Source organism: Vigna unguiculata, chromosome 2 (assembly GCF_004118075.2).
Source record: "Vigna unguiculata cultivar IT97K-499-35 chromosome 2, ASM411807v1, whole genome shotgun sequence".
NCBI classification, from domain to species: Eukaryota; Viridiplantae; Streptophyta; class Magnoliopsida; order Fabales; family Fabaceae; genus Vigna; species Vigna unguiculata.
In genome coordinates this window covers 3,403,016-3,547,194 of record NC_040280.1, presented here as the reverse complement: position 1 = coordinate 3,547,194, position 144,179 = coordinate 3,403,016, and the positions used below count along the sequence as shown (strand labels likewise).

The following is a 144,179-nucleotide window of genomic DNA, read 5'->3' as shown; positions in this document are numbered from 1 at the left end:
ATATCGTGACCTAAGTTTTTCTTCCTTCAATTCCAAACTCACCCAAATTAAGATTTCAAAAATCTAATCGAAGAGAAACGAACCACACTCAAAGAAGGTGACAATGCTTCCAATTTGTAAATGAACACGATACCACGATCAAACAAGGCATAAATGCTTCTAAAACGAAAAGGAAGAGAAAAGTCTAATTTTAAGTGTTTTTAATTTTTGGTTATGCCACAATGGAAATAATGGACTAGTCAATAGTTAACAAAATTAAATTTTAAATAGCCATGTTCACTGATGTCAAAAGTGAATTAAAAAAACAGTGTTGAAATATTATTTTTGTTCATTTAACCACCTAAAATTAGGTTAAAGCATCTTTATGATATGCAAATTATTATATCTTTTCTATTTTTGCATAATTTCAAATCTACCAATTTACATGTAAGAAAAAATAAATAAATCTTTCATCTCAAATTGAAATATTTCACAAAAGGTAAAAAGTTTTAAGAAAAATAAAAAAGGAATTTTACTTAGAAAAAAAAGTCGATTCTCATTCATGTTTGAATATAAAGTTTGGTGGAGGATAATGTTTCACTGATATGGTTGATTAAGTGGGGGATGAGTAATGTAAAACCCCCTCACAAGTTGGAAGGAGAAAAATGTATCCCAACTAGCTAGGAGCTCATAGAAAGAGTCACATCAATCTAGCTTGTGACTTCTTTTGAACTAAATGATAGTCTATGTCAAGATGTTTGGTATGTTCACGAAAGATCGAATTTGTTGTGATATGAAGAGTGCTTTGATTGTCATAATATAATATTGGTGGCCTAGAGCATTCCACTTGAAAGTCTTAGAATAGATAAACAATCCATTGTAATTCACAAGTAGTTGCAAATAAAGCATGAAGATTTAGAGATTGTACTTTGCTTCTTGCTCTATCACGAAATAAGATATTAACTAAGGAATAAGCATTGGCTTTAGATGGTTATATAGGTTTCAATTCAACCTCCCCAATCTACACCACAATTACAAAAAAAATTGCAATGATGATGACCTTGGAAAAGATAGACCTCTACCAAGGGAAGTCTTTAAATATCTAAGGACTCTTTGGGCAACATGAAAGTGAGTATATGCTAGTATTTGCAATAAGTGACTAACTTGTGTGCCAAAAGTATTTTCAGACCTTGTAATGGTTAAATATAGTAAACGTCCAATTAGATGACAATAAGAAGGCACATCATTGTATTGCTTGCCTTCATCTTGATGTTATTTCATTGAAGGATATAAAGGAATGTAAGCTGGTTTTAAACTAAGAAAACTAGAATCCTTTAAGAGGTCAAGACAATATTTATATTGATAGACAAATATTCTGAATTGAGAATGAAATACTTAGAACCCTATGAAATATTTTAGCTAACCCAAGTCTTTGATCTTAAAGGATCATTCAAAATTTTCTTGAAATTGTTAAATTCTACAAGTGAATCCCTAGCTAGTATAATGTCATCAACATATACTAACAACATTGTAAAAGTGTGAGAATTGTTCTTAATAAAGAGTGAATTATTTGAGTATGTTGGACAAAATCCATAAGTCAATAACAAAGTTGTAAGCCTTTCATACCAACCTCTCTTTGCTTGTTTAAGCCCATAAAAACTTTTGGTGAGCTTGCACACTTACTTAGAATCAGAATTATGGACACCTTGAGGACATCTTCTTCTAACTCTCCATGTAAGAAGGAGTTATTCACGTACCCTTTTATAGAATAAATAACAAGAAGAGTTTTCACAACTGTAATCTTAGCAACAGGAGAAAAGGTATCTAAATAATCAAGCCCTTCAACTTATGTATATCCTTTTGCCACTAAGCATACTTTGTAACTCTCAATAATGTCATCATCACGTCTCTTGATTTTGAATACCCTTAAAGCAAACATACAAATAATAAATCACTAGGGTAATGCGATGCATTTATAGACAGAGGTGGATAAAAAAATATAAAATAGTAATTGATTGATTAATAATGTTAATTGACAAAATATATGTTATTTAATTTATTTTATATATATATATATATATATATATATATATATATATATATATATATATATATATATACCAATTATGAAATTTAATGGAATTTATAACTTGTTATACTCATAATTAAATTTATTATGAGATACTACATTTACATTTTATATATATTTACAATTTAATTAATCCAATTGTATTTGTTACGAAAATAACAAATAGAATTTGTAAGATATTATGAAAATATTCATCATAACTACATTTATATTATTGTTATAAAATACAAAGCTGATATTAGAGAAGAAGAAAATGGAAGAAGACAAAATAAGAGAGAATGAAGATAATTTTTTCTGTATTACTACTAAGAGAAAAAGTCATATTTATAGATACAAAATGCAACCTAAAGTGTATAACTCAAGGGTTACAATTAGTTAATACAAATAGTTAAAACTCATAAAGAGTAATAAATCATATGAGTAATTGTAGCAAAATAATGAAGAACCATTAATTCATAACACTATTTGTAACGTCCTAGCCGGAAATTACTTATATGAAAATAAAAATAAGAAATATAATAATAAACCGCATTTGTTATTAAGTATTTTCCCAAAAATGCGGGAAATTTTAAATCTATTTCAAGCACCAATTATAACTAAAATCCACGGCGTTCAATTATTACAATTATAAATTGTTTATAAAATCCATTACAAAATAGTCTAAAAAAAATCCGTGAAGAAAACTAGTATAAAAACTCCCATAGTTGGTCCCACTCCGACTCTAAGCATCCACATGCTCACCTGCATCAACATCTGCTCCCGTGTAACAAGTTACATGATTATCGCCAAACACAAACAGATAGGGTGAACTCAAATACAATAAAACAATTACAACATAAAAAAATAAAGCATTTCAAAACCATGACCCATGTTAGCACCCCAATCCTTAATCCTCAACTTCCAAACCTTCTGTTGGATGTCTCTTGATTCTACACCCTTTGATGAGTACACTAATCGATCTTTGCTGCCACGAGTGTTTACTCGCCCCTTCGACTACAGGCTACCACCTAATAGTCCACACGCGGAAATAAATTGCCATGGCGACGATCCGCGACACCAAGTGGAGTTCCCCAATACGAACCGCAATTACACTGAAGAGGGCAATCTTCCGGAACCCATTCATACGAGCCACGATCTCGTACACTCCACTAGACTTCCAAAACCACCAGGCTACAACCTTGAGTGCTCACATGTTACCTTAATACAAGTTGCACTCGTAACTGGTGCCCCAACAAGACATCGCATCATGACCTCCATTCAAAGTTGTGTAGAAATCCTCTTCGCGATCCAACTCTGCACCCAAAACCACCTGGTGCACCACTCGCGTCGCTAAGTGGAACTTGGTTCCAAACTGCCTGGCGCCAGGCGCCAAGCGCCTTCCAATGCTTCTGTCATACAACTTTCGCCTAGTGGAACTACCCTTGCCGCCAGGCGACACGCACGTCTAGTGGCCACTGCCACTGTTTTGAGCCTCTATCGCCTAGCGACTCGTCTCATGTTGCTAGACGCCATACCATTAACGCATTGCTACAGATTTTTGGCACTTTTGGTAGGTTCTAATGAACCCCCAATCATACAACACGCAATTGATGGCACACTTAGAATTATCCAGTCATAACCCTATGACTGAATTACAATGCAACACATTCATAGTTTTACAATTAAAGTCATACCTCTACTCAATTATGATGCAATCCATTATGTCCTCATTCCTTTACTAAATAATATATGCCACATCAAATGTAAATTAACAGCCCAATTGACACGTAATTATAGTTCCCACAGTCACTGATCAACATCACAGTTAAAACACAATATTATTTTTACATGCATAACATCCCAATTACTAGTCATACTTATAGTTAATTATCTCACATGCAAGATTTCCTTCTCACACCTTATGCTCAATTACTCAGTGTTATGTGCCAAATTTCCACATAGTCACACCCAAAAATCAAACGTGAAACAAAATCAGCTTGCTGTCTACGCCTGATGTTGTTGGCACTAGCAAGTTTGAAGCAAAGAATTGATAAAGCCATATGCATGAAGATCTTAAGTGTTTGATGAAGATTGAAGAAGATTGATGAAGATCCTCTTGAAGATTAAGTTTTATTGTGTTAAATATGTATATAACATGTTAAATGTAATGTGTTAGTGTTATATCTTGTTAGTAGGCTATATGACATAGGTTAGATGTCTTGTGTGCCTTAGTGTGTCTCTTTTAATTAGTTAAAATGGGTTTTAAAAGGTTAAAAGTCTTGCTGTATATAGTTTCTGGTATGAATACATTCAGTAAGTTGAATTATTTTTCAACCGACTGATTTCACTTAAGTCAGGTGAAATCAGCTGACTGTACGGAAAATTCAATCGACTGTTTTCACTTAAACTAGACTATATAAGTTGTGTTTTCGCGAGTAGAGGTGTGAATATGAGTTTTTGAGAACGAAACTTTGTCATTCATCTCTGGGAAGCTCTCTCTCTGTGATACATAACTGCAACTCGTGTTTTGAAGATCTTGTAGGTATTTTGGCTTGTGAGTAGCTTGAAGAACACATGTATCATAGGCTAGGGACAACAACCGTCAAGTTTGGATGTTCTTGTGCCTTTGGTTGGTTTGCCTGATGTGATTTCAGGTCTGCAAGTGTGATTCTTGTAGGGTGTGTGTCTAGATTTTTGTGTGAGTAAAAAATCTTGTGAGTTTTGTTGTTCAAAAGTGTAATCTTGTTGTGTGATTTGTAAAACTTTTGAATATAGTTGAAACCAGGCTCAGGTTGTCCTGGTAAACTGGATGTAGCTCTGTGATTGAGTGAACCAGTATAAAAACAGTTGTGCATTCTTCTTTCCCTCATCTCACTCTCTTTGAAACTATTTAAAAACTCAAGAAAACCAAGCAATTTGATCTTTGGTGTGATTTAATGTGTTCTTGTGTAATCTGAGGCTTTATACTTGTTATAAATACTGATTGGAACAAGTCTTGTATGTAAAATATTGCTGTTTGAGTTGAATTCGTGAATTCTGCATTCTACATAATTCTTCAGTATTTTAGTCGACTAATTTGTCTTTTTAATAGACTGTTTCATAACATCAAAAACAATTTAGTCTGCTGTTTTATATTTTAATCGACTGAAAGTGTACTGGTCTGTTGCATTTACATCCAAACTTTCCAGTCCATTAGATTCAATTGAAAAGAGGTTTAAGCTTTTGGAAAAAGTTTTATAAAGCCAATTCAACCCCTCCCCTTCTTGGCTAAACTCACCATTTCAAAACTAACAATTGGTATCAGAGCAAGGTTCTTGAAAGGTATTCAAGTATGATAAAAAATATTTTGAAATGGCTGAAAGTAAACTCCCTTTTGCTAAAGGTGCCTTTATTCATAGACCACCTATGTTTTGTGGCCTAAACTATCAGTTTTGGAAAATAAGGATGCACATTTTCATTGAATCTATAAACAAGGGAATTTGGGATGCAATAGTTAATGGACCATATACTCCTAAATGTGTTGTTGAAAATAAGTAGGTGGACAAGCCTTGGAGTGAATGGACTGATGAAGAAAGGAGAAGAGCTCAATATGATTGCAATGCCAAGAACATCATCACTTCATCTTTGAGTATGAATGAATTTTTTAGGTTCTCCCAATGTAAGAATGCAAAGGAAATGTGGGATGTCCTAGAGGTTACACATGAAGGAACAAGTGAAGTGAAGAGAGCAAGGAAGCATGCCTTGATTCAAGAGTATGAGATTTTCAAGATGCAAAAAGGAGAGTCCATAACTGAAGTGCAAAAGAGGTTCACTCTCATCGTCAACCATCTCATGGGTCTAGGCAAAGAATTTGACAAAGAGGAGCTAAACATCAAAGTGCTTAAGTGACTTGATAGAAATTGGCAACCAAAGGTGATTGCCATATCTGAATCCAAGGATTTATCCATCATCACAACAGTTGCACTGTTTGGCAAGCTTAGAGAGCATGAGATTGAAATGCAAAGGCTAAGTGAGCTTGAAACAAGTGAGAAAAAGGTAAAATCCATAGCCTTGAAGGCTAGCTCCAAGAAGAGTGATGAAATCGAGGAAGAGGCTATTGAATCAAGTGATAATGAGAACTTAAATCTACTAGTCAAGAGGTTTGGAAAGTATCTCAAGGCAACAAAGCTAATAAAAGGAGGTACAATTCTAAACAAAATGGTTTAAATAATTCTTCTAAATTCTCATGTTATAATTGTGGAAAGCAAGGACATATCAAGATTTAATGTCCTAATGTTAACAAAGAAAAGGGGAAGGTTGATGATAAGAAAAAGGGCAAGGAAAGACGTGCCTACATAGCTTGGGAGGACAATGATGATTCAACAAGCACTTCATCTCAAGAAAGAAGTGAGGAAGCAAACCTATGCCTCATGGCTGGGTATGAATCATCCTCATCAAGCCAAGTAAGTTCCTTGTCATCCAAAGGTAAGAATGACTATTACCAATTATTGCATGACTTTGAAGAATTGCATAGTGAGGCAAACAAAATTACTGTCATGAACAATCAGCTAAAAGGATTAAATAACTGGCTAGAAAACAGAGTTAGCCAACTAGAATCAGAAACAATCGACTTAAAAATTGATTTCCAGCATTTGGAAATGATTTACAGTAATTCAGTCGATTGTTCTGAAAAACATCTGGCTATAAAACCTTGTGAAAACTGCACTACTTTGAAAAATTAATTGAAATATCTTTTGAAAACATGTGCAAAGTTCACAAGAGGAAAAGCAAACTTGGAAGTTGTTCTTGGCTCTAAAAATTGTGTTTTTTGGAAGGCTGGACTTGGTTATACACCTATCCATGAAAAGAAAGCCAAAAAGTTCTCTAGTTTCTTTTCCAAGAGTGAGCCAAATGCAATGCCCTTCATTTCTTGCAACTATTGTATGAAGAAAGGTCATGTTCTAAAGATTTGTCATGTTAGAAAGTATGATGTACCTAAGGGATTTATGAAATGGATCCCAAAAGGATCTAGAAAGGCATAACCAAGTTGGACTCAAACTATCAAAGGGTACCATGCAATATTAATTTGTTTTGTAGGTCATAAAACATGAAAAGAAAGGCCTATGGACCTAGATAGTAGCTGCTCGAGACATATGACAAATGACAAGTTCAAGATTGCAAAGTTGGAGTTAAAGGATAAAGGATTTGTGACTTAGAGTTTATAACAAAAGGCTAATGATTGTTGAAGAGTCTATGCATGTTATATTTGATGAAACTCACCCAAAATTGCAAGAGCATGTGCCTAAGATTGCAGATGAAGAAGAAACAACACATGAAAAGAAATCTGCTGCAAAATTGGAATCTGCTGCAGGAAATCAGTTAGCTGAAAAGGAAATTCAATCAACTGAAAAAGCTGCAGACAACAACTTACCCAAGGAATGGATTGAACCTAGGGGATTATCAAAGGACAACATAATTGGTGACATAGAATAGGGAGTATCCACTAAACGCAAGCTTGCATTCTTTCAACATGTTGCATTTGTTTCTCAAATTGAACCTAAGAATGTGAATGATGCATTGTGTGATAATAATTGGCTTGTTTCTATGTAAGATGAACTTAATCAGTTCACTAGGAAGGATGTGTGGTCTTTTGTTCCTAAAACTGATGCAATGAATGTGATTGGTACAAAATGGATGTTTAGGAATAAAATGGATGAAAATGGTAACATTGTTAGGAATAAGGCTAGGCTAGTTGCTAAAGGTTATAATCAAGAGGAAGGCATTGATTTTGATGAAACATATGCACCTGTGGCTAGGCTAGAAGCTGTGAGGTTATTGTTAGCATATGCATGCATGTGTAATTTCAAACTTTCTCAAATGGATGTGAAAAGTGCATTCTTGAATGGTTTCTTAAGAAGTGTATGTATCACAACCTCCTGGCTTTGAAGATCACCTCTATCTTAATCATGTTTTCAAATTGAAAAAGGCTTTATATGGTTTGAAACAAGCACCACGACAGTGGTATGAGAGGTTAATCAACTTTCTTTTATCTAAAGGATATGCTAGAGGCACTGTTGATAAAACACTTTTCATTAGAAAGCATGCAAGTGATGTAATACTTGTTCAAGTATATGTAGAAGATATAATCTTTGGATCAAATAATAACTCCATATGTGAAGAGTTTGTTGCAGCTATACAGGGAGAATTTGAGATGTCTATGATGGGTGAGCTAACCTACTTCCTAGGGCTGCAAGTGAAGCAACTCAAGCATGGAACATTTTTAAGCCAGTCAAAATATTGTTTTGATCTATTGAAAAAGTTCAAACTGGAGGATTGCAAAGAGGCTGCCACTCCAATTGCTACAAATTGTCTTATGGATGCAGATGAAGCTGGAAACCAAGTTGATTCAACCAAAAATAGAGGGTTAATTGATTCCTTGCTATATCTAACTGCTAGTAGACCGGATATACAGCTTAGTGTTTGCTTGTGTGCAAGGTTTCAATCCAATCCAAAGGTGCTTGAAGCAAAGAATTGATAAAGCCATGTGCATGAAGATCTTAAGTGTTTGATGAAGATTGATGAAGATCTTCTTGAAGATTAAGTTTTAGTGTGATAAATATGTATATACCATGTTAAATGTAATGTGTTAGTGTTATATCTTGTTGGTAGGCTATATGACATAGGTTAGATGTCTTGTGTGCCTTAGTGTGTCTCTTTTAATTAGTTAAAATGGGTTTTAAAAGGTTAAAAAGCTTGTTGTATATAGTTTCTGGTATGAATGCATTCAGTAAGTTGAATTATTTTTCAATCGACTGATTTCACATAAGTTAGGTGAAATCAGCTGACTGTACGAAAAATTCAATTGACTATTTTCACTTAAACTAGACTATATAAGCTGTGTTTTCGAGAGCAGAGGTGTGAATCTGAGTTTTTGAGAACGAAACTTTGTCATTCATCTCTGGGACGCTCTCTCTCTGCAACACACTGTTGCAACTTATGTTTTGAATATCTTGGTTGATCTTGGAGGCATTTTGGATTATGAGTAGCTTGAAGAACACATGTATCATTGGCTAGGGACAACCACCATCAGGTTTGGATGTTTTTGTGCCTCTGGTTGGTTTGCCTAATGTGATTTCAGCTCTGCAAGTATGATTCTTGTAGGGTGTGTGTCTAAATTTTTGTGTGAGTCAAAAATCTTATGAGTTTTGTTGTTCAAAAGTGTAATTGTGGTGTGTGATTTATAAAACTTTTGAATATAGTGGAAACCAGACTCAGGTTGTCCTGGTAAACTGGATGTAGCTCTGTGATTAAGCGAACCAGTATAAAAATAGCTGTGCATTCTTCTTTCCCTCATCTCACTCTCTTTGAAACTCTTTAAAAACTCAAGAAAACCAAGCAATTTGATCTTTGGTGTGATTTAATGCGTTCTTGTATAATCTGAGGCTTTATACTTGTTATAAATACTGATTGGAACAAGTCTTGTATGTAAAAGATTGTTGTTTGAGTTGAATTAACGAATTCTGCATAATTCTCTAGTATTTTAGCCGATTGATTTGTCTTTTTAATCGACTGTTTCATAGCATCAAGAACAATTTAGTATGCTGTTTTATATTTTAATCGACTGAAAGTGTACTAGCCTGCTGCATTTACATCCATACTTTCCAGTCCATTAGATTCAATTGAAAAGAGGTTTAAGCTTTCGAAAAAGTTTTATAAAGCCAATTCAACCCCCCCTTCTTGGCTAAACTCACCATTTCAAAACTAACAGATGTGTCACTTGGCGGCAGTTCATGTGCCGTCAGGCGGTGCATACAAATTATGGGTTCTGCCCAGATTTTGCCTGTACCCGTAATGACCCTAAAACCCCCAATCAACCGTTCCAACACTCATCTTGACATAATTTTAATGTGCAAACATCATATAGGGTTCATGCTAGTTCAATTTAAGATTTCTTTCATGAAACATATTAGAAATCCTGAACAAAGATCACGTTTGTTCATCCACAATCCCCACATGAACCCTAACCCCTAAGTATTGCCATAATCGTACAATTACCACCAAATCATACAATGTCAGACACGTAAATACATAGACCATTACACAATTTTGTATATAAAACAACTCATTTAGGGATCATCAATATCACAAAACTCACGAAACCACGAGAAACTAGAAAACAAGTTCGCATCGCTTGGCGGAGAACACGTAGCTACCAAGCGATTCATATGAAAAAAAAACCTAGAAAATTGGTTCTCGCATGAGTCGCTTGGCGGGCCTTTAAAGCCATCAGGCGGTTTCTGGAAATTTCCAGAAACACGAAGAAAATCAAAGTGAAAATGGTAGAAAATGCACTCTAATCATCCGTCACAACATGCAATTATAAAACTTTAAAATTAACAACGAAGTGGAACTCCCCTAACCTAATTCCTTGTTCAAAATTGACAATTCAAGTGTTCTTTTGTGATCTCCAATGGTCTCTCCTTGCCTCTCCAATCAATTTCTCTTAAACCCTCCTACAATGCAACTCTAACACCATGGAAATCCTCTGCCCAAGACTCTATAACATCCCGCTCGGATATTACGGATTTTAAATAATAAAATAAAAATGTAATAATAATACTTCATTTATTACACCGATAAAACCAACTCAAATCCAATTTTTATAAACACAATACATTATCAAAATTAGTCTCCTTATAAGGCCAAGTTCTATAATTCTAATGATTACAATAAATTCTTAAAACTCATAAAACATGATGAAACGATGCCACAAAGTTTCCCAACTAGCCCACGCTCTTGATCTACACTTTACCATAACCACCTGCAACGTCATCTGCTCCCGTGTACCGCGTACACGATCATCGCCAAACACACGCAGATAGGGTGAGCTAAAGGAATATAAACATATGCAACAATTTATATAACAAAACACACACATTAAAGGAACTCCATCCTTTGGTCTCATCACACATGGCCACCACCATGTAATCCATGTTCTACGTCTTTGGTTGGGACACGTGCTGCCAGGCGCCAAGCGCCTCTAATGCTACTATTTCTACAAGTATCGCCTGGCAGGACAACTCTTATCGCCAAGCGCTACACGCTTCAATTCTCTACTGGTTTTGTAGCTATCTTATGGCGGTCAAACACCACCACTAGACGCTACACCAATACTTGCGCAGTATTGGTTTTTAAGCACTCAAAACAAAGTAAAATCAATTCATTCACATTTCATATATATATATATATATATATATTCCCCCTTTAAATCCATGCTTCATTAGAAGTTACTTGAAATTATCAAGAGCTTATTCATGTATTTTAAAGACTCCAAACTTAGCAATATTGAGTAACGTATATCTCTAGCTACTAACTTCCAAATCAAATCTCCACCGTTCAAAGTGAAGAAACACATGTTATGGACCACCTGTCAAAATTTGACCTAAATCCGATGGTTAACGAATCAGGAAATATAGTCTTACGAAAACTGCACAAACTAGAAAAACGATGGTGCCTAGCGCCTAGAAATCAGGAACCTGGCGCCTGGCGATACAAAACCAGCGCCAGACGATTCCTGTTTCGTGAAAATACGATAAACAACGTTTTTCGTGAATTAGAACACCACGCATCTTTGGTATGGCGCATGGTGGCCAATTGGGTGCCACCAGTCGGTTCCTGCTGTTCCAGGAACCCAAAATTTTCATCAGCACTTGTGAACTTTATCCAACCCCTACAATTGTTATTCCACTCGATTAACGATCCAATAGGTTGTAGTGACGTTTTTATATTCACTATTCCTTCATAAGACTCCTCCATATACGAAATTCCACTAACCTTACCACTTAATCTAGTGCGACTATGAAATCCCCAATTCATCAACCCAAAAATTTATATTCATGCAATTTTCACCCAATCGAACCTTCAATTTTATATACTTCAGTGAATTCGGGCTTCCAATCATTTCCAAACAATTGGCACTATCTTTTGCCTCGAACAGAAACAACCCCAAAACCCCGAAACACTAAAATCGAGCCAAATTGACTCGCGTCGCCTGGCGGGTGTTCATCACTGCCAGGCAGTTCATCAAAAACCCAGAAAATTGGGTTGCTCTGATTGTGTGGCCTGGCGGCACGATGCTCACCGTTAGGCGGTTCCTTAAAGGAACCCAGAAAAATAGGAAGAACAACATGTGTCGCCTGGCGGTAGTTCATTACCCGCTAGGCGGTTTTTGGAAAAATTCCCAGAAACGCAAAATTCAACAAAAACAGACATTTATCATGCAATAACATACAATACAACACACGTTTAATCATTAACCAATTAAAATGACGTTAATCAGCTCCCCTAACCTGGATAATTCTTGCTCACTTGGAAATTCTAATGTTCTTCTTGATCAACAATGGTTTCCTTTAACATCTTCCGCAACAACCTTCAATCCTCTCTGAACGCAACTCTTATGCTCTCAAACAATTCTAGATGTTTTCCTTAGGCTGTCATTTACTTTTTCCTCTATTTCTCTTCTCTCTCCCACTCTAATTTCACTTAATTAACCATCATTAATCCAAAGACGAAAAAATAATATTATGGTTGTGTTAATTGCTATTCAAGATACATTATGGTTTGTTTTTCCAGCCCCCTTGGCTGCCTCTCTAAGGTGGCTAGGGTTTCCTCTGCCCTTTCACATTCATGCCAAGGTTTGAACCCATACCCATGCCAATTACCAAGAACATACACAACCATCAATCTAATTCATGTTTCTTGATAATTTCTATAAATATAAGATTATATTATCCCTCTTCACGCTCAACATATTATTAAAATTACATGATTAAAATAACACCTAAATGGCATGCATAAGATTCGAACCTAAGTCCTCTGAATTTGACTAAGTACTCTCAACCATTTGAGCTAGTACTTTTCCACGTCATAAACCTTAACATTAAATGCCATAAAATCTCCACTACCCGTATTTATTAAATAATTATTTATTTACTTATTTAAATTTCACGGGTCTTACATCACCCGAAAATGCAATGTTTCCCTCTCCTCTAGTTCCCTTCTCTTTCAAAATAATTGCCCCTTAATTACACTTTACTCCACCAAAACGAAACTTGATTAAAAATTTGGTTAATGGCTATTCAATGGCCATAAATCAATAGTTTCTCAGCCCTCTAAGACGGCTAAGGTTTCTCCGCTCCTTCACCTTCATAAAAAAAAACAATTTGGCAAAAAGGAACTTAGTTGGCATAGGCCAAGGTTCAAACACACAACCATACAATTCCAAAGCAAGCGCACAACCAATTAAAGCAATTTATGTTTCGTGATAATTCCTATAACCATACAATTCTAAAGCAAGCATACAATCAATTCAAGCAATTCATGTTTCGTGATAATTCCTATATATATAGGATTATATTATCGCTCATCACGTTCAAACACATTATTATAAAAATACACAATTAAAATAACACACAAGCTAGTAGTTTTCCATATCATAAAATTCCACATTAAATGCCATAAAGGCTCTCACTACCTGCATTTATAACATAATTATTTATTTAATTATTTAAATTCTTCGGGTCTTACACTTGGTGGCAGTTCTTCGTCGCCAAACGGTTCTGAACAGAAACCTAAAAACTGGATGGTTTCAACATGAGTCGCCTGATAGCTTTGAAGGCCTGCCAAATGGTTTCTAGAAAATTTCCAAAAATGCAATATAGTCCAAAAAAAGCATAACTAGGTATCTAGGCTTATCATACAATGCACAATTACGTAAATAAATATTAAGTACGAGGTACAACTCCCCTAACCTAGATTCCTATCTTCCATTGCAAACTTATTATCCTTGGTGATAGCAAAAGTCCAACTTCTTGACTCCTTCTACTTTTCCCACGTCAATAGGCTTCCAAATGCCCCCCCAACTCTCTTTTTTAGTGCAAGTTACTGGTGTTTATAAAAAAGGAACATTCTTACCTTAATTCTACTCTTACTTTCACTTTTGTAGCCCCTTGCTTTAATTCACTTAATTATAAAAACGAAATTCGCATTAAGACTAGGTTTAATGGACATTCAATTGCCTTGTGGTTTCCTAGCCTCTCCATTTGCCATTTGTCGACGGCTAGTGTTTTTCTGATCCTACTCATTCATTCCAAAAAGAAATTTGGCCAAAAAGAAACTTATTCCTCCTAAGCCAAGGTTCGAACACACAACCATCCAATTTCAAAGCAAGAACACAACCAATTCAACCATTTCATGTTTTTGTGATAATTTCTATAAATCTATGATTATATTATCACTCATCATGGTGAAGTATATTATTAAAAATAATAAACAATTAAATTAACACACAATTGACATACACAAGACTCAAACCAAAATCCTAACCACACGCCTAAATATTGTCAACCACTTAAGCTAATACTATTCTACGTTATAAACTCCAGCATTAAATGCCGTAAAGGTTCCCACTACTCGCATTTATTAAATAATCATTTATTTAATTTTTTAAATTTCTCGAGTTTTACATTGTTCTTATGGTTTGTTTCACATTGTGCTACCACATGTGAAAAAGTATCATGATAAATAACCCGCGTATGCATAACCCATCATATCTGATTTTGAATCATTTGGATAAAATAAGTCCATATTCATTATACCCTTATAGTGTGTTTGTATGAGGCCATTTAAGAGAGTAATTGATTTATTTGGAGAATTTAAATTTCTTTAAAGCAAAATGAATTGTTTGGATGAGGAAATTAAAAGAAAATTGAAATTGAGGAATTGCTAAAAATAATTAAAAGACCAATTTAGAATTTGGTTAAAATAGTAGAATTTGAAATTCACTCAAAAAGAAGGAAATCAAAATTCCACAATTTATGAAATTTCCCATTGTTCAAGATGAAAAAAAGGTCGGGGTCAACTTGGTTGACAATCAACCAAGACTGACTCGGTCGAATTTGGTCAAATTTCAGTTGATGTGCAAAAACACCTTTATTTAAATACTCAATTTGTAATCCTAAAAAAAACTTTGTCCTTCCAAGATCCTTCATCTCAAATTCTTACTTTAAGTAATCAATTGCCTTTGTGAGATCATTAGAAGTTCTAATGATGTTCATGTAATCTACATATATAACAATTAAGGTTAAATATGTTTTTGGTCCCTTAAATTTTAGTGAATATTGGAATTAGTTCAAAACTTTGACCAATTTTAGTCCCTCAACTTTATAAATGTGTGGATTTAGTACTTTTAACCAAATTTAGTCAAGTTTATTTGATGTTTCAAACGCGTTTCATGATAGCATTTGAGTTGTTTACACGGTTGACACATTTCTACTTCAATGTTAGCTGAAAAACGTGTTTCAAATGTGTTTGAAACATAAAATAAACTTAACAAAATTTGGTTAAAAGGACTAAATCCACACATTTATAAAGATCAGAGATTAAATTGGTCTAAAGTTTCGAAGGAGGACTAATTCCAATTTTCAGTATAAGTTAAGGAACCAAAAACATACTTAACCCTAACAATTATGGCAAATTCAGTTTTTGATATTCTCTTATAAATGCAAGGGCAAATAGGCTCATTCCTATACCTTTCAAGGTTAACTATCTCCACTAATGATTCAAGTGCAACTAACAACCCTTACTCTCAATTTATCAAAAACCCCTAAATTTTAACCCTAAAATCTCATTCGCACTGTTCCATCAAATTTATCCCTCAATTATACTAAATTCAATGAAGTACCACGTAATATCATTCCTTGACAACTCAGAGTTGCTTTTCCTCCGATCAAAATCATCCCATGATGCACATAATATCAAACTTGAGTCAAATTGACTCACGTCGCCTAGCGGTTGTTCATCCCTGCCAGGCAATTCACCTAGAACCCAGAAATTGCGTTTTTCAGCATGCGTCGACTGGCGGCCAGGGATGTGCCGCCAAGAGGTTCCTCTTCAGGAACCCTAAATAAGCAAACACAAGGATGCGTCGCCTGGTGATAGTTCATCGTCTACTAGACAATTTTTGGAAAATTTCTAGAAACTCGAAAATTCAACAAATAAAGGGAACATTCATGCATTTTATATCATACAACATACAATTCATGCTTATACGTAAAATGTTAACATGTAAAACTCCCCTAATATGGATTCCTTAGCTTAAACTTTAGCACTTGAAAATTCTCCCTTGATCACCAATGACTCTCCTTGGCTCTTCTTAATTCAGCCTCAATGATCCACTCACACTCTCAATTCACACTGATTTTCGTATTACTTTTCCTATCCAACAATGCCAACCACCAAAAACCTCTCTCTTTGCCCTTAATTGGCCACCAAATGTTGTCTTAATGTGGGTTTAATGGTGCAAAACGAAAAATAGCATTAATCTAAGGTTAATTACCATTCATTAGTTGTCTCATGATGGTTTTCCAACCCTCCTTGGCTGCTAGGGTTTCATCTATCCTTTCATATTCAAGCCAAAACCAAATTTAGCAAAAGAAAAATTTAATTTGGGTTCTCCAAGGTTTGAACCCACAACCATGCCAATGCCAAATCAATGCTAAACCATTCAACCAATTCATATTTCATGATGACTAATATAATTCAATGATTATATCATTTCTCAATCATGATCAACATATATTTAAAAATAATAACAAATAAATAACACACAATTGGCATATATAAGACTTGAACCCAAGTCCTTTCACACAATCAAGTACTATCAACCAATTGAGCTAGTACTTTTCTACGTCACATCAATCAATATTTAATGCCATAAAGGCTCCCACTACCTGCATTTATTAATTATTTATTTATTTAATTAATTAATTTTCACGGGTCTTACACCAAGCCTTTGACAAAACTAACTAAGAAGGATGGGTTTAAATGGGACATAATAGCATTAACAACATTTGAAAAATTAAAGAAAGTCATGACTCAAACTCCTGTTTTACTTCTCCCAAACTTTACTCAACAATTTGAGATTGAATGTGACGCTTCAGGAGCAGGAATTGGTGTGATATTGATGCAAAACCGCAGACCCATTGCTTACTTTAGTAAGGCTTTATCACCAAATAACTTGAGTAAATCTGCTTATGAGAAAGAGTTAATGGCTTTAGTGCTAGTTGTACAACATTGGAGGCTATATCTTCTCTGCAGAAGCTTCAATGTTTATTATGATCAACGTACTTTGGGGTATTTGCTGCAATAGTGAATAACTACAGCATAACAGCAGAATTAGATAGCTAAATTGTTGGGATATCAGTTCGAAGTGGTTTGTAAATCGGGCCCTGATAATAAAGTTGTGGATGCTTTGTCACAGGTGTTTGAAGATAGTGAATTAAGAAATATGATTTATTTTCCAATATGGTTGTAGGGACAACAAGTACAGGTGGAGCAACAATCAGATCCGTTCCTTAAAAGGGTGGTGGAAAACATTCAACATGTTAATCCTAAACAAGGGTTCAATTGGAAGCAAGGCATATTGTTGCATAAAGGACAATTAGTTTTGTCAGCATCGTCTCCCTTGATTCCACACATCTTAGAAGAATTTCATGCATCCCCTATAGGGGACATTCGAGTTTTCTACGGACATATAAGCGGGTTGATGGGAATCTATATTGGGTTGGCATGAAAAAAAGGGTGCAAGCATTTGTTAAGCAATGTGATATATGTCAAAGGCAAAAGTATGTAGCAACATTGATATTGGTATCGCGCAACGAAATGTTTAAGCGTTTGGACAAAAACCAAGAGGAGGGTGAATTGGGTTCTTAATAAAAATTGTGCTTTTAAAATTTTCCCTTTTAATATCAAAGATCAATTAAAATTATTTCCTTTATTTTAATAAACACAATAAAATAAAGAGAGTAGAGAAGAGAAAATTGCGCAAAGTATTTATACTGGTTCGGATCAAAAGACCCCACGTCCAGTTGTTAATCTCTCAAAAACGAGATTAACTCAATCACTAAAATAAACCAAACTTACAATCAATGACAAGAAAGATTAGGGTTTAGAAAACACCTCTCTTGAATCACACAAGAGATGAAGACACCTCCCTTGAAATCCACAAGGGATGAAAACACCTTCCTTGAATCACACAAGGAATGAACACCTCCTTTGAATTACACAAAGGATGACTGGCTTCTCCTAGCAACAGCAGCAACACTCAATCACTCAAGATCCCACTTGATGAAAGTTATCACTCTACCCATACTAGGTTTTTCAAAGCCTTCCCAAAGAGAGTTCTCAAGTACTCAGACTTCTCTAACTTCTATATGTTGAGAATGAAAACCTACCACTCTATTTATAGAGGCCTATTTAGAAATTAGGTTAAGAATTTGAAAAGTTAAGTCACAACTGCCACAAATAATCGATTATCATAGAAACTTTTATGAAAATATTTTTCTCACTGTGATAATCTATTATTAGTCAGGATAATCTATTATCAGCAGGTGATAATTGATTATCAGCAGTGATAATCGATTATTCTAGAGGCAGTTCTCAAAAATCAGTTTTAATTGAGATAATCGATTATCACTAAGAATAATCGATTATTCCAGTGAGTTTTGCAAATAAATAAAATTCTCTTGGTGCTCTACTACTTGGGTTTTTCCTTTTGACTCTTGACATGCTAATTTAACTATTTTAAATAACAAACACAAATTACAAGACTTAAACAACTAAACCCTTAAGTCTTTAATGCATCTCTTGAATCAAAGCATTCTTTTAAGTCTTCAACATTTTTCCATGCATCATCATCAAGTCTTCCATACTTCTTCATAAGTCGTCATCATCATCATCAAAACTCCTTATTGGAAGAAGATGTCCATCTTCTTCTTTTTGTCAACAATTGATAACGTTGTTTTCTACCTTTTATTGATGTTAAGTTTCGTGAATAAAATCAACTCCAACATAGCGTTTATCTTGTTTAATCCTCTAGTTTATGTTGTTTTTGCATTGTTTCGTATTTTAGTTGTTTTATATTTTTTTACTTCTATTCTCTGTTATGAATGTGTGAAATAAAACAATAGGAAGCAATTCTGGTAGAGGAAAACAAGCTGAAACTCAAGGAAGCATGATTGGACATGAAAGATTGACTTTTACACAAATACCCATGTCGAGGGGTGCCGAGATCAAGTCCAACACTACAAAAATGGAGAAAGGACTCATGTATATGTATATACTACCTTCGACCACCCTTGGAAGGCCAAAAAATGACCATTGGGCGTCAGGGTCACTTGCTGGGCGAGCAGGTGACTCGCTGGGCGAAAATGATAGACCAGGACTATAGTATGTGAGTCACTGGGCAAAAATATGGCTTACCCAGCAAGTTCCATGTCTGAGAACGTCGATTTTAGGCCTCGCTAGGCGAGAATGAAATCGTTGGGCGATAATATCGACCTCAATACGCGAATATGGTTATTTAATCATGTTTCTACGAGAGTATTAAGGGATTCCTCATTTTTCATGAATAGAAACACCTTGGGTGCTTGGGAGAGACTCTTGGAGGCTATTAATGGTGTTGGGAAGCTCTCCCTTCTCCTTCTTGGGTCTCCTTCTTCATCCATGGAGGTTTTACCCCTTTTGGGTTGGAGAGGATGCTGGGCTACAAAATTGGAGGCGGAGAAGCGAATGGGAGGCGCAATTGGAGCATGGAGCAGTATTCAAGAACCTTGGGAGAGAGATTGTTTCTACTTTATGGTTCTATTTTTGTTCCCTATTCTTCAATTTTGTAAAACCCTAAGTTCTCCACCATGGAGAGAAATTTCTATTTTGTTGAGATTAGATGTAAAACATCAAATTCTTGTGTAAAATTGTGTTGTTAATTTATATGCTTTTTCAATTCATGTTAGTATTTGATTTCCATGCTTAATTCTTGTTGTGGTTTAATCACCCATGGCTTGTTTGTGGTTCTTGAGGTGTTGGGAGACATCTTTAGAATATATATTTGAAATTAAATACCTAATGGATGGTTGTATCTAGGAATATAACTTGGTTCATTAGTAATCTTAGATTCTTGTAACTAATGCATGATTTCACTTATTGAGGGTTCAAGGAATTGAAACTTGATGAATGATCATAGGCTTAGAGGCTTTAGGAATATGATTTGAGTATTCTTGTGAATTGATTTTAACATGAATATAAAATTGAGATAATTTAGAATGCATGAGAATGAAGTGGTTGAAGTCTAATCTTGACAAATTATAAATACACTATGTTAATTAATTTCTTGTTGCACACCAACTGTTTCATGAAATACAAAAAGAGTTTCTTAGTGTTTTTGTGAACTTTGTGTCTAATTGAGTCGTGAATTGCGAGAGTTGTCATGCGTTGCACAAGTCCCTTGGGAGAGAACGATAAAATACTTATTACTTGCTATGTGCGACCGGTGCACTTGCCGTGTTGGTTTTTCACTAACAAACATCTCCAGTTGAGCTCTTACAACCATTACCCATACATGATTGCGTTTATGAGGATATTTCCCTTGACTTTATAACGGGGTTGCCCAAATTGAAGGGATTTGATGTTGTGTTTGTGGTAGTAGACCGATTGTCAAAGTATGGGCACTTTATACCTCTCAAGCATCCATATACGGCAAGAAAAGTGGTAGAAATATTTGCTAAGGAAATTGTGAGGCTTTGATACTATACCATGTAAATAGAGAAAACAAATAACATTTTGAGGGAGAGAAAATGGGAAATAGGGAAAGATTTATTATAAGGAGCGGTGGGTTCTAAAAGAGACGTAGACAATCTGATTGTCTACTTTGCCCAATCTGTCCCAAATTCCCAAAAAATCCCCCCTCTCACGTATGACTCCTCACACAATAAAAAAGGTTTGACACTCTTAGACCTTGCCTCCCACTCACTCTCTCACCTCTTGCCAACAAGGCAGCGTTTCACTCAATCATAGGAAAAATCTTGTGGTCCCCACGAGTTTCCATTTCCTTCTCTCATAGACATTATGTATATGCCTATTAGGCCCTTTTCCAACCTTATCTTTATCAACACTCCCCCCTTTATAATTCACCTTATCCTCAAGGTGGAAGTTAGGAAAAGATTCCTTCATTTTGCCTAGTAATTCCTATGAATTCTCACATTCTGGCAGGTTTTTCAATTTCACAAAAACTTCTAGAGATTGCTCCTCATGACCCCTTATTGTTAACACCTCTTTTGGATGCACTTGTAGCTCTAATTCTTCATCCACGTAAGGAGGCAAAGGTTGGGTCTCCACTATAGTAGTCATAGTGGGTTTCAATAATGACATATGGCAAACAAGATGTACTTTTTTGTATTTTGGCAATTTCAATATACGTGTCACCTCCCCAATTCTTTTTGTGATTTCATATGGCCCGTAATATCTAGGAACTAGTTTCTAATTAATCCTACTTGCCAACTTCTTCAGCTTATATGGTTGAATCTTCAAGTACACCATATCTCCTACCTTATAACTCACTTCCCTCTTATTCTTGTTTGCTTGCTATTTAATACGATTTTGGGCTTGAGCCAGCCGATCCTTCAATATATTTAATGTTTCATTTTGATATTTGATCATCCAAGCAACTTCCTCCATCGGGGTGGTTAAACTATCTCCTCTAATCAAAGAAGGAGGATCCCTCCCATACAAAGCTTTAAATGAGGTCATCTTTGTAGATTCATGGTAATTGGTATTATATCAATATTTTGCCCAGCTCAACCATTGATGCCATTGTCTTGGTTTCTTCCCTTTCATACACCTCAAATATGTCTCTCAGCAACAATTCACCACTTTCGTTTGCCCGTCCGTGTGGGTGGTAAGCTGAGCTGAATTTCAATTTAGTGTTGACCATCTTGAATAGCTTAGTCTAAAAGGAACTCATAAATACCCTATCCTGGTCATACACAACAGATTCTGGGAACCCATGAAGTTTTATCACCTCTTTCAGAAATAATTCAGCAACCTCTTTTGCACTATAAGGGTGGGCTAGAGCAATGAAATGAGCGTACTTTGTAAGACCCGAGAAATTTAAATAATTAAATAAATAATTATTTAATAAATGCGGGTAGTAGAAGCCTTTATAGTATTTAATGTTAATTGTTGTGACGTGAAAAAGTACTAGCTTAAATGGTTGAGAGTACTTGATTATGTTGAGAGGACTTGGGTTCAAGACCTATATGTGCCAATTATATGATATTTTGAAATGTGCATTATTTTAATGTTATGCTTGAATGTGAGTAATGATAATGTAATCCTAAAATTATAGGAATTATTACGAAAAAGGTATTGGGTGATTTGGTTGTGCACTTGACTTGGTAGTTGAGTAGTTATGGGTTCAAACCTTAATGAGAACATAAATAAACTATACCAAAAAGGTATTGGGTGATTTACTTTGACTTGAATATGAAAGGGTGGAGAAAACCCTAACCCTAAGAAGGGGAGACTAGGGGGCTGAGAAAATACCTTGTTAATGACTAATAAATAGTCATTATGCCTTTTTTATACAAATTTTCGTTTAGAGAATAAATGAGAATTATTACTCTAATAATTTGGTGAGAAAGTAGTGGTAAGAGTGTGTAAACTGCTGTTGTGAGTGCACTAAGAAAGGAAGTGATCAAAGGAACCATTATCAGCATAGGCCTTCATCATAAATGATCTGCTTGTCCCGAAATGACCTGGCCCAATAGGGAAATCCCAAATTATTGGGCCTTTTAATACAATCAAATAGAAAGCCCCAAGGGCGCCATATTCTAGGAGCCCAAATGATGTGATTGAAAAAATCCTCCTCTATCTGTTGCGGGTCGAGGACTCTGGCGATACATTTATACAAAACTTCTACCCCAAGCACACGTAATGGAACCGTAGACAGTCAAGTAAAATCCAATCCACGAAATCATTTGATCTATGGACAGCATCGTTGTGGTAAAGGTTGTAATGCCAGAGGAATAATTACCGCAGGGCATAGAGGGGGAGGTCATAAGCGTCTATACCGTCAAATTGATTTTCGACGGAATGAAAAAAACATATATGGTAGAATCGTAACCATAGAATATGACCCTAATCGAAATGCATCCATTTGTCTCATACACTATGGGGATGGTGAGAAAAAATATATTTTACACCCCAGAGGGGCTATAATTGGAGATACCATTGTTTCTGGTACAGAAGTTCCTATCAAAATGGGAAATGCCCTACCTTTGAGTGCGGTTTGAACTATTGATTTACGTAATTGGAAGTAACCAACTAGGTTTACGGCGAAACCTAGAAATCGATCACTGATCCAATTGGAGTACCTCTACAGGATAGACCTCAACAGAAAACTGAAGAGTAACGACAGCAAGTGATTGAGTTCAGTAGTTCCTCATATAAAATTATTGACTCTAGAGATATAGTAATATGGAGGCCCGCACGACGGGCTATTAGCTCAGTGGTAGAGCGCGCCCTTGATAATTGCGTCGTTGTGCCTGGACTGTGAGGGCTCTCAGCCACATGGATAGTTTAATGTGCTCATCGGCGCCTAACCCTGAGATGTGGATCATCCAAGGCACATTAGCATGGCGTACTTTTCCTGTTTAAACCGGGGTTTGAAACCAAACTTATCCTCAGGAGGATAGATGGGGCGATTCAGGTGAAATCCAATGTAGATCCAACTTTCTCTTCACTCGTGGGATCCGGGCGATCCGGGGTGACCACTACGGCTCCTCTCTTCTCGAGAATTCATACATCCCTTATCATTATATGGACAGTTATCTCTCGAGCACAGGTTTAGGTTTGGCCTCAATGGAAAAAAACGGAGCACCTAACAACGTATCTTCACAGACCAAGAACTACGAGATCGCCCCTTTCATTCTGGGGTGACGGCGGGATCGTACCATTCGAGCCTTTTTTTCATGCTTTTCCCGGGGGTCTGGAGAAAATTGCAATCAATAGGATTTTCCTAATCCTTCCCGAAAGGAAGAACGTGAAATTCTTTTTCCTTTCCACAGGGACCAAGAGATTGGATCTAGCCATAAGAAGAATCAAATGCTTGGCTGTTAAATAACTCACTTCTTGGTCTTTGACCCCCTCAGTCACTACGAACGCCCCCGATCAGTGCAATGAGATGTGTCTATTTATCTATCTCTCTCTTGACTCGAAAAGGAGTAGGTTTGAAAAAGGATCTTAGAGTGTCTAAGGTTGTGCCAGGAGGGTCTCTGAATGCCTTCCTTTTTCTTCTTATCGGAGTTATTTCACAAATACTTGCCATGGTAAAGAAGAAGGGGGAACAAGCACACTTGGAGAGCGCAGTACAACGGATAGTTGTATGCTGCGTTCGGGAAGGATGAATCGCTCCCGAAAAGGAATCTATTGATTCTCTCCCAATTGCTTGGACTGTAGGTGCGATGATTTACTTCACGGGCGAGGTCTCTGGTTCAAGTCCAGGATGGCCCAGCTGCGTCGAGGAAAAGAATAGAAAGAAAACTGACTTGACTCCTTCATGCATGCTCCACTCGGCTCGGGGGGATATAGCTCAGTTGGTAGAGCTCCGCTCTTGCAATTGGGTTGTTGCGATTACAGGTTGGATGTCTAATTGTCCAGGCGGTAATGATAGTATCTTGTACCTGAACCGGTGGCTCACTTTTTCTAAGTAATGGGAAAGAGGACCGAAACATGCCATTGAAAGACTCTACTGAGACAAAGACGGGCTGTCAAGAACGTAGAGGAGGTAGGATGGGCAGTTGGTCAGATCTAGTATGGATCGTACATGGACGGTAGTTGGAGTCGGTGGCTCTCCTAGGGTTTCCTCATTTGGGATCATCCTGGGGAAGAGGATCAGGCTGGCCCTTGAGAACAGCTTGATGCACTATCTCCCTTCAACCCTTTGAGCGAAATGTGGCAAAAGGAAAAAGAATCCATGGACCGACCCCATCGTCTCCACCCCGTAGGAACTACAAGATCACCCCAAGGATGGGGTTTCAGGTCAATGTGGATCACATGTGTTGGACAACGGGCGGGTAGCTCTGTAGAGCAGGACTACGAACAGAGAGGTTCGTAGAGCAGGAATACGAGCGAGGAGGTTCATAGAGGTAGGATCACAAGCGGGCAGGTTCATGTGAGCATCATAAATCCTGAGTCCATGGCTAACTATGTTGGGTGAATTGAAGGTTGAATAGCCTTGGGGTGTTAAGGACTTGGCCAAGAATTAACTAGAATCAAACAATTGGGGGTTTTATGATTTTATTAAATTATGTGTTAATTTATTATAAGTTCACCCTTTCTGTTTATGTTTGGCGATGATCGTGTGATTCGTTACACGGGAGCAGATGATGCTACAAGTGATGCTAGTGATGCATAGAGATGGAGAGAAGGCTAGCTTGGGGGCTCTTAAGATGGGGATTTTTATGATGTTATTTCATTATGTTGGATTTTAAAAACTTGTAATAAGATTATTATTTAGTTATGTTTAAAGTATGGCGTGTTGAAAAATAACTTGAATTTTTCCCGCGTTTGGGAATAATAAAATTATGTCGATTGATTTTCTATATTTTATTTATTTATTTTAATTAAGTAATTTCTAGTAGGGGTGTTACATACTTGGTGAGCATGTCTACCACCACCAGTACCGTATCCAACCCTCCAGTTTTTGGTAATCCTCCAATGAAATCCATAGAGAGGTCTGTCCAAATTTGTTTGGAAAAAGGGAGGGGTTGTAGTAATCTTATTGGACTCAAAGCTTGATACTTATTCCTCTAACACACCTCACACCTCTGTACATAATGTTGGATTTTCTTTCTCATCCCTTCCCAGAAAAACAGTTTAGAGATTATTTTATATGTGCAAAAATAGATATTCTTTTTCATCCCCCTACCGCTAAGTCATGAAACTCTTTTAATATTAAATCAATTTTCAGGGACCCTTTTGGTATGACCAACCTGTCTTGATAGTATAAGATTCCTCTTTTTAATGTGTACCATGAATGTTCTCCGTTCTTCATCAACAAATCTTGAATTAGTTTGCCCAATTTTTCATCTCTTTCAACCTCTACTTCCAACTCTTCCCATTCTAAGAATTTGACTGTTGAAATAGTTGAATATAACATCCTTCTTGAAAGAGCATCAACAACTCGATTTTTTGTCCTTGCTTTGTATTGTATCTGAAAATCAAAATCCAACAATTTTGAAATCCACCTTATTTGCTCCTCACTCATCAATCTTTGTTCAGCTAAGAACTTCAAACTCTTTTAATCAGTCCGCACAATGAAGTGCCTCCTTGGAAGATAATGTCTCCATTTCTGTATTTCCATGACTACTTCCATCAGTTCTTTTTAAAAAACTGATTTTCTCAAAGCCCTATCCAAAAGGGTATGACTCATAAGCAACTAGTTGTCCTTCCTACATCAACACAACTCTAATCCCCTTGCCTGAAGCATTAGTTTCTACAATGAATATCTTCTTGAAGTTTGGGACAACAAGTACCAACACTTGGGTCATTGTTGTTTTCAAATTATCAAAGGCCTTCTAGGCTAATTCATCCCATTTGAATTGTTCTTTCTTCAGTTGTTAAGTTAAATGCCATGCTAATTTTCCATATCCTTCAACAAATTTGCGGTAATAGCTTGTAAGACCAAGGAATCCTCTAAGCCCCTTCACATTCTTCGGAACTGGCCAATCCACCATTGACTTGTCCTGGTTTGGATCAACCGCTACCCCTTGGCCTGAAATAACATGCCCCAAATACTCTATTCTTATCTTTCCAAATGAGCATTTCTTCTCGTTCACCACTAGGTTATTTTCTCTAGCACGTCCAACACCTTCTTTACATGCTCGACATGACACTCCATGGGCTTGTTGTAAATTAGGATATCGTCAAAAAACACCAAGGTGAATTTCCTCAAATATGGGCTCAAAATTTTATTTATGAGAGTTTGGAAGGTTGATAGAGCATTTGTAAGCCTAAAAGGCATTACCAAGAATTCGTAATGTCCTTCATGAGTTCTGAAAGTAGTCTTCAAAACATCTCCTTCCTTAATTCTAATTTGGTGGTATCCTGATTTGAGATCCAATTTGGAAAAAATTTGAGCTCCTCCCAACTCATCTAACTATTCATCTATAATGGGAATGGGAAATTTGTCTGGTACCGCCACCTTATTTAAAGCCCTATAATCAACACAGAACTGTCATCGCCTATCTTTCTTCCTAACCAAAATAACATGGTTGTTGTAAGGAATATTACTAGGCTTGATAATCCCTACTATCAGCATTTCCTTCACAAACTTCTCAATTTCATTTTTTTTATAGTAAGGATATCTATAAGGCCTTATATTGGGGATATTTGCCCCCTTTTTTAGAATAATAGCTTGATCATTGACCCTCTTGGGAGGTAAGTTAGTGGGCTCTGTAAATAAATCCTCAAACTCTTCTAAAACAACAACCAATTTGGAGTGAATGACAGTACCCTTCTCGGTTTCTAATGGTGAGAAATTCTGATAAGACAACATATATCCTTCTCCTTTATCATTGAGGGCCTTTATCATAGCTTTCCTTGAAGCTTGAGATTTACAAAGGGAGGGGTCACCTTTAATCATTCTTCTTTCCCCTTTGTGTTCCCACTTCAACAATAGATTCTTGAAATTTGCTTTAACGTTTCCCAAACTGGCCAACCAATCCATGCCCAAAATTATATCCGTCCCTCCTATATCCATTAAGAAAAAAGTTGTACTATTGGAACCCCCTAAATCTCCAACTCTAACTGTTTGCATATTCCTCTATTAATCACCTTATCTCCAGTTCCTATTTCCACCCCAAAGTGATGACCACTACATCCAACTTTTCCTCCTTTACCTCCAAATTCAGTTTGAAATATCTTTCTGCACGAAAGATCCAACCGTAAGCGTTGTTCCCCCGAAATATCGGAATCTGCAGTTTCCTGCCCCCAAAGTCTCTCGATGAGTCACAACTTAAGCTAAGAGAGCTGGAACTCATTCATTCTTCCATTACATCATTGGCCACTTCTCCATCCACCTCCTTGTTTCTCCTCTGTCTTCGGTGTGATCGACATTGTCAGATCTACCACTATGAGACCGATTGTGAGAGATAGTTAATTTTTTTAACTCTTCTAGTTGTTGTTCGAGCCCATCCATTCGTTTTTCCATGACTTTGCACATAAAGACCATGCACACCTAGAACCTAGTGCTCTGAATACCAATTGATATTATACCACGTAAATAACATTCCGAGAGAGATAAAAGGGGAAATAGGGAAAGATTTATTATAAGCAGTAGTGGGATCCAAAAGACACGTAGACAATCCAATTGTCTACTTTGCTCAGTCTGTCCGAAATTCCCAAAAATTCCCCCTTTCACGTATGACTCCTCACACAATAAAAAAGTTCTGACACTCTTAAACCTTGCCTCCCACTCACTCTCTCACCTCATGCCATCAAGGTAGAACCGTTTAACTCAATCATAGGAAAGATCTTATGGTCCCCACGTTATGGGTTTCCACTTCCTTCTCTCATAGACATTTTGTATATGCCTATTAGGCCCTTTTCGAACCTTATCTTTATCAAGCTCCATGGGATACCCAATTAAATTGTAAGTGACCGAGACCCCTTATTTATGAGTTTATTTTGGTAAGAGTTGTTTTGTTTACAAGGTACTATGCTAAAGATGAGCTCATCTTATCATCCCGAGATGGATAATCAAATATAAGTGATGAATAAGTGTCAAGAGACTTACTTGCGGTGCTTTATTTTGGAACAACCTAAAAATTGGGTGGATTGGTACCATAGGCTGAATTATGGTACAATACCACTTTCCATATGACTATGGCAAAAACACCCTTTGAAGTGGTATATGGAAGCACCACCTCCGTTGGTTCGCTTTACACAAGGAGAAACGAATATGAAGGTTATGGCAACAGAATTAGTTGATAGAGATGAAGCTCTATGACAATTAAAATATCATTTACTGCGTGCTCAACAAAAGATGAAGAAATATGCAGACAGGAAACACAAACCAGTGGTGTTTGAGTTAGGAGAATGGGTATTTGTAAAATTGCGACCACATAGGCAACAAACAGTGGAATCGACACACTAATCCAAAGTTGGCAGCTTGTTATTATAGACCATTGCATGTTTTGGCCAAGGTGGGAGTTGTTTCATCCAAGTTGAAGTTACCAAAGACAACTGGAGTGCATTCGATATTTCATGTATCATAGCTGAAACGAGCAGTTAGAGATTATTCTGCAGCACTTGAATTGCCCATAAATTTGGAATTGGAGCCATGAGAATTTGAGGAACCAGAGACCATTCTAGCAACACGAGAATTTATGAAAAAAGGGGAGTTAATTAAGCATTGGTTGGTGCGTTGGAAGGGCAGAACTGTAGAAGAAACCACTTGGACAAATATAGTGTTGCTATAGAGCCAATTCCCTCATATTCGCCTTGAGGACAATGCGATTTTTGGAGGAAGGAATAATGATAAAACACTTGAGGATGGGTTGATACAACAGGAAAAAGATAGTGGAGAAGACAATGTTAGTGGAAGGCCCAAAATATGGAAGGTTAACTCTAGGAAGAAGAAAACAGGCCCAGAGAATATTAATTAATTAGAAAGGGTAATGACGTGGAAAAGAATGTAAGTATTTGAGAGGGGAAGAAAGAGAGAGGATACGAAGAGTTTGTTATGAAATAGGGTAAGGAGAGTTGTCTCTCTAGAGGAGTCATAGACTCAGGAAAGATACTATAGTGTCTTGCACTTGGTTTGCTCATTTTCACATATTCAATAATACAATTTCCGTAGACTATCATTTTCTGTTCTATTTTGAATTGATTTTGCTATCATCAGTTTGTTACATAGCATGCATATGAATTGTTATCTACTAAATTTGATTACTTATCCCTAAGATAGTTGATTATTTATAAGTTACTCATTATAGTTAGTCATGTGTGTGGGTAGCTTAAAAGATAAAAATTTGAAGTTTTTTTTTTTCTTTTCTTAAGAAGGGGAGACGTTCCTTCACAATAATCCACTTTCTAGCCATTGGGACTTATTTGAATTATAGAAGAAAGATGAATTCTAAATGTGCAAAAAACAGTCATGAAAGTGTATTCAACACTTAATGTAACTCCTTTTCTCTCGGACTTGAAATTTATATCCCTTAAATGCTTTGAAGTGACACACTAATTGGATTGAAGTGAATATTATTCTGCTTTATGGAATCATGCAGCCAGAAAGGGGTGAACTAATGGGAAATTAGAACCAAACACTAGTGCAGAATAAACTTTTTACAACGCCCAATATGCACCGGTTCATGCACAAACGAGGCATATGAAGACGCGGTGGCACTTTTGTAATTTTTTCGAACTTTTATGCCTCGGTTGTACATAGAACCGAGGCATAAACCCCCTAAAATTTTTATTTTTTCCGCTGCTTTGATATTTTCCAACAGGTGGTAGACTTTTATGCCTTGGATCAAATCTAATCGAGGCAAATAAATGTTTATGCCTCAGGTCTCCTATAACGAAGGCAAATAGATGTTTATGCCTCGGGTCTCTTATAACCGAGGCATATTTGATTGCTTTTCGAGTGAAATATGCCTCGGGTTGCATGTAACCGAGGCAAATAGATGTTTATGCCTCGATTTAAAATCAACCGAGGCAATAAGTCTTCTTAGGGTTAAAAAGAAATCGCACCACTATTCATCTTCTTCGTGTGAGCAGCAGCAATTTTCTCTCTTCCATTTTCGAACGCAAGTTTCGTTGCAGAAACAAGTTTCGCGCCCCTTCCTCTTCAACTTCTCGTATCTTCCTCCTTAGTTTCTTGTCCAACTCCTTGATTCTTGCGAGCAACTTCACCTTCTCGCTCTCGCAGTCCTCCAATTTCGAAACTGTAGCATTTCGCTTCTCTTCAATGTTTTTCAGAGCGGACACCTTGGACTGCATCAACTCCATGAGGTTCTTGTGCATCGCCATGTTCTCGTCGACCTCGCGCTGGAGCTGGTCGATGCGACGCCGTTTCAATGTTGCGTCAGATTTAAATTAAGGATAAAGTTAGGAGCAGAAGACGTACTCGATTTGCGCGATGCGGTCCTTGGCGTCTTGAATTGAAGCGACGAGGATGGTGTTGAGACCGCCGACGTGGTTTGCGGCGCCGACGTTAGTGAGAGGAAACCCTAACTTCGGAGAAGGAGGGTGGGTCAAAAAGTTTTTTATTTTAAATTTGTGATACCTATTAGGCCTCGGTTCTTTCCAGAACCGAGACAGTAACCCTCGCATATGCCTCGATTCATAACCGAGACATAAACAGATCCTCTTTTACCTCGTCAGTATATGTCTCGGGTGTAAAACCGAAGCCAAAAGGTTAAAATAACCATGGTCAAAACCCTCCCCTAGTGAAAACAAATCTATAATAAAACGTACATAAAAACAAAAATAAAGTATTACAAAATGACAATGGTACAATTGGAAGTCCCTACAAAGAAGATATAAGACACTCATCGAAGGAAAAAAAAATGGTTTCTGTTTCTGTATTTGAAGAAAAAATAAGATGCATTTGATCACTAACTTACATAAAAGAACAAATAGTTTTTTTATTTTATTTTCCATAACACTTGTTTGTCTGTTTCACAACAAATAAGATAGCAAACAAATAACAAAATAGAAGAATCGAAATTTAGAAAGTAAATTGAGACTATATGATGAGTGGTACTAGTTGATGGGTTGGGTGCACATTAAGTAAATTTAGGACCAAGCTACTTTATTGAAACCTAAACCACTAGAAAAACAAAGAAGACTTTGACCTTAATAACAATGAACAACGAAAACCCTCACGAGGGATTTCTGGCAGGCATGCGATTGAGCTGATATTGACTACACAGAACTGACCATTTATAAGCCACCTCCAACATTTGAGATTCATATTTCCTCACATTTTGAAGCTCTGTTTTGTATCCTACAGTTTCTGCAATGCATTTATTTTTTTCCTCCTCCAGGGATGATAAGGCAACCTCACAAACTCTTATTTCTTCCTTCAACCTAATGATTTGTTCCTTCAAAACTACTTCCTTTCGTTGAGCTTCTTCATACAAATTCCTTTTAATGGTCACCTCGTTCGCACGAGCTTCAAGTTCTGCCAACTTGTTAGTGGTGGCAAAGCATTGCTTAAATGAGCATAGAATGGTAGGGAACTCTTGGTGCATAGTGCCTATAATATGTTGGAGTCCATCTGATACAGTCTGATCTTTGAAAGGAAGGTTGGAGAGGAAATTAAGAGCAGACAAAAGGCGAAGGGCGTTAGTCTCAGAGCTAACTATATCCTTCAGAGGCATCTTCAGATACTTTTCTAGCTCAGCAAGGGTCTTTCCAACTAGGTTATCTTCACCTTCTTTCCCCACAACAACGGGTGCAAATAAACTCATCATATCATTTGCCCCAAAGTCTTGAATGATTTTATTAGGATGCTCTTCACTTTCTTTTGCATTGAGTGCCTCAGTTTGGCTGCTTTTAATTTCGCTCTGGGAGGAACAAGAACAAAACATAGAACAGAAAAGACGTTAGCATCAAATGTGAGTGTGATGGTAACAAATTTATTAAATTTAAATTCCAACTTGAAATTCTTTATATTTAAATCAGAATGGCAACATCATGTTTATGTTGAGAAAATAAGTTGGAAATGTGAATTGTATAAATAAACTTACAAAATGAATTGATGAAGTTGTCATATTGGTGTTCTTTGCTGTGGTTTCCTCTACAACAACACGCTCAATACTCTGCACAAGAACAAAAGATATGTAGCTTTGGTGTATTAATCTGCATGCAGAGTTTGACTTCTTTTTATCACGTACTAGCACTGGGTTACTACTGATGGCAGGTGGACATTCATATTAATTTAAAATAATTTATGGTATTTTTGTTTGTCATTTATCTGAGGAATTTCGGGCCTAATTACAATTTTTCCAAGTGGTTTTTATTGGTTCGTCAAACACGGTTCACTAATCCACTATTCCTCCACCAATGCCTAAACAAAGTAATGAACAGGTCGGTACTTTTATTTCATGCAATACTCGGAAAAAGATTTATTAGACTCACATTTGAGAGTGTATGACGTAAAGAAATATCCGAACAACTTGGAGTTGGCCTTTCAACTGGTTGAGAGTTTGTTAATGGTGGTGCTATTCTTGATGTTTCTGAAGTGGAAACTTTTGCAACAAATTCCCTCTTTGGTTCTTCGTTTCTCGCAGGCACAATACAGTCACCAGAAACCACACCTATTTCGCCTTCTTTATCGACCAAGTTAGAACCTTCTCCGAAGGTACTGTTAACATGTTCGACCTTCAGATGTAGAGAAGGTCTTTCCCATTTTTCATTAGGCCCATCAGTTTGTTCAACAACCTCGTAATGTCGCACCATGTCCATACTACTAGACCTGTGTATCCCAAAGAACAGAAAACTCAGATACTGATGGTATTTATCTTGTAAGAGTTATAGATATCACCAAATGTATATATATATATAGAGAAACAAAAAATCCACATAACCACAACACAAAGATACAACTTGTAATTCACAAAAATTCGAAACATTTTAACTAGGCATCGACAAAGTCAATAAGATTCATTCTTTACGTTATATAGTTAAGTAGTTAAATAATCATACCTCTTAGAATTCTCATCTATTTGTGTCTGTGCTGTGTCATCTTGTTCAACAAGCTTGGAATCTTCACTAGACTCGATGTGAGTTGCAACACCACCTCCAATGCTAATGTCTTCAACACCGGTTGACGAAGATTTTGTCTTAGCACACTCTGATGCAGGTCCGTCTTTAATGCTCCCATTTCCTATGTCCCCAATCTCCTGTGTATCACAAATTGAATAAGTAAGATTGAGTTAGGGGGCCTAACGTTTGAAAGGATCACCATTTTTAATGTGCATCATGTGGTGATATGATTGTGGTTTCTTACTGTTGTTTCTTCGAGTGCATGTTGGTCCGCAAGGCCTCCTTCACTGTGTGATTCCTGATTCACCACAAAACCCATTTTTAACTTTAGTAATCATTGCACTTATATGCTAAGGTGTTTTATGCATAGAAGTTGTCATACAAATTACAAGTGGGCTTCTAAATTCTAAAACAGTAGTTAGTATTGCTAGTCTCTCACTAATGCTAGAACTTTATTAACCAGTGTTGTCAGTTTCATCAATCTAGCACCCATGGATACACCTATTCTTACCAAAATGGTAGGCTTATCTTCCCAATCTCAATATCTACTATGCCTCTCATTCAAGAGCCAAGATCAAAATGCTCAAGATTCAACTCAGGCAACCAAAAAGAGACTGTAACATCACCACATATCTTCTTGATATCAAAAAGTACTATTTCTGCTAAGCATTGTGCCTATCTCCAAATAATACCGACCGACGCACCTTCTGTATTCGGCTCTCCTTCTACTCTCAATGATCCCTTGTAGTATCCTAACAATGGTGCTACTCACCACATAACACATCATCCACAAAATTTCACATCAAAGAGAACTTACTCTAGTAACGAAACAGTGAAATTAGGTAATTAATGGTACTGATATGTCTATCTTACATGTTTATTCAGCTTCTTTTTATTTTCCTTCCAACAAAACCCGATTACTCTTATCTAATCTTTTACATGCTCCTAATATTTCAAAAAATCTGATTATTGTTTGAAAAGTTGCAAAAGATAATGATGTTTATGTACGACACAAATCAGGTCATCCTTAAAGGGTTTCTTAGAGATGTTCTATATGCTTTTCCCAAATTACAACAATCTTATGATCTCAATATCATCCTTGTTATTGTCAACTCTGTAAACAATGCTTTATAGTTTGGCATTCACGTTTTGGTCAAGCTTCTTTCAAGATTATTAAACAACTTTTAACCAATTGTATTATTCCTTTAAGTAAATCTTCTTAAAAAATATGATATTAGACCTGGGCAGACTTGTCCATATTTGTTTAGCTCTTCCTGCCCATGCCTCTCTTCCAAAATTTTTTTGGGGGAAGTTTATCTTACTGTTGTGCCTATTGTAACCATTTTACCAACTCAAGTCTTAAATGGTCTTTCTCCTTTTCAAAAGCTTTTTAATAAAAAACCGGATTATACTTCTCTTAGAACCTTTGGTTGTGAGTGTTACCGTCTTATATGCCCATATATTAAATCCAAGTTTAATTTCCGCTCTGAAATGTCTCTTTCCGGGGTATACTGATTAGAATAAAGGCTATATATACAATCCAAACATTTGCACACAATCTCCTTTTGGTATTCTTGTGTACCTCCTATAACTTCTATAATTAATAGACCTGCAAATGATTCCATTCTTAATCAACCTATACCTGCAAATTCTGTTGCTGTCGCAATTGATGACAATATTGTCCTACCTAATGCTGCTATCTCTAATTTACCATCTCTGCCTATTCAAAATAAGCATGCTGCTACCTATTCACAATACACATCACATGATCACCCGGGCCAAATCAGGTATTTCCAAACCAAAAATTTATTCTCTCCATACCTCTAATATTGACCCAACTAATTTTGAAGAAGCTTTATCTAATCATAAGCTTTATCTAATCATGCTTGGTATGATGTCATGAAACCTGAGTACAATGCTTTTGTTCATAACAACACCTGGACTCTCACAAATCCTTCTCCTGGTGCTACAATTGTTCGATGTAAATGAATTATTTTGTAATAAATATAATGCTGATGGGAGTCTTCATCATCATAAAGCAAGAGTTGTAGACTAAGGCTTTCATCAAAAAACTAGTTTTGATTTGAATGAAACATTCACTCCGATACTTAAACCTACAACTTGCAGGATTATACTAAGCCACGCAATAACAACAAGATGGCCAATACATCAAGTAGATGTCAACAAGTGATTTACAAGAAAATGTTTTCATACAACAAACCCCAAGTTGTGTATCCTCTAGTCCATCTCAAGTTTGTAAACTTAACAAAGCTATTTATGGTCTTAATTAGCTCGTCCCAAGATCATGATTTCAAAAATCAGTTCTACTCTAAACAGTATTGGTTCTAAGTTCTTTTCACAAAATATACAAATAATATTACCATTTTTATATTAATATATGTAGATGATATTACCATTTTTATATTAACATGCATCAAGGTTAGGGGTGGCAACGTAGGTCAGCCCGGCCCATTTAGGTCCAACCCCCATTTGGCCCACAAAATGTCTTCCAGCCTGCCACGTCCCTCATTTTCAATGTGGACTGAAAAGTATGGCCTATCTTGCCTAAGTGCAGCCCCGCGTGCTGTCCCGCCTTTTTTTTTTTAATTATCATAAAACTTTCAATGTTCAACAAATTGGAAAATTGTAATAAGTTCAAAAAATTAAACAAAGAATTTGGAGAGTTAGATGATAAATTGATAATTCAACATTTTGATCATACTTTGGCATACATGATGTATTCTTCAAATTTTAGCACATTCAAAAATACGTAATACTTGTTTTTTCAAGTTATACAAGAATTTGGAACCTTCAAACCGAAGTCCAGAAGGAAAGTAACCGATATACACAAGTGCAAGTTTTTTTTTACGCGGGCCAGCAGGTCGACCCACGCAGGATATAGACTTCTACGGGCCGGGCCACTACGGGCTTACGGGTTCACTATCTTGGCCCGCCCCGCATTATTTTTGCAGGCTTGTGGGTCGGCCCGAAGAGTTGACCCATATTGCAATCCCTAATCAAAGCAAATCACAACCAACCCCAATGTTTTGTTTTCACCTTGCTTTAGATGGTTCAACAACTTTTGAGGATCAAACACTCTCTACAAATTCATTGTAGGAGCTCTTTAATATGTTACGATTACAAGACCAATGATTGCATATTCTATTAACAAGGTTTGTCAATATATGCATCAACCCCAAGAGCATCAATGGAATATTGTAAAATGTGTTCTCCGCTACTTCGTTGGATTTGTCACTCATGGTTTACGTCTCATTCCTCACCAAGTTCTTCTTTAATAAGTTTTAGTGATGCTTATTGGGTAAACTTAAATGTGTTTGAAAGTTGTTATATTAATTGTCTAGGAGATTGCAAAAAGGTTAAGTGTGCTTCTATTATTGATTAAGCATGTAATAGAGTTCATTAATTGTGGTTTAGGTAGTGGTTATATTTAATGAATGTAGTTGAAGGGTCATGTCTAAAGGCTATAAAAGGACCATGTAATACTCATTGCAAAATACAACAAGTCTGAATATAGAGAGTTTTTATCCAGATAGACTTGTTTGTCAACAAATTGGTATCAGAGCTTGAGAGCCTGAGTGTCTAAGTGTGTTATAGAAAGTGTTTGAGAGTTTGAGAGTTTGATCGAGATGGTCAACATAGCTAACAACATGCCCTTGCCGAAGTTATCGAAAGGTGTCAGCTATGATAATTGGAATCTACAGATGAACGCACTCCTTGGTTCCCTAGAAGTATGGGAAGTAGTTAAAAATGGGCACCAATATACACTGAAGGTTTTTCGAATGCGCAACTCACTAAGTTGAGAGCATCACGAGGAAAGGACAAAGCAACTTTGTACGTGTTGTATTGAGTTGTTGATGAGTACGACTTTGAGAAGATAGCAAATGCTATGTCTTCAAAAGAAGCATGAGATATATTAGAGAAGGCATACAAATGGGATAATCGTGTGAAGCAAGTTAGGCTTCAAACTCTGAAAGGCAAGCTTGAAGCATGAGGATGAAAGAGGCCAAAGGGGTTTCCGAGTACATATCTCGTGTTGAGACCGTGGTGAATAAGCTCGGATGAAATGGAGACACTGCCTACTTGCTAAGTGGTGCAGAAAATCTTAAGGTCATTAATTGACGACTTTGAGAATATTGTTTGCGTAATAGAGGAGTATAAGAACTTGTCAATGCTCTCGGTGTAAGAGCTTGCGGAGTTGCTTGAGGCGCATGAGTAGCGGAGAAAGAAGAAGAAAGAGGAGTCTCTCGATCAACACTTCAAGCAAAGGCAACCATTAAGGAGAAGAAGGTTCCCTATAGTCAGAACATTCGAGGCCGAGGAGATCATGGTGGTAGAAGTTGTGGAGGACAATAAGAGAAAGAGCAGTTTGGTGAAGAAAATTAGAGGGGAAGAGGTCAAGGTTCGTGGAGAGGAGGTCGGTCGAGTAACTTAGGAGTTGAGTTCTTCAAGTGTGGCAAGTATGACCATTTTGCAAAGGAATGCAAATTAATTAAGTGCTATGGTTGTGGGAAGGTCGAGCTTTTCACAAAAGATTGTCGATCTGAAAATGAAAGAGAAGAGGCAACCAATCTTGTAAAAAGAATTTGAAGAAGAAGCAGTGTTGTTGATGATCGGATTAGCTCGAGGGACGATCACAAGCAAATGGAAAGTCTGAATAGCTTGATTAAGTCGGTGGAGCAAGTAGAATGCGCAGATTTTTTGGGAGAGCAAGTGAACATTCTTAGTACGGAGCCTAGATAGCTTGGTAGAGCGTCTTGATAGCTTGGATAACTCAGCGTGGAGTGTGGATAACTAAGATCTTGAAGAAGAAGAAGAATCTGTTATTCAAAGGTTAGAGCTTGCAAAATACATTTTGCAATAGAAGATTGAAAAGGAAGTTAGAGGTAATGCAAAGTTACAAGCAAGCTTAGAGAGAAAAAATAGGTTTCGCATAAGTGGCATCTAGAACTTGAACAAGAAGTGATAAGTTTGCAAGAGTAGCTACTTGCCGAGAAGGATCTTAGAGATGCACTAGAGGTGCAACATGAGAAGTGGTGACTTGAAATTGATGATGAGTTTAGTGCGAAGAACACGTGGGAATTGTCCGATCTCTTAAAGAGAGCTTGACCTATTTAGAGGAACTCGATTAATGACAAGTTGACCACATAGACAATAAAGAACCCAGCAAAGGGCAAGTTAGCCAAGGTTAAGAAGAATTCAGTCAAAGGAAAGTACAATTCGGTCACAGACAAAGAGAAGATCAAGTCGGTCATAGAGAAAAGCAAGTCGGCTATGGAGATAATGAAGAGCCCGACTAATCATGAAGGAACAAGCACGATGTGGGCTGCACATGGCGACGTCGAGATGAAGGGAAGAAGGATGAAATACCGAAGAAGCATTTAAGTTTACGAAGAGATTTTGTTAGATAAACTTAAATGTGAGTAGTTAGAAGTTGTTATATTAATTGTCTAGAAGATTGCAAAAAGGTTAAGAATGCTTCTAATATTGATTAAGCATGCAATAGAGTTAATTAATTGTGGGGTTTAGGTAGTGGTTATATTTAATGAATGTAGTTGAAGGATCATGTCTAAAGACATGTAAAAGGACCATGTAGGTTAAAATTAATTTCCCATAAAAAGGGATTTAGAAAAAGGGATCAAATTTAGTAGGTTAAAATTGAAAAATTTGTTTTAATAACGAGACAGAAAGGGCTATTAAACCATTTTTTATTGTATTTTTATTCATAGATTGGTTGGTTCTAACCTCTGATGAAGTGAACTCATTGCTACCACCAACAGTAGAATCTTCATCACAATTTCTTATGACCCTCACTATGTCCCACATATAAAGTGCAGTGTTTTTGAAATCTGTAACAAAAAGAATATATCAGGGATTTCATGTCCCAATGAAACACAAAACAAAAGGGGATACAACCACAACTTTTCATGATGGATCATCATATCATTACAATTAAAAATAAAAATGACATAAAAATCTTCATGAAAAGAATTTTTATCACCCATGAAAGTAAAGACAAGCGGATTCAATACCTTTAGCAAAATTAATACTCCTCACATTTTAAATATTAGATAAACTCATACCTAATATTTAAAATAATAATGATATATATATATATATATATATATATATATATATATATATATATATATATATATGCATAATAATACTCTTAGTATTGGACGTTAAATTAATATTTCACATCTTTTAAAGAAATAGCAAATCAAAATAATAAATTGTAATAGTACACTTGTGATAAATAAGATACATTAAACTGTAAATGACCATCGCATATATAAATTAATACAGAAGTAAGTTCTTAATATGAAAATAATTGAAAAATAATTAATTTCTTCGAATAATTTGAGTCTAAAAAAATATTGAATGGTTGGATAAAAGTAGGATAAGAATAATATTTAATTTCAAACTCATCCTGAAGTTTCTTTTTGATTTGAGAGTTTGAGTTAACACCAACATTTACTTATAAAAGAGTTTGATAACAAGTTCCCTCATTTTCTCTATTTGTAAAAGTTTAATACTAATTTTAGAATTTGACGATTTTCCAGTAACAATAACAGTTTATATTTGAAGACTACGTAGTATTTACCTTCATGAGGAAAATTTTGACAGAGCTTCCCAATAGTGGTTGTTGAAGTGAAAGAGAAATTTGGACATTCGTAGACAATGCTATTGTTTAAATTGGGCAATTCAATCTCTTGACAAAAGCTTGAAAGATGAAAAAATATTAAAAGTTTGAGTCTTGGAAGTTCAACTTCAGTATTTCTAATCTCATCACATTTTCCTTGTTTACATCCAACAAGTTCTTCTAGTTCAGAGGCTCCATTTATAATCAAAAGATGAAGATTGGGAAGGTAATTAGATGTAGATCCAGGGAAAAATCTTTTGAGTTTTTGACAGTGATCAACATGCATCGCTTCTAGTTTTGGGAAGCATGGTTGACGAGAAAGAAGATTAGACAATTTTTTATCTTCCACATCATCTTCAATGATTTGTCTTAATTCTGTGCAATTTATTATCTTCAAAAGATTCAACTCAGGTAAGCATCTTAAAACAGACCAAGAAAAGATTACTTCCAATTTTGCACATCCAATTATTTCTAATCTTTCAAGACTCGGGAAGGTAAAAGAATACTTTGAGGCTCCTTGTTCACATCCAACAATCTGCTTCAAGTTCGTGCATTCTGTTATGATTAGGCTTTTTAACTCTGGTAAGCATCCTAAAACAGACTTTGGAAAGATTACTTCCAATTTTGCACATCCAGATAGTTTCAAAGTTCCAAGATTTGAGAAGGTAAGAGAATTTCTTGAAGCTCCTTGCTCACATATAATAATTTCTTCTAGTTCAGAGGCTCCATTTATAGTCAAAAACCTCAGGTTACGAAGATCATTGGATGAAGAAGACAAACATTTCAACTTGTGGCAATCCTGAATATACAAACTTTCTAGTTTTGGGAAGCATGGCTGTGTAGAAAGAAGATTAGACATTTTTTTTCCAAGATTTGGGAAGGTAGAAGAATTATCTGAAGCTCCTTGCTCACATCCAATAATTTCTTTTAGTTCAGAGGCTCCAATTATAGTGAGAATCCTAAGGTCAGGAAGATTATTGGATGAAGAGGACAAACATTTCAACTTGTGGCATTCCTCGACATACAAACTTTCAAGTTTTGGGAAGCATGGCTGTGTAGAAATAAGGTTGGACAACTTTCCATCGTCCTCATCTTCTTCTATGATCTGCTTCAATTCCATGCATTCTATTATGGTTAGGAACTTCAACTCTGGTAAGCTTCTTAAAACAGAGGGTGGAAATATTACTTCCAATTTTGCACATCTCGTTATTTCTAGTGTGGTGAGATGTTGGAGAGTAACTGAATTCTTGAAAGCCACCCAAATATAAGTCATTTGAGGCAGATTTTCAAAACTCAAATGGCTTAACCTTAAATTCACTTGTTGCCCAATCATTCCGTGTCCATTAAGACAAAAGATACATTCCACTTCAGAATACCTTACAGATAGAGTTTGTAAAGTGGGGAGATGGTTCTGAATCCATTTTGGATCCTACAGGACATTAAGAGGAAATGTAAGAAAATCCAAACTCAGAACAAATAAATAATAATTATGAAAACAAAGACAAGACTGCCTTCCTACTTGCGCCAATAGGCTATCTTGAATCCACAGGAATCGTCAAAGAACTTACAGAATCATAAAAACGATAGAAACATCTGTAACAGTCAAAGTCCTTCAAAGATGGACACGTCACAATGAGAGTGTTGGTAGAACAAATGCTAACAAAGTTTGGTAGATTATGAAGAGAGAGTCTTTCCAATGCTGAGAATTGAATATGAATCTCCTTAGAATCCTGATTAGCTACGTCATATTGGCCAAGCATATATTTCAGTTGGCCACAATCACGCACCGAGAGCTTTCTTAAGTTTGGGAAGATACCATTCAAATTTGCCTTATTTTTCTTAAGGCTTGCAAGGCTAGATATAGTTCCTGAGAGACCATTATACATAAGAAAAATATCACCAAGAATATTATATAGATGTATATGCTATGTGTGCCAGATACATTCTGATTTTTAAAACATTGATTATGTGTCACAAATTTCCACTAAGCAATCATATGTAGACTTCCTAATACACACTTAGACATGTTCAGAAATACAAAAAGAAGACAGAAAACAAGATATGAACCTATTCAAGTTGCACATATTATGGAACCTTTAAACCAACTAAAAAAGTGGTAAAGCTTTAGAGGGACCAACAAGATTCAAAACTGAAACAATACTGGCAACATTTTTCTTATAAAGCATAGGATGACAGGCAAAGAGTGTATTAAGACTGCAGCGGAATGTAACTGGGCTATGGTTCACAGCAGTTGTTGTTGGAATTGAGGTGCTATACAATGTGGATGCTTACCTTCCTCGATGATTTCATCAACTTCTTCTTTTTGATCTTGGTCTTCCAATGGAACAATATCCCCAATAATTTGATCTAGCTTGTGGCATTTTTCTATCTTGAGAACTTTTAATTGACCTAATCCTCCAACAATGTTGGCCGAGAATATATGCTTTAATTCTTTACACCTATTTATCTTTACTTTCTGCAAACTTTGAAAGATTTGTATAGGATTTTCATTGGAGTATTCATCTTGTATTTTCTCCATTTTGTCATCACCTGCTAATATATGCTTCAGTCCATCACATTTTGATATTACTAATATTTTCAATTGTACCAAACTTCGAGCAACGACATATGTGAAGAGAGATGTCAATTGTGGACAATCACTTAAATACAACTTCTCTAAGTTCCCAAAAGGCCCATTGACAGGTTGAAAACAATGCCATATAACTCTTAGATTTTCCATGTTATCAATTATCAGCATATGCAACTTGGATAAGAGAGTTATCTCCTCACTCGAATTATTATTAGTGTCAATCAAACACTCTATCTCTTTAGAGTCGCGTATCTCAAACTTATTCAACTCATCCAAACATTCTCCTTCAATTTGAAATATATCAGGAATGATATTTTTTACACCTCCATGAATATTTGCTACGTATAGATTCTCTGCTTTTTTTGCCAAACCCTTAATTACCTCATTTGATATGTCAAAATGGTTAAACACTAAAGTTCTGTGATGAGAGAAAGCAAAATTATGGGATCCTAATACAATTCCATACCTTTGTAGTGTTTGGGGGACACTAAATGTGTTAAAGAATTCAACGGTGTCTTCACTCTTAGTATCCCATTCTCCTTTAATATCAACAATGTACAACTCTTCCAAAAGCGGTATTCTCTTGATCACTTCAAAATTCTTGACTTTAATGTCACATTTATATAACTCTAACAATTTTAAGGTTGTTAGTTGTGTAATTGCAGCATCGGTTTGTAATTCAGGAAGTGAAGACAATGAACAACGATGCAACGAAAGACTTTGAAGATTCTTCATATAGCTTAGAAATGAGAAGTCATTCAATTCATAACCGTCAATCAATAGATAACGGAGATTTGTTAATGTTTTCAAAAACATAGTTGACAATGGTATTTCTCCCTCCTCTTTATCGATAAGAATCAAAACTTTGAGCATTCCCATTCTTTCGAAAATCCCATCCAATTCTTCCAATTTTGTGTATAAGCATAAGAACTCGAGATTGGAACAATCCAAATCATTTGGAAATTTCGCACACCATAGATATCTTACTGAATTTTGTTCCACAGTAACATATTTTTCCAATTCACACCTGATAATCTTATTCTCATTCTTGGCAATCAAGTGGGCCACATCACGAAGTAGGTCATGCATTTTGACACATTCATCATCTGCATCCAATAATAAACAACAACTAATGAGCTTAATTTTAGCTGCAAGCACTTCATTCCTTGCCTCTTCATATGACTGAGCTTCTTCAACTAAACCTAACCCCATTGCACATCTTGCTAAATGTTCAACCTGAATTGCAGAGTCTTCAGGGAACACAGAACATAACAAAAAAAGTGATTTTGCTTCTTTAGTATCCAAATTATCATAGCTCAACTGCAAGCACTCGTAGGGATCAGCCAAACCTTTTTGGATATTAATTGGCTTAGAACTTCTCAATCTAGTCAATGCAACCCTCCATATCGTCTCAGCTTTTTCCTTCAAACTACTAGCAACAGCCGCAATGGCAACTGGCAATCCCTTACACTCATTGGAAATTAATCTTCCCAGATGCTTTATGGTATCAGGGGTGTTTTCTGATATAAATGCTTTACTTTGGAAAAGAGTCCATGCTTCTTCATCTGTTAAAACTCTAAGGAAAATCTTTCTTTGACAATCCATTGAAATACAAACATCTTCTAATCTAGTAATAATGAGAATCTTGCAGCTGCTACGGTGTTCAGGGGAGGGAATCCCAATGGCACCAAAGTCAAGTTTCTGCCATACATCATCTAGAATAATAAGAAATTTTTCCTTTTGGGTTAATCTCAAACACAATCGTTGGGCTCTCTCCATTTCTTCACTTTCTGGAAATACAAACTGCAATGAACTTGCAATTTTTTCTTGGATCCTTCGAACTTCCACTGTTCTAGAAATAGGCACAGAAAGAACTTTGTCAAAAAGATGCTCTGCTTCTACTGACTTCCTAATGTCCATTGCTAATGTGGTTTTACCACAACCCCCCATCCCGTACAATCCAATCATTGCAACATCATTACTTTTCACTGCGTCCAGTAGTTGCTTATATGCAGATTGTCGACTCTCAAAATTCATGCATTTTTCTGAAAGAACGTCGAGGGTCCCTAAAGGAAGCGTAGCAATGCGATCAAATGGTACATATTTTCTACCTTCTTCAATGAACTTTTCAAGGTCCACGGTTTTATTTGCTAACTTTTTTCCCACACGATATCGCCAAATCCAATTTGGACAGTGTCCAAAGCAACACCCTTTTTTTGTTCTTGCCTCTTCCAGCATCTGATCCACATTGTCACTGATAGCATCTTGTAGCCACTTGTCAACAACTTCACTAGTCTTTCTCGCTTGTCTCTTCGTATGTGTAACAAATTTTTGTACACTATCTCTCGTTACAATTAAATCATCCTTTTCTTGTTCAAGCTTTTTGACAAAATTGTTAAAGCAGCAAGGATAACGCAATTGATTTAATGCTCCACACACTAAATCTCTTGCAACAGAAGATGCAAAACCGAAGAGGCACTCCATCAACTTTTCCACCAAATGCAATCTTAAACCTGAAGAAGAGAATATGTGGACACTTTATAAGGGTTAAGATATATTTAGATATTTTGGATTTTTAAGATCATTTATTACATCTTTAAATACCTCACTTCTATAGTAAAATTAAAAAAAAATGCCAAGTTGTGTGTAGTAAGTACATTTAATGTTTTATATCCTAAATAGTCAAGTATTGGATAAGAAAACCTAAAAGAAATTCTAATAAATTTAATCATTAATTTTGAAATTTTACGTGTGATCAGATTATTTAAATATGTTTTTTTCATCCCTTTGATAATTTTTTGTTTTAAATTACTTTATGCTTTAAAAAAGTTATACTTTCCCTTCAACAAAAGCAGAACCATATTCAAAGATTTACTTAAATTACACACGCGTATGTAGAACAAAAGAATTTTTAAGTAGAAAAACCAAGTGTAGTAGTGGAAAATATATTTAACCAAAGCCTTGAACTAAATATATGCATTATGTACAAAATTAACACTATATATATTAGATAACACTTGCAAATAGGCAATGAACAAAAATACTTAATTCTTTAAAATTTTAATTGTTATAGAGAATTCGAGGAATTAAGTTCTTATATGCATGAACAGATTGGTGACTTGGTGAGTAACAAGAGTCTGCACTTTACACCCAAAACCACATTACAAACAATCCATTATACAAAATCATACATTCAATTTTTCAATGCTTGTCACTTATAACAAGAGTTCTCCCAATGTGAACATTATTTAAGATCAAGTTTATTCTATACCCTCCTACAAAAAAGTTTCAATTAATATAAGACACTTTGATTTCTTATCTATAATTTAAATTTAAATTTTTTATTTAAATATAAAAAATTGCTTTAATTCCTTATAGTGTTTTTATCAGACTAAATTAATTTTTTTCACCAGATTTTGGCATCAATAGTTTATTTAAGTTTTGCAAAATTGTTAAATTAAAAACAAAACAGTCAATTAAAAAACGGTTAAGTTATAAAAAAAGATCACTTAAATAGTGAAATTGATGAAATAATTATTTTAATTTTAAAAGAAATATTTATTAAAGGTAAAATTAGAAATTGAAATACGTATACCAAAAGGATGAATAAATTTTCAACGTATAAATGTAAAAGTTTCACAACTAACCTTACAATGATGACGTGATTCAATCATCTTTAAAATTTCACATTATTTTTGGTATGATAATTTTCTTTTTGTAAAATTTATTAAGTTATTTAAAATAAAATCTGAATATTCTCGCCATATCTAACCGTATCTCGAATTAATCGTATCTATTTAACTCGACAAGTGAAACTGTAACATATGAATTTTAAACATTAAATTCAGATTGTGTTAGACTCATCTGGTTGGACCCAAACCTGCCCCTATAGCTGGAAACAAAAGCAATTAGCTTTTTTTACTATTTTCAATTCTATAATTATTTATAAGTAAAAATATTGTTTTTAATCTATATCTCACACATATAAATGATTTAATTTTAAAAGAAAATATTTATAAACTGGATAGAGTAAATTAAGAAGATTAGTTTTCATAACAAATATAAATTATAAATATTTTAGGTTAGAAGAACAAGAGAGTATGTGAAGTAAAACAAAAGTGAAAATATTAGTCATAATTTGTGTGAAAATGAGAAAGTCCAGTTGTTGGAGTTTTCATCCATATGAAGAACCTTTTCGTCGTTGATATCTAACTAACTTGGAAGTGAAAATTAGGAAAGACAGGTAAGCTCAGGTTATACCTCCTTTAACTAATATGCAGAGAGAGATATGAGAATTGGCGAGAAAGAAACAAGAGGTAATCCATGACTTCAAAGTGTGGTCCAGTACAAGAGGCGCTGAAACGTTAAGTTACTGTACAGATACAAACACAAACATAAACACAAACCCATGATCTGCATAATCTACAGCTTCAATTGAAATAAAAAACAGAAGTTAACTTTCCACTGATCGATACCTCCAGAGAGATGAATGCACTCCATTGCTTGAATCAACAAAGGATAAGAGAGAATCCTCACACTCACACCAATACAGCAAGAGATAAGAATGAAAGCACAGTTGTGAAGACCCAACCACACCTTTTTTATGAGACTGTCACAATTGGGCTCCTTCTTTACTTTAAAGCACAGTTGTGAAGACTCAACCACTCTTCAATTATTATGTACATGATTGAGGGATGCATTGACTTGGACGTTTATATCATTTACAAATCTTCCTTGCAATTTTTATAATAATAATAATAATAATAATAATAATAATAATAATAATAATAATTAGGTTTAATTAGTCGGATGGTATCTATCTTCGTGTCAGTTTGATATCCGCTTTTAAAAAAGATGTCAATCAAGTCCTACTTTTTAAAAAGTGTCACAATTAACTCTCTTTCAAAAAAAAAAATATTAACACCGTTAACTTTATTCATGACTTTTACGACTTAATTTTAATATAAATATCTATACTTAATTTTGTAAGTCATTTTAAATATCAATACCGTTAACGACGTTAATAATTTTTTTTCTGAAATGGACCTAATTGAGATATTTTTTCAAAAGTTAGAACTTAATTGACACCTTTTTAAAAGTGGGTATCAAACTAACACATCCGAATGAAAGTGGGTACCATTCGACTAACTAAATCTAATTATTATTATTGATTTAATCCAAAGTCCAATGATAGAATCATTGTCAATCAGCATACATACAAGGTATTGTCCACTTTGGAACGTGGATTCTGTCACAGTTTTGTCCTTAAAAAGCGTTTTGGAGGGTGGATGGAGGAAAAATTATTTAAACCACCATAGGCCTTGACTTCTAATCTATTGGGTGCGGTAGGAACATAAGCAGATCATCCCCAATTGAGGGCTTAAGGGGCTGAAGATTTCATTATTGGCCCCACGGGACTGATGGCTCTGTTATCGGCCCCATGGTGGACACCATTCTTATGATCCTAAGACATCGTTAGAGTCAATTACCATACATATGAGGTATTATATGCTTTGGAGGGTGGAATGAGCCTCAACACTTAAACGATGTGAGATTATTGAATGCAGTAGTAAAATGATGATTTATTATTGATGTGTGTAGGATGCTAGTCGGGAGATGTAAGATCCAGAAAATTTGTTTTATTTGATAAAATAAATTAATGGGATAAAGTTATATATTTAAATTATTTTCGATTTTAGTTGACTAGGGTTTGTTTATAGAAAAGGTTATAAGTTTTACTTTCAACTACACTTTTAAAAATTATAGACTTAGAGTTACCATGTGAAATATATATATATATATATATATATATATATATATATATATATATATATATATATATATATATATATATATATATATATATATATATATATATATATATATATATATATATATATATATATATATATATATATATATATATAAATAAAGATGGTTTTACGAATTGATGTCATAGCTCATAGCTCATATGGTTAGAGTTAGGGTGGTCATGAATTGGATTTTTAATGATCCAATCCACATATATTTTATATCCATATAATTGGATTAGATTTTCGATCAAAATCCATTTTCTCAATAAAAATAGTTTGGAGTTTTTTAAAATCTAGATCCAAATATTTGGATCAAGATTTAAATTCAATTGAAATATTTGGATCAAGTTCAAAATCCAAAAACCATTTTTATAAAAGAAATTTAAATTGAATTTTCTAAAACTTGTATCCTTAGGGTCGACACTATAGAATTTGGCAGAATTTTGGTCGGGGCCAACTCGACTGAATTTCAACATGAGACAGACTCGACTGATGTTCGATTGTGGCCGACTCGGAAAAATTTTGGTCGGGGCTGGCCAAAATTTGGTTGAGGTCAACTTGGTCGTATTCAACCGAATTTTTGTTTGGGTCGACTCAGCCAAATTCGGCCAAATTTGGGCTCAACAGAATATGGCCAAATTTTGGTCGGGACTGACTCAATTAACTTTGACTGATTTTCTGTTGGGGTCGGCTTGGCTAAATACAACCTAATTTCAGTCGCGGATGAATACGACAAAATTTTGGTCGCAGATGAATACGGCCAAATTTTGTATGGGGGCGATTCGGCTGAATTTCGGCCAAGACCAACTTTGCTGAATACTACAAAATTTCGGCCACGATTAGCTTTGCCAAAACAACCAAATTTTGTCTAGGGTCGATTGTAACACCCTATATTTCATATTAATTATATTTAAATTTTTTATTTAAATAAATAATGTAAAGTAATTTTATGATTTCATAAGTAAATTGACAAAGGCCTTTGTACAATGTAAATGATAATTTCTTTTAGTGGCAACTACTTCCTATTTTTGACTTGCCTAAGTAAAATTTTCATTAAGGCTTCATTAATCGTTGGATTAGGCTGAAAATTTTACAGAGTATTCTTAAGACACAGTTCTTCAATATGACTTGTGGGATTTTGAATTGTAGGTGTATACAAGGAACAGTAACTCTGACACTTTAGTGTAAAAGTTAGGTCTCTACATGTTGTCCCGTTCTGAGTTACCTTGGTAAATATTTTATTCCCGTTACGTTAACCGTTGGATCGGTATAAAAGTTTTATACAAAGTTCTCAAGACATATTTCTTAACTTTGACCGTTTGGATTTAGATTTAGAGGTCCGTGGCTAGAGAAATATTTTTCACAAGATGAACTGGCTTCACTAATGTCATGTTTTGAGGTATTACAGTAAAACTTTGATTCCAGTTTTATTAACCGTTCGATTGAGCTCAAATGTGTTTGAGATGTTATAGAGACAAAAGGATTTAGTTTAACTGTTTGGATTTACAAATGGATGAGTGTGGTAAGAGATATGAATTTTAAACTTTGGAGTAAAAACAAGTCTTCTAGAAAGTCAACAAGTCTCCTTGCAACTACCATGAAATTACCTTTAATGGGAATTTCGACCAAGCTTCTCTATATGGTCAAAATAAACTTCTCTTGACTATACTGTAAGACCAGGAAGGTGGAATAACGTACATGTATCCCTGAGAACGTTTAGCCTGCTGGCACTATCCATATTGGCATAAGACCATTATGATTCAGAAAAATCTAATGGCAGTGTTTGGGACCCAATGTATATAAAGAAAGAATATGAGATGAATATATTGATGAGTTGAAACTCAGAATTATACAAATATGATTATTAAAAGACTGATAATGAGGATTTTGAAATCCTAGATTCAAAACATATGAAAATGATTATTTTATTGATTAACTTGATTTTGATATTTTTGGCATGGTTGGGTATGATATTATGACGATTTAAACTTTTTGTGAACTTTTTTCATTCAATTGAATGTTTATTCAAATAACCATGTTTTGAAATGTTATAATGAAGTTTTAGAGTTAAGGGAAAGACTCACCCTTACTTTCTTTATTTTTCAAAGGAAGAAAATGGAGACTTAGAATGTAACAATGAGATTGTCTAGCTTAACTTTTCATGTTACTTGACTAATTTTAAGCTACAACTGATATAGTTTAACTTGTTTGTAATGCATTTCAAACTAAGAAGTATCTTTAGTTGGTTGCAAAAGTATAAGAAAACTTCTATTACATACACCTATATGTATGTTAACATTTTATTCCCATAAATATCATGTATGTTTAACAAATGATGCATCAAGTGATGTACATTTTTTTTAGTCTGGTATTTGTGAAAAAAATACAAATTAATTTCCCTTACATAAGTAAATGATACATTGGACAAGTAAACAACATTTAGTAGCACCAAGTATTAGTTGAGGTGTTACACCGACTCGGCCGAATACTGCCAAATTTGAGCAGTGGCATATTCGGCCAAATTTTCGTCGGGCTGACAAGACTGAATTTGGCTGAAGTCGACTAGGCTTAATACGACCAAATTGTGGTTGTAACCGACTCGGCCAAATATAGCCAAATTTCATCCGGGATTGACTGAGCCAATGCGGTCAAATTTGAGTCGGGGTGAACTCCGCTAAATACGACTAAATTTTGTGAAGGACCAGCCGAGCCAAATTTTGACTAGGCCGACTCGACTGAATTTGGCCAAATACTTACCTGGTTAATGTGGAGGATCATTTTTATTGCTATAGCTTAGTGATAATTCAGTTCGTGTTTGGAATAATTCCAACTCCAATTGCGGTTCTTAAGGTTAGTGGTATAAGAACATGCCTTTCTGAATTGAAGCTTGTGCTTGGCCAAGAGCTAAAGATACTTTATCCTTTGATTCTTACTGGAGAGCTTGAGTTGAATGGTCTTACCCATCCCAAATTTAAAACGTAGGGGCAAACTGGTATTTGAGAATTGTGAAGTTGAGTCAGAGTTGAAAAGCCACGTATCATACAAGCACGTATCATACAATTTGTCCTTGGTTATTTGGAGGAGGGTTCAATATGCATTTCTAGTTATATCTAATGTTGTTGTATGTTAAATGTGCCTATAGGTGACACTATTAAGTTCTTATTTATTTGTATACTATTAATACTCTTGCAACAAAACTTATGATTCATTAACTACTTAAGAGTGATTGTATTTTTTCGTACTATCCTTGTAGTTTTAAATCCTGCTTAAGTGGTATCTTAGTATCTATTTAATGTTACATTGTCATGCAAAAATTTCAGCCTCCTAGTTTATACCTGTGAATAATTTTCTGCAAAATCTTTCTCTACAGGATATTTTTATGTAGTGACATATCTTGGAGCTTCTCTTACGATAGTTTACCTCCCAATAGCATTCATTAAGGACTGGTAAAAATGCAGAGGGTATGGATGAGTTTTCTGTCAGGATTAGCTCTCCTCTCAAAAGCAATGGAGTGCAGAAAAACTTTGAACTAGAACTGGGGAGTGTGAATTGGAAAGATAGTGATTTAGACCTTGCGGCACTTTCAGAAGTAAAGCCATTAGTAGTTAAATATAATGATAATACTAATGTTCTAAAGGTGGAGAAAGAACTTACTGCGAAGGAAATTGCTTCTTATGGGTTTTACAATGCACCTATCTGGTTTATAACAGAGGTAACTGCAGAGTGATATAACTATTCTGTTTTACAATGTAGAAATTTTAATTTGGTGATATATATTATCTTGGGTTACTTTGTCTTGATGCATAAGCAATGGAGTTTGCAAGTCATAAGAAAATCCGAGTTATATAATTTATAAATTTAGTTGAGATAAATAAGTTTCGGTTAAAATTTAGAAATGGTGCATGTTAAAGAATTATTGGTTGAGAAGAAAAAAAAAACTAGAGTTTCAATTGGTTGAGAAGAAAAAAAAAAAACTAGAGTTTCAATTGGATGATATATATATTATCTTGATTGATAGGAATCGTTGATGTGTGGTTTTGGGGTAATGTTAATTTTTGGGAGAAAAAACCGTGAGAGAACATAGTGGAGAAGCCAAAGCCAAACATTGATAGCATCTTGCATCTTGCATCTTGCAGCCACTTGTTAACAACTTCACTAGTTTTTATGGTTTGTTTCTTGGCATGTGTAACAATTTTTGGACACCATCTCTTGTTACAATTAAATTTTGGATAATGATATATTGACATTCACTTTTTGACAACTTCATTCAGAACCTTCCATGGATCTTGACATTGTATTTTATTTCCAATTGTTTTTTAATTTTCACGTTGGCAAAGAAGGCATAAGGGTTTGAAAGAAATGATTTTTTGAAAGAAAGTGAGAGGTATAACATCCCGGTAGGATATTACTTAAAATAAAATAAAATAAAATAAAATAAACAGGCAGAAATAAATACATCATTCATTAGATAAGCATTTCCCAAAAATGCGGGAAAATTCAAAACCTTTAAATTTAATTTTCAACATAAATAAATAAAGTATGGGTTAAGTATGTTTTTAGTCCCTGAACTTTGGTCCAAAATTGGAATTCGTCCCTCGTTGAAACTTTGATAAATTTTGGTCCTTAAACTTTAAAAATGAATTAATATAGTCCTTTTAACCCAATTTTGTTAACTCTTTTTTAAGTTTTAAACACATTTCTCAGTAAATATTGGAGTTGTTTACGCCGTTTGACACATTCTCGACTCAATATTTACTGAGAAATGCGTTCAAAACGTAAAAAAAAATTAACAAAATACTCAAATCCTCCTATTACAAATTTAAAGTCCAAAACCATAATGAAATTACAAAAAAATTATGTAAAAATGTTCTATAAACAATCACAAGTTCTCTGTTCCCACACTCCGCTCCTAGGCAGCTCCTGGCTCACTTGAAATATCATCTGCTACCGAATAATAAATTACCCGATCATCGCCACAGACAAAGATAGGGTGAGCTATGCACAAATATTCAAGTATCCATAAAATAATTATGTCATCCATTCCAATGAAAATAATACCACTAAAACATTTCATTATTCTCAAATTACCCATCCCTGATCTCATAGTCCTTCATGAGTCATATGCATGAACTAGGTCTTAGGACTTCACCGTGCAACCACGAAACTAACCCATTCGTGGTCCAACCCCATGAGCCTATCCTGCTCATAGTCCTGCCCTACAGACTCGTCGTCGGTAGTAAAACATCCAAGCCTCCCTCGCTCGAACCATGGCACGCACGCAATCACCATACTATGGACTCCTCGCCCAATAGTAGCCGACGGGAACATAACAGTTCCTTGCCCATCGTGCGTCCGATGCATGTAATCACCATACTAAGGACTCCTCGCCACTTAGCAGCCGATGTGAACTACACAGTTCCACGCCCATCATGCGTCCCACCATCAAGCGCATCTCAGACCCTTATTGGACTTAGTCCTTAAGCCAACTCCACAAACACATGCAAATAATTCCTATACTTTAGGAAATGACAAGCAAACAGTACAAACAATACATATAAACATGATTCCTCGCCATTCACGCTTAAGCTATGCCTGTTCGCCCAAGCTAGTACGTCAGTCTCGCTTAGGCTACATTATTTCGCCTAAGCGAGCATGCAACAGTGGATGTACCAATTCATCTCGTTGAGGTAAGCTCTTCTCGCCTGAGCGAGACCTTAGGTCGCTCAACACACAAAGCTCCTCGCCTGGGCGAAGATTCCACACAAACACACCAAGTCTTATCGCTACCTCGCTTAGGTGAGCCATTCTCGCCTAAGCGAGTGTACCTGTCGCTCAACACTCCAAAACATCTCGCCTACACATCTCGCGCTCAAAACGTCCAGGTTTCCTTGTGACCTCACTAGTGTCGCTCAACACTGAACCAGGTCGCCTGAGCAAGCAACGCGAACCAAAACTAGAAACGAGGTTCTGCAACTCTCGCTTAGACGAGATAGACTCGCTTGGGCGAGACTTGCAGAGTTCCCTCTCTGTCATGCACACAATTCACCCAAAATAATGCCAAACCAAACCAAAATCATACCACAATAGCATTCAATCATTGCCCACACAATTAACATGACAAACAACCCTTCGAATCATGGTTTCTATTCATATGAACTACCAATTTCGCATCCAAATTCAACAGTGACACATTCCATACGAAATTCCCCTCCCAATCATATAATACTAGTCATGGATGTGTAAACAAACCTCATCTAGCCCTCCCAATTACAACACATATGACACGAATTTCATGACCACAAAAAAAAACCAATTGGAACAACAATCGCCCAAAAATAGAACACATATCAGTTAATTTAAATGCACAAGGACAGCTCCCCTAACCAGTTCACAACACATTGGGCTTAATTATGGTTTTAATTCCTATTCAATGTTAATTACATAGGGGTTTTTCAATCTCTCTTGGTTGCCCCTTTTAATTGAGTTTTCCTTTGCCCTTCCACATTCATTTAGCCAAAAATAAAGTCTATTTTACCTCTAACAAGGTTTGAACCCATGACCTTCCACTCATAAGGTCCAAGCACAACCACTATGCCAATTCACATTTAGAGATAACTATTATAATTTTATGACCATAATATCACTCACTAGTCACAATTATAATACCCAAAACAAAACAAGAATAATTCAAACAACACACAAATGGCATACATAGGACTCGAACCTAAGTCCTCTCACATAATCAAAGTACTCTCAACCACATCAGCTAGTACTTTTCCACATCACAACAAACAATATTTAATGTCATAAAGGCTCCTCCTACCCGCATTAATTAATTAATTAATTATTAAATTAATTAATTTCACGGGTCTTACAAGAGGCAGAAAAGCAAAGTGCGAGAGAGCATCTTGTTGAACATATCACCTTCTTCATCGTCTTCAACCTTGCGTTGTTCTAAAAATTCGTCTTCTTCTTCACATCGTTGTTCTTCTTCAAACCAGTTCGTCGTCGTAAGTGTGTGGGTTATCCCATCAAATGAAAGCTCCTACGGGACTACCTTTGTATCCATTGGTGCGGAAATGAGAGATTTTTGTGGTGTTTGTAGTAGTGTGGTCTTTGTAGTGCCATGAGTTGGTGGTTGTTGTCCGTGTGGTGGAATCTAATAAGAGTCGCTTGTTGGAAAGGTGTGTGATTGCAAGTTATAATTTTTTTTTTGCGTATTGATTGTGATTTTATTTTCTATAAAAGGAAAAGACGAAGATGTGATTTTGTTTAAAATTGGGGTTAGGGTTAGGTTTCTGTCTTCTTATTTTTATTAGGATTTTGTTTCTGCCATCTTATTTTGTTCGCTTTTGGCCCTTTTCTGGATTCTTTTTATTGCATTACGGCATTGAGTGTAGAGAACAAGTTTTCTGGATGCATTGTATTTTTGGTGTTTGCATGAAGTGTGCATACTTGACTTCATTACTTTTCCTTCAAATGGTTGGTAAACAAAAGCACAATTCATCAGTGCAAAAGTTGGAAAAGCCAGTCAGTGAAAGGTTTGTATGTTAGCTTTTATATTCCTTTATTTAATTCCTGTTAGTATTATGTGATTACTCAAAAGTTAATAACTGCGAACCAATGATCTATGATTTGCACATTACGTATCCATATTACTTGTAGTTGAGCAGGGATGATTTTTAGTGGTTGGCTTATTGAGTAAAGTGTAAACCATAAATGTGCTTACTTATGATATAATAATTGCTAACCCATGGTTTATGATTTGCACATTACATATCCATGTTAATTATAGTTAAATAGAGATGACTTTCAGTTGTTGGCTTATGCAGTAAACTACAAACCCAATTATGTGTTTACTAATCAGTTAATAATAATTAACCCATAGTTTATGATTTGTACATTAGATATCCATGTCAATTATAGTTGAGTAGGGATGATTTGCAGTGGTTGGCTTATTTAGTAAGTGTAAACCCAAATAATGCTTACTGGTTACTTAATAATTATGAATCCATGGTCTATGATTTGCACATCAGATATTCATATTAATTATGGTTGAGCATGGATTATTTTCAATTGTTGGCTTATGTCGTAAACTGCAAACCTTGTTATGTGTTTACTGATGACTTAATAATTGTCAACCCATGTTATATGTATTTCGCAATGATAACAACTAATACAAAAATATTTGCTTTAACATTTTTGTTGTTATTTGCAGGTTGTTTTTTATTGGGGTCTAACGACCGACGAAATAAACAACCTAATTCTTAATAAAGACACCAGGGGAAAAAATGGTGACGAGCCCCCTACAATTCAAAATGAAAAGAAAAATGAATTAATGGACAAACTACAACTTAATGAAAGGCTGATACGAGAGATAAAAGAAGAAATGGAGAAAATGCAAATTGAATTTCACAGCACTACTAAACCACAACCCTCTCATTCGAAGCAGAATGGTGTTGATGAAGCTCACATTAGTGGTCAAACACTGTTGAACTTTGTATTAACAATTTTATATTTTATATGCATGGCCAAAACTTCATTTTGTGGACATTGTTAAGCAAGTAACATATTATGTTTTAGAATTATTGAGGTGTCTGTATAATATTTTCCCTAAACTATTTCCATTTCAGAAAATTATGGTACAACTATGAAAATGTAGATAAACAGAGAAATGAAAACTCACTATGTATTAATTGCAAACCCTTTCTAAAGCTTTTGCAAATATTTTAAATATGGTATTTGGTATTATGAATGTGCAAGATGCATAAAATGAGTTAGCACTTATATGCAATAAAGTTAGTGTCACAACTGAGGTCACAACGGGACGACGAAAAATTATTTTAAAATACAAAGGAGTAACGACCATCGTTTATTAAAGAAAACTATAGAAAAACCTTAAAAAGAATACTCTTTGAAACCAAATTTGGGTTCGAAAGTCAGTTACGTGTGGAGAAGGTATTAGCACCCCACAACATCTGTCCAAAGACATTAAGTGTGCAAAATTAATATAATTTTTAAAATATTGGCTTTCCCCCAAAAAATCAAATAGACAAACAAATTCAAAATGGTAAAGAAAATATTGTTGAAAATTTTAGTTAGGCTCGATAAGGATTGACCTTGCTCCTACGTATCACCATTCGCAATGAAGAATTAGGGTTACGTCGTTCTTAAACAACTATTTTTAAAATGATCTTTGAAAACATTTTACATTTTTGGGAGGTGAACCCGACAAGGACTTGGCCTCGCTCCTACATATTTCCATTCAGAATGGAAAATCAAGGATTACGTAGTTCTAAATGAAAAAAAATACTTTAGAAAGATGTGATTTTTGGAAGGTGAACCCAACAAAGATTAGGCTTGCTCCTATGTATCTTTAGTCATAATGGAGAATCAGAGATCATGTAGTTCTAAATGAAAAACATTTTAGAAAAGATAGAAGGGTTCGTAACTCAAATTGTTTAAGAGAAGTTTTGTATTTTGTAAAAAGTAATTATCAAGCAAGTTTGAGACCCAAAAGGATAATTAAAAAAAGTATAAAAATCAATGATTATCAAGCAAGTTTGAGACTCGACGTGATAATTAAAGTTATGAAAATAATGATTATCAAGCAAGTCCGAGACTCAATATGAGAGTTAAAGTTATGAAAAATAATGATTATCAAGTGAGTCCGGGACTCAACATGATAATTAAATTTGTGAAAATAATGACTATCAAGCGAGTCTGAGACTCGACATGATAATTAATGTTATGATAAATAATGATTATAAATTGAGTATGAGATTCGACATGATAAATAATGTTATGAAAAAATAATGATTATCAAAGAGTCTAGGACTCGACATGATAATTAAAGTTATAAAAAATAATGATTATCAAGCGAGTTTGGGACTCGACATAATAATTAAAGGTATGAAAAAAGTTATAGAAATAATGATTATCAAACAAGTCCTCGACATGATAATTCATAAAGATAGGAAACATAAAGATTAAGTGGATGTAGGAGGTGGAGAGAAATGTGGAGAAAATCTAGATTATGGAAATATCTGTAGGATGTAGTTGAGTAATGGTAACATATAACAATTTGTTTTGAAAAAAAATTTCCTTACTTTTTGTAATTTTAATATTATTTATTTCCTTTTGAAAAACTATATATATATATATATATATATATATATATATATATATATATATATATATATATATATATATATATATATATATATATATATTAGTTTGTTTTATATACTTATTAGCCTAATAGATATTTTTTTTTTAAATAATTTTTACAGTTGTGTGTACCGTTATCTTTTTGCATTTTTTTAACAAATTCAAATATATTTTATAAAACTATTTTGATTACTTAAAAGCTATTTTTTCTATTTTCAATTTATTATTATTTTTTTATTATAAAACTCTTTTTTTAATTCTTATTCTTAATCATTATTTTTATGTTTTTTTTTTTGTGTTTATCTTTTAAAAACTTATTTTCATTGTAAAAGTTATTTTTCTTATTTTTTTCTATTGTGTTTATTTTTCTATTTTAAAAAATTTTAGTTAGTTTATTATATATTTAAATTAGTTTTCTAAGAAATAAGAAAAATAAGATTATTATTATTATTAAAAAATCATTTTATTTTATATTATATTAAGTCACTCGGATGAACTTGGTTGTTGATAGTTAATAAGTAGTGTTGACAGTAGATAAGTAAAGTTTTTGGGTCATTTTAATTCAAATATAATAACAATAAAGTTAATGGTAGTTCAAATACTACAAAAATTATGTTGTATCCTATACTTATGAACCCAACAAGTCAACATGCCCCCTGGCCAAGTTTTCTTAATCTGAATCGTTTATGTTCAAATCTTATGTTCAATTCCTAAACTTTAAAACCACACTTTCTTGAAAACACCTGTTCAAGAAATGTGCAAATTGTGATGCTACAAGCAATTACACACAATTACCACAATCACAGTGATAACACACAGAATTTGAAATTCAAGAAACTAATACAAAAACAATGACAGTAATGAAACAATAACACCTGATTTGGTACACAACTTTGGTGTCAATATTACACCCTCTTCATTTGATCTTGATGATCATTCTTGATGAACACTTAAGCCCTTGCTACAGAATTTGCTCCAAGAAGATTTTCAACACTCTTTTCTCTTTCTTTTTGGTTGAAAACGTTGCTTTCAGAAGGTGCAAAGATCTGTTTCTATCTAACAGTTGTTGTCAGGACGAGTCTAGTCGACTAGATTAGTTTGCTAGTTGACTACATTATGAGAGTGCACAAATCTAAGTTCCAGAACTAACCTAGTTAACTAGATAAGTACCCTAGTCGAATATCAAGACAACAAATTAACATTTTCAGATTATCACGTACATATATTTATGTCTTGTTCTGATTCCAATCATTGTCATGCTATTATGGACATAATAAAAAACATTACAGATACACCTAATCAACAACAATCTCCCCCTTTTTTTATGATGGACAAAATTGCATAGAACAACAAACTTTTCTCCCCCTTTGGACATGATAAAAAACAGGGATAGAAAAGAAGAAAACAATGCATAAAATAGCCAATCTTAATGAAGTATATAGCTATAAGCATTCAAAACCATGGGCTACCTTTGCTCCCCCTAACTTGAAATCCCCCTATATGATGAATAGGCCAATGAAGTCATAGAATGTCATAACTATGGAATGCATGTCATAACTATGCTAGGCAATTACGTTGTAGATTGTGGCTAGTGTGTGTACGTTTAAACAATGATGATATACTTGCATCAGGGGATGTTGTGCCATGAGCGGGTAAATTCATGGATGGTGGTGAGCATGTGATGATATGAGCGGGGAGGTTCATATCCAATTACTCTCGTGTGGGGATACGAGTGAGGTAGGTTCGTATGTTCCGTTCTCACACTTGAGAGATGTTGCGTGTGGAGAGGTACGTAACTGGTGGATCACATGTGTTGGACTACGGGCGGGCAAGTCCGTAGAGCAAGACTACAAATGGAGAGGTTCGTAGAGCAGGACTACGAACGGGGAGGTTCGTAGAGCAGGACTTCGAGCGGGGAGGTTCGTAAAGGTAGGACCACGAGCGGGCAGGTTCATGTGAGCATCATAAATCCTAAGTCCAAGGCTAACTACTTGTGTGTTATGAAGGCTAAAAAGCTTTGGGGATTAAGGTCTTGGCCAAGGACTAATTAGGAAGAATAGGATTGGTGTATTACTTATCTTTTTGTTATTGTATATGTTATTTCTAATATTATCAGCTCACCCTTTCTGTTTATGATTGGCGATGATTGTGTGATTCGTTACACGGGAGCAGATGATGATACAGGTGATGTTGAGGATGTTCAGGCGGCGGAGTGAGGGCTAGTTGGGATTAGAGCTAGGGATTTTTGTTATGCTTGTATTTATGGTTTTGGATTCTGGTAATTGTAATGATTTTCCTACTACTAGTTTATAGATTTTTGGCGCGATGTTTAAACATTGTAAATTTCCTGCGTTTGGGAGTAATAATATTGCGACGTTTCAACTTCATTTTCTATATTTATTTATTTAATTAAGTAATAATCCTTAGGGATGTTACAATGTCCTCGTGCAAATTTATTCAAACTTACACAGGTAGGATCAGTGCATGAATATTATGTTAAGTTCACGACCCTAGCCAATCGCGTTCAATGGGTAACAACAGAGGCACTATTGGACTATTTTTTGGGAGGGTTACGTCAGGACATCCATAAAGATGTATTGGTCCAAGATCCTAAAACATTGATGCGATGCTTGTTGTAAGACCCGTAGAATTTAATTAATTAATTAAATAATTAATTAATAAATACGGGAGGGGAAATAATTATGACATTAAATTATGGTTGGTATGATGTGGAAAAGTACTAGCTCAAGTGGTTGAGAGTACTTAAATTATGTGAGAGGACTTGGGTTCGAGTCCTATGTATGCTAACTTTTGTGTTATTGTTTTATTATTTAAATCTATGTAATTATGTTCTGGTATGATATGATGTCTGAATTGGATTTGTTAAGCATGAAACATGACTTGGTTGAATTGGTGGTGTAATTACTTTGTGATTGAATGGTTTTGGGTTCAAACCTTGGAGAACCAAACTAAAAACATTATTTTTGGCATTTTGGCTTTGAATTGAATATGAAAGGTTGGGGAAAAACCCTAGATAGTTGAGAGGCAGCCTTGGGTAGCTGAAAAACAGATCATAAAGGTCAATTAAATGGTAGTTAACAGTACCATTAGGTAAATTTCGTTTTGGGTAATTAAACTCTACTAAAAGCCAAGTTTAAAAGGGTAAAAAGTGGCCATAGGGAAGGTTTTGGCAAACTGAAATAGCAACCTGAATTAGAGCACGAAAATCAGAGAGATTGGTGAGGTTTGAGTGACCACATCAAGAAGGGGGAGACGTAGTGATCATTGGAGTATCTCAAACAATTCAATTTAAGCGAAGGAATTCCAGGTTAGGGGAGCTGGAGTTGTACCTTTAATTGCGTACTGTTTTATTTCATGAACTGTATGATTAAATTGATGCATGTACAATGCCCTGTTGTGTATAATTCGTGTTTCTGGAATTTTCCAGAAACCGCCTGGCGGACGATGAACTGCCGCCAGGCGACTCATCCAATTTTTACTTGTTTCTTGGGTTCCAGAGAGGAACCGCCTGGCGGTGAGCATTGTGCCGCCAGGCGACACGTGACGACCAACCCAGATTCTGGGTTTTTGCTTGAACTGCCTGGCGGTGACGAACACCCGCCAGGCGACGCGGACCAATTTTTGGTTCGATTTTGGTGTTTTGAGTGTTCTGATTGGATTCTAAATGGAAGGAAAGGGATCATTAACTTTTAATTGAATACTTGACTAAAGAAATTGGGGAATTTCACTATCAATTAGAGTTAATTTGAGAGAACCGTTAAGAACACCCTTTTTAGGTTGATGAATTGGGATTTCGAAAACGACACACATCTAAATGGAAAAATGCAAATGAATTCGGGTATGGAAAGTGTTAGAGATGAATTGTAATCCTAAGAGATAGAATCGGATCTTATAGAGTCAGAAATTGATGGAAATTATAGTTGTTGTGAAGGGGGTAAGGTTCGCAGGTGCAGGAACCGCCTAGCGGCACCCATTTGGCCGCCAAGCGCCATACCAGTGAGACATGGTGTCCGATTCACGAAAAACGCTGTTTTTCGTACTTTTCGTGGAACAGGAACCGCCCGGTGGTAGTTTCATGCCGCCAGGCGCCACCGATTTTTTTGGTCTGCGCAGTTTTCGTGAAACTGCATTTCCCGCTTCGTTAACCGTCCGATTTAGGTGAAATTTTGTAAGGTGTTTCACAACATGTTGTTCTTCACTTTGAACAGTGGAGATTCATTTTGGATGCCTGAAGAGGGAGATATACGTCACTCGTGATTGGTTGTTGAATTCCCTAATAGTATGATTACTAATGGATGATTAAGTGTGATCAAGTGCTGGTATGGCCTTGATTGGTGAATGTATATATATAAATATATTGATGCATGATTGATGACTATGTTTTTGGTAGTGCTTGCTGAGACATGTTGAATATATGAACCTATATATGTTAGCTCGAAGGTAAGATGTTATAAGTGTGGGCATAAGGCCACTATTGATGATATCACTATGACCGAGTGTTGCATGATCATGATGGGTTTTTGGAAAAGTATGGGAACATGATAATCATACTTTAAATGTAATGGAATTGTAAGCATGCAAAGGGTTGGGAAAATGTGAAGGGGAAAATAAAGTGTGTTGGAATTGATTTAAGAGGTAAGTATATATGAATTATAAAAGAGAGGAATGTGTGCTTATACTTGAAAGATGCATATGTGTTGTGATGTTGTAATTTGGAATATATGAATGTGTATGTTGATTTCTGGATGTTTGAGAATTAAATGGTTGAATTCTAGGAAATGAATTAGAGTACCTAAAACTAGTAGTGTCACATTACTAGTGTAGCGCCTAGCAGTGTAGACTGAATCGCCAGGCGATAGTATGAAACAGGAATGTCTTATAAGTGTTGGCGCCCAACGGTGATGTGGAACCGCCAGGCGGTAGCGGGATCACAGAGGAGTCTTAGGGCTTGGTGCGCCTAGCGGCAGAGATAGTTCCGCCAGGCGGTCGTTGTTGCGTGAACAATTTAAAAGGCGCTGTGCGCCTGGCGGTACGCGACACCCGCCAGGCGGTCTGGAAGCTGTGGCGTCTAGCGGTACGTGTCCCCCGCTAGGCGATTCAGTTGCTGTAAGTCCTAGTTGTTGGACTTCGTAGGGTGTTCTACAAGGCTTCTGGTAGTGCCTTAGAGGTGAGGTTGCTGGAGTTCCTTGAGTTGTGGCTCGGAACGTATCCCTTGAGTTGTGGCTCGGGATAGGGGTTAAGCACGTGGTATTCCTTGAGTTGTGGCTCGGAATAGCATCTCTTGAGTTGTGGCTCGGGATGGCGGATGAACACGAGAAACCCTTGAGTTGTGGCTCGGGTTGGCGAGTGTTGCCGGTATGAGTGTGCTGGTTATGGCCAGTACGGATGGGTCCAGATAGATTGCCCTCCTCAGTTGTTGGCTGACGAGTTTGGTAGTCTTGGGACGATACGGGCTTTGTTCGTATATGGGAACTCTACCTGGCGTTGCGGTGTATGATCCGTAGCATGTTTTCCCGCACGTGCTCTATCGGTTGTGGCCGATAGGTATGGTAGCAAGTCACCTTGAAGTAATTAGCAGACGAAGTAGAACACGAATAAACGTATTGGAGATCGAATTGAGGGAATAAAAATATAGGGCAATGTGGAAAGTTAATTTAAGTGATGTTATGTGTATGTATACTGCTTTATATATATATGTTTATAGCTTTGTGTATATATGTGTTTTATCTGCTAAGCTCACCCTATCTGCGTGTGTGTGGCGATGATCGTGTACGCGGTACACGGGAGCAGATGTTGGTGATACAGGTGGCTTTGGTGCAGCTTAGTCGCGGAGAGGGGATTGATTTGGGGGAACTTTTACTTGTATTACCTTGTTTTGGAAACATTTGTAAACCCGGATGGGTGACTTAATAACATTGTGGTTTTAATTATGTAATGGACGTTCTAAATTTTATCCGCTCAATTAATAAAGCTTTAAATTTTCCCGCGTTTTGGGAAAATGAGGTATTATTAAACGTGCTGTCTTATTTATTCCATTTATTTATTTATAAATTAGTAATATCTTGACGGGATGTTACACCTGTCATTGGCCAAATTATTTGAAGAAAAGTATGCTGCCAGACATAAATTTCATGGGTCTAAGGGTTATATGCAAAATCAGTCAACAACTAACCTATCCAATCACTTAAGACTACATCATTACCACCCTTGTTAAACAAACCCAAGGCTATGGTCAAAAGATTATCTCCAAAAAAGGTTCAATTAAGAAGAGAAAAAGGGACTATGTGTTACGTGCGATGAAAAATATTCACCATCTCATCGTTACCCAAACAAGCAATATCTTTGGTTGCATGTCGAAGAGGAAGTTGCATCAATTGATCTACCTAATGATAACACTGCTAGGGAGGACAATCTGGAACCTCTACCTCACTCTGAACCACATTTGTCTTTTAATACCCTTAAGGGCTTTGATAGAGTTGTGACTATGAGATTTAAGGGTCTTATTAATGGATTACCAGTTCAGATTTTGTTGGATAGTTGAAGTTCAGATAACTTTTTACAGCCAAGAATTGTTGTCTGTCTCAAGCTACCAGTTGAACCAATTGACAACTTTAATGTTATGGTTGGTAATGGAAGTGCCTTGATGGTAGAGGGACTCATCAAACGATTGGATGTTGACATTCAAAATCACATAATTCAGCTGCCAGCATATTTACTCCCCATATCAGGTGCGGATTTGGTTTTGGGAGCTTCATGGTTAGCCACACTAGGCGCTCACATTTCGGACTATAGTAATTTATCATTGAAATTCATGCTAAATAATAAATTTGTAACATTGAGGGGAGAACAAACAAAGCTACCAGCTCAAGCTCAGTTTAACCACTTCAGGAGAATGTTTCATATGAAGGCCATTGCGGAAATGTATTGTCTCCAGCTTCAAACACCAAGCACTAAAGAAGATAAGTTTCTAGACCTTCCAATCTATACAGAACCAAAGATAGCTCTATTGCTATATACCTATAGAGAGATCTTTGACGAGCCCAAAGGTCTTCCTCAACCACGATCTCATATGCATGCCATTCCTCTGTTATAGGAGTCGAATCCTATTAAGGTCAGGCCATATTGCTACTCATTTAGCCAAAATAGCAAATTGAGACTATGGTACATGGGATGTTGCAAACAGGAATCATTGTGCCAGGCAATAATCTGTTTTCGTCCCCAATTATATTAGTGAAAAAGAAAGATGGTACATGGAGATTTTGTACCAATTACAGGGCTTTGAATGCGATTATGGTTAAAGAAAATTTTCCAATCTCGACTGTGGATGAGTTGATTGATGAACTACATGGGGCGCAATTCTTTTCTAAACTGGATTTAAGAGCTGACTATCATCAAATTCTTGTGCAAAAGGAGGATAGGTATAAGACGACCTTTAGAACACATCAAGGCTTATATGAATGGGGAGTGATACCATTTTGGCTAACAAACGCATCAACAACATTTCAATCTCTCGTGAATAACATCTTTCAGAACTTGTTGCGAAAGTATGTTTTGGTTTTTTTTTTATGATATATTGGTTTGTAGTCCCACATGGTGAACACATTTAAGACATTTGAAACACGTACTACGACTGTTGTAGAAATGCAAGCTATTTTCCAAACTCTCTAAATGTATATTTGGTAAACAACAGGTGAAATATTTAGGCCACACAGTTTCGGCAGCAGGAATTGCTATGGAAGAAGGCAAGATTCAAGTTGTCTGGTCTTGGCCCTTACCTAAAAGTCTAAAATAACTAAGAGGCTTTCTAGGATTAACAGGCTATTATAGACGATTTATCAAGAATTATGTAACCTTCGCTAGCCCACTCATAAAACTACTGAAAAAGGACAACTTTCAATGGTCAAAAGTAGCGGAGAAAGCTTTTACTGCTTTGAAGACAGCCTTAACACAAGGTCCTGTTTTGGCTTTACCAGATTTTTCACTACTCTTCCAATTAGAAACTGATGCTTCTGGAATGGGTATTGGGGTTGTCTTGACTCAAAACAAGCATCCAGTGGCATATTTTTCCAATTAACATGTCATCATCAATGCAGAAACAATCAGGTTATGTGCGGGAATTATATGCTCTAACGGAAGCAGTGGCAAAATTCAGATTATCTTCTTGGTCACAAATTTGTGGTTAAAACAGACCAGAAAAACTTGAAAACTTTAATGGAACACAGTCTATAAAATCCAAAGTAGCAAAATTGGCTTCATAAGTTGCTTGGCTATGAGTTTACGATAGAATACAAGCCAAGGAAGGACAATATACCCGTAGATGCACTTTCCAGGTCCTTTTATGTAGCTTGGTCTCAAGCAATGCCTACATTAGTGACCTTATTAAAGCAAGCCCAAAATACTGATAGCGAAATTCAGAACCTGATGAAAGTCAGTGTTAACAAGTCCAGCTATGACAGTCATTATTCGGTGCACCAAGGGTTGTTATTATGGAAATACTGAATAGTAGTTCTAATAGGCCATGAGTTAATCCATATGATATTGGCTTAATTTCATAGTTTAGTCATAGGGGGACATGCAGGATTCTCCAAAACTTTGGCTAGGATTGTTGCACAATTCTATTGGAAAGGGATGCACCATGACATTAAAGTGTTTGTGCAACAATGCTTAATTTGTCAGCAAGCAAAGATGGCCACTACACTGCCAGCAAGCTTGCTACAGCCCTTGCTAATTCCATATCAGATCTATGGGGAGTTGGCAATAGATTTCATAACATGCCATCCAGTATCCTATGGTTTCACATTGATATATGTAGTGATTGATATATTATCTAAGGCAGCTCACTTTATGGCATTGAAACAAGACTTCACAAGCAAATCAGTGGCTGAAATCTTCTTCAAAAACGTAGTAAAATTACATAGATTACCCAAATCCATAGTATCAAATAGAGACAAGGTTTTCACTAGTCAATTTTGAAAGTTTCTTTGGCAATTCAGTGGTACCACAATCAAGATGTCATCAGCCTATCATCCACAATCAGATGGCCAATATGAGATTCTTAATAAAGGCTTAGAACTGTATTTACGCTGCTTCACTTTCGATGCACCAAGGGAATGGTCTAAGATGCTAGCATGGGCAGAATATTGGTACAATACAGCATACCACACAAGCACGAAAATGACACAGTTTTAAGTTGTGTATGGGAGAGAACCACTGAAAATACTCAAATATGTCCCACAAGATAATGATCCCCTCTCAGTACAAGAGCAATTAATTTCACGGGATGCCATACTGCAGAAGCTCAAGTTAAATTTGCAGAGAGCTCAGAAAATCCAAAAGAGGGCTCAACAAATCCAAAAGAAGTACTCTGATGAGAAACACATGGATTTGGAATTAGAGGTGGGTGACTTAGTCTGGGTGCCAGAAAGGAGCACAGTGAAGTTTTCTATGGGAAGAGGTTCGCAGGGTTGGGGTTCCATGAGTGGGTACTATAGTTTATGAGGAAATTCAATGAAATGAGAAGCTGGTACTAGAAGGGTGTCATGATGGGAATTATGCATGGAGAGTGAATAGTTGGGTAAAAGAAGTGAATGGGCTGTTGAGTAATATTTGGCTTGAGTTCACATGATTATATCTATATATTAGCGAATTGAGGTATGTACAATTAAGTAGGATGAGTTGGTAAGGTGCTGAAGGCACCTAGTAATACAGATTGTAACTTGGGTAGTAATTGGAAGAGGTTAGTGCCTTAAACAACATTCAGAAATGTGCAAAACCAGTAACCTCGGGTATTGGTGTAGAATCTGGTGGCAAGGATTGGATCGCCAGGTGATAGCTACGTTTTCATGAAGGCCACTGTTACGTGAGATGTCTGGCGGTGAGTGTTGTCCCACCAGGCGATACCTGTAGTAGAATAGGCATCAGAGGCGTTTGGTGCCTCACAGTACGTGTCCTCCGTCAAGCGGTTTGAAAGAGTATTTTGCCTAGCGGCTCAAGAGCAGTGCCAGACAATAATGCAGATGTAGAGTGATTGCTTGCTTTGGATGTGTGTGGTCTATAAGGCTTTGGGAATATCTTGAAGGTAAGCTTGCTTGTGTTCCTTGAGTTGTGGCTCGGAATGTATCCCTTGAGTTGTGGCTCGGAATGTATCCCTTGAGTTGTGGCTCAGGATAGGGGTTAAGCACGTGGCATTCCTTGATCTATGGCTTCGAATGACATCTCTTGAGTTGTGGCTCGGGATGGCAGATGAAAATGAGGAACTCTTGAGTTGTGACTTGGGTTGATGAGTGTTACCGGTGTGAGTGTGCGAGTTGTGGCTCGTACGAATGGGTTTAGATAGATTGCCCTGCTCAGTAATTAGCTGACAAGTTTGGTAGTCTTGTGATGTTACAAACTATATTCGTATTGGGATCTCCACTAGAGTTACGAAGTATGGTCTGTAGCAAGTTTCTCGCACGTGCTCTACAAGTTGTGGCTTGTAGGTATGACAGCAAGACATCTTGAGATATCCGTCTAAAGACGTAGACCATGGATGAGATGGTTGTGACAATGTGTTATGGAATCAAAGGATGGAATTCCTTTGGTATGCTTGTAATGATATATATGTTTATTTTAACTATTAGCTCACCCTATCTGCTTGTGTTTGGCCATGATCGTGTACACGGTACACGGGAGCAGATAATGTTGTAAGTGGATTTGGTGAGGCGTAGAGTCGAAGCATGGGCTAGCTAGGGGAATTTTCTACAGAGTTTTATTGTTTTTACAAATTTTAAGGAATTGAATAACTGATGTTGTCATAATTTGAGTTGTAATCGACCTTTTATATTTTGGTGAATTTTGAATAATTGGTATTGGAATAAATAAATTTTTAATTTTCGTGTGTTTTGGGAAATGTTATTTCAATAAATGACATTTATTTATTACCTTTATTTTATTTTATTAAAAACTCGTAATATCCGATCAGGATGTTACAAATGGCATTACATTATGTTCAAATGCGTTCATATCTAAAATTTGCATGATTAACAGGGTTACGTAATCGATGCCATTGTATGATATTTTGAATGAGTTCCAAAAGGGTCATAGCCACATGGTTGTCATTGTTAAAAACTGGAACAAGATTGAACAACAATTTTCCAACAATAGCCTATGGTAAGCACATGCTATAATCAAATTAAACTATGCTAATATTTTATTTAGATTTCCTCTTCAACAACAGGGTTCTATGAACAATGTAAAGATAATTTGCTCAAGCTAATTGTTTCTATGACTGATGAACTTGAGCCAACAAGTATTATCAAATTTTAAATTTGTAGCAACCACACTTCAACACAGTGTCTGAGGAAAGTGAGTTGAATAAGAAGAAAGATGATGATGCATCAGTCATTGCTAACGTGGCAGTGCAAAAGAACTTTCGCCAAATTCAACACATATGTTAAGGGGATCATATAGAGTTTGTAATAGTATTTTAGGAGTCATATTTACTTTTCTAAGTTTATGTTGTTTGAGAGTTAGTACTACAGTGAGAGAGAAGTAATGAACTACAAGGGTTGTATACTTTATGCTTTGGATTTAAGAATGGTTAAAATAGTAGATTTTGTTTTTGGTTTTCTTCTTTTTATGAATGATATAGGAAAATTATAAATACAAAAAAATTAAAACCTTTGCCTTTCATAATTTTTCATTTATTTTGTAAACCTCAGTCATTATCGGGGGTTTTGTAAACCCCAGCCATTACCAGGGGTTTTGTAAACCTCCAATAAGTTGTGCTAATACTAGGGGTTGTTAAAAATCCCTAGTGATCTCTTAGCTACGCTGGCTCTTCCAAGAGAAGAGGAAACCCCGGGTAAAACCATTAGTGGGGGTTAAAACCCAGAAACGTAAAAAATAACCCTTACTAAAAATAATTATTTTTGTAGTGATAAAAGTTTAAAGGTTTAAATTATGTTAAAAAGTTTATAATATTAGTACATGCTTAGGAGTTATTAAGTTTTAAAAACGTTACATATATATTGTTATATACCAACTCATTTTTAACAACTTAATTTCTTACTTTTACCAATTAATCTACTTATTTTTGTGACATTATAGACCGATCAATAGATTTGTACATAATAAAAGTAAATGATATTTGAGAATAAAAAACCTTACTACAAATGAACAATAGATTTGTTATAAGTAAAATGAGTGAGTAGAAATTTTCAATTTAAACTTGATAACGAAAAATTTAGGAGCTCCATACTTGATTTAAATCTGTTTGCAACAATAGTCTTCAATGATGTTTTTTAACTAAAGTTTCAAAAACGTCTCCAAATGTGTTATGAGATATATGAAATATATCAGAGAGATATAAATATATGAATTATATGAGAGATATATTGTATGGAGGAACTTGTTATTGTATTTTATTGATATACCATATATATAGAGTAAAATGTAACATGATATCAATTATAAAATACTTACAATATTTCTTAAAAAACTAATTAAAATAAAAAATATATTAAGTAAATGTTCTCCACGTTGATCCTTGCTTAATATATGTTTATTTAAATTTCAAACCTTCACATATGATTCTCCTTCTTTTGGTGCTAATTTTCTCCTCTTTCTGTACTTGTAATTTTTGCTTTTCTTTTTCTTCCATGGAATCACATCTTCATTCAATTTGATAATCTTCTTTGTATTTCTTCTTCTATCAGCATCATTTTTTTTGTCGAGTGTGGATTTCAATGTAGTAACACTGAACCTTTGATGAATGTTAGAATGAAGACCTTCATCTACTTTCTTCACTTCGACATCAAACTTCTTCAAGAGATACTCATATTCTTTTGGTTTTGATCGTTCTTTTATACTCTTTTCATTTGTAGCCAATTCCTCCTTCATCAAATCCAAAGCAAATCTTTTCTCTTTTATATGGACTTTGAAAACCTCTAGGTTGTTAGTGTAAGACCCGTGAAAATTAATTAAATAAATAAATAATTAATTAATAAATGCGGGTAGTGGGAGCCTTTAGCAAATCAAATATTGAATTATATGACGTGAAAAAGTACTAGCTCAAGTGGTTGAGAGTACTTGATTGTCCAAGAGGACTTGGGTTTAAGTCTTATGTATGCCAATTATGTGTTATTTAATTTATTTTTTTTTTAATAATATGCTTGATCATGTTGAGTGATAATATAATTATAAAATTATATTAAATATCTCGAAATATGAATTGGTTGAATGGTTATGCATGGAATTAATATTGGTGTGGGTAATGGTTCGAACCTTGTTAGATATAAATTTACTTTCTTTTTGCTAAAATTAGTTTTGGCATGAAGGTGAAAGGGTAAACAACCTAAATGGACCTTGAATGGTAATTAAATTCTAGTTAATGGTAATTTTTGTTTTTTGTTTTAGTGCATTAATCTACCATTAAGGTATCATTAAAAGACAAATTTTGGGTGAGAAGAAGGGTTTATATGTTTGTCATTGCGTCATAGTTAGAGGAATACGAAATTAGAGAGTGATCAAAGAGGAACTCCCAAGAATCTCCATTTTTAGCAAAGGAATCCAGGTTAGGGGAGCTTTACGTGTTAATTTTATTTTAAGTCTGATTGGCATGCTAAATAGAGTAACTTTACGCATTAATTTTATTTTAAGTCTGATTGGCATGCTAAATAGAGTAACTTTATGCGTTAATTTTATTTTATGTCTGATTGGCATGCCAAATAGAGTAACTTTACAAATTAATTTTACGATTAAGTATGATTGGCATGCTAAATTTGGTATGATTATGCTTGAGATTTTATTCCATTAAGTTAGTGTTTCTGAAAATTTCCAAAAACTGTCTGGCCAGTGATGAATTGCGCTAGACGATTCCTTCCTTTTCTAGGCCATTTAGGGTTCCTGTAGAGGAACCACCTGCTAGATATAGCGTAAAATAGGAATTTTGACCATTGTTGACCGCCCTTGCCCAAAGTTGACTAGTTGACCAATGTTTACTCTTTGACTATCCAATGAGAGGCTGCCACGTGTTAGAGTAGTCTCTCTCTCAAATCAGATTTCTCTTTCCATAATTAGGGTTTGGCTGCCGTGAGGGTTGTCGCAAGGTGCGTTTCGCAGATTCCGATTGTGGCCACTACGCGCTGATCGGGAGGCTGTGAGCGGCATTGAAGGAGCGCAACGACGCGCCGTATACGAACCCGTTCGAGACACGAGCGGTGAGGCTATACCTAAGGGACGTGAAGAGGTGGTGCAAGTGTAGAAGTGGTGGCGCGACGGGAAGAGGTGAGTTGCAGCGGTGTTGCGTGGTTGCTGCATGTTACGCGAGGTGTGAATCAATGGAGGTTCTGGCGGCTTGATGACGGAGGAAAAAGGAGGCGCGACGAAGAAGTAGGGAGGTCGTTTTGGACTGTGGCAGATGTCTATGACGGTGGCGAGACGAAAAAGGGGGCTGCTCTGGCGAGTGCAATCACAGTGCTGTCATGGTGATGGTCGCGTGATAAATGGAGAAGACGACGCAACAAAGCTCCGTGGTGGCTGCTGCAGGCTCGTGAACTCTGAGGGGGCAACAGTGGTGGCTGCATTTTTCGGCGTGGGCGACGGGGTGGATGTGGTTCCGGTGAGCTGCAGTGGTGGTGGTACGTGGTGGTGGGAGAGAAAGAAAATTAGGGTCAGGGTTTTGGTTATGTGAATGAGAGAGGGTGATGAGGTGTCATTCCATGAGTGGTTATTTTAGTGAAAGAAGGATTGAGGACATGGGAAGCTTTAATTGGTTATTTTAGTAAGTGGAGGATTGCCACGTGGCGTAATCTGGTTGAGTGGAGTTTAAATGATATTAGGGGTGCAAATTAGTAAAAGGAAGGGGTGTAGAATAGAGTTAGAAGACCTAATATCAGGAGGGGTGTGGAAAATAAAAACTAGAGGTGCATTTAGCTCCAGAAATATTCCTTTTCAGAATTTGATGACCCAATTGAAGAATAAGGGTGTAAAAATAAAAATTGGAGGTGCATTTAGCTCCAGAAATATTCCTTTTCAGAATTTGACGACCAATTGCAGAAGGGGGTGTAAAAATGAAAACTATGGGTGCATTTAGCTCCTGAATTAATTCTCTCCAAAATTTTGATTTTGGGACTTATTTTATGACTTGGAATATTCCTAATTCACACTCTTAAGGACATAAATTAAATTCCAGTTGCATTATTAAACTTAAGAATATCCAATAATATATTATACAACTAAAATCAATTCTTAAGCGTAAAATAATATTAAATCCCCAAAATTTAAACACTTAATAAGAGCAAAGGTTCGAAATCATCATATCCTTCAGGTGGTATGGAGTAGGAGGTGCTTGGCGCCTTGTGAGCAGCGCCATGCGATATTGCTACAACAGAATTATATTTTGCTCGTTTGATTTTCATGGTCTACAAGGCTTCTAAGATATCTTAAAGGTCGGCTTGTTGGTGTTCCTTGAGTTATGGCTCTGAACGTATCCCTTGAGTTATGGCTCGGGATAGGGGTCAAGCACGTGGCATTCCTTGAGTTGTGGCTCGGAATGACATCCCTCGAGTTGTGGCTCGGGATGGCGGATGAACACGAGGAACTCTTGAGTTGTGGCTCGGGTTGGCGAGTGTTACTGGTGAGTGTGCTGGTTGTGGCCCGCACGGATGGGTCTAGATAGATTGCCGTCCTTAGTAATTAGTTGACGAGTTTGGTAGTCTTGGGACGTTATGAGCTATGTTCGTATTGGGAACTCCACCTGGCATTACGGTGTGTTATCCGTAGCATGGTTTTCTGTACGTGTTCTGTTGGTTGTGGTTGATAGGTGTGGCAGCAAGACATCTTGAGGTACTCACTAGAAGACGTAGAACACGGTTAACATGGTTGTGACCACATGGGATGATATAAAAGGATGGAATTCCTTTGGTGTGATTGTGTTATATATATAAATTTATTGTATATATGTTTATTTTGTTAGCTCACCCTATCTGCTTGTGTGTGACGATGATCGTATACGCGGTATACGTGAGCAAATGATGTTGCAGGTGGATTTGGTGAGGCTTAGAGTCGGAGCGGGGCTAGACTGGGATTCAGATTTTTGTTCAGAGTTGTTATGATGTTTTGGAACAGTTGTAATAATTTATATTACTAGACTTGGATTTTTTATTATGGATTTTTATATTGATTTATAGTAGAAGTTTTGAGAATATTCATTATTATTATAAAGTTTTAAATTTGTCGCGTTTCTGGGAATTGATGTTTTAACAAATGAAGCTGATGTAATATTTTTTTACTTTATTATTTAAATTCGTATTATCCGGTCGAGATATTATAGTTACCATCTTTGATTACATAAAGTTTGTTTTCAAAGGAGACCTTATAACTTTTCTCTAACATTTGAGCAACACTTAACAAATTTTGAGTAATCTCAAGAACATATAAGACATCAAAAATTAATTTGATACTTGAATGAGTTTTAATTGAAATTGTTCTTGTACCTTTAACAACAAGGTTTTCTCCATTCCCAATTATTACTTTGAAAATATTGGATTTATTGAGCTCCTTAAAAAGTTCTCTATAATAAGTCATGTGGTTTGTACAACCATTATCATAATTCAATCTTTTGTAGATTTGTTGGTTGTAACAAATGATGTTGCAGAGTAAATCCTCCTCTAATTTATCCTATACAATCTTGACATCTTCTTGAGGATTGGGGATTTGCATACCCTTTTCACATGTTATAGTTGACCACATTTGTGACATTTTACATTTTACCTCCACTGACACCATTTGGGTTGATGACCTTTTTTCTTGCAATAAGGGCAAAAGGGAAAACCTTGTGTGTTATTGTATTTGCTCCTTTTGTTGTTCTTAACTATGAGAGCATTCTCTTTGTTATGAAGTAAAACACCTTCATCCGTATGATCTTCTCTCATTAATCTTCACTTTTCTTGTTCTTGTAAGGCATGTATCACGTCTATAAAAGTAATTGTAGACAAATCTTCTGTGTTTTCTAAGTAAGCAATATATGCTTCATATCTTTCCGACACATTATCACTAGAATTTTCTCAACAAGTCTAGAATCTGAAAATTTCTTTCCCAACAATTTTATCTTATTGGCAATACCCAACAATTTGTTTGAGTATTCCTTGATCGTCTCAGACTCTTTCATCCTTATCAAGTTTAAAACTTTCATGCCATGAATCTTCTCGTTCCCTTCATATTCTCCTTTCATATAATGCAAAATTTCTTTGGCAGACTTTAAGGTCATGATCCTGTTAAGGATCATTTGTGAAACACCTACAAACAAGCATGACTTTGCTTTTGCCTTTCTCGTCTTTTTTTCCTTTTGCATTTTGATTTGAGCCATGGTGAGATTTTCAGGCAAAGGCACATCATATTCCTCCATGAGTTCCCATATATCTAACCCGTCTAGATAAATGTGCATTCTTACGATCCATAGATCATAGCTTTCACCATCAAAGACTAGAATAACAACTTGTGAGATATTTCCTTCCATTGAAATTTTTTAGGACTTTTGGAAATATGAGAGATATGATATATATAAAATATATGAGAGATATATTATATGAAGGAACTTATTGTATTTTATTTATATATCCTATATATAGAGAAAATGTAACATAATATCACCTATAAAATACTTACAATATCTCAATTTTAATCTGAAATAATAATAAGTTTCTTAAGATAACTCTTATCAATTGATTTTGGTTGCATGTCCCTAAGACAGTCTAATTTTGGTGCACCGAGTAAAAATATAATTTTTTGAAGTTTCTTTGAAAGGGAAACGTTATTTCACAATAATCCACACCTTCCAGTCAGTGCGACACACTAATAGCAGTGAATATTATACTGCTTGTTGGAATCGTGAGAAAGAGGGAGTAAACTGATTGTGAAATTGGAACAAAAGAAATGTAATAAAGTTTACATAAAAATAAAAAGGTATTTCAAAATGACAATGGTAGAATTGGAAGTATACAAGGCACTCATTGAAGGAAGGCAATAGGAAAAAATGATTTCTTTAATTTTGAAGAAAAAATAAGATTCATTATATAAGTGTTAAGAATAATCTAAGTATGAATTAAAATTTCACGTTAAATAAAAAAGATAAAGTTAAATATTATATAAAATAAGAGATGAAGTTACGATAAAGAACAAATAGTCCTTTTGTTTTTTCATAACTCGTGTTTTGTCTTTATCAAGAACAATCTCTTCTGATAGGTTATATTTTTTCATATATGGTTTATAGTCATAGTCATGGCATAGTTATGGTCATTGAGAGATTGTAGTTCTATATGGTTATATGATATTAGTCTTACACATATAAGACCTTAGACACCACTTTTACACAAAAACCTTAAGGCAATATTGTTATGGGTCTTTATTCTTATATAGTGTTTAACTTTGTCTTTTCTATCCAATGTGGAACTTTTTGACTCACACTTGGACTATTCCCAACACAAACATACAACAAAATAGAACAATCGAAATTTAAAATGTAAATTGAAACTATATGATGAGTGGTACTGGTTGATGGGTTGGGTGTACATTAAGTTAATTTAGGACCAAGCTACTTTATTGAAGCATAAAACACTAGAAAAAAACAAACACAAGACTTTGACCTTAATAACAATGAACAACGAAAACCCTCAGGAGGGATTTGTAGCAGGCATGCGATTGAGCTGATATTGACTACACAGAACTGACCATTTATAAGCCACCTCCAACATTTGAGATTCATATTTCCTCACATTTTGAAGCTCTGTTTTGTATCCTACAGTTTCTGCAATGCATTTATTTTTTTCCTCCTCCAGGGATGATAAGGCAACCTCACAAACTCTTATTTCTTCCTTCAACCTAATGATTTGTTCCTTCAAATCTACTTCCTTCCGTTGAGCTTCTTCGTACAAATTCCTTTTAATGGTCACCTCGTTGGCACGAGCTTCAAGTTCTGCCAACTTGTCAGCGGTGGTAAACCCTTGCTTAAAGGAGAATAGAATGGTTGGGAAGTCTCGGTGCATAGTGTGTATAATATGTTTGATTCCATCTGATACAGTTACATTTCTGAAAGGAAGGTTGGAGAGGAAATTAAGAGCAGACAAAAGGCTAAGGGTGTTAGTCTCAGAGCTAACTATGTCCTTCAGAGGCATCTTTAGATACTTTTCAAGCTCCGCAACTGTCTTTGCAACTAGGTTATCTTCACCCTCTTTCCCCACCACAACTGGTGCAAATAAACTCATCATATCATTTGCCCCAATGTCTTCAATAATTTTATTAGGATGCTCTTCACTTTCTTTTGCATTCACTGCCTCAGTTTGGCTGCTCCTAATTGCACTCTGGGAGGAACATGAACAAAACATATAACAGACATTGAGTTTCTTAATACCATTTTTGATAGAATCATAAAAGTCTAAGAAATATATAGAAGTTATATTATGAGTGTCATGGTAACAAATTCATTAGATTTAAATTCCAACTTGAATTTCAGTACTCTATTTTTTTAACTCCACTCCTACGACAAATGATAAATCAGAATGGCCACATCATGTTTATGTTGAGAAAATAAGTTGGAAATGAGAATTGTGTAAAATAAACTTACATGTGTATGTGATTTACTTTGGAAAGTAACTGTCTGGTATAACTGAGAGCTAGTGGATTCGGAATGAATAGATGAAATTGCCATATTGGTGTTCTTTGTTATGGTTTCCTCTGCAACAACTCGCTCAATAATCTGCATAGAACAAAAGATATGTAGCTTTGGTGTGTGCGATTTTAATTTGCAAATGACTACATGTGTGTCAACAACAGTGCCATTTAAAGAGGTTCCAGTGCAGTTTTATTTTGTTTGCCATTTACCTGAGGAATTCCAGGGCTACTTACAATTTCTCCAAGTGGCTTTTGTTGGTTCATCAATGCCTAAACAAAGTAAGGAAAATGTGTAAATTCACTGCAGTCTCAATACTTTTATTTCATCCAATACTCCGAAAAATATTTATTAGACTCACATTTGAGTGTGTTTCACGTAGAGAAATGTTCAAATAACTTGGAGTCGGCCTTTCAACTGGTTGTGATTTTGTTAATGATGTTACTATTCTTGGTATTTCTGAAGTGGAAACTTGTGCAACAAATTCCTCCTCTGCTTCTTCATTTCTCGGAGCCACAACGCGGTCATTAGAAGCAACACCTATTTCACCTTCTTTAAGCCCATCACGCTGTTCAAGCTGGGAATCTAGTACCATGTCCACACTACTAGACCTACACCTAGACCTGTGTAACAAACTTAAATTTTTTCGCTTTATGCATCCCAAAGAACAGAAAACTCAGAAACTGCTGCTATCAATCTTGTAAGAATTGCATATACCACCACTATGTATATATATAAAGAGAAACAGAAAATACACACTACCACAACATAGAGATATAACTTCCAATTCACAAAAAACCGATACGCTTTATATGGGCATGAACGAAGTCAGTTAAGAAGTTAAATGATCATACCTCTTAGAATTCTCATCTATTTGTCAGTCTGCAATGTCATCTCCTAGCTTAGGATCCCTCGCCACAACGCGTTGACGTATTTCCTCTACCCATGAACTCTCAAATCCAATTTCAACAGCTTCTTTGCATAGTTTATGGAACTCTTTTTCTCTTTGTGGAATAAAACTATCCACACTTTCCTTCTGAAGGAACACCAACATATCTGCCAAAATTTTCAACCTCCAAGCTTGAAAGCGCTCACTAAATTGTTGGCAAGCATTCCAAAGATGAGGATATGCTGTTATCGCCTCCACCAGAAGAGCAATTTGTGCATCATCTAGATCAACAAAATGTTTATATGCTCCCAATCTTGCACGGATATCTGCAGAAGCTGTAAAAAGTTTGAGAGAGTGATATTCAAATCTAAGATGGAAACGAGAAAATAAGAAATAAAAAACCTGGAGAAATGTGACTGTTGTTGTTAGAAACAATATTTATTTCCTCTTGTTTATCTAACGGGATCAACCCTTCTTCTACTTGGATTTCTCGGCTTTTCACTATTCCTGCATTTCCTTCATTCATCTTATCATCTTGTTCAACAACCTTGGAATATTGTGCAAGTATGTCCATGCCACCAGACTCAATATGAGTTGCAACACCACCTTCAATGCTAATGTCTTCAACACCATATGACAAAGATTTTGTCTTAGCACCCTCCGTTGCAGACCCCTCTTTTATGTTCTCATTTCTTACGTCCCCAATCTCCTTTGTATCACAAATTGAAAAAATATGATTGAGTTAGTAGCTCTAAAGTTTGAAAGCACCATTATTTTTAATGTTCAGGACGTGGTGGTATGAGCCATTTTTAGTGGTTTTCTTACTATTGTTTCTTCAAGTGCATGCTGGTCCGGAAAGCCTCCTTCACTGTTTGATTCCTGATACACCAACTTTGATTTGAAATATTGAACAAGCAAGGTAGGAGTTAGTCATAATACCAAAAAATCCAATTTTATCTTTAGTAATTATTGCACTTATACGCTGTTGGGTTTATATATATATATATATATATTTTTTTTTTTTTCATATATATGGTTTATAGTAATAGTCATCCAGAGATTGTGATTCCATATGATTATAGGACATTAATTTTACACATATAAGACCTTAGACATTATTTTAACTCCAAAACCTTAAGACAATGTTCTTATGGATCTTTATTAGTGTTTAATTTTGTCTTTTCTATCGATATGGAACTTTTTGACTCTATTCCCAACATAGGTATCTTATACAGATAAGTTCTCATACAAATTAGAGGTGGGCTTCTAAATTCTAGAACAGCAGTTGGTACTGCTAGTCTCTCACTGATACTAGAACTTTTCCAATAAATGTGTCAGTTTCATGAATACACTTTACAATGCTAAAGCTAAGTTTGGTATGGTAACTATTATTGTGACTATAGTTTATTAATTTCTAGTTGATTTTTAATTTGTTGGCATATCATGACATTATCTAATGTTTTATTTGTTCATTAGAAGAAATATATATTTTCAAGATATATATATATATATATATATATATATATATATATATATGTATATATATTTTATGACTGTTTTTATTTCTTAAAGCATGTCGGCATATTCCAATCGAGGGTTTTGTAAGACTCGTCTTACTCTTATGGCCTAGTGTATGACCTTCCAATGGAGATCTTATTAGTGAATAATTGACGAGTTACTTAATTAATGTTATTATAATATTTTTATATTTAATAACTCTTTGTCCCACTCTTAATAGATGATGTATTCAATCTCATCACACTATTTGAAATATTCTCAAATTAATCTTTCTTTTTCCTTTTTTATAATAAGTTAATATATTGTGAGGACCTAGAAAATAGTAGTTTAGAATGATTAAGTGTTTAAAATTATGGAACTTGATTATTTTATCATTAAAATAATTAAATATAAATAGAAAATCTAAAAACAAGTTTCATTAGTATAAACACTTTATCTCTCTAGAAGTTGTTTATTCCATTCCCTCTATCTTCTCTCTAAAATTATGACTTATGTATTCATCTATCTAACAATAAGAGATTGCTAAGTTGATTTTCTGCTCCTAACTCTTGTCTAATTGAATCCATGTGCATGTGAGAATTCTTCTCTTGCATGAGTCATCTGAGTTGTTCTTATGATTCTTTATTAATCAATGATTCTGATCATGTCCCCTAATCATGTTATTGTTGTTTTTAGATTGAATTGTGATCTCTGCTAAGTTTAAAAGGGGGTTGATATTCGAGTTTGGTCTTCCGCACTATTTCATAGGTAAGGGAAGCTAGACTGTTTTTTAAGATTTGCAAATGTATTGCTTGTTTTGGTTTTGATTGCATGTAGTTTCGATGTTTGATGAGTGTATTGGCTTGAATTGAATGTTGGTTGGTGTTGCTTTGAATTTCAAGTTTGCATGTTGTGAGCAAGTGAGAATCTGTTGTTTCCGCTTAAGCGAGAGGCTTTCCCCTAAGCGAAAATAACAGAAAATCATCTTTGATATCTGTTAGAGTTGTCGCCCAGGCGAGGATATTGTTGCTTGAGTGAGAGTAGTCTCGCCTAACCGAGAAAATCTAGCCTAAGTAAGAACTCACAAATTTATCATAGTATCTTTTGTTCAAGTTTTTCTCGCTTGAGCGAGAGGTCTTTACTCGTTGGACAATTTAATTGATTTGTTTTCCTCTAGAGCTCCAAGGAGACAGTCATTGGGCGATCAATTTGTCGTTGAGCAAGAATGTGCTTCTTGCTTAAGTGAGATACTTTAAAATCATCAGTTTGGATATTGTTTGACTTTGATTTTGGTAGTTTTATAATTATGTTTGATTGATTAGCATCTAAATATGAGACTAAGATGTGTTAATACTAATTTAAGGAGAATTAGTTATGAATTGTGGTAGTGTATGCATTGCAGTAAAGATTGTCTTGGCAGTTATCCTAACGCTCTAATGACCATTCAAATTCTCAATTAGAGAGGAATGAGGTATGTGGTGAGAGGAGTAGGAGGTCCTAGCTAAGGGTTTTTCCTTGACTAAAGGTGTTAATGGACTAACCTTGTATGTGGTACAGTTTCACTCTTAATTGGTCGCTCTGTAGAGCATGAGATGGCACTACAAGTGCAAAACTTCCTAGATCTGACCTCAATACATGTATCCAGATTAGTTGAATCGTAGTTTATATATATATATATATATATATATATATATATATATATATATATATATATCTCATTATTATATGAATTGAGATAATTCTTTAAAAGTCATTAGCTTACCCTTCTTTTGTCTTTGTTGTGCTTTGGTGTCTGTTTTCCTTTTGCAATGATCACCTAATTGGTGTTAGTTTTGTGTTTTCTTTTGGAAACTCTTGGTTAGTTTTTGTATAAAAAATTGTATTCAAGTTTATCTAATTTTGTGGATGACTATAATATGGTATGCTCAAATTCTTTGCTATGAATATTAAAATATGAAATATTTTGTTTAATGGTTTAGACTGTTAAATGGGATGTTACATATATTCTCTTTATCAAATTCATATTAACTTCCGACAATAGAAAAATATGTCTCTTATTTGTATAACCCAAGTGTTATTCTTAGACCATGTCATAATACTCAAACATAATGTATACACGATACGAATTATACAATACAATACAATTCTCGACTTCCATGATACAAATCGTTTAAAAACTCATTTTCCCCATGTATCATGTTCATATCATGTGATTTTATCTTCGAATAATATGAATTCCTCTAGAATAGTTAGATGTTAAGACAACGTTCTTACATGGTGACCTTGATGAAAACATCTACATGGTACAACTAGAGGGTTTTCGAGTGCTAGGGAAAGAGAACTTGGTTTACAAGTTGACCAAGAGTTTGTATGGATTGAAGCAAGCACCAAGAAAGTGGTACTTGAAGATTGAATATTTTATGAATCGGAAAGGGTACAAGAAGTGTGTCATGGATCAGTGTTGTTATACCAAAGATTTATGTTCATCCTATATTATATTATTACTGTATGATGACATATCAGTTGTAGGCTCTAATAGGGATGAAATTAATAAATTGAAGGCACAATTGTCTCAAGAATTTGAGATGAACGATTTGGGTGTTGCATAGAAAATTTTAGGCATGAACATCAGTAGGAATAGATCTGATGGTTCTCTAATATTATCTCAAAAGAAGTATATTAAGAAAGTCCTAGAGACATTCCATGCAAGATGCTAAGATCATAAGTACACCTTTGGGAGTTCACTTTATTCTCACCATAGAGAAGTCACCTAAAACACACAAAGGAAAAAATGGCTAAGATTCCTTATGCATCCGCAGTTGGTAGCTTAAAGTATGCAATTTTATGCACTAAACCAGACCTTTCTCATGTAGTGGGAGATGTTAGTAAATTCATGTCTAATCCAGGAAGGAAGCATTGAGAAGTTGTCAAGTGGTTTCTACTGTACTTGAAAGGTACTTCTAAAACTACATTATGTTTTAGTAAAAACAATGTTAGTTTGGAAGGATATTCTAATATAGATTTGAGAGGTTCTTTAGACACAAGGAAAAGTACTACATTATTTGTTTTCATAGAAGGTAACACAATAATTAGTTGGATGTCTTGACATTAAAAAAGCTTTGCACTTTCAACCGCAAAAGCAAAGTTCATGGCTATTTCGGAAGCATGTAAGGAAATAATTTGGTTGAAGAATTTTCTTGAGGAGTTGCGCACAAAGAAGTGTGATAGTGCTCTCTATTGTGATATTCAAGTGTCATTCATCTTACTAAAAAATCGTGTATTCCATGCAAAGACAAAGCACATCCAATTGAGATACCCCTTCATTAAAGGGTTAATTAGTGATGGTACTTTGTTCTTGGAGAAGATCTTTGGGTTAGAGAATCCTGCATATATGTTAGCCAAGGTGGTTATATAGAGAAGTTGAAGCTTTGTAGCTTTGCATAGCTTCAATTGGCTTTCATGGTTAATTCTTGAGAAGGCCTTACATTATTTTAGAGGTATAACAATTTTGATATTTACAAGATTTACTTTGGAGTGCAGTTGATGTAATCAGCCTCCAAGTAGGACATATTTTAGTTTGCAGAGTTTGAAGGGTTTATTAGGCCTAACTGATTTACTTACTCTACTTCTATAAATACTCATGTAATTATAAACCTAATTAATCAATCTGAATTATCATCTACTTAGGGATGTCAACAGGGCGGGTAGGGTACGGGTAGTAGCTCCCCTGTACCCGTACCCATATCCGTCGGGTATCCGTTATGCGGGTACCCGTCTATTTTTTTCATATCCGCGGGTATCCACGGGTATCCGCGGGTATTTACAAAAATATTTTAAAAAATAAATATTTAACCATAATTAGTGCTTAGATCAACAAGTCCCCTTTCTCCAATTGATTCTTGAAAAACAAACAAATAAAAAATCACTACCAATTTATATTGTAGTTTATTTTTGAATAAAATATTAAAGAAATTACTAACTTCATCAATGTCCACCTCTTGCAACATTGTATAAAGTTTCATGTTGTCCAATTTTAATCTAAAAGAGCCTTAAAACATAAGTTCAGTAAAAATTTCTAACAATCACTTAATTAAAATATCTAAGTAAAAGTGTTAATTTCATTACCTTCCATGTTGGTCCATAACCAGTCTTAGAGACACATTAATACCTCCACAGTATATAGAAGTAATTTACTCATTTGTGGGGTAAGAATCTGACCACCATTATTGGATGAAGACTCATAATGTTGTTTACTAATATATATATATATATATATATATATATATATATATATATATATATATAAGGTAAAGTTTAGCAGGTACGGGTATCCACGGGTACGGATACTATGATACCCGTACCTGCTCCGTTAACATGCGGGTATCAAAAATATCCATACCCACGGGTAGCTGGTATCCATTTTTAATATCTATTTTTAATATCCATTTCCTACCCGTTGCGGGTTTATCCGCGGATACCCGCGAGTACGAAATTTTTTGACATCCCTACATCTACTATAGTAGTGGACGTAGGTCATTTTGACTGAATCACATAAATAATTTGCATTCATGTTATTTACTTTTGTCTTGTAATTACTCGTGTGCGTCTGTGTTTGTGATCCCCAACAGATAGACCTAGAGATGATGATGCCTCTTTCAGTGACTACTCATGATAACGACTTTAACGCTAGCCACGTGTGGATTTATGAGTAAAGAGAGAACTCTAAGGCCTTTTAATGGGTAGGAATTAGGAACTATTTTTAACCTAAAATTTTAGTCCATTTTGTTTAAAACATTTTCAAGCCCATTTAGTAAATGGTGACTCCCCCTAAAGAAAAAAGTGACTTTGAAAACTATCATTGCACTCAAAAAATTTTAAAAAAAAGGTAACTCTTAAAATTACCACTGCATTGAAAACTATCATCTTTCTTTCTTATTCTCTTTGATTTTTCAAGCCATATATATATATATATATATATATATATATATATATATATATATATATATATATATATATATATATATATATATATATATATATATATATATATCCTTTTTCTTATTTTCATTTAACAAAGGAGTTGAGTCAAACAAATTAACCTAATCCAATCATTATAATATTAACATAATTTATCTACTATATAACCACTATTTTTTAATGTGATTATATTATTAATTACATTTTACATCTTTTGTATGCTATGTTTTATAAATGTTTATGAATCTTACTATTCACGATACGAAACAATCCGCAATATGAAAAATAAGCTCTCTGATACACGATGTGTGAGATTTAACTAAAATATACTCGAAGCACATGTTTTATAACAGAGGTTTGAATCCTATAACTTGGTGTAAATTCAATGGACATGCTCTTAAGTGAAGTAATTGATTGTTACTTATTGATGGAATTTTTAAGGGAATAATTTACTTGGGAGATTTAACAAATGAGACATGAGTCCAAATTCTTACATCTATCGTTCTTCGTTCATATTGTACTTGTTTGAGTAAATTACCAAGATTACCTTCGATTTGATATCACTAATATGTTTCCCACGTTACCATCACTATATTCCACTATTATGATCACACTATTATGAATATATAAAATGAGAGATGATGGTAACAAATATATTAAATTTAAATTCTAACTTAGAAATTCAACACTTTTTTGTTTTTCAATTCCACTCTGACGACAAATGATAAATTAGAATCACAACATCGTTTTTATTCTGACCAAATACGTTGGAAATGTGAAATGCAAAAAATAAACTTATATAGGGATGTGATTTACTTTGGAAAGTAATTGTTGGTTCCAACTAAGAGTTGGCAGATTCAGAAAGAATTGATGAAACTACTTGTTAGAAATGAGATTTTCCTAAAGTCTTACTTTCTAGAAGATTAAAAAAACTTGGTACTTAAGGAAGCTTGATTGTTAAGTTTTGTAAAACTTGTTTGTTAAGTTTTGGGGAAAATAGGCTTATATCTCTCTTATAAATAGGAGATAATCCTTTGTAGAAACATAATCCACTGTATTGCAGTCCATTCTTTGTCTTTCCCTTCTCCCTTAGTGTATCTTCATAAGAAAAACCCTCTTCTCTATTATTTTTTCTCTGGTTTTACAACCTATACAATTTTTCAGATTATACAATTCATTGATTTTCAAGGGTCTATAAGAGAGTGAGAACCAGTGAGAAAGCCATACACAAATCAGAAAGAAATACCTATAAGAAAGGATGGCATCAAGTAATAGTTCTTTACCTCCACCTACTATTTTTTAGGAGAAAATTATGATTTGTGGGCCGCTAAAATGGGAACTTATTTGGATAAAAAATTTCCTTTATGTAGAAATTTTTTTTCTAGGAACTTGCAGAACTTGTCAATGGTTTGCAAGCCACTAAGCAGAGAAAATCATTGAGAATGGAAGGAAATGTTGAAGGTTTTTTGTGGCTAACAACAAAAGCATACCTCAAGGAAGAAGTGAAGAAGGCGTGACCACCACCACCTCCTTAGAAGCTCCCTCAAGAAGGATCACTAGAAGCATATTTAAAGGGGAGTCTTTTATTCCATCATCTTTATCTTTGTTTTGCATCACTTTAGTTTGATTTCCCTAAGTTGGTTTCTAGTTGACTTATTTTGGTTGACTTGTTGACTTTGACCCCAAAGTTGACCTTTGACCAATATTAGATTAACTTAAACCAACATGCTAATCCTTGTTTGTCTTGTTTTGTAGGTAATTAAGAAGAAGTAGAGCATGGCTAGGTGGCACATGGGGATTGGAGCACATGGATGATGTGGAAGAGAGAGGAAAGCAAAAAGCATAAAGCAAAAGCAAAAGTAGACATGTACCTTGTCTCCTTTTGCCTTTTTGGTTTATTCCTTTGAATGCTACTTGGTCTCCTTCCCCTTTTGGTCTAGAATCCTCATGGGAATGCATCCACCAATCATGTTCACTCACTTTGGCCGAGACTTCACTAGCTTTAGGTTTCTAGTGTTTGCTTATTAGTCCATTCCATGTTTTTGTATTTGCTAAAGGACCCCTATGAACTCCTATTTAAAGGGTGCTCCTTGTCTTGTAAAAGGGTTGATCATTTTGTTTCTAAACTATTGTGTTTCAACCATCAAATTTCCGTGAGCTCTCCTTCCTAGAAGTGAACTCACCCTTGCCTTATCTTGCTTGCAAGTGGCGGCACCATCACTCATCTCTAGGGTTTGGTTGGCTTAGATCCCCCCTATGAGTGGCGTGCTTCTTCCATGCTTCATCTTATATGCTTCCCATTTTTAATGTTTCTTCTTTCATTTTGTTCTTTAAGTGTTGTTAATGCCGTGTGAGTTTTAAGTTTGAATCCAACTCTCTTCTTCCTTTCATGAGCTTGAGAAATGAACCTTCACATCTAGATAGCTTGCTATCTTAATGTCCAGTGGGAATTTTCAAAAAGCTTTCTTAAACAACTTTACATATTCATAACTCTAAAAGAAAACAAGATAATCCTTCATCAAGAAGTAACTATGAAAACCAATTTTTTTGGTGGGAAGAAAGGCAAAGGAAAGAATGAAAAAGAAAGAAACAAAAAAGGAGGTTGGAAAGAGAAGTTTCCACCTTGCTCTAATAATAAAAAGAGGAACCATACAAAAAGTTATTGTTGGTTTAGACACCAGTGCAGTAAGGACTTTTTGCCCCGGTTATTTTCCTCATTTTGTCTCGGGTCTGGAACCGAGGCATATTGGGGTGAGGCCAAAAGGTATCCCTTTTGGCCTTGGTTGTTACCCGAAGGCATAGAGTCCCTTTTATGCCTCGGTTCTAAATGAACCGAAGCCATAGGGTAAAAATATTTTTTTTAATTAAATTTTTTGCGGCACCACTCATGGCAGCAACACCATGCTCGAGCAAGCCACCACAATCACGAAGCAACCTGCACGCGGACCAAACTCTTCGACCACCACAGATTTGCGCAGCCACCATGCTTGCAACTCGCCTCAGCCAGCGCATCCACTACGACGAACGGTGTGAACGATTTCTTCGTCTCAGCGGCGACGATCTAGATCCGCGATTGGGGCTCACGAAGCTCACATTCTCAAATTCAACTTTGCCACATTAGGATAGACCTCACCACCCACAAGCCCAAAACCGATGCATTTGGTGGCTCCGGTGGCTGCCAATCCAAGGACGCGGCAACCTCAACCTTATGGCGCAGTGGGAGAGTGCTCGTCTCGAAGCGGAAGCAAGACTTGTGAGAGAGTCAAGGTTGCAAGTCCAGAACAACCTGGGACCCGGCTCCAACACCCAACCCGCGAGGCTGGTCCTCAACAAAATTACTACGCAACAACCCTCTCTACCACCCTGCCTCGACATCCTCAAAGCATGGCAAAGCTCATGGTCCAAGCCACAACCACAAACCAAAGAAAGTAACCCCAAAATGATGCATAGCATGTACGCCATGATGCTATCCACGGAAGACACTCTAGAGTCACCAACCTCCACGTTGTGCTTTCCGGGAACAACACCAACTATGCTCCCTGTCTCCAACAACAACAACATCGAAGTATTGTTCAACATGGAGAAGATGCAGCGGCACGCGAGGAAGAAGTAGAGGGGTTCACATTTTTGTGCCCTAATTAAACTATATGGCCTCCGTTCAATTAATAACCGAGGCATATAGCCCTATTTGGCCCCGGTTTAGTGCCACCCGAGGCCAAAGACGTAATGGCCAGTGGCATTTTTGAAATTTCTAGCCACGTTTTTGGCTTTGGGTATGTTCAACTGAAGCATATAACCATCTTTTGGCACCGATTTTTTTTAACCGAAGCCTATAACCCCTTTTGGCTTTGGGTTTTTCTTGAACTGAGGCATAAAAGTTGTCTAAAATTGCAAAAATGCCACTGCGCCGTTATATGCTTCGGTTCCTTGTCAATCGAGATCTATAAGGCGAGGTAAAAATGCAATTCTGCACTAGTGAGATTTGGAGTCAAATGTAAGGCATGTAACCAACTCGATCATGTAGAAAAGGTGTGCAAAAACAAGATAAAGTGACATGGACAACAAGTTCCAATTGTTAAGCACCAAGAGTTGATTGAGGCAAAATTGTTTGTTGCTTCTTGTTATTCTGCAAGCAACAATAGAGAAGTATGACTAATAGATAGCGGGTGCACCAATCATATGACTCAAGATACAGTTTTTTTCAAGGAACTTGATTGGTAATACTTCTCCAAAGTCATTATTGGCAATGTAAAAAGTGTTGATGTTAAAGGCAAATGAGTGGTTGTTGTTGAAACTCCTTCAGGTACTAAATACATTTCAAAATGTTTTATTTGTGCCTTATTTAGGTTAAAGTCCTTTTAGTGTGGGTCAAATGATTGAAAAGAATTATGATTTGCACTTTGAAAATATGAGATGTACCATATTTGATCCATTTTTATGTGAGATAATGTCTGTTAACATGAAAGAGAAAAGTTTTCCTTTAAAGTTGAAACAAATTGTTATGCAAGCTTTTCCATGCAAAGTAGACGACTCTACCTTGTGGCATAAAAGGATTGGCCATTTTAGTTACTTAACTTTAAGGCTAATGAAGTGTATTAATTTGGTGCAAAACATGCCTTCCATTGAAGAACATGATGATGTGTGTGATGTATGTCAATATGGAAAGAAAAGCAAGCTGCCATTTCCTACTAAAGCAAGTTGGAGAACTATTGAGAAATTAAAACTTATACACTAATGTGTGTGGCCTAATCAGTACAACATCCTTAAATGGCAGTAGATCCTTTCTATTGTTTGTAGATGATTTTACAAGGATGAGTTGGGTGCTTTTCTCAAAGAAAAGTCAAAGGTGTTTGATGTCTTCCAAAGGTTCAAGCTTATGTTTGAAAATGAGGTTGGATGCAAAATTAAAAAGCTTAGATATGATAATGGAACTGAGTATACAATAGGGGACTTTAAAAAATTATCTGAAAAGGTTTGAATTCAACATCAATTAATTGTTCCGTACACTCCTAAACAAAATGGTGTGTCTAAAAAAAAATCAAGCCAATTATGGAGATGGTAAGATGTTTGTTTTTTGAAAAGGATCTTCCAAAATCCTTTTAGGCAGAGGTGGTTAATACCGCTGCATACTTGCTAAATATGTTGCCTACCGAGCCTTGAAAGGAAAAACACCTTTTGAAGCATGGCATGGAAGGAAGCCTTTGGTGGAGCATCTCAAAATATTTATTTATGTATGTACTCTTGTTCCGGATGTAAAAAGAGAAAAGTTGGATCACAAGTTAGAAGTTGGCATTTTTTTTGGTATTGTTATAACTCCGAAGTTTACAGGATATTCAATCATTTGAAAAAGTAGATTCTAATTAGTAGAAATGTGAAGTTTGTTGAGTTTTCCAGATGGACAAAAATTCAAGAAGTTAATGATTTTTCAGTTAGAGGCACTTAAGCTGTTGCTGAAATTTATGAAAGGTGCAACTTTGTTGCACTTGAACCTAAAGAATATGATCAAGCTAATAAAATGAATGGGTGGAAATGTGTTATATAGGAGTAGATAAATATGATTGAGAAAAATAGAACATGGCAACTTGTAGACAATCCAGTTAATCAAAAGGTTATTGGTCTTAAGTAGGTTTATAGAACAAAATTTAAAGGCTAGATTGGTTGTTAAAGGCTATCAGCAACAACATGAATTTGATTTTTCAGATACATTTGCTATGGTGCAAGGCATGATACTACCAAGTTGCTAGTTGCATTGGCAGTAAAAATGAGTTGGAAAATTTATCATTTTGATGTGAAATTAGCTTTTCTAACTGCTTTGCTTAAAGAGGACATCTATTTTGAACAACCTAAAGGCTTTCTTATTCCTGGTAGTGAAAACAAAGTCTACAAACTTCAAAAAGCCCTTATGGATTAAAGCAGGCTCTAAAGGCCTAGCACAATAGAGTTGACAATTATCTACTGCATAAAGGGTTTCAACAAAGTGAAAGTAAAGCGACTATATATGTAAAAAGGTTAAGCAATTAGGTGCAACTCATTATGTCCTTTTATGTTGATGATTTGCTGGTCATTAGCAATAGTTCAAATTCTTTTAGCAAATTCAAGCATGACATGGAAACTCAATTTGAAATGACTGATTTGGGACAAATAAATTACTTTCATGAAGTGGAGATATGCCAATGTGATGCAGGAATCTTCAATGCACAAAGAAATGTTGAAGAAGTTTTACATGGAGAATTGTAAATCAGTAAACACACCCCTTGTGGCAAATGAGAAGTTATCACGTAATGATGCTAGTGGCAAACTAGAAGCTTCTGCTTATCGAAGCTTAATTGAAAGTCAATTGTATCTTACCGCCACTAGACTAGACATAATGTTTGTTGTTTAGATTTATGGATTGTCCTAGTCAAGTTCATTATCATGCAACAAAACGAGTATTGAGATACATAAGAGGCATAACTAACTACAGCATACGATTTTCAAAGGATGAAAGTGAGAATATATAGATAGTGATTGGGCTGGAAGTTTAGATGATGCCAAGAGTACCCCAAGTTATGTTTTCTCGTTTGGTAGTGATGTTTTGTCTTGGAATTCAAAGAAGGCAGATGTGGTGGCTCAATTCACAGTTGAGATGACTATATATTAGCCGCAACAACTATAAATCAAGCCATTTAGCTTAGAAAAGTTTTATATGATGTGGGGCAACTACATGATGAACCTACTGTCATATGGGTTGATAATAAGTCAACCATTACAATTGCAAAGAATCATGTCTAGCACGGTAGAACAAACCACATCAAGGTGGAATATCATGCCATTAGAGAAGCAAAGAAATCTAAAGAAATCAGCCTTTAGCATTATAGTTTAGAAAATCATATTGCATACATTATGACCAAAGCACTTTCTAAGATCAAGTTTGAAGTGTTAGAAAATGAGATTTTCCTAAAGTCCTACTTTCTAAAAGCTTTGGAAAACTTGGTTGTTAAGGAAATTTAGTTATTAAGGAAGCTTTAGTTGTTAAGTTTTGTAAAACTTGTTTAATTTTTGGGGAAAAATAAGCTTATATCCCTTGGAGAGAAATCCTTTGTAGAAACATAACCCATTCATATATTGCAATCCACTATTTGTCTCTCCCTTCTTCTATAGTGCATTTTCATAAGAAAAGCTCTATTCTATATTATTTTTTCTCTAGTTTTACAACCTATATAGGTTTTCCTTTACAACAACTTACACAATACTCTGCGCAAGATCAAATGATATGTGTAGCTTTGGTATAATAAGTTGCAGACTTGACTTCTTTCTACAATGTACTAGCAGGGTTATTGTTGATGGCAAGTGGACATGCATATTGTTGGGTTTTTAATAAATTTAAATGTATTAGCCATTGTGGGTAATTAGCCTAGGTAAGACTTGAGATTGAGACTGAAAATATATGAGTAGTAGGCTTATGGGACCACTCTCACTTTCTTCTATTTATAATGAAAACTTATACAAGTACACGAAAGACTAAGAGATTGCACTAGGACCCTAGGTGCATAATTAGATACAGTAGTAGACGTTTCCCACACTCTACACCCTATACATAGGGTTAATGATACTAACACTCCTCCTCAAGCTGGAGCATACAAATTGTATGAACCAAGCTTGGAACAAATGAACTCAATCCGAGGTCCCATTAATGACTTGGTCAACACATCTACAAGTTGGTCATTTGACCCAATGAACTCAGTACAAATTTCTTTGGTCATCAATTTTTCTTGAACAAAGTGGCAGTCAATTTCTATGTGTTTAGTTCTCTCATAAAACACTGAATTTGATGCAATGTGGAGAGCAGCCTGGTTGTCACAATACATCTTCATGGTCTTAATTTCACAGAAGTTAAGCTCTTGAAGAAATTGCTTTACCCATATGAATTCACACATGAGAGACGCCATTGCCCGATATTCAGCTTCAGCGGTGGATCAGGCCACTACATTTTGCTTCTTACTTTTCCAAGATATAACATTTCCTCCAAGGAGGACACAATATCCCGTAGTAGAATGTTTGTCAATAAGGGAGCCTGCCCAATCAGCATCACAGTACCTGGAGATTTGAACATTTCCTTTATCTTCATATAGCAAACCTTGTCTAGGAGTCTTCTTGAGGTACCTTAAAATACGAATGATGGCATTCCAATCAAGACATGGAGTCTGCATAAATTGACTAACAACTCCAACTGCAAAAGATAGATCAGTCCTCGTAATAGTGAGATAAATTAACTTTCCAACAAGCCTCCTATATCTCTCGGGATCGGAGAATAATTTGCCTTCTTCTATTGTTAACTTCTGATTTGGGTGCATAGGACTGTCTACTGGTCTGCAGTCAATCATGCGTGTTTCTTGTAATATATCAAGAGCATATTTCCTTTGAGAGATTACAATTCTATCTTTTGACTGAGCTACTTCAATGCCCAATAAGTATTTGAGGCTTCCAAGATCCTTGGTTTGAAAATGTCTACACAAATGCTCCTTCAATTGAGATATTCCAGTAGTATCATTTCCTATAATGACAATATCATCAATATATACTATTAGGTAGACACATTTCCTAGGAGAGGTATGTTTGTAAAAGATTGAGTGATCTGCCTCACTACGTCTTAACCCAAATTTTTGAACAATGGAGCTGAATTTTCCAAACCAAGCTTGTGGTGATTGTTTGAGGCCATATAAAGAGCGATGCAATTTGCATACCATACCAGACTCCCCTTGAGCAACAAACCCAGGAGGTTGCTCCATGTAAACTTCCTCCTCAAGATCACCATGAAGGAAGGCATTTTTGATATCCAATTGATGAAGCGGCCAATGACGAATTACTACCATTGGAAAGAAGAGGCGAATAGTAGTTATCTTGGCCACGGGAGAGAAAGTGTCACAATAATAAAGGCCATAAACTTGAGTGTACCCTTTTGCAACTAATCGGGCTTTGAGTTGATCAACATGACCAGCAGGGCCAACTTTAATTGCATACACCCATTGGAAACCAACAACCTTCTTGCCTAATGGGAGGGGCACGAGCTCCTAAGTATGACTGCTTTCAAGAGCCTGCATCTCTGTAATCATGGCTTGTCGCCATCCAAGATGACCAAGTGCTTCATTCACATTTTTGGGAATAACAACAGAAGACACTGAGGATAAGAGTGAACAATAGGAAGGCGATAATTTGTGATAGCAAAGAAAATTATAAATGGGATGTGGATTTCGAGAGGAACGAGTACCTTTTCTGAGAGCAATGGGCCAACCTGAATCACCTTCATCAGGAGTCGTGGTATCAAGAGACGAGGGAGAAGAATCTGAAGTAGGGGATTCACCATGTTCCTGGAAAACTGGACTATTCGTCGGGGTCCTATGTTGGAGAGAATCAATATGTGAAGATGATGGCTCAGGAGGACTTTGGTCGAGACTTGGATTGATAGAGACATTGGGAATATTGCACTCAACCACGGGAATAGAGAGGACCTGTTGTATGACATGAACACTTGAACAGATGGAGAGAAGTAAGGGGTCTGTTCAAAGAATGTAACATTGGCAGACATGTAATATTTCTTGGTTTCAAGAGAGTAACATCGATACTCTTTTTGAAGTCGTGAATAGCCCAAGAAGACACATTTGAAAGAGCGAGCAGAAAGCTTGTCTAACCATGGAGACATGTCATGAACAAAACATACACAACCAAAAACTCTAGGAGAAGTGTGAAAGAGAGGATTATTTGGAAACAGAAGGGACAAAGGGACCTTATGATTGAGAGAGGAAGATGGCATCCGATTAATGAGAAAACATGCAGTTAAGATGGCATATCCCCAATGATGGACAAGAACATTGACATGAAGCAAAAGGGTACGAGCAAATTCAACCAAGTGTCTATTTTTTCTTTCTGCTATACCATTTTGTTGTGCCGTATGAGGACAAGTAGATTGATGCAGGATACCATGGGAACTCAAAATGTTAGAAAAAGCAGATGAAAAGTACTCTTTGGCATTGTCACTTCTTAAGATTTGGATTACTTGAACAAATTGATTCTTGATTTCATTCAAAAAGGATGTGAAGATGGATAACAATTCAGAATGATCTTTCATAAGATAAACCCAAGTACATCTCGAATATTCATCAATGAAAGTAACAAAATACCTAAAGCCAAAAGATGAAACACGACTAGGTCCCCAAATATTAGAATGGATGACAGAAAAACTAGAAGTACACTTTGATTGAGACCTTTTAGAAAAGGTAGATCTAACATGTTTTCCTAGTTGACATGACTCACATTCTAAGGTCTGGATACTACTAAGTTCAGAAAACATTTTCTTTAAGTTGGACAGGTGAGGATGGCCAAGCCGATCATGTAACATTTTAGGATTAGGAGCTGCAACACATGACACTCGTGGACGAGATCCAAAATGGACTAATCTGCCCGCTCCATATCCTTCTCCAATCCGTCTCCCTAAGCCACGCTCTTGTTATCGAAAGTTACAAATAAATTCAATGTTTTGGTTAATTGACTTAAGGAAATTAAATTTAAGGGACAATTAGGGACAAAACAGACAGATTTTAAATTTAATGAGGGAGATATAATGGCTTGACCGACTCCCTTTGAGGATGTTTTAGAACTATTCACAAGGATTATAAAATGAGATTTTTCTTTAAATAAAATGGTTGAGAACACAGAGGTATTACCAGAAATGTGGTCAGAAGCACCATAGTCAATTACCCATGAATTGTGACCTTCCATGGATTGAGAGATGCAAGCAGTTGATGTACTTGGAGCTTGAGATGATTGTGCCAAACTGTTGGACTTGAGTCGTAGGTATACTTGATACTCGTCCTTAGTGAACTTGGAGTTAGTAGTATCTGCTTGGGAGACATTGGTTGTTTTGACAGGAAAACCATGTAAAGTGTAGTAGTTTGCCTGGGTATGACCCATTCTTTTACAATACGTGCACTGAGGACGCCCGCGACCTCCGTGTCCACCTCCTCTAGTTTCACGTCCTCCTCTTCCTCGGGTGGCGACCATGACAGATGGTTCCACAACAACAAGAGTTTCTGGAGTTTGAAGAGTTGGAACACGTATCATGCGGGCGATCAAAGAGTCCATTGAAGGAACCTCATAAGAGGTCAAAAGTTGATCTCTGATATGATTAAAGTCTGGATGTATAGCGCGGAAGATCATCACCATATAATACTTCTCAAGCTTTTTCTTCATTTCATATAGAGAGTCTACTTCCAAGAACATTCGAAGTTCTTCCACAACAGATTGAGCTTCATTCATGAACGAGATCATATCATGGTTAGTCATTTTTAGAGATGCCAACTTGTTCGTCGAATCTAGAGTCGCTGGATATCATTTGCATAGATATTCTGAGCCCTTTTCCAAAACGAGTGGCATGTTTTGAAGGCTTAGAGGGATATCAAAAGTCGTGGTTCCACCGACTGCCACAATAGAGCACATAGTTGGAAATCTGCTTGTTTCCACTGTTCAGCCTTTTCAGTAGGAACGTGGCTGCCATCCTTCTCGAGGTGGTCATGGTGTCCTTGACCAAGAAACCACATTTCCACGGCAGCCGACCAAGATAGATAGTTTTGGCCATTCAGTTTCTCTGAAGTTATGCAAGGGCTTCCAGAAAATGAAATAGCCCTTGCAGTGGCCATTTCGGATCAGAGAGATGAAGAACAATTGCAAATGTGAAGAAAAACAAGAGAAACCCTAAGCCCTAGGGTTATTTTCACAAGGGAGGCCTCAGGATCTCACTCAAACTAGCTTCTAGGGGGCTGAACAGATAGAGGAAGCTCCGGTGACCCCTGCAGTAGAGATGCGACAAGGTTCCGGCAGCGGGAAGGCAGCACGTGAGTGTCACGTGCCTGGCTACAGCGCACAGAATGGCGGCGCGTGGAGGAGAATTTTCCTTCGACACCGGCGGGGTTGGTTGTCGCTCGAATAGGCGATCCAGATCCGGTGGTCACCGGACGAAACTGTGACAGCAGACGGCGGTGGACGATGGTGGAAGGCGGCGGATAGTTGTGGACAAGGGCAGACTGGCAGAAACTAGTGCTGGACAGTGTTGGACAATGGTGGGTAACTTCAGATAGTGAAAAACCAAGCTAGATAGCCGCGGACAGCGGTGACTAGTGGTGGAGAACTGCCACGGACAACAGTGACAAATGGTGGTGGTATAATGAAAACTTATACAAGTACAATGTAGACTAAGAGACTACACTAGGACCCTAGGTGCATAATTAGATATAGTAGTAGACGTTTCCCACACTCTACACCTTATACATAGGGTTAATGATACAAAATATAAGCAATAATTATAATAGTAAGAAACTAACCGTTGTGAGTAATTAATGTACTAGTTGTTGGGGTCTAAGTAGTTAATGAGTTAGTCGTTTATAGCCGTTGTGATTACAAGGGACAAAAAATTGAATCCATCAATTGCATTGTGAATTATATGCAAAAACAAAAATTTAGAATAATTTATGGTATTTTTGTTTGTCATTTACCTGAGGAATTTCACCAACTGATTTTTTCTGGTTCATCAGAAACGGTTCACTATTCCGCTGTGTGTCCACCAATGCCTAAACAAAGTAAAGAACAGTTGTAAAATCACAATAGTCTCACTACTTTTATTTCATCCAATACTCAAAAAAATTTATTAGACTCACATTTGAGGGTGTTTCACGTAGAGGAATATAGAAATAACTTGGAGTTGGCCTTTCAACTGGTTGCGAGTTTGTTAATGATGTTGCTATTATTGGTATTTCTGAAGTTGAAACTTCTGCAACAAATTCCTGCTCTGGTTCTTCATTACTCTGAGCCACAATGTGGTCATTAGAAACAACTATTTCACCTCCTTTATCAACCGAGTTAGAACCTTCTTCGAAGGTAATGTTAGGCCCATCACCTTGGGAATCTGGTACCGTGTCCCCACAACTACACCTGTCTAACAAACTTAAATTGCTCGCCAAAGAAAAAAAACTCAGAAACTGATGCTATCAATCTTGTCAGAATTGCATATGCAACCAAATGTATATCTAAGGAGAAATAGAAAATCCACACAACCACAACATAGAGATAAAAACAGAAAATTCACAATAAAAAAGAAACAAAAACATTTTAATTGGACATCAACAAAGGCAATAAGATTCCTTCTTTACATTACACAGTGAAGAATTTAAATAGACATACCTCTTAGAATTCTCATCTATTTGTGTCTTAGCAATGTCCTCTCCCAGCTTAGGATCCCTCGCCACAACACGTTGACGCATTTCTTCTACCCATGAACTTTCAAATCCCACTTCAATAGCTTCTTCACATAGTTTATGGAACTCTTTTTCTCTTTGAGGAATCACACTATCCACACTTTCCTTCTGAAGGAACAACAACATATCTGCCAAAATCTTCAACCTCCAAGCTTGAAAGCGCTCACTAAACTTCTTGGAAGCATTCCAAAGATGAGGATATGTTGTTATTGCCTCCAGGAGAAGAGCAATTTGTGCATTATCCAGATCAACAAAATGTTTATATGCTCCCAGTCTTGCATGGATATCTGCAGAAGTTGTAAGAAGTTTGAGAGGGTGATCTGAAAACATAGGATGTGAATAAGAAAATAAGAAATTAGAAACCTGAAGAAATGTGAATGTTGTTGTTAGGAACAACATCTATTTCCTCTTGTTTATGCAACAGGTTCAACCCTTCTTCTACTTGGATTCCTGCCTTGTCTTCATTCATCTTATCATCTTGTTCAACTACCTCGGAATCTAGTGCAAGAATGTCCTCGCCACCAGACTCAATGTCAGTTGCAACACCAGTTGATGAAGATTTAATGCTCTCATTTCCTACGTCCCCAATCTCCTGTGTATCACAAATTGAAAATATACGATTGAGTCAGAGGCTCTAAAGTTTGAAAGGAGCTCTATTTTTTTTAATGTATATCATCTTGTGGTATGATAGTGGTTTGAGCGATTGATTCTTCAAGTGCGTGTTGGTTTGGAAAACCTTCTTCACTATTTGATTCCTAATACACCAACTTTCGTTTGAAATATTGCACAAGCATGTCAGGAGTTAGTGTTAATATTACAAAATCAATTTTTAAGTTTAGTAATATTACAAATTCTAAAACAGTAGTTGGTATTGCTAGGCTATCACTGATTCTAGAACTTTTCCAATAAATGTGGTCATCACTTTCATATTTACAATGCAAAAGCTAAGTTTGGTAAGGTAACTTTCATTGTGACTATACTTCCTTATTATGACTTTATCTGATGCAATTGAATTCTTTGCACCACTCAATATTCTGCAATCTGCACATGTCCAGAAGATTTGTAATTTGGTAGAATATTTTCGTTCCTTTTTATAAAAACGAAATGGAAATATGTGTATTAACCGCCATTTGAAAAGGAACATGCAATTGTCCTTTTTTCTGAAGCAGTGGAACAATTTTCTTTGTTCATTCCTTAGCTTTGAGTAGTATAAATAAACCACTCATTTCCTGATAAATTACTTAGCAGAATGTGCATTTGTTGGTAATTAAGGCGACTTCTGTTGATCTACCAAAGATGATTTAGTTTAAGAATTTTAGTGTTACATTAAGTTTATCCAAGTGGTCTGTGTCGGTTTATGAAATATATGATTCAATCATTTATTGTCCATCCATAAACTCCTATATATATGAAATGACCAACTAAATGCTAAACTGTCTTAAATCATTCACTTCCTCTAAGTTATTCATTATTCTATACTCACCTGTCACTGTTCGTATACGTTTTTTCTTTTGTCAACAAATCAACTTAACTTTAATCAGTGAAATATAATTGGCTGTTTGGACCACATTGTTACTGTAACACAATCACCATGAATTTCACATAAATGATCACTTTAATTTCTTTTAGAAAAAGGGAGATCAAATTTAGTACGATAAAATTGAAAAAAAAAATTCTAATAATGAGACAGAGTAGGCTATTAAGTTTTTCATAGATTGGTTGGTTCTGACCTGTGATGAAGTGAACTCATTCCTACCACTCATAGTAGAATGTTCATATATAAATCTTGCTATGTCATAAAAACCCCAACTGTGAACTCCAATGTTTCTGAAATCTGTAAAAATATATAGATTAGAGAATTGACGTGGCAATGAAACACATAATAGAGGGAATACAACCTCCACTTTCCATGATGGATCATTATATGATTAAAATTAAAAATAAAAGAAGATAAAAAAAGTTTCATGATAGGATCGATCTCTTTACAACAGTCTTCTTCATAACTAAAATGTCTAGAACATAAAATTAAAATTCTTGAAGAAAAAATGAAATTAATGTGTTTATTTTAACAAATTCAGGTGAGTACTCGGTTGAAAATTTGGAGAGTAACAGAATTGTCGTAAGCCACCCAAATATAAGTCATTTGAGGTAAATTATTCAACAACAAGTTTTCTAACCTTAAACTCACTCGTTGCCCAATCATTCCATATCCATTAAGAAAAAAAATACATTCCGCTTCAGAATATAATACGGATAGATTTTGCAAAGTGGGGAGATGGCTATGAATCCAATTTGGATCCTGCAGGACATTAAGAGGAAATGCTAAAAAATGTAAACATAAACCAAAAAATGTAAATATAAAAATAAAGACAACCCTACCTTCCTATTTATGCTGATCGGCTCTCTTGAATCCGTAGGAAGCGTCAAATAACCAACACCATTATAAAAAGGAAAGGAACATTTGTGACAATAAAAGTCCTTCAAAGAAGGACACGTCACAGTGAGAGTGTTGGTAGCACAAATACTAACAAAGTTTGGTAGATAATCAAGAGAGAGTATTTCCAATGCAGAGAATTGAATATGAATCTCTTTATAATCCTGATTTTCTAAGGGATATTGGCCAAACATATATTTCAATTGGCCACAAAAACGCACTGAGAGCTTTCTTAAGTTAGGAAAGATAGCTTTTAGAATCTCTGTGTCATATTCTTCACCACTGTCTACAATGTTCACCAGTCCATCACAGTCTTCTATGAACAATTCTTCCAAAGAAGTCAAGCTCTTAGTTGTAGATGCTGTAAAAATTGAGCCTAACTTCGGACAATGTGTTATCCTAAGCCTTGCAAGGTTGGATAAAGTCCCTAAAAATAATCGATTAATAATGATCAAAACAATTATACAGGACAATTTTTTTGAAATAATATTACAGTTAACAAACAACTTCAAATGAAAATATAATTGTCTTTAATTTTGAATAAGACCAATTTTGCTTGTAGTCTATTAACAAGTAATTGGTTTAAGTAAAACTAGATTAATAATGTCTTCAGTTTGAAGCTTACCAATGGAAAATAAAACTAGATTAATAAAATTACTATGCTTAAAATTTTCGTATACAATAACATATTCACAATTTTCATGTAACTTACTAATAAGTTGGAACCTACATGTGTCACAAATTTGAACTAAGCAGTAACATGTACACGGTTAGGTAAACTTAAATGTGGGTAGTTGGAAGTTGCTATATTAATTGTCAAGGAGATTGCAAAAGGTTGAGAGTGGGTTTTAGCTATGATTAAGCATGCAATAGAGTTCATTAATTTTTGAGTTAGGTAGTGTTATATTTAATGAATGTAGTTGAAGGGTCATGTCCAAAGGCCTATAAAAGGACCATGTAGTGCTTCATTTCAACACACAACAAATCTGAATACAAAGAGTGTTTATCCAGAGAGACTTGTTTGTCAACAAATTGGCATCAGAGCTTGAGAGCCTGAGTGTTTGAGTGAGTTAGAGAGTTTGATCGAGATGGCCAACTTAGCTAACAGCATGCCCCTGCCGAAGTTATCAAAAGGCGTCAGCTATGATAACTGGAGCCTGCAGATGAAGGCTCTCCTTGGTTCCCAAGAAGTATGGGAGGTGGTCGAAAATGGGCACCAAGAACCAGAGGATATTGGAGAAATGACGATAGCCCAGATTGCTACGTTAAAAGCAACACGAGCAAAGGACAAAACGGCTTTGTACGTGCTGTACCGAGCTGTTGATGAGTCCGGCTTTGAGAAGATAGCAAATGTTATGTCTTCAAAAGAAGCGTGGGATATTCTGGAGAAGGCATACAAAGGGGATAACCGTGTGAAGCAAGTTCGGCTTCAAACTCTCAAAGGCGAGCTTGAAAGGATGAGGATGAAGGAAGATGAAGGGGTTGCCGAGTACGTCTCCCGAGTTGAGACCGTAGCGAATCAGCTCGGTAGAAATGGAGAGACGTTGCCCGCTTGCCGAGTGGTGGAGAAAATCTTGAGGTCGTTAACCGACGACTTCGAGAATATAGTTTGCGCAATAGAGGAATCAAAGGACTTGACAGCGCTCTCGGTGGAAGAGCTTGCTGGGTCGCTTGAAGCGCATGAGCAGCGGAGAAGGAAGAAGAAGGAGGAGTCCCTTGATCAAGCACTCCAAGCAAAGGCAACCATTAGGGAGAAGAAGGTTCCTTATACTCAGAACACTCGAGGCCGAGGTGGTAGAGGAAGAGGAGGATATGAAAGAGGTCAAGAACAGGTCGGCCAACAAAATTGGCGTGGACGAGGACAAGGTGGAGGTCGTGGTGGTAGAGGCCGAGGAGGTCATTCGAATAACTCAAGAGTTGAGTGCTTCAAATGTGGTAAGTACGGTCATTTTGCTAAAGACTGCTACTCAGGAGTCAAATGTTACAATTGTGGGAAGGTTGGACATTTCGCAAAGGACTGTCGATCTGAAAGCAAGAAGGAAACGAACTTCCTTTCTGAGGATGCTGAGGAAGAAGGAATATTGATGATGTCCAGGAGATCAGGTGCCGAGCTAAGTCCGAGCTGTTCTGACAACTCAGTTTGGTACCTTGATACAGGAGCAAGCAACCACATGTGTGGTGATGAGAATCTTTTTAAGGAGCTCACCAAAGTTGACGCTGGACACGTATCATTTGGAGATGCATCAAAGGTGGCAGTAAAAGGTCAGGGTACAATTTGGTACCTACAGAAGAACAACCGAGTTGGAGAAATCATATATGTGTACTATGTACCCGATCTGAAGAGCAACATATTGAGCATGGGCCAGCTGATGGAGAAAGGCTACTCGGTTTTGATAAAAGACCGAGTACTATACTTGAAAGACAAGTCGGATCGATTGATTGCCCGAGTAGAGATGAAGAAGAACAGGATGTACAAGCTGGACTTGAAAATAGTCCAAGAGAGGTGCTTGAAACTTGATGTGAAGGATGAAGCTATGATGTGGCACTTCTGGTTTGGCCACTTTCATTTTGGTGGACTAGCCGAGTTGGTGAAAAAGGAGATGGTGCGAGGACTCCCGACGGCGGAGTTTGAAAAGAAATTTTGTGAAGAGTGCGTGCTCGGGAAGCATCCAAGGACCTCATTTCCGAGGACTGCCGAGTACCGGGCAAAGGAACAACTCAGATTAATTCACACAGACATTTATGGACCAATTACCCCTGAATCTTTCAGTAGGAAAAGGTATTTCATTTCTTTCATAGATGATTTTTCAAGAAAAACATGGGTGTATTTTTTGAAGAAGAAATCCGAGGTGTTCCAAGTGTTTAAAAGGTTCAAAGCAATGGTTGAAAAGGAGACCAACATGCCTATCAAATATGTTAGGTCTGACCGAGGAGGCGAGTTCATCTCATCCGAGCTCATGAAGTATTGTGAGGAGCAAGGAATAAGGAGATTTCTGACAGCACCATACTCACCCCAACAGAATGGAGTAGCTGAGAGGAAAAATCGAACCATACTTGACATGGTTCGTACAATGTTGAAAAGCAAGAACGTACCTAAGGAGTTTTGGGCGGAAGTAGTGCAATGTGTCATCTATGTGCAAAATAGAAGTCCACATGCTAAGCTGAACGAGAAAACACCGCAAGAAGTCTAGAGCGGAAGAAAGCCGAGTGTGTCTCACCTCAAAGTGTTTGGTAGCATTGCTTATGGTCATGTTCCTGCTCAACAAAGGACCAAACTTGAAGATCGGAGCAAGAAGTACGTGTTTATTGGGTACGACGAAAAAACCAAGGCGTATAGGTTGTTCAACCCAATAACAAAGAAGGTGATTATGAGCCGAGATGTTCAAGTTGATGAAGAGAGCGAGTGGTAGTGGAACAACTCGGAGAAGGAGTCTAGAAGCTTGGAAGTAGATACACCACCAGCTGTGAGAGTTCATGAGACTTCTGATGAAGAAGATGAACCTCTACAGCCTAGAGCACGAAGCTTGCAAGACATATACAACTCGACTGACGAAGTACATGTTGTATGTTTCTTGGCAGATTCAGAAGACTTGAACTTTGAAGAGGCCGTGCAGGAGGAGAAGTGGCAAATTGAAATGAATGAAGAGATCGGAGCAATCGAACGCAACAACACGTAAGAGCTAACCGATTTGCCCAAAGGAGCTCGGCCTGTTGGCGTAAAGTGGGTGTACAAGAAGAAAACAAACGCTGAAGGAGAAGTTGAGCGATACAAAGCTCGACTCGTAGTGAAGGGGTACAAGCAGAAGGAAGGAATAGACTATGATGAAGTATTCGCTCCAGTGACGAGGATGGAAGCAATCAGGTTGTTGATTTCCTTAGCAGCTCAACACAGATGGACAATCTTGCAGATGGATGTGAAGTCAGCATTTCTGAATGGAGTCTTGGAGGAGGAAGTATATGTTGAACAGCCACTTGGATACATGCGAAGAGGCAAAGAGAAGAAAGTGTTGAGATTGAAGAAGGCACTTTATGGCCTGAAGCAAGCTCCACGAGCATGGAATGAAAGAATCGACACTTACTTCAAGAAGAATGGGTATGAGCAGTGCCCTTATGAACATGCTCTTTACATAAAGAAGAAAGGAGAAGATGTGATGTTCATTGCCCTCTATGTCGATGATCTTATCTTCACGGGGAATAATGTTGAGCTAATTGAAGCATTTAAAGAAGTGATGAAGAAGGAGTTCGAGATGACCGACTTAGGTCTTATGAAGTATTTCCTTGGTTTGGAAGTCATTCAAGGGAAGGACGGTATCTTTGTGTCGCAGGAAGGGTATGCTGAGGATGTCTTAAAGAAGTTCAAGATGACGAGTTGCAACCCGGTTTCCACCCCTATGAAACCGGGCACAAAACTTTCTAAGTATGCAGATGGAGACCGAGTTGATGCGAGCAAATACCGAAGTCTGATTGGAAGTCTCAGGTATCTTACAAATACCAGACCAGATTTAATGCTGAGTGTTGGAATAGCAAGTCGGTATATGGAGGAACCAAGGTATACTCATTGGAAGGCCCTAAAGAGAATTTTAAGGTATGTGAGAGGAACTGTGTCACTTGGTCTGATGTATACTAGGACGGATGATTACCGACTAGTTGGCTACTCAGACAGTGATTGGTGTGGAGATGTTGATGACCGGAAAAGCACGTCTGGATATGTATTCTTCATGGGGAGCACATCGTTCACCTGGCTTTCAAAGAAACAGCCCATTGTAACATTGTCAACATGTGAAGCAGAGTACGTTGCAGCATCCTGGAGTGTCTGCCATGCAGTTTGGCTTAGAAACCTTCTAAGCAAATTGGAATTGAAGCAAGAAAAGGGGACTGTGATCCGAGTTGATAACAAGTCGGCCATTGAATTGGCAAAGAACCCGGTCAATCATGAGAGAAGCAAGCACATTGATGTTCGATTTCACTTCATCCGAGAACAAGTGAAAGAAGGAAATGTAGAGTTGGAGCACGTTGAAAGTCGAGCACAAGCTGCAGATATGTTTACAAAGCCGCTGCCATCCTCTCTATTTGAGAACAACAAGATGATACTTGGAATGAAGGATAAGAAGAGCATTTAAGTTTACGGGGGGATTTTGTTAGGTAAACTTAAATGTGGGTAGTTGGAAGTTGTTATATTAATTGTCTAGGAGATTGCAAAAGGTTGAGAGTGGGTTTTAGCTATGATTAAGCATGCAATAGAGTTCATTAATTGTGAGTTAGGTAGTAGTTATATTTAATGAATGTAGTTGAAGGGTCATGTCCAAAGGCCTATAAAAGGATCATGTAGTGCTTCATTTCAACACAGAACAAATCTGAATACAAAAGAGTGTTTATCCAGAGAGACTTGTTTGTTAACATAGACTTCCTAATACACGCTTAAACATATTTAGAAATGAAAAAAGAAAAATGTACCTGGGTTATGCTTCAGAACTGTTGTTGTTGGAATTGAAGTGCTATGTGAATGTGGATGCTTACCTTCCTCAATGATTTCATCAACTTCTTCTTTTCTATCTTGCTCTGCTAATGGAACTATATCCCCAATTATTTGATCTAGCATGTCGCATTCCTCTATCTCGAGAACTTTCAATTGACCTAAGCCTCCTACAATGTTGCCCGAGAATATATATTTTAATTCTTTACAGCTCTTTATCTTTACTTCCTCCAAATTCGGGAAGATTCGTACAGGATGCCAGGTGCTGAATTCATCTTGACTTTTCTCCATTTTCTCACCATCTGTTAATATATGTTTCAATTCATTACATCTTTTTATTTTTAATATTTTCAATTGTACCAATCGTTGAGCCACGACATACGTGAAGAGAGATGTCAGTTGTGGACAATCACTTAAATACAGCTTCTCTAACTTCTCGAAAGGCCCATTGGCAGGTACAACACAATGCCATATAACTTTTAGATTTTCCATGTCATCCATTTTCAGCGTATGCAACTGGGAGAAGACATTCATCACCTCACTTGAATTATTAGTAGTGTCAATCAAACATTCTAACTCTTCAGAACCAAGTATCTCCAACTTATTCAACTCATTCAAACCTCCCCCTTCAATTTCAAATATATCAGGGATCATATTTTTTGCGCCTCCATCAATATTTCCTACAAATAGATCCTTTGCTTTTTTTGCCAAACCCTTTATTACCTCATTTGATATGTCAAAATGGTTAAGTAATAAAGTTCTTCCATGAAGGTAAACATCTTCATGATTATAATGGCCAAATTCGCGGGACCGTAACACAATTCCATACCTTTGCAGTGTTTCGGGAACACTAAACGTCTTAAAGAATTCAATATTGTCTTCACTATTAGCATACCATTCTCCTGCAATATCAATAATGTACAACTCTTCCAGTAGTGGGATTCTCTTGATCACTTCAAAATTCTTCAGTTTAATGTCACATATGTGTAACTCTAACAATTTTAAGGTTGTTAGTTGTGTAATTGCTACATCGCTTTGTAATTCAGGAAATGAAGGCAATGAACAACCATGCAGTGAAAGACTTTGAAGTTTCTTCATATCTCTAATAAATGAGAAGTCGCTCAACTCATAACCATAGATGTGTAGATAACGAAGATTTGTTAATGTTTGGAAAGATATTTTTGGCAACGGTGTGTTTTCATCCTCATCGTTGACAAGAATCAAAACTTTGAGCATTCCCATTGTTTTGAAAATTTCATCAAATTCTTTCTTTGTCCGTAAGAATAAAAACTCAAGATTGGAGCAATCCAAATCATTTGGAAATTTCACACACCATAGATATCTTACTGAGTTATGTTCCACCGTAACATCTTTTTCCTCTTCACACTTGATCATATTATTCTCATCTTTTGCTATTATGTGGGCCACATCACGAACTATGTCATGCATTTTGACACATTCATCATCTGCATCCAACAATAAACAACAACTAACAAGCTTAATTTTAGCTGCAATCACTTCACTCCTTGCCTCTTCATATGACTGAGCTTCTCCAACTACACCTAATCCTATTGCACATCTTGTTAAAACTTCAACTTGAATTTCAAAATCTTCAGGAAATACGGAGCACAACAGGAATAGTGATTTAGCTTCTTTATCATCCAAATTATCATAGCTCAACTGCAAGCACTTGTAGGGATCAGTCAAACCTTTTTCAATATTTATTGGCTTAGAATGTTTTAATTTATTCAGTGCAACACTCCATATTGTCTCAGCTTTTCCCTTCAAACTACTAGCAACAGCTACAATGAGAACAGGCAATTGTTTACATTCATCAGAAATTAATCTTGCCATACGCTTCAAGGTATCAGGGGTGTCTTTTGATATAAGTGCTTTATTTTGGAAAAGAGTCCATGCTTCTTCATCCGTTAAAATTGGCAGGTAAATCTTTCTTTGACAATCCATTGAAATACAAACTTCTACCGATCTAGCGGTAATGAGAATCTTGCAACCTTTGTGGTGTTCGGAGGAGGGAATCCCTATGCGAGCAAAATCAAGTTTCTCCCACACATCATCTAGAATCATAAGAATATTTTTTTCTTGTGTTAATCTCAAGCATAATCGTTGGGCTCTCTGCATTTCTTCGGATTATGGAAATACATATTGCAGTGAACTTGCTATTTTTTCTTGAATCCTTTGAACTTCCACCGTACAAGAAACAGGTACGAAAAGAACTTTTTCAAAAAGATGCTCTGCTTCTACTAATTTCTTAACCTCCATTGCTAATGTGGTTTTACCACAACCCCCCATCCCATACAACCCAATCATGGAAACATCATTATTTTTCACTGCATCCAGTAGTTGCTCGTATGCAGATTCTCTACTTTCAAAATTCATGCATTTTTCTGAAAGAATGTCAAGGATGTTTGAAGGAAGCGTAGCGATGCGGTCAAATGGCACATATTGTCTACCCTCATCAATGAACTTTTTGAGGTCCACAGATTTATTTCCTAACTTTTTTCCTACACGGTATCGCCAAATCCAATTTGGAAAGTGCCCAAAGCAACAAATTTTTTTTGTTCTTGCCTCTTTCAGTAACTCGTTCACATTGTCTACATCATTGATAGCATCTTGTAACCACTTGTCAACAATTTCACTAGTCTTTCTTGTTTGTGTATTGGCATACGCAATAAATTTTTGGACGCCATCTCTTGTTATAATCAAATTTCCCTCGTCTTCTTCAAGCTTTTTGACGAAATCGTTAAAGCAGCAAGGATAACGCAATTGATTTACTGCTCCACACACTAAATCTCTTGAAATAGAAGATGCAAAACCCAAGACACACTCCATCAATTTGTTTCAACATATAACACTTTCTTGATCCTGAACAACAAAAGATAGACACGCTTATAGTATGTCTTGCAATTATATTTAGATATATTAGATAACAAAATGATGAATTTGGATTCTCTGCTACATTTTCTGCTACATCACTTTTATAATAAAATTACATAAAAAGGTTATCAAGTTATTGTGTAGTAATTAAATTTAATGTTTTCTATCCTAAATAGTCAATTATGGGATATACAATAAAAAATATCTAATAACTTTAATCATTATTGGTTTTAAAAAGTTTAGGTGTGATAAGAGTTTTTAAATATATTTTTCGTCACTTTGATTATTTTGTCGAACATTTCTTGTTGAAGTATATTTGTTGAGTCTGTTACGTTGAGTCTGTTACGGGATTTATTTTTTATTCTGTTATTTTGTTTGTGTCAGTTACAATTGTATTTCTGCTGTTATTTAAAGGCTTGGCTGCCATTCAATAAAATATTCATTCATCAATTTGTTTAAATATACTATATTAGTTAACAAATTGGTATCAGAGCTCCATCTTGGGACCTGATATAAAAAAAGCGACAGACTTTGAGTGAATCATAAAATGAGTGAGGATAAGAGCTTCGTGCAACCTGCCATACCACGTTTCGATGGTCATTATGACCATTGGAGCATGCTTATGGAAAACCTTTTAAGATCAAAGGGTTATTGGCATTTGGTGGAGTGTGGTTATGACGCTGCAGAAGGAGTGGAGTTGACTGAGGTGCAACAAAAGGAGTTGGAGGATCTGATTACGAAAGATCTCAAAGTTAAGAACTATTTGTTTCAAGCCATTGATAGAACAATTCTTGAGCAAATTTTGGAAAAACGCACATCGAAGCAGATATGGGATTCAATGAAGAAAAAGTTTGCTGGAAATGCTAGAGTAAAGCGTTCTCTTCTCCAAGCTCTGAGAAGAGACTTTGAAGTTCTGGAAATGAAAGTGGGTGAAGCCATAACTGAATATTTTGCTCGTGTTATGAATGTAGCGACCAAGATGCGGAGTAATGGTGAAGATATGAAGGAAGTTACTATTGTCGAAAAAATCCTTAGAACCTTAACTGAGAAATTCAATTATGTTGTTGTCTGAATTGAGGAATCTAAGGACATTGACAAACTTACTATTGATGAACTACAAAGCTCTCTAGTTGTTCATGAGCAAAAGTTTATCAAATCAAGCGGAGAAGAACAAGCATTAACAGTGCGTTCAGATAATGTTGGCACAAGGGGAAGAGGAAGAGGAAGAGGACGTGGGAGAGGAAGAGGAAGGCAAATTTTCAATCGAGCAACGATTGAATGTTTTAAATGCCACAAGCTAGGTCACTACCAGTATGAATGTCCTTCATTGGACAAGGAGGTTAATTATGCAGAATTTGACGAAGAAGAAGAAATATTGCTAATGTCTCACGTTGGGCTTCTTCAACATCAAACAAGCAAGGAAGATGCTTGGTTTCTCGATTCAGGATGCTCAAATCACATGTGTGGAGATAAATCAAATTTCAATGAGATTGATGAATCTTTTAGACATGTAGTAAAGCTTGGAAACAACACCAAGATGAACGTTTTTGGCAAAGGAAATGTGAAGCTGAATGTCAATGGTGTCACTCATGTGATACAAGATGTTTTTTACGTACCTGAGCTCAAGAATAATCTATTGAGTATTGGCCAGCTGCAAGAGAAAGGGTTAACCATCATATTTAAGTCAGGAGGGTGCAATATATATCATCCTCACAAAGGATTAATCTTACAAATCAAGATGACTCCAAACAGGATGTTTATATTACCTGCAAGGATTTCAAAAAAAACAGAAATATGTTTCAACACCACAACACAAGAACTTCCTCATTTGTGGCATTGCAGATACGCTCATCTCAGCCACCAAGGTTTACAATTGCTTCAGAAAAGCAAGATGGTTCATGGCTTGCCTTTGCTGCCTACCTCTACAATTATGTGTACTGATTGCGTTCAAGGGAAGCAACATCGTGAGCCAATTCCTAAACAAAGTCATTGGAGAGCAACCCAAAAATTACAATTGATTCATGCAGACATTTGTGGTCCTATTACACCAGCATCCAATAGTCAAAAAAGGTACTTCTTATGCTTTATAGATGACTATTCTAGAAAAGCTTGGGTATATTTTTTATTGGAAAAATCAGAAGCATTCCATCATGTCAAGTGTTTTAAAATGCTCGTTGAGAAAGAAAGTGGTTTGGCTATCAAATGTTTACGTACAGACAGAGGAGGAGAATTCAATTCAGCAGAGTTCAATGATTTTTGTAAATTGAATGGGATAAAGAGGCAATTAACTACAACTTATACTCCACAACAAAATGGAGTGGCCGAGCGTAAAAACAGGACGGTGTTGAACCTAGTCAGATCAATGTTGTCTGCCAAGGGAGTTCCGAAAATGTTTTGGCCTGAAGCTGTGAAGTGGACAACATATGTTCTAAATCGATCCCCCACGTTGGCAGTTAAAGGAATGACACCAGAGGAGGCATGGAGTGGTGAGAAACCTTCTGTTGAGCATTTTAGAGTATTTGGATGTGTAGGACATGCACATATTCCAGATGCTAAGAGGACCAAATTAGAAGGTAAAAGTGTTAAATGTGTTCTCCTTGGTGTTAGTGATGAATCAAAGGGGTACAAGTTATATGATCCTACATCAAGAAAAGTTTTAATAAGTCGGGATGTCATTTTTGAAGAAGAAAAACAGTGGGATTGGAATGCAGCCTCCAAAGAAAACTTGCAAGTAGATTCAGAAGGTGGAAACAACGAATTTTATGAATATGATCATACTGATGCAAACCCAACTGAGGAGAACGAAATTGAAGAGACTGATCAGATTGAAGATCAACTTGATACAACACAAAATGTTGTAGATGAAGATGGAAGAATAAGACATGCTCCAAGGTGGATGGAAGATTATGTGTCAGGAGAAGGACTGTCAGAAGATGAAGATATCGTGCATATGGCTTTGGTAGATTCTGCAGATCCAATATGTTTTGAGGATGCAGTAAAAAGTTCTAAATGGAGGCAAGCCATGGAAGATGAGATCACAGCTATAGAGAAGAACCATACTTGGGAATTAGTTGATTTACCGAATGGTGCAAAGAAGATTGGAGTTAAATGGATATACAAAACCAAAGTAAATGAACATGGAGAAGTGGATAAATTCAAAGCTCGCCTCGTGGCTAAGGGGTATTCACAAAAGCATGGTATTGACTACAATGAAGTTTTTGCCCCTGTAGCTCGGATGGATACTATTAGAATGGTAATAGCAATTGCTGCACAACGAGGATGGAGTATCTATCAATTTGATGTCAAATCCGCTTTCCTACATGGAACCTTAACGGAAGACGTGTATGTTGCTCAACCAAAAGGATATGAGAAGAAAGGAAGTGAACATATGGTTTATAAACTCCACAAGGCTTTATACGGTCTAAAACAAGCACCACGAGCTTGGTTTAGCCGCATTGAGTCTTATTTTGTTAGTGAAGGTTTTCAGCAAAGTCAAAATGAGCAAACACTCTTTTTCAAATGGAGCAAAGAAGGTAAGATTCTTATTATCAGTGTTTATGTAGACGATCTTATATACACAGGAAATGATGAGCTTATGATGAATCATTTTAAGAAATCCATGCAACAACAGTTTGAGATGACAGATTTAGGAAAAATGAGATTTTTCTTAGGCATTGAAGTGTTGCAGTGTTCTAATGGGATTTACATATACCAAAAGAAATATGCTCAAGAAATTCTGAGGCGATTTGGCATGGAGGAAAGTAATTTTGTCAACAATCCTATTGTGCTAGGAAATAATTTATGTAAAGATGAAGGGGGAGTCAAAATTGATGAAACTCATTTCAAACAAATGGTTGGTAGTTTGATGTACATCACTACCACCCGACCAGATTTGATGTTTGTGGTCAGCTTAATTAGCAGGTATATGACTCAACCAACAGAAATGCATGCTAAAGTGGCTAAGAGAATTCTTAGGTATTTAAAGGGTACTGAAAACTATGGGATTCTATATAAAAGAGGAGGAACTGAGAAGCTATTGGGTTTTACTGATAGTGACTATGCTGGAGATGTGGAGGATAGAAAAAGTACATCAGGATATGTGTTCCTAATGAGTGAAGGCAGTGTTGCTTGGTCCTCCAAAAAGCAACCAATTGTCACACTTTCCACCATAGAAGCTGAGTTCATTGCAGCAGCTGGATGTGCTTGTCAAGCAATTTGGATGAGAAGGGTCCTAAAGGAGATAGGATTGGACCAAACAGAAAGTACTCTGATAATGTGTGATAATTGCTCAACTATCAAATTGTCCAAAAACCCAGTTATGCATGGAAGGAGTAAACACATAGATGTAAGGTTTTACTTCCTCAGAGATCTCACAAGAGATGGGGTCATTGAGCTAGTTCATTGCGGAACACAGGACCAAATTGCAGATATTATGACCAAGCCTTTAAAATTGGATTCTTTTCTGAAATTTCGAAAACTGCTCGGAGTGTGCGAAATTCCAACTTTAAACAAAGTGCATGGGTGCAGTTAGTTTAAGGGAGGGTTTGTTGAAGTATATTTGTTGAGTCTGTTACGGGATTTATTTTTTATTCTGTTATTTTGTTTGTGTCAGTTACAATTGTATTTCTGCTGTTATTTAAAGGCTTGGTTGCCATTCAATAAAATATTCATTCATCAATTTGTTTAAATATACTATATTAGTTAACATTTCTTTTAAATAAGTTTAAATAATCATGTTCAAACATACATGTGGATGAGAAGATTTGTTAAATAGGAAAAAAAAAGTGTACCAGTAGAAAATATATTTAACCAAAGCTTAAACCAAAACATGCATTATATACAAAATTAACATTATATGTAAGTTTAATTTTGTTATATTTATTTTAATTTATATCAACACTTTTATATTATTCAATTTTAGATGAAATTTTCAAATAGAAAAAGAACAAAAATTCATAATTCCTTAAACTGTTAATTGTGATAGAGGATTATAGGAATTAAGTTATTATATGCACGATCCGATTGGTGACTTGATGAGTAACAAGAATTCTACACTTTACACCGAAAATCACTTTATAAACAATTCGTTATACAAAACTATAATTTCAAAGTCTTCAACGTTTGTTACTTATATTAATTCACTATAATGAAATATATTAATTCACCATTTTCCCCGTTTAAATAGTTAAGATCAAGTTTATTGTGTACCCTCTCTTCAAAAAATTTCCAGTAATATAAGACACTTTGCTTTCTATCTATAATTTAATTTTCAATTTTTTTCTTTTAAATACAAAATCTTCACTTTAAATCCTTACAATTTTTAATGAGACTAAATTAAATTTTCAACAGGCTTTGGAGGGTGACAATTTTCACAATTTTCCATGTCATTAAGACTAAATTAATATGTTAAACTAATAATATATCATCAAATTGACTAAATTAGTATGTTAAGTTATTAAAAGTATCATCTTGATTTGATAGAAAAGCTTTAAAAAATCAAAGTGAAACTTTTATGGTGTGTTTGGATAGAGCATTTTTAATGAAGTAATTCATTTTTTAAAAAATTTATATTTCTTTTGTAATAAAATCCTTTGTTTAGATAGAGAAATTCAAAAGCATTTAAAATGCAAACATTCTTTTTGGAAGTATTTCAATTAGCTAAATTAGTATAAATTCAAATACCCTCAAAATAGGTGGAATTTGAAATTCTTCTCACTTAACCTCACACTCTAGACATCTCTAGTAGAGTTCTAGACATCTCTAGTAGAGTTGTCAATATGGTCCGGTTTATAGATAGGCTCGACTAGCCAGGTGTGCCCGACGACCAAGACAGATCGGGTAGGCCCGACAACTCAGAAAGGTCGAGCAGGCCCGACAACAAAAACTGGTTGTGCAGGCCTGGCGACCCACATAGGCTGGGCGGACCAGATGAACCACACGTATTCGACTGGCTTGACGACACAAACGGGTTGGGCGAGCCCGATGACCTAGACAAGTCGGACAGGCCCGACAAACAAGACGGGTCGGGCGAGCCTAACAACCAAGACTGACCAGATGGGCTCGACAATCAAGACGAGAGTTAAACGGGCCCAACGACCAAGACGGATCGAATAGGCCTAACGACATAAGACGGGCCAAATGAGCCCGATGACCAAGATAGGTTGGATGGGCCCAAAGACCAAGACGGGTAACACAAACCTAAACACCAAGATGGGTCGAATGAGGCCAACGACCAAGATGGGCCTAATGGGACCAATGACAAAGAGAGGTCAGACGGGCACGACAATCAAGATGGGCCGAACAGGCACGACAAAAGACGCGCCGAACGGGCTCGATGGGCCTAATGACCATAACAGGTCAGATGGACTCAACGACCCACATGTGTCGTGCGGGCTTGATGACCCATACGTATCGGGCTACCCGACAACACAAAACGGGTCAGACAGGCTCGACGTCCCAAATAGGCCTGATGATCCAAACAGACCAGGTGGGCTCGACGACCCACATTGGTCAGGCGGGGCAGACGGGCCAAGCGACTTAGGGGTGTCAAGCGGGCTCAGAGACCTAAACGTGTCGGGTAGGCCCAACGATTCGTACAACTCGTCTTTTGAGTCAGATTTGTGAGATATGTGAATGTTCGATGTCCATAGTGTGAGGTGTGTGTTACAAATTATAATATATACGTGGATAGAAACCTCACCTTACTAAATTGATTTTGTGAGATTAAGTTAGGGTTAAATGGCTCTACCTTAATATGATATTAGGACCATTAATAATGTCTTAAAAAAATTAATTAGGTATATCAAGCCTACATTTATTACCAAATCCCAATGTTCTGAAGAGAGTGTATTACAAATTTCACATTAACCAAAGACTTATTCAATTTTATGATATATATATATATATATATATATATATATATATATATATATATATATATATATATAAATTGATCAGTAGAGGGGAAAAAATTTAAAGGATCGCAAAGAGAAGTAAGGCACTATTCGGAATAGTAAAACAAGATAATGATGCAAATAATTAATGCAGAAATATAAAAGAAGACCAGATTTATACGGCGGTAGTCCGCATAATACTAGTCAGAGGGAGAGGAGAAAAGCATATAAAATAAAACCAACCAAATTAATGGAAATAAAAGAAAACTAGAACGGCGGTAGTCCGTGCTGAACTGGCTAGAGGGAGAGAGAGAGAGAAAAATAGGAAAAACATTGAAAACCTTTATTGTTTTGAACGAGGAATACAAACAGATTTTGGAGACATATCATACCTTTTGGCACCGATTTTCTAATGAACCGCGACATAAAAGTTGGAAAAAATTGCAAAAGTACCATTGCGCCATTTTATGCTTCGGTTAACTAACAACCGAGGCCTATAACACGAGTTAAAAGGCCAAAACTACACTAGTGCCCATTGGGTATAATTATTGGGATTATATTGATGCTTGGACCAGGGTGTTCTGGTATCAAAATAAAACCTATCGTCATTCATGGCTAATTTATTTCAAAAGAAATAACAAGTATAATTTTTCAAATTCGTTCCTCTAATGGTGGGACTTTTGTGGACCAATCGAAGAAATCCTTCCCTCCCCAACAAAAGAAGGATTTAAATTGTTTAAAATCAAATATGACCAGGATTCAATAACTCCTACAGATTTGAAGTTCTACTCTGAATTTTCCTTAGCATGGGAATTCTCATGACAATATAAGTTCGGAAAGAAAGAACATCCAAATAGACTACCAATATTACAAAGGAATTCCTATGTAAAGTGGTGGATTCAATTTGACGCTTCTAAGGCAAGTCCAGAAGAAGTTCGTAAATGGTTTATGACAAATTCAGAATTTCTAAAATTGGCAGATCTAGAAACTTCTCTGTTCCTTATCCAGAAAGCACAAATTATTGCCGCCTTAAAAGCTTCAAAATCTAAAGAAAGTTTTGCAGAAAATCTGCAGAATATTCTCAAGCTATTAAAAGATGATGAAGGAACCTCCTCGAAGAAATCATTACCAAGATCTTTAGCCTCGGCAGCCTCTTCAGATGACGTGTTTCGGAACGAAGATGACTATTTCGGAATCAATCTAGCAGAAGACTAATAACCTACACTATAGCCACAGTTCCACTCATGATACTGGTACTGTTGAAACATTAAAATTTATGATTATAAAAGGAGTGCTCGACCATGTTGTGAGACACCCTTTTTTCATTTACTAAAACATCAGATAGAGAAGTTAGAGAGAAGGCCTCTGAGTTTGTAAGCTTTTTTCTTTCTTCCTTTCTCCAAAATCTAATTGTATTCCTCGTTCAGAACAATAAAGGTTTTCAATGTTTTTCCTATTTTTCTCTCTCTCTCTCTCTCTCTCTCCCTCTAGCCAGTTCAGCGTGGACCACCGCAGTTCTAGTTTTCTTTTATTTCCGTTAATCTGGTTGGTTTTATTTTATATGTTTTTCTCCTCTCCCTCTAACTAGTATTGTGTGGACTACCGCCATATAAATCTGGTCTTCTTTTATATTTCCGCATTAATTATTTGCAACATTATATTGTTTTACTATTCCGAATAGTGTCTTACTTCTCTTTACGATCCTTTAAATTTTTTCCCCTCTGCTGATCAATTTTCTCCTTTGGTTATGTAATCCGAATTTCGGACAAGTTTGTTTTCTTCTGGGATATACAGTTCCTCCCTTGGAATCTTCGGTATTTCCCAGTTATCTATTGCTTGGTTAATATCTTCAAAGCAAACTTCTTCTTTGAAGATACTATTTCTTGGAGGGATTTCCTCTTGTGTCTGATTATGCTTAGTGAGCAAGTTTTGATTTGACCTATTTGAGGTAGAAGAGGAGGAGGCAGAACTTTTAATAGAAAGACGACGGGAAAAAGATCGAAGGAGACTACTCATTTTGTATGATATTTGGTATCCCACCCTCATTTGGTTTCATAAGGCATTATATATCAATGTTAAATTTCCATGTATCCAATAAATCTAGTTTTACAAAAACTCTCTTTTTTATTTCCGGTTGCTAGATCTAAATCTTAGGACAAATATGGGTAAGATAGGCTTACTGCCCATGACACGAGACTTATTGATATAATTCATCTTAAGATCTAAACTAAAGGAACCAGATCTCTAGTTTGATTTATACAAAATTAAAATAAACCTAAAATCCATGTTACCAGATTTATCTTAATATATGTTAACTTAACAATAATAAATATCACCCTAGTTCCCTATCAGGCTCTGGTACTAGAGGGGAAAATTGATAACTCAATATCCCATTTTTTGATTGGTTTCATGCTTATACCATAAAAAATGATATAAAATATCATTTCCAAGAAGAAATCATAGATTTCAAAACCACTAATGTCATCACGATATGGCATCTCAAAGATGGAGAAAAAGTTCAAACCGAACTACCTCCAAAAACACAATACCAACTCCCTAACCTTAGGGATGATAAGGGAAATCCAGTAATAGCTGCACCCTTCAAAACCAAAGACCTAAATGAAGAATTTTCTTCAAAAGATATCAAAAGCCTTATGGAACAGGTCAATTATACAAACAAATATCTTCAAGTTTTAGGAGAAAAAGTAATCTCTCCAAAAACTGAACTTTTGAAAATAGGTAGTTCTTCAGGGCAGACATCTACCTCAAAACAATTAGAGAAACCTTTGTTCAAACCTTTCAAAATAAGTCAGAAGGCTAAACAAAACCTATTAAAAGCTAAAGCCACTTCTGATCAAAATCATGGTGAATTATTAAATAAGATTAATAATTTACTAACAATAGTTGTTCACGATACTCCTCAACCCACTGAAGAAATTTCTTCAAAACTCAAAATTAGACAACCAACAAAAACCATAGCCATCTTAGAACAAAGCTCAGATAATGAATCTGAACTCAATACTCCTTCACATATCAATCCAATCTTGGTCACTGCAAATAAGCAATGGAAAAGCTTAACTAAACCAACAACTCTGTTTGACACAGATGCAGATTCAAATTGTATCTTAGAAGGATTAATCCCTACTAGGTACTTTGAAAAAATATCTAAAAGACTTAGCACGACTAACGGTTCTAAATTGAAAATCAAATACAAATTATCTAATGCAATTATAGAAAGCCAAGATTATCAAATAGAAACTCCATTTTTGCTAGTCAAAGACCTAAAAAATGAAGTTATTTTTGGGACACCCTTTATCAAAACATTGTTCCCTTTAGAGATATCTGAAGAAGGAATCTTGACCAAGCACAATGGTAAATCTATAATATTTAGATTTATTAGAAAACCTATCACCAAACAAATCAATCTTATTCAACAGAAATCAAATCAAATCAATTTTTTAAAAGAAGAAATTTCTTTTAAAAATATTGATTCCCAATTAAACTTGCCCCAAATTCAACAAAAAATCAAAAAGGTACTCCATTCAACTGAGTCAACCATTTGTTCTGACCTACCAAATAACTTTTGGTCTAGGAAGAAACATTTATTTGACTTCTTATGTTAATAAACAAGCTTTCAAATGAATGAAGAACTTCTTCGCCATTGTCAAACAAAGATCAAAGATCTTTTAAATAAAAAAACTCATAAGACCAAGCAAGAGGCCTTGGTCATGTGCAACTTCTTATGTTAATAAACAAGCTGAACATGAAAGGGGTACTCCAAGGTTAGTTATTAACTATAAACCCCTAAATCAAGCCTTAAAATGGATTAGATATCCTATTCCAAACAAAAAAGATCTTAATAGGCTTCATTCTGCTAAAATCTTTTTCAAATTTGACATGAAATCTGGATTTTGGCAAATACAGATCCAAGAAAAAGATCGGTACAAAACTATCTTTTTAGCTGTCAAAATAGATGATAATGGCGATCCAATTTATAATAATGGTGAAACCATCCCAGATGCTGTTAACACTTTGGTGTTTACAATAGCCCAACACTTCATAGGAGATCCATCTTTATGGAAAGATAGGTCTACTGAATTATTATCAAATCTTAGGTGTAAAACCTTAGGAGATTTCAAATGGTACAAAGACACTTTCCTTACAAGAATTTACACTAGGGAAGATAGTCAACAACCTTTCTGGAAAGAAAAATTCTTAGCAGGACTTCCTAGATCATTAGGAGATAAGGTCAGGGAAAAAATTAGAAGTTTAACCCCTGATAATATCATTCCTTACGACCATTTGACTTATGGTTAACTTATCTCTTATGTGCAAAAAACAGCCTTAAATATATGTCAAAACGATAAACTCCAAAGACAACTTGCTAAGGAAAAATCTCAAAGTAGAAAAGAACTCGAAACGTTTTGTGAGCAGTTTGGTATACCAGGATGCTTTACAAAGAAAACTAAGAAAGTTGTCAAACAAAAACAATTTCCAAGTACTAGACCTAGGAATAGTAAACCAAAATTTCGTAGGTCTAGGAAACCATTCCAATCTAAAGAAAACAAAACACAAACTAAACCACCAACACAAAGATCAAAAAGCATTATTTGCTACAATTGTAGGAAACCGGGTCATACCAGTAAATACTGTAGACTCAAAAGAAAATTAAGCAATCTCAATCTAGAACCAGAAGTGGAAAAAAAGATCTACAACCTTCTAACTGAAACTTCAGAAGATGAATCTGATCCAGAACTCTCTGAAGAAAATCTCAATGAAATCCAAGAGGATGAACAAGAATCATCCTTTGACAATGATAACATTCCAATTGTGAATGTTTTAACAAAAAAGCAAGATCTCTTATTTGAAGTAATTAATTCCATTCCAGATCTTAATAAAAAAGAACTTATTTGAATAAGCTCAAACAAACCCTAGAACAAACTTCTAGGAAAAACTTACTAGTCACAAATAGGTATAATCTTAAACCTATTTTCAAAAGGTTAGAAAAATCTACCTCTAAACCAGTAACCATTCAGGATCTCCAAGCGAAAATCCACAATATCAAAAAAGATATAAAAGAAATCAAAGAACAACAAACAATTTATAATGCAAAACTATCAAACTTAGAGGAAAATTCTGATCAAGAAGAAATTCCTGAAACATAATTAGAAAACAAAGAAGAGTTCAGAGACTTTCCTAACAAACCGGTGAGTCTTTTGGATAGAAATATTCTAGACTCATTATTTCTAAACATTAGGCTTCATGGTTTAAACATGAAGGATGGATCTTTTCCTGCAGCATTGCTATATAGAATTCAGTACAAGGTTATGAATACCTGTAACTCTAGAGTTCTACTGAAAACTACCGATATGGAAACAACCCTATTTGTCACTAACATGGCCAAAGCTAATGTCACAATTCCTAGGCTCATCAAATGGGATGAAGTTGATTTACCCATTTCTTGGCTGTTAGATAGGGCTACCCCTAGTGCTCCAAGGCATACTCTTGAACTTCGGGAAATAAGACAAACTGAGACAAGAAAAGTAGAAATCATCTTTGACAGAAGAAATTCCTTTTCCTCCAGATTTGAGGCTACTAGATTAGAATATAGTTCTGCTAGGAGATCCTTCTCAATAGCCTCACAACATACACATCAAGGTAGTTCTTCCAGAATAATTACTCCTGAAACCAATCTCCAAGGTATAGAAACAATTAATTCCATACCTAGGCCCGTTTACCAACAAAATGAAGATGAAGATCATAGATCTATTCAATCTCCAACCTGTTCCTCTCTTCATGAACCATATGATACAATCTAAGTTCGTTATTCATAAAGAATCACTTTGAAATAATTTTTATTCGAAAGAATTACAACCTCAAATAAATTGGTTTTTTAAAAATTACCAAGATATTATATATATATATATATATATATATATATATATATATATATATATATATATATATATATATATATATATATATATATATATATATATATATATATATATATATATATATATATATATATAATCCACCTTATTGAATTAGTTTACGAAGTTGAATTATAGTTCAATTTCATTACTTAAATACTTGTGTTTGACTGACTTTGATTATAATTTTGTTTCTTATTTTTTTTCTTTACTAATACATCTGGAGAGAAAAAAATAAAATTAAACATACTCATTTAATTTCAAGTAATTCATTCTGCACAAAAATTTAATAGATTTAAATAAACTTTTGAGGTGGTTACACTTTTAATCTCTTAGAAAGGACAATAGCTCCGTTTAAAGTAAACTATAATGCTAGCATCGGGTTTTCTCAAATTAAACTAAGACCAAACTGCTTTTAAAATTTTACACAAAATTTTCTATTGTACATTAAATATCACTTTTTTTTTTCTAACATGTACCTTCGTAAAGTTAGTGAATATAAGTATAATTTATTTGAGAAAGCATCAACGGTGTCATTGCATTAGGGTGTGTTTAGTTTAACGTTGAAGAATTAATTTCAACTAAATCAATTTTCTGAGGTAAGAGTAAGAATTAGTTTTTTAAAATTTTTACTTTCTAATTAATGTTGGAAATCAAGCTCGTACTGATTCTATATTAAAAAATCAATTCTAATTAATTTTATGTTAATTTGTCGCATAAGCAAGCACTTACTCATCCATTTGTTGTTCAGATGATGTTAATTGCATGTGATTTTAATTAAAGTTTTCCGATGTTAAAAATGTTCATCTTCTATGTATATGATGCATAATTGATAATGAGATCAGAAATAAATATCATGTTTCTAGTATAATACTATTCAAACAAATCGCAAAAGAAAATTGCAGTGTGATAGTTATTTTATTAGAAAATAGAACTCGACAATTTTATTTTTTTGATTGATAATAAATCATGTGGTTAGTATGTTAATCCTAAAAAGAAATCAACATCAGCATATTGAGTCCAATCGATTTAGTAAAAGAATTGGGTTAAATATTTTCAGTTTCTGTAATTATATATAAAATTAAAATTTGTCATTTTTTTTAAATTTATATAAAATTCATTTTTATATTTATAAAATGTGTGAATACATCTCTATTTTTTAATGACGTTAATTTTTGCTGAGATGTCTAACGGCTGATGTGGACACGTATCAGTTACGTTCCTAAGATATGTAATTTTAAAAAAATACTTTTTTTGGCATTTTTTTCCTTTTATTTTCCCTTTCTTCTTCCCCTGTTCTTCCCTCCTGCACCTCATCCACAACGCGCCGCTAATCTTCGATCTTCGACTTTCTTCTTCCGCGAGATAGAACAAATCAACCCCTATCGCTGCTCCATCTTCGCCTTCACCATCCCAGACCGCCACTGGTCTCCTCCGACGAGTTCCGTTCGACGTTGCCGCCGGAGATACTACCACCGTTCAGCACGCCCAATCAAGGTGGGTTGCCCTCAATGCTGCCGCACGACTTGTCACCACTTCCCATTCCTCCGTTGCCCTAAATCGGAGGGGTATCTTTGTAAAGACTGTGTATCTATAGTTGGCCTTGCAGTTGTGTTCTCTGTTTTCTTTTTGTCTTTGTGTTGTTAGGAAGATGGTGATTACAAGGGTTGATTCTGTGTTGGGTTTTTTTGGTAGGAGAAGGTTGGTGATGGAAGTTCTATGCGTGAGTTGGAGGCACTGAGAATTTTTATTCTGTCGTGTGTTCTGTAGGTATGATTAAGTGTGGTGAGGTGAGGAAGAGTATGATGATGGGGATGCACGAATGAAGATCACCTGCATAACCAAATCCAGACACCACACCACACACACCAACGGACATCATCTTCTCCAACCTACTTTCCTTCACAACACAACCAACACTCTCTTTTCTCTCTCTCCTCACCAACAACACTCCAAATTCACTTTTATTCACCGTAATCCCAACACACTAACGCATCACGGATCACAAATCCACACAAAGTAACAAATAAATAAGGAAAAAGAGAGGAAGAAAGGAGAAGATGGATGAGATAAGTTGGGAATAGTCCAAGTGTGAGTCAAAAAGTCACATTAGATAGAAAAGATAAAATTGAACATTATATAAGAATAAAGACCCATAATAACATTGCCTTAAGGTTATGGGGTTAAAGTGGTGTCTAAGGTTTTATATATATAAGACTAATGTCATATAATTATATAGAACCATAATCTCTCAATGTCATAACCATGACTATAACCATAACCCATATATGTGAAAAATAAAATATATATAACCTATCAGTGGTATCAGAGCCGATGGTTCGGAGTGACTGACCGCATAACCATAACTATAACAAAAAGGGGTCACCGATGGGGTCACTCATACACCTGAAGGGAAAATATACCATATGAAAAAAGAAAAAAAAAACAAAGGACTCACTCTTGAGGGGAGATGTTGGGAATAGTCAAAATGTGAATCAAAAAGTCTCACATTGGATAGAAAAGACAAAGTTGAACATTATATAAGAATAAAACAACATTGTCTTAAGGTTTTAAGGTTAAAGTGATGTCTAAGGTCTTATATGTATAAGACTAATGTCATATAATCATATAGAACTACAATTTCTCAATGTCATAACGATGACTATAACTGTAACTCATATATATGAAAAATAAAATATATATAACCTATCAAGTGCAGGTGTGAAGGCAGAGAAATGGAAAGAAGACGCGGAAGAAGAAAGGAAAAGTAAAAAGAAAAAGAAAATAAAGAAAATGTCAATTTTTTTTTCTTAAATTACACTTGTGATCCAAGTATTCGACAGTGTCCATATCACTTTTGTGGTAGGACAGCTCATCAAAATGTTAAAAATTGAAAATATATATTTCATAAATATGAAGATAAATTTATATAAATTTTTGAGAGAAGAATGAATTTTAATTTCGTATATAAATATAAAAACTAAAAATATATTTAATTTAATTTTTTTTATTAAATGTCATAGTAAAAATGTTTTAAGAGAAGTATTCTTTTTAATTTAATTAAAACATTTTTAATATAAACAATCGAAAACAACAGCCAATAGGCGTACGTACGTGTGTTTATTTTTATTTTATGATAATAAAAAAATAAAAATAAAAAATAATTTTTATAATTAAGTTTATAAAAAAGTAATACGAAATAAAATAATAGCTATAAATTTATTTTTTAATTACTGTAATATATGTAATGTGTAATATTTTGTTAACTATGCGTTTTGGTATATCTGATAAGTCATCTTACATCGTTTAGGAATTAAGATCGTTAAGATCGAGTACAGTTGAAATAATTTTATCTTTTTCTAATTCTTTGAGATATTTCTTAAAGACAAAATTGTGACGGAGTTCCATACTATTCTAAAACCGTTTAAATATTTCTATCTTTCTCTTTGTCCCATAAAAAAACAATTTATTTACTTAAATTTATCATTTTTTAAATGCTTTTACTGTTTTAAATTACTAATTATTATTGAGTTATTTATTTATTTTTAAACGGTATTATTATAACAAACATTATATTTGCTATAACTTAAATCTTGATATAATAATATATTGGATATGCAGTCTTCCCCAACCATTTTTAATTTTATACATGCATTTAGTCTGATTATAGGTTTTTTAAGTGAGGTACGACGATCGAAGTATAAAAGAAAAGATTAGCAGATGCAAAATGTACCATATCTATGTCTTTTAAAAAAGCATAAAAATCACATTGAATAAAAGATAAATAAAAAAATTAAATTATTATTATAATTATAATAACTAAAAATTCTATTTTAAATCTAAATTTATGAATTAAAATACTACTTTTAATATAAATCTCACACAAATAAATGATTTAAATTCAAAAAATATATATAAATTAATTAGATTAAATTAAGGAGTTTAGTTTCCATAGCAATATTATAAATTAATTAAAAATCAGTTCATTATTTTAGAAGAAAAAGAGAGTATGTGAAGCAAAGAAAAAGTGGAAATATTAGTCGTAATTTGTGGGAAAATGAGAAAGATGCAACAATTGTTGGTGTTTTCATCCATAAGAAGAAGCAGATCTATCTAGTAGCCTCAGACTGAAGCTGTTCATCATCGTCGATATATAACTAATTTGGAAGTGGAAAATGATGAAAGATTAGCTTACCTCCTTTAACTAATACGCAGAGAGAATGGAGAATGGTGAGAAAGAAACAAATGGTGATCCATTATTTCAAAGAGACTCTGAAACGTTGAGTTACTGTACAAACACAAACATAACCACAAACACATCAGCTACAGCTTCCATTGAAAACCAAAGCAAACGATTAGAATTTCAAATCAGAGCAGAAGTTAACTTTACACTGATCGATACACCTCCTGACAGATGAATGTACTCCGTTGCTTGAATCGAGTAGAGAGCATGCGATAGAATGCTCACACTCACTACTGCTGCAAGAGATAAGAATGAAAGGACACCCTTTTTCGAACACTCACAATTTGTCTTCTTCCTATTCACGAATTATTGTTATTTATTCTGCATGATTGAAGGATACTATAACTTCCTCTTTTATATCATTGAAAAAGTCTTCGTCGTTTCTTTATTATTGTTGTGTGGTGGGTGCTATTAGAATTGACAATAATCTACCGATTTAACTTTTGTAAATTTAATATTAATTCTTGCAAAATTTGCGAGGTGGAGGAATTAATTTGCATACAGCAAAATAGCTGGTGTGTTTGGACGAGAAATTTAAGAGCGTAAATTTGGAGAATTTAAATTTTTTTCAAGGAAAATATATGTTTAAATGAGGAAATTCAAATGAAATTCAAATCGAGAGATTTTAAGAAGATATTTCAAATAATTAAAATAGTAAAATTTGAAATTCACTTAAAGAAAAAGAAAATTGAAATTTTTCAAGTTTTGGAATCCTCAATGGTTTGGACAAAAAAAGCCCACAGGTCCAAAAATTTGAGTCGGATTGGACGAAAGGTTGAGATGAGTCGGTTTGAGTCTGATAGTATTTTGAGGTTGTGAAAGGAATAGTTGATGAGATAGAGAAAATTGTGGAGATAATAGAATGTGGAAGTTGTAGTTGGAAAGAGTATGTAGTTGTAGTAGTGAGTGGTGTGTTAGATGTGGTCTTAGTTTTTGTCATTCATCAAATGATTGAGTACATGGGTATTTATAGACCTATAGAGTATTCTAGAAAGTGCTAGCCACAACTTGTGTGGAATGTTCTAGATTTTTGCCTATGTAGAATGTTCTTGATATTTTCTTCCTATCTTAGGCTTTTCTACTTTGTTCTAGAACTTTAATTACATTTCAATACTTTTATCTTAGGATTTTCTAGATTCTTCTAGAATTTGCATTACACTTTAATACTCCTCCTTGATGCAAATTCAGTAACTCCAAGCATAGCATGTAGTAGTTCAAACCTTGGTCCTTGTAGTGCCTTTGTAAAAATATCTGCAATTTGGTCTTCTGTTGTGCAGTACTCGAGTTGGATCTTCATATTTGTCTCTGGTTCTCTAAAGAAATGATATTTAATTGCTATGTGTTTTGTTCTACTATGATGTATTGGGTTCTTTGTCATTACGATAGCTGATTTATTATCATAGTTGATTGTAGTAGGTCCACTTTGTTTTTCTCCCATATCTTTGAATATCTTTCGAAGCCATATAGCTTGACTTGTTGCTTCAGCAGCAACCACGTATTCTGCTTCAGCTGTTGATTGTGCCACAATTGCTTGCTTCTTTCATGCCCAAGAGAATATTCCCGATCCAAGCGAGAAAGCATAGCCTGAGGTGCTCTTCATGTCATCTATTGATCCTGCCCAATCACTATCGGTGTGGCCAACGATCCTTGATTTAGTCATGGTTTTGTACCATATTCCAAACTCCTTTGTACCTTGTAGATATCTTAAAATTCTTTTCCCTACTCCATAATGAATCTGACTTGGCTTTTGCATGAATCTTGATAGAAGACTTGTAGCATGCATAATATCTGGTCTTGTGGTTGTGAGATATAAGAGACTTCCAATCAAACTCCTACAGCGTGATGCATCTTCTTCTTGTGCTCCATCATCTTTTTGTAGCTTCTCGTTCACCACCAATGGAGTAGTGACAGGTTTACAATCATACATCTTGAACTTCTTCAATAGGGCTTCAATATATTTCTTTTGAGAGATAAATATGCCGTCTTCTTATTGTTTCACCTCTATACCGAGGAAATAGTTCATCAACCCAAGGTCGGTCATCTCAAATGTCTTCATCATGTCTTCTTTAAATTCTTTTATCATCTCCAAATTGTTTCCTATATAGATAAGATCATCGACATATAAGGAGACAATGAGGTGGTACTGACCTTGTGCTTTAATATATAGTGTTGGCTCACTTTTTCTCCTCCTGAATCCTTGACCGATGAAGTATTGATCAATCTTGCTATACCATGCGCGGGGAGCTTGCTTCAGGCCATATAAAGCTTTTTTTAGTCTTAGTACTTTGCCTATTGCCTTTATTGATGAAGCCTTGAGGTTGTTCAACATAAATCTCTTCTTTGAGCACTTCATTTAAAAAGACTGATTTGACATCTAGTTGATAGATGTTCCATCCTTTTTGTGCTGCTAGGGCTATTAGAGCTCTTATTGTATATAGTCGTGCGACTGGAGCAAATGTCTCATTGTAGTTGATTCCTGGTTGTTGTGAGTAGCCTTTTGCGACCAATTTGGCCTTGTGCTTTTGTATAGTTCCATCAAGATTGAGCTTTGTTTTATATACCCATTTCACTCTCCAATGTCTTTTCCTTGAGGACGGTTTACAAGCTCCCAAGTGTTATTCTTCTCAATCATTTTAACCTCTTCTTCCATAGCCTTGACCCATACTTATTGCTCTAATGCTTCCTCATAGCAGTTAGGCTCAATCATGACCATATCACAAGTTTCGTATATGTCTATCAAAGATCTTACTCGTCTTGGAGTGGACTCTGGTGAAGAATCTTCTAATGGAGGTGGAGAAGGCGTACTTGAAGCTTCTGCCTCTTCTTGAATTTCTTCTTGATATTGTTGCACTGGGACTAAAGTGTTGCTTTTAACAACTTTTTCTTCTTCCCAATTCCAAGAAGCATTTTCACCAATTTCAACATCTCGACTAATGATGAGCTTTTTTGTTTGTAGGTTGTAAACTCGAAAGCCTTTTGATTGTGTGCTATATCCCAAGAATATTCCTCGTATAGTCTTGTCTTCAAGCTTGTGCCTCCTTTCATCCGGAACATGTATGTAGCAGATAGATCCAAATACTCGTAGGTGTTTGGCTGATGGCTTTCTTGCACTTCAAGCTTCAATAAGAGTCTTGTCTTGGATTGCCTTAGTTGGACATCTGTTTAAAATGTAAAGTGCAGTGTAGACTGCTTCAGCCCAAAAAGTGTTAGGCATACCTTTCTCTTTTAGCATTGATCTTGTCATCTCCATGATTGTGCGATTTTTTCTTTCTGACACACCATTTTGTTGTGGAGTATATGCGACTGTGAGTTGTCTCTCTATGCCTTCATCTTCGCAGAATTTGTCAAACTCACGAGATGTGTATTCCTTTTCATGATCACTTCTTAGTACTTTTATCTGTTTTCCACTTTGCTTCTCGACAAGGGCCTTGATTTTCTTGAATATTCCAAAGACTTCTGACTTTGCCTTTAAGAAATAGACCCATGTCATTCTAGAGAAGTCATCAATGAAGAGGATGAAATACCTATTGTTGTGATGTGAAGGCGTCCTCATTGGTCCGCAAACATCAGTATGGATCAATTCTAGTAAGTCTTTTCCTCTCCATGCTTTGTCCGTCGAGAATGGTAATCGATGTTGTTTACCAAGGAGACATCCTTCGCATGATTCATTATTCTCCTTCAAGCATGGAAGATCTCTCATCATGTTTTTCTGATATAGAAGCTTTAAGGCATGTGTGTTGAAGTGGCCAAATCTCCTATGCCAAAGCCATGAGTCATCAACTTCTGCCTTCATGGCAATATTAGTTCTAGGTTTGAAGCATATGGGAAACCTTCTATTTCTCTTCTCCATTTTTACTTGACTAATTTCTATCTTTCTACTGTCATAAATTTTGCATGCATCTTTCTCAAAGTGAAGAGAATATCCATTATCCATCATTTGGCCAATACTTAAAAGATTCTCTTTAAGATTGGGAACCAGTAAAACATCATTGATGAATTTCGTACCTTTCTTTGTCTCCACCATGACAATTCATTTGCCTTGAGACTCCACTGTGGCATCGTTTCCTAGTTGAACTTTGACATTCATAGATTTATCAATCTCTTTGAAGATGCTTTGATCTTTGGCCATGTGATTGCTACATCCACTATCCAAGTACCAACTTTTTCTCCTCCACTAGGAGGTTCTTGATTGGCATAAAATAAGCGTTGCTCCTGATTATGTTCTTAAGAAAAGTTTGCTTGATGCTTATTTTTATTACGACAATACTTCTCTACGTGGCCAAATTTCTTGCAGTACTGACATTGAGGTTTTCCATGATGCCAATAATCTTTTTCCATGTGACTTGTCTTTTTACATATGCCACATGGGGGATATTTTCCTTGATGGGTCATAGGGAAGCTTCTAGAATTTTCTTTATTTCTACAAATTTCTCCTCTACTTTTATTTCCTTCATATTCTTTATTCTGAGACCGTAATTTTAGTTTTGATTGAAAGGCATTTTCGACCAAGTCTTCTTCATGCCTTTTCAATCTTTGTTCATAAGCTTCAAGAGAGCCCATTAGTTGTGTTACTAACAATATGTCAAAATCTTTTGTTTGTTCAATCATGGTTGCGATTGCATCATATTTTTCGGGAATAGAAATTAAAATTTTCTCAACAATTTTTTTGTCAAGAATAGTTTCCCCATAGGCTCTCATCTGGCTAACTATTTCCTTTATTCTATAATAATAATAGTCTTTAATGGTCTCAGATTCTTTCATTCTTATTAATTCAAACTTTTGTCTTAGAGAATGAAGCTTAATATTGCGTACCTCATCACTTCTTTGAAACTCACCTTGTATTGTGTTCCAAGCTTGCTTTGCACTTGTGGCACCTATTATTCTCGAAAAGATTGTGTCATCAACTGCTTGTTGAAGAGCAAATAAAGCCCTTGAATCATTCTGTTTGTTTTCCTTCAACTCCTTCTTTTGAGCTGTAGTAAGAGTGGAAGTGTCTTCTAGAATAGTGAACCCCTCTTCTATAATGTCCCATAAGTCTTGGGAGCGAAAGAAATTCTTCATTTTGACACTCCAAAAATCATAATTTTCTCTTGTGAAAATAGGTACTAGAATTGATGATGTTTGATTGGTAGTGGCCATAGATTGAGAAAATATTTTGGAAGTAGTATAGAATGGAGTTCTAGTTTTATTTTGAAGTAGTTGAAAAATTTATCTACGCCTAGTAGATGACCGAACGTAGCTCTGGTACCACTGATAGTATTTTGAGGTTGTGAAAGGAATAGTTGATGAGATAGAGAAAATTGTGGAGATAATAGAATGTGGAAGTTGTAGTTGGAAGGAGTATGTAGTTGTAGTAGTGAATGGTGTGTTAGATGTGGTCTTAGCTTTTGTCATTCATCAAATGATTGAGTACATGGGTATTTATAGACCTATAGAGTATTCTAGAAAGTGCTAGCCACAACTTGTGTGGAATGTTCTAGATTTTTGCCTACGTAGAATGTTCTTGATATTTTCTTCCTATCTTAGGCTTTTCTACTTTGTTCTAGAACTTTCATTACATTTCAATACTTTTATCTTAGGATTTTCTAGATTCTTCTAGAATTTGCATTACACTTTAATAGAGTCGAAGGTCAAGTTGGACCAGACTAGGCTGAATGTCGAGTCATCCGGTCCAAACTGAATGTCGAGTCAGGTCGAGTCATGTCGAAGGTTAAGTCGGTCTGCCTAGGACCGCATGTCTTGCCCGGACCGAGGGCCGAATCGAGACGAAGGTTGAGTTGAGCCCGGCCAAGCCAAAGGTTGAGTAAGTTTGGGTCGGGCCAAAGGTCGAGCCAGTCTAGCCCGGGCAAGTCCAGCCCGGGCCAAAGGTCAATCCGAGCCGAAGGTCAGGTAGGTCGAGGCTAAAGGTCGAGTCAACCTTGGTTGAAGGTCAAGGTAGGTCGACCTTGGCCAAAAGTCGAGTTGAGTTGGGCTATACATAAGTAGAGATGGCAAATAAACCCGTCCCTTTGGGTATTGTCCGAATTCGTTCCCGTTTTGACGGGGAATCCCTGTATTGAATGGGTATGGGTATGGGTATGGCGAATCCCCGCCATTTTTATGTCTCACATTTGAATATTTCTACTATTTTTTAATATTTTATTTATTGCATATTTTCCTTTCACATGAAAATGTTTAATACTCTCAATTTAAGTGCTTAATAGCATAAACTTTTCATTTACTAGGTAGTATAAAAAAATATTATTTACTTATTATTATTCATTTTTGTTTCATTTGAAGAACTCATTTATTTCGCTAAAACAATTTTCGCTATTTCTCAATCATTGAGTATATATGTTGATATTTGAAAAGTTTCCTTAGATCTTTAAGGTATTTTTCATCTTATCATACCCTTAATTATACATTTATTTTTCTTTGTGCCATTTCTTTCAATATTCTATCAAATTGTTTTTAAGACACACATTTGTTAATTTTTTAATATTTTTATTTGTTGTTTATTTTCATCATGTAGAATACTATTTTGTTATATTTTATCTAATTATTTTTTATTTTCTAACTTATTATCAATCATACTGTAATTTTTTTCACTATAATTGTATAAATAACTTTTATTTACTACAATATAAAAATTTAATGTAATTGCCATGAATATTTTTTATCACCATCCAACATATATTGGAGTTCAAAAGATACAATATTTATGTCAAAATTTTATTATTATATTTTTTTTTGTCATTTTGATCAAGTGATGTATTAGAATTTTTAATAGTGTATAAAAAAGAAATTCATTAGAATTTAAAAAATTAAAGTAAACAAACATTTAAAATATATTTTAATTTGAATATTTGTTTTCCTTTCATATTTTTTTTTAAAATAGTTTTAAATTTTATCAACTAGGTTTCATTAATGTTTGCAAATTTAATAAATGTTTTGGTTCTCATGAAATTTTGTTTGGTATTCTAATCTAAAATATAAACAATTATAATTTATTTCAAAGTATTTGATATTGAAGAAACAATCATACTCCAAATATTGAATATTTGATAATATTATGTTTCGTTTACCGTAATTTTTTATTATTTTATAAAAATTAATTAAAATTAATATTGAAGTAGTAAAATAATGGGTACGGGTATGGGTACGAGATTATACCTGTTACCCAGTGGGGATGGGGATGGGACAAAAGTTTGAAACCTGTTGGATTTAGGTATGGGGATATGGATGAATTTTTTCTACAGGGATGGGTATGGGATAATGAAACCTGTCCCCGCCTCGCGCTGTTGCCATCCCTAGACATAAGGTTTAAACCAATCTTCCCTAGTTGAATGTTAAGTCGAGTCAACTCTAGCCAAATCGACTAAGGTTGATTGAATTCAAATTGTGTCTAGGTTAAATCGATTGAAATAGTGTCGAGGTCAAATCAATTCGAATCGGCCTAGGTCGAACCAGCTGAGGTCGAATAGGCTCGAGTTGATTTGAGCCAAAAGTCAAGATGAGTCGTACCAAATTGAAGGTAGAGCTAAGTTAAGTTAGACTTAAAGGAAGAGTTAAGTTCGCCATAAAATAGAAATTAAATTGATTTATCCAAACAAGAAAATTGAAATTTAAGATATTTCAATTATTTCATCCAAACTAATTATTTAAGAAATGAAGATGTTTTGACCTGACCCGACCCAAGTCCGTTTGGCAGCATAATTAGGAACAACGACAATGTTCTCGAGGTATTGTCCACTTTGGATCGTGGAGGAAAGAATGTGTATTTAAAGCTTGACCTCGACTCCTAAGCGATGTCAAACTTATTGGGTGTATCAGAACAAGCTCCCCAATCGAGGGCAAGGGGAGTTGTCATCATCCCCACGGTGGGCGCCAATGTACCGACCCGACCCAAGTCTCTCTAGCAGCATCGCGATTTTATCCTTAAAAGACGCCTCGGAGGGTGGAGGGAGGAAGGATTATTTAAACTCTCACCACAATATTTTATAGTTTAAACCACACTAAATTACACAACGGCTAAATAAATGTGGCCTAAACATATAATAAACAACATTTTTATAAATGTTGTATAAATATCATGAAAGCTCATGATTATATAACTGTTGCTTTAAACTATGTGGGCAAAACCGTTAAAAATGTGGTCTAAAAATATAAATTAGGTATAAAATCAACCAGAAAAACTGTTGTCTATTGTGAGGATTTTAAGCAACAATTTTAAAAGTATTATTGTACTAAAAACTGTTGTCTATTACCTATAGTTACACTAACCTATACCACGCCTAAAAAACTGTGGTCTAATTTTTAGACCACGACTTCTATAATGTAGATCACAATTTTATGACGTTGTCTAAAGTGATTTTTGTTATACTGTGTGTTTGACCTCGACTCCTAAACAATGTGAAACTTATTGGGTGTACCGGAACAAGCTCCCCAATCGAGGGCAAGGGGAGTTATTGGCCACATGATGGGCGTTAATGTTCTGACCTGACCCAAGTTCGTCCGACAACATCATTAGGAACAACAACCACGTACCCGAGGTATTGTCAGCTTTCGAGCTTGGAGCTCCGTCATGGTTTTCTCCTTAAAAAGTGCCTTAGAGGGTGAAGGGAGGAAGGAGTATTTAAACTGCGTTTGACCTCGATTCCTAAACAATGTGAGACTTATTAGGTGTACCAGAACAAAAAAGAATTTAATTGTAACTAATTCAATTACTAAATATTTCAATTTCTTAAAATTGTTGATATCCCTCGTCGAAACAAAAGGTAAAAGTTCTCTTTAACATAAATTCTACTTACCACAATTTACTTATTTTTCCACTTTGTAGTTGCATCGTTAAATACCAAGAACTTAAAAATCTAGTGTAAAACTGAAAAGTAAAAAATGTCCTTTTTAAATAAGGAGAGAAAATTGAATTTTGTATTCAATTTTATAAAAAAGTAAAATAAAAATAGAAATGGATGATTCCTCTTTTTAGACTGACCATTTAAAGAAATTAGATTGAAGGAAATAAACCATTAATAAAACAAATTGAACTTACATATAACACAACACATTCGAAGAAAAAACTTGTTTAAAGAAAACTACTTTTATAATCATGTTTATTTAAGTTTGATTTTTTAATAAACTAGTATGGGACCCGTGCGTACGCACAGAGTTTTTATGTTTTTGTATTATTATTGTTGTAGGTATTTTGTTTAAATATTATATATTATATTGGCTAAAAACTAAATTAAAGTATTTTTATTATTGATTTAATTTATGTGAATTTGTAAATATATTATTTAGATTTTAGTTAATTACGACAATTTACTTTATTATCTAATTATTTAAGACCATTGATTAGGTTCATTATATATTTATATAATCTATAGTTACACAATACATAGCTTAAAGTTATACTTGATTTGTATTGAAATATTGATATGATTTCATTTGAGAATAAATCTGAAAGGTGTGGTTTTGGTGGCAAGGTATAATAATCAGGTGTCTTGTAAACTTTTGTTCATTGCATATGTATATATCGTTGTTAAAATAAAATATTGGTATATTGTGAACTTTTGTCCCATGTAAAAGTATTGTACACATATGAATAATCAAGTTAAAGAAAAATGGAAAAAATGCAAACATATTGTGAGATGATATGGTTTCTATTAAAAGTTAATTGATGTTAAAATTTTTAAACAAAAATACATGTAGATATTGTTATCAACATAGACATTGAATTTATAATAAAAGTTAAACATAATACAATAAATATGAAAGTATTATAGTAATTAATTTTGTTTTTAATATTCAATAAATAATAATAGATAAAAAAAAAGTATATTTATAACAATATATAAAGAAGATGCCCTCTTTTGTGTCTACATTTCGTTATTTCAGTCTTACCCTTAATATTGTTTTAAAAATTATAACATTTTATATATACCAATATATAAAGAGAAGACCAATGCATACACACGACTGTTTTTTGTTTTATTATTTTTTTTTTAATTTTTAAAATAGATTTCATTATTATTATATATTAATAAAAAATTTATTTAAAAATTTATTTTTATCGGATTAATTGTATATAATTATTAATTCATTATTTTAGCATATAATTAATTTAATTAACTATAATAAATTTATTTTAGCGAAATTAATTAAAAGAAATAGTAGAAATAATAAGATTTGATAATAAATATTTAAATATGATATTAACGATATTAACAGTACAATGATGAATGTGGATTCTAAAATCTATTCATGACGCAAGTAATAAGAAAAGCAATTGATTATTTAAAAAAATATTATTAGGAATATATTTAAAAATATCTTTATTGGAAGTTGTGTTTTCATAAGTTGGAATATGCCCAGATTAAGTAATTTAGTAATATGAAAATATTTGCATTATTGCCTGAGCAGTCATAACTGTGCCATTATCTTGGAATATGTCCATTTGCAATGCAATTGAAACAATTATAATATTGGAATATGAAACCATTTATGAGTCATTTATGTAAACCATTTAATAAATATTTATTAAGGAATTGGTAAATGTAAACAATTATAAAAAAGAGAAGATGAAGAAGATTGTTAAAATTTGATTGCTAATGAAGAAGTAGAAAATTGATAAACATTAGAAGTATATATAATATACACAAAGTAGGATAATGATAATTATTCCAAGAGTCGCAACTGTACATCATGATGGTTTGAATTTATTGCATGTCCTTGGAAACTAAAAAATTTCATTAAATATTATATATATAAAAAATTGATATGACTAACTAATTAAATATATCAAATCAAATATATATTCATAAATATAAAAACACTATATTAAATTAAATTTATACATATTGAAACAGTGACAACTGTATAGCATAACAAAAAACATGTGTGTTCTTCATTCTCTTCATGAATCTCAAAGAAAAACCTTCATCAATCAAAGGAGTAGTTACAATAATCTGCTTCATTATGTTCTATTAAAGTAAAGTGTTGAAATATTATGTAATATGGTCCCGTAAAAGTAAATACAACATGAAATTGATGTTAACATTTTTAAATAGAAACACGTATATATAGCATTAAAATGAAATGGATATGCACCGTTGTTGTTAAAGTAAAATTTTGGTGTATTGTGTAAGATGGTCTTGTATAAAATATATTATTATATTTCATTATTATAATTATATATATAATATTTAAATAATATACACTACAACAAAAATCACTTTAGACAACGACATAAAATTATGATATAAATTATAAAAACCGTGATCTAAAGATTAGACCACAATTTTTTAGGCGTGGTATAGGTGAGTGTAGCTATAGATAATAGACAACGGTTTTTAGTATGACAATATTTTTAAAACCGTTGCTTAAAATTCTCATAATAGACAACAATTTTACATGTTGATTTTATACCTTACCTATATTTTTAGACCACATTTTTACTAGTTTTGCCCACATTGTTTAAAGCAACAATTATATAATCATGGACTTTCATGATATTTATACATCATTTATAAAAATGTTGTTTATTATATGTTTAGGCTACATTTATTTAGCCGTTGTCTATTTTAGTGTGGTCTAAACTATAAATTGTTGTAGTGATAATAATAATTAAATAATTCATTACTATTGTTTTTTATAATGAATTAATTAAGAGTAGATAGAAGCTAATGTTAAAATTTTAAATAGAAGCACATATAGATATAGAGAGTATCAAAGAAAAAAAAACATTGAAAAATATTAACATATGAATTTAGAAGAAAAAAAAATGCACATTGAATTATATTTTATATTGAAATGAAATGCATATCTACATATTGTTGTTAAAATAAAATATAAGAATATTGAAAATTTTGGTCTCGTTGCAAAAATAATGTTCACACAATAATCAACTTAAACAAAAATGCAAACATAATGTAAGATTGATATTAATTTTTTTTTAAAGAAAACTAAATGAAGGTATTGTTATCAATGTAGACATTACATTTATAATAATTAATTATTGATGAGTACACACATTTTATTTTATTTTTGTTTAAAATGAAAATATTATGATTATCCAATAATACTTGGACAAAAAGTTGTTTTCATTAAATTATAAAATTGACATAATAATTTATCAGTGATATGTATAATAATTAAGTTGTTAAAAATATAATTATAGTTGATAATGATAATAATTATAATTATAATAATTATAATTCTTAATAATAATAATAATAATTATTATTATTATTATTATATTAGTTATGATATTAATAATATAATAATAATAGAAACAATTATAGTTGATAATAATATTTATCAATCTGAAACGTATTGGGAAAAATAAAAAATAAAAAGTTGAAAAGGAGCAGAAATCTTGTGGGGAAGGTGAACAAAAAAGTTCAAGAAAATTACAAATTTCAAAATATAAAATTATTTTTATTTTTAAAGTATAAATATAAAATTATAAATTTTATATTTTAGTTTTACATTATAATTAATAAATGATCACTTTTTAATTCCAATACTTTTTCACAATAATAAATTAATCTTATTATTCAAAAAAAATAAAAAAATAAAAATTGATTAAACTTTATAATAATTTAAATATATTAATAAAACTCAAATTAATTATAATGTGTATGTGTCTTATATAGTCGTATTTAGTATTTATTATCAATCATCAATATGAAAATCCTAGAAAGTTAAGTAAAAGGATAGAAAATTGAAAGCAAAAAGAAAATAATAATCGAAACTTAAAGACGAAGTAGTATACGTATGAGATATTGCAGATATCGTAATTACCAAGAAAAAACAAATTGTAAAGAAAAACCAAAAAACAGGTGGTGCATACCGTTATTTAAAAAAGTTTAGTAAATTTACAGTCCATCAGGATAGGCATGTTAATATCATTGATATATTTTTTTTTTCTATGCTTTCTAATATTGCACTTTACATGAGATGAGATACATGATAATAAACAAAAACTCGTTTTCTTTTTCTAAGCTCTATAACATAGTGATTATATTTTAGCTCTCAATTCATCGAGCAATTCTCTTTGATGATTCTCATATGTTCACCTGTCAAATGTCAAATTCAATCGCCTTATGGTTAGAAATCGTTTTGAAAGAAAAATCATTTCATTGCTAAAATAATTAATTTCATACATGTCGTATTGTATCCAGCAAGACGTGTGTCTCCAATAAATTAGAATTTCATTAATGCATACAAAACATATATAAAAGAAAATAGGTATTCTAAAATAATATAATATAAAATAAAATAAAGCAAAACATGAAGCACCTATTAGTTTTTCTGGATGTGTATATGCAAAGGCGGAGCCTCATAGGAGCAGGGAGGGGCCTAGGCTCCCCCCGAATATATTTGATTTTTTTCAAAATTATATATCCATTTTTTTAATTTTTAAAAATTTTGAAAATTTTAAAATTATAAATAATATATTTTAGAAATTGATGATAATTAAATTGGGTCTCTTTATTTATTTTATAAAATAAAATAGTTAATGTTAATAAATAATAAAAAATAGAATATTTAGGTTTAATTAGTCTTCTAGTATCTTTTTTCGTTTAAAAATATCAAATTGTCACTAAACTGAAACTAAAAGAACCGAAAGATCAATTTACATTTTTTGAAACAATAACCAAAAGAGTAATTAAATAAAAAATTTATTAAAATATTTTTTATTTTCTTCTGTGATTGCCTTTTAAAATTTTGACAAAATTGTACTCATCTCTCACTATCATATGTTTTTTTTGAAGAAAAATGACGTTAGACACATACTCATTATGTTTGCTCTCATTTCTCATATGTTTTGTTTCCTTCATTTCTCAAAGAAAAAATGTAACTCTCTCTTGTCTTACTTGATGATGAAATATTACTTTAATAGTTATTAAAATTATTTTTTATCTCATGAGCCTTTTGTCTTACTTTTGTTTACTTGATTATAATATATTTTTTCTTCTAATACTTATGTCTCTCAATATTTTATTAGATTATGATAAATTATTTTTTAATATATTTTAAAAAAAGCATATTGATGAAGAATAAAATAATGAATTTATTTTGTAGAAGTAGTAAAAGGGAAGCTACACGTGAAGATGAAAACAAGTTAAATTATATTTCTTCACATCTTTTAAAGTATTTAAAGCATTATACTAATAATCCAATCTAACAATCCAATCATTTTATAGAAGAGTCATCTTTTAAAGTGTTATACTAATGGTCCAATCAAATGATCAAAAAATTATATTATTCTGGCCCCTCCAAAACTCTTGGTCAAGATCCGCCACTGTGTATATGTGTTTTAAAGACTCTTAAAATCGCAATAAATTTGTATTTAATATTGATTATGGAGAAGCGCAATAGTCATATCAACAATTACAATCTTTGAAAAACGGTGATTTGGGAATGTGAGAAATGTAATGATGATTTTGTGTTGAAAATCTGCAGCAGTTCAAAGAAGTTTCTGGAGTATAAATATAAATAGATACTGGTTTGGGTAGTTGAAAAATAATGATTTCGTTGAAAGAAAATCTTGAAAAGCGAAAATGGACTTATTGACTATAGGAATACGAAAAGATCTCCAACCAAATCTTATCATTTTTAAAAATTATGTTAATTTCATTCAATACTTATTTTTTCATTTAATTAATGAAATCAATTAACAATGAAAATAAAGGGCTGAAAATAAATTATATTAAATTAAATATAAAAAAAACTAACAATATACATGATAATGAAGTACATATATTCAAACTTAAATTACAAATAAATTTGTATTTAATATACATGATAATAAATTTGTATTTAATATTAATTATGGAGAAATGCAACAGTCATATCAACAATTGCAATCAATTGCAATCTTTGAAAAACGGTGATTTGGGAATGCGAGAAATGTAATGATGATTTCGTGTTGGAAATGTGCAGTAGTTCAAAGAAGTTTCTGGAATATAAATATAAATATATATTGGTTTGGGAAGTTGAAATATAATGATTTCTTTGAAAGAAAATCTTGAGAAATAGACTTATTGACTATAGGAATACGAAAAGATCTCCAACCAAATCTTATCATTCTTAAAAATTATGTTAATTTCATTCAATACTTATTTTTTTCATTTAATTAATGAAATCAGTTAATAATGAAAATAATGGGCTGAAAATAAATTATATTAAATTAAATATAAAAAAAAACTAGCAATATACATGATAATGAAGTACATATATTCAAACTTAAAAGTTACAGATAAAACATATTAAAAAAATTTAAATTATATAGCACTTTAACATCACAACTAAATCTTTCATTTTCAACTTCGAAAAATATTTCTTCGAGGTTATCCACATTTAAATCATGAAGGGTACACAACTTCTTCCAGCCACTTCCTATCTTCACAGATGTTGTTGTTATTGGCAACTTACATTCAACTTCGCCTATAGGTCCATGTAGCACAATACTCGAAAGTTCACTATGACGATAATAACTTGCACAGTCTTTTCTCAAATACTGCAAGATAATAGAAATTTGAGAATATTACTTATTAACAATGAAATTTGATTTTAAAATATTGAATACAAAGATAATAGAAAAAATAAACTAACCAAGTGGCTGGCTTGACAATAATATGTGATCAGTTTCACTTTGAAATGAATTAAACTAGACATAGTCAGAAGACGACGAAGGCCAATATTTCTAAGGAAGTTGGATTGGATCTGAGATTCTTCTCATGAATCTCAAAGAAAAACCTTCATCAAACAGAGGAGTAGTACAAAGAAAAGTAGTTACATATGGTAGAAACATAAAAGATTGGAGAGAAGAAAAAAAAGCTTAGACCTTTATGGTGTTCTTCAATTAGTTCATTCAACCATTTCACAGAAAATCTACATGGATGTCCCATAAATCATTTATCCATCGAAGAGAAAACAAAACCTTCAGCCTTTTTTGTGTTCTTCAATCTGTTCATCAATCTCATAGAAAAATATCAGTCGTCAATTACCAAGAAAAAAAAATGAGTCAAAGAAAAAGAAAAGTTTTTACCTTTTTCGTGTTCTTCATTCTCTTCATGAATCTAAAAAAACCCTTCATTCACAAAGAAAAGTAGTTACATATTGTAGAAGCAGAAAAGATCGGAGCTAAGAAAAAAAACTTACACATTTTAGGCGTTTTTCAATCAGTTCATTCAACTATCTCGCGAAAAATCTTCATGGATGTCCCATAAATAATTGATCCATCGAAGAGAAGAACAAAAGCTTTGGTTTTTTTTTGTGTTATGCAATTTGTTCATCAATCTCACTGAAAAAACATCATTCATCAGCTACCAAGAAACAAAAAAGAAACAAAATACATACTTGGTAAAACATACAAAAAACCAAGCCCCAAATACCAATGAACGAAACTCAAAAAACACAAATACAAAAAACTCAAACACAAAAACCAAAGAAATGGCATACCTTGAGAAACTGGGGGGACAAAGAAGAAGAAATGCAAAAGAATGGAACAATCCAACTCAACCCATATTTAAATGCAGATGACGAAATCATCCCAAAGTAATTGAGCTAATATGGTCTCAAAACAACTGAGATAGAGAATCCAATCAAAAACTCAGACACATAAACAAAGAAAAAAAATGGCATACCTCAGGAAACTGGGGGAACAAAGAAGAAGGAATGCAAACAATGGAACCACCACACTACTTTATTTAAAATGCGGATCATTTCAAAGTAACTGAGCTCAGTCATTAATGCATGCAACGTCAATCAAATCATGCACAGTACTCCCTCCATCCAACACTCAAACAGGCGGGAAATTGGATATTACTTTTATGGCCACACAATTGAACGAAATGGATGGCTTATAATAGGGTTAGATTGGTCACAAACGGGAATGGAAATAGGTAGATCATGGGTCATCTTAAGAAGAGGGAAAGTTACCAAAAAACCTAAAAATTGGACAGTTGTCAAGAGTTTAAGTTGGGGTATTTGGGTCTTTTTTAGAGGTCATTGTTTTCTTATATTTTAGACATACAAATAAAACATTCACACTGAGTTTGAATGTCTTTAAATCTTC

The 144,179-nt window shown here is 34.9% G+C and overlaps 4 protein-coding genes across 18 annotated transcripts; all 4 read right to left on the bottom strand.

Annotated features, from left to right (window-relative positions):
• Positions 1-31,548: 31,548 nt before the first annotated feature.
• On the bottom strand, positions 31,549-47,621 carry LOC114166266. The gene is made up of 11 exons (XM_028050986.1): positions 47,424-47,621; positions 47,209-47,320; positions 42,651-45,461; positions 41,927-42,225; positions 40,320-41,787; positions 39,458-39,561; positions 33,939-33,992; positions 33,635-33,831; positions 33,068-33,404; positions 32,677-32,748; positions 31,549-32,493 (listed from the first exon to the last, which is right to left on the bottom strand). The coding sequence occupies exons 3-11, from the start codon at positions 45,430-45,432 to the stop codon at positions 31,807-31,809; spliced, it is 6,000 nt and encodes a 1,999-aa protein (XP_027906787.1). The 5' UTR covers positions 45,433-45,461; positions 47,209-47,320; positions 47,424-47,621; the 3' UTR covers positions 31,549-31,806.
• A 28,321-nt stretch (positions 47,622-75,942) lies between these two features.
• Positions 75,943-76,449, bottom strand: LOC114174385. Its single transcript, XM_028059225.1, has one exon. The coding sequence runs from the start codon at positions 76,447-76,449 to the stop codon at positions 75,943-75,945; it is 507 nt and encodes a 168-aa protein (XP_027915026.1).
• A 2,509-nt stretch (positions 76,450-78,958) lies between these two features.
• Positions 78,959-109,342, bottom strand: LOC114173671. Of its 6 annotated transcripts, none has more exons than XM_028058181.1 (11): positions 101,623-101,771; positions 101,421-101,542; positions 100,974-101,077; positions 99,607-99,835; positions 99,170-99,530; positions 98,647-98,932; positions 98,485-98,559; positions 80,312-80,377; positions 79,889-80,195; positions 79,452-79,821; positions 78,959-79,220 (listed from the first exon to the last, which is right to left on the bottom strand). In XM_028058181.1, the coding sequence occupies exons 3-10, from the start codon at positions 101,004-101,006 to the stop codon at positions 79,475-79,477; spliced, it is 1,704 nt and encodes a 567-aa protein (XP_027913982.1). In that variant the 5' UTR covers positions 101,007-101,077; positions 101,421-101,542; positions 101,623-101,771; the 3' UTR covers positions 78,959-79,220; positions 79,452-79,474. The 6 variants fall into 6 exon arrangements, 4 of the variants coding, with proteins under 4 accessions (XP_027913982.1, XP_027913984.1, XP_027913985.1 ...); XM_028058183.1 differs by having other exon boundaries at positions 79,452-79,812; XM_028058184.1 differs by having other exon boundaries at positions 80,312-80,365.
• On the bottom strand, positions 109,231-127,495 carry LOC114173672 (probable disease resistance protein At1g61180). 10 transcript variants are annotated; one of them, XM_028058186.1, is made up of 3 exons: positions 127,257-127,495; positions 127,067-127,159; positions 109,231-110,033 (listed from the first exon to the last, which is right to left on the bottom strand). In XM_028058186.1, exon 3 carries the CDS (start codon positions 109,998-110,000, stop codon positions 109,299-109,301), a length of 702 nt encoding a protein of 233 aa, XP_027913987.1. In that variant the 5' UTR covers positions 110,001-110,033; positions 127,067-127,159; positions 127,257-127,495; the 3' UTR covers positions 109,231-109,298. The 10 variants fall into 10 exon arrangements, 3 of the variants coding, with proteins under 3 accessions (XP_027913987.1, XP_027913988.1, XP_027913986.1); XM_028058187.1 differs by having other exon boundaries at positions 127,276-127,457; XM_028058185.1 differs by having other exon boundaries at positions 127,262-127,455.
• Positions 127,496-144,179: the final 16,684 nt, after the last annotated feature.

Excerpts from the sequence above, each read along its gene's own strand:
- LOC114166266 (XM_028050986.1), bottom strand. The coding sequence starts at position 45,432 with ATGGAGTGCCTCTTCGGTTTTGCATCTTCTGTTGCAAGAGATTTAGTG. Across the intron at positions 41,788-41,926 it reads TCTATCGTTTTTATGATTCT|GATCCAAAATGGATTCAGAA; the intron begins GTAAGTTCTTTG and ends AATGTCCTGTAG. Across the intron at positions 32,749-33,067 it reads TACGTCATACACTCTCAAAT|AGTATTGAGCGTGTTGTTGT; the intron begins GTGAGTCTAATA and ends GTTCTTGTGCAG.
- LOC114174385 (XM_028059225.1), bottom strand. The coding sequence starts at position 76,449 with ATGGAAGGAAATATCTCACAAGTTGTTATTCTAGTCTTTGATGGTGAA.
- LOC114173671 (XM_028058182.1), bottom strand. The coding sequence starts at position 101,006 with ATGAGTGGTAGGAATGAGTTCACTTCATCACAG. Across the intron at positions 99,836-100,973 it reads ATGAGTTCACTTCATCACAG|GAGATTGGGGACGTAGGAAA; the intron begins GTCAGAACCAAC and ends TGTGATACACAG. Across the intron at positions 79,822-79,888 it reads CAACAGTCACATTTCTCCAG|CTTCTGCAGATATCCGTGCA; the intron begins GTTTTTTATTTC and ends AACTTTTTACAG.
- LOC114173672 (XM_028058186.1), bottom strand. The coding sequence starts at position 110,000 with ATGGAGTGTGTCTTGGGTTTTGCATCTTCTATTTCAAGAGATTTAGTG.